The sequence below is a fragment of the Macrosteles quadrilineatus genome, unplaced genomic scaffold (assembly GCF_028750875.1).
Source record: "Macrosteles quadrilineatus isolate MER2022 unplaced genomic scaffold, UCM_ALF_1.0 Scaffold_3__2_contigs__length_128488019, whole genome shotgun sequence".
In the NCBI taxonomy this organism is placed as follows: domain Eukaryota; kingdom Metazoa; phylum Arthropoda; class Insecta; order Hemiptera; family Cicadellidae; genus Macrosteles; species Macrosteles quadrilineatus.
In genome coordinates, this window is record NW_026542596.1 from 4,443,304 (window position 1) to 4,556,929 (window position 113,626).

Here is a 113,626-nt window from a genome sequence, read left to right on the forward strand (position 1 = left end):
AATTAAATAATCTACATTCAAATACCAGTATCCTCTCCAACTACCAGAAAAACAATTCAACTACTTGAGGCCTAAACAGATTAACAGAATCATATATTATATACTGCAGTATCAACAATATTTTAAGTATTGCGACCATTGCAACTGTCGGCTACTCTTTCACCACTTGAAAAGACCCATAATCATCAAGCGCAGATAGATCAGGAGGTAAGGTAAGAGGCACATAAGGCGAAGGTACCAGGTTCGAGACCCGTCTGGGCCAAAAACGTTTTTCTTGTTTTTTTCTTCAAAATTTGTTTATATTAACTATTTAATCAATTTACTAAACTTATAATTAAGATTTTCATACTAAATCTATATTATTTTGTGTTTTTTATGTTCAGGCCCTGACCAAACTTTATCCCAGGGACATCCCATAGTAGTCCCATATGTCCTGAGAATGTCCTGAGGATGACCTCGGATGTCCCACGGATATGCGTGTGAGCTTATCCGTAGGACATCCCCGGGCGGGGACATTACGCATTCCTGTGGATATCCTGGGATATCCCGGGTTGACCATAGGACCACTATGGGATATCTTGCATATCCTGTCGCAATATCCGTGGGATGTCCTGAGGAGAAAGTGTGCTGTCTGGGAAGGGGAGACTAGGGTAATGAGAGTCACCTAAGGGTGGATCACCATAACTACAAATATTTCAGTTCAACGACTCTTATTCTCATAGCTATATGCTCAAAATATTGTTTTGTACCATGTAAATCTGTGTTAACCTCAATCAATTAATTTAGGAGTCAAACAACAAAACTAAATATTGACCACCACTCCCCAGTCTTGGGGTAAAGAAAGTCAGCATTTGTTAAAATTGGTTTGGACTAATAGGAAACATGGAAATTAATTTATGCAAACTTGGTTTTTGTTTTATCAATGATTTTTCAATACCAACTAATGGCTGTATTTAATCACCAATTGATGCACCCTGGCTAGGGAGAAATGCTTTCGATGGGCAGAGTAATATAAAAGTTTTTGGTAGACCAAGCATTTTTTGTATTCTTTCATCTTGCAAAAATACATTCTTAGACTGCCGATGTATGTTCTAGGCATTTGAAACGTTAAATAAAGGAAAACAAGTTTTGGTTGATGGTTGGCATGTAACTCAGTGAGCATGTAATTTGGCAGTGAACATGAATCTGGGGGTACTCTCATTAATAATAATTGAATAAATATTACACGACTAAGTAATAAAAGTTATGAAAATTCAAATTAAAGTTATTTTAAATATAACGAATTTACAACAATAAGAATCACATTTCAGATTTGCAATGTATAAAAACTTGAGTTACAGTAGTGACAAATGACTTAAAAAACAAAAACGAATTGCATTATTTTAATTTTACATGTAAAAGACAAATTTACGGATGGTTTCCTGACGGACTGGGATAATGTAAATACTTGGTTGAAATGTTTACTTTGTATGAGCAACATGTCTCCTCAATAGTATTGAGAAAAGAAATGCCGAGATAAAGACATAATTTACACACATAAATTAATATAGAAAAAACTCATACGTAAGCTTTCTTCAAATTGGTGGAATCCCCCTCGCTTATAATGACGTATAAACTTATAACTTCTCAGAGAAAACAGATTCGTAGATTATCTTAGTTATTTTTCTGGCCATTATCGTTGGAACTTGATCTTTGGCTTGGCCTTGAGAAATATCTAGTGAATTCGAGTACAACAGACCATTTGGTCTCGATCATGACAGTTACTCGGAGTGAAAACTATTGACCACATATTAATACAATTCCTATATTAATTGTTGTTAGTATATTTAAAAATGAAATTGTTCAGTGTTGTTTGTTTTTGTATAGTAGTGTTGTGTGTTTCCGGGAGTGACGGGTTTAAATTGCTTAAGAAGTTAAAGGAAGTACTTCACCCGACAGAACCTACGACGACAATTGTGCCGATTCTTCCCTCTTATGAAAACCACCGCGAACATGAGGAACATGCGGTATCGAATATCAAGAGTAACCACTCTGGCGAGGACACATCTTCAAGTGAGTCAGTTGAAGATCCAGGAGTCGGTTTTCACAGCAAAAATAAAAATCATGATCATTCCAATGGTTTTTATAGTAAAGGACCGCAAACAACTACGTACAGGTATGAAGAAAGCAATTACAACTATGGTGAGTCTTCTTTAACGAATAGTGGTGATAATATTAAATCGACCACTCCAAGGAACTATAACTTCGATCAAAATGAACGTGAAAAAGAATCTACGGGTCAGTCTTCTTTCACTTATAGTGGTGATAATATTAAATCGACCACTCCAAGGAACTATAACTTCGATCAAAATGAACGTGAAAAAGAATCTACGGGTCAGTCTTCTTTCACTAATAGTGGTGATAATATTAAATCGACCACTCCAAGGAACTATAACTTCGGTCAAAATGAACGTGAAAAAGAATCTACGGGTCAGTCTTCTTTCACTAATAGTGGTGATAATATTAAATTGACCACTCCAAGGAACTATAACTTCGATCAAAATGAACGTGACAAAGAATCTACGGGTGTTGATTACCCGAAAAACAACCAGCCATTCGAAGGTGTCACACTTAATGAGTTTCTCTCAGTTACTTCAACGACTACTAGATCTCAATATCAAAATAATGATGAACAGTCATTGTATAGTGGTGACGAATCAACTTCGACTACAACAAGCTCCTACGGCGCCAACGAGAACTACAATCCTCAACAATCCTCATCGTCTGGAACATACGCGAATCAACAATCATCTAGCTCCACGGGTCCCTTGGGTTCGGCGAACCCTGAGGGTCAGTCATCACCATTTAACGATGATGAAAAACTTTCGCAAAATGCCCCAGAACAATCTTACCCTGATGCTTTCAACGGTGGATTTTCAACAACCACCTCAAAATACTATATTGAACCTGGAGCAGGACAATCCCCAGCAACCATTATTGGAGGGAACCAGCAAACATCTTCAAAACATGGCACTAAACAATCTGGAAATACTGACGGTGGAATAATTGTTTTTCCTGATAACCCTATTTTGAACCCTACTCCTGAACCTGAGAGGATATTTGGAGAACATGATCCTAATTTCAAGACAACGAAGGAGAAATTCAAGTCAATCCCTGCTCCAGTAGCTGTTGACGATGGAAGAAACATAATTAAGGCCCGTGGAAAAGAGTGCGGTCCTGGGGAGACGTTTAACGCAAGGAAAAACAAATGCGGGAAACTAGAAAGGTCAGTAAAGCTATATTTGTACGATATTATAGTCAGGTGGAGGACGTTTGTAGTTATCGATCCTCATAGAGCCTAACATCCCAAAAGAAACTTATTCAGCGATCAATCGGAATGTGAAATACTAGAATGGTTTGTAGAACGCATGTTCAAGTCATTACTTTTGTTCTCAATGTGAAATTCAAGGTACACACCTGTTTAGGTGTTTCTAAATGAACACAACAAATTAAAAATTTTATAAAGTAATAGTGGAGGATGCACTACTGATATATGAATAAGTAGAGTTTTATCAGTCTTAGCACAACGCCATTGTTCCAATCCTCAGCTCTACCCTACCTCTACGCGGCGAAACCCCGCCTCTTATAATGTATTGCACAGTTCTTAAAAAGATCACAAGATCTTAAAAATAAATCTATCATGAATTATGTGTAAAATTTGAGAGGTAATCTGATGAATTTTCATATAGTTTTATATCTCCATTTAATTTACACACAGTTATCGCTCCGCCAGAGTCTGAAACTGTAGTTCTATCACTAAAGTCACAAGGAATAACTTCACAAGTTTACGTTTTTTTTTACTGAACCATCAATTCAATAGGTAACTTTATTTAGCTATGGCTGTGGCTTGGGCCTAGGCACCCATCCTAAAACTGAAGTGGTACTAGTAAATCAGAATATATAGAGTAGTTTTTACGATTAGCTATTTATAACAATCTTCTATTGGTTTCAGAAAGTGAAAACGGAGAGACAAGCAAAATTTCCTGCCAATGTCAGGCTGGCACATTTTGTTAATCCATCATTTGATATTACGACTATGTTCTCCTAACTTTTATTTGTTAGTTTTACAAATTATTTATAACGATCAAATTGTAAAACAACCTTATTTTTTTGTAATTCATTTTCCTAATAACTCCGCTCTGCTGTAAATTATTTATTTCTTAGTTATAATGAAATGGGAAACAATAATTAGGAACAAGCTCTTCTGACAATTTATTATTCAATTCAGCAAATTATTCTTTAATACTTTACTTTGGAATGGCGACTATACAAATGTAGGTATATTAAGCCAAGTATGAATGGAGATGAGTGTAGGATGAGTGGCGACTAAGGCCGACATGTTCCTTAGACAACAGCTGTTGTGAGTCGGTGGCTCAGGTGGTAGCGTCACGAACTTCGGGCCCAAGGCAGCGATGTCGTGGGTTCGGATCCTGGTCACTATATACCACAAAAATCTATAGTTCACCTTCGTACTGTACTGGTTCACCCCTTGCTTTGCTGGATACGCTCCACGCACAGATCTGTAGTCTGTGGACGGGCAAATGCAAGGTTAAAAGAGGCCGCCAACCTCATAAAAAAGAAATGAATAGCCTATGGCAACTAGGGGACTTAGTGTTGACAGTTTGTAGTGGAATCCGATTTGCCTTGTTATTAACGAATTAGTCTAATTATATTAATTTTGTTCAAAATTTCGTAGGTTATCTAAATAATAAGATATAGAAGAATTAATTGTGATTTAAAAGTATGAATATGTGCTTTGAACTGCATAAAAGGAGCTATGCTGTACAATGGTTTTTATAGTGGGAAGACTTGATAAGATTGGAATTTCTTTCAAGGGGTCCTAAAGAACATAGTATCGATAACAAACTAAGTCATTCACCGAAAATATCAGTCCTTATACGTAGATAAGATATGAGCTATAAGTGATGTTGGAGTTTCCCGAAAGATTGTTTTGCAAACTGATCTCATAGCTTTGGAATTTATCGCTCTATCAGAAGTAAAAAATGTATTGATCACCATTGTACGTGTTATAAAATCTACCAAAAGTAAATAAATATACCTCCAATAAAACTAAAACTATTTTAAGTGTTATTAGACATTTTTCTTTACTTTCCGTAGAAGCGTTGCAGCACACCATTAACAATTTGCAATAAGTAATACAAATTAAAGTCTTCCAATTGTACCAAGTGACCCTAAAACAGTTCTCTTAAGCACAATTTCTCCTATAGTCCTTTGTCTTTCTTATAATACAGTTTTTATAATTTTTCAAGACAAACCTATTCAAAACAGACCATATAGATGGATTATGTTTCTAAACGTTGTAATTTGTAACACTCACAAGACCTAATTAAGTATTTATGAATCTAAAATACCATTGCCAACATAATTACACATCACCTGTAATAACGTGTGCACATGATTTTAAAATAGTATATATCCTAACAAGAGTAGAAGTGAGTCATATTCACATATTCGAGACCATTGTTTAGGTGCAAAATTTATCGAGCACTTTTGGTCGAGAATATGGTAGAGACACACTTTCACTCGTGTTTTGAACGATACTTAACGCTAGACTATAAACACTAATTATTATCTCAACTAAGCATACATTGAATATTACTTTATTACATTACACAACTCATAGCATTTATTAGGTTATGCCTTCACTTTAAAGTAATATTTACTGTGGTTGTACAGTTTTGGTTGTTGAAAATTGAAACAGTTGACAAAATAATAACAAATCTTTTTACGTTGGCAAAATCCAAAAAAAGATAGTTAACATTATTTTTCTGTAGTAAACAATGTAATGATGAATTTTCACAGGTGATGAACATGTCACGAAAACAGGTTATTTCACAATAGTGTAACAAAAATCAGACGTTTCTTTTACCTTTTAACATTTGTAAGTGTAATTTTTAGGGACATCCATCTGTAAAACAAGTTCGTAAGGATTCAAACTATTATCCTGTGTACTAAAATAAAAGAAAAAACTTAACATAAAAGAGAGGAAAGAAAATAAGGTAAGAGAAGAAACAAAAATCAACGATTTGGGACTGGCTGTAGATATGAAGAAAGATTGTTTACCTACGACCGTTTTTTAAAGTAGCCATTTCAGTTCAGTTCTTAGTATTGAAAAGATTCACTTTACAGCTGTTTACTTTCATATCAGCATAGTTTTTCTCATATCAACACAGGTAACGGACCAATCAGGTTCAAGTATTGAGATAAAAGAATTAAAATTGTAATGCTTCGAACGTCGACTAATCAGCTGATCAGCTGATCAGTTGACCAATTTAATTGTTGATCCGACTTGTTCATGTTGATACTAGCGTATTCTTAATTAAGTTGGTGGAAGTTAAAGCAAGGCAGATTACCCGATTTAAAAATGTCAGGTAAGAATGCTGTGTAATATTTAACGAAGTTTAACAAACACGTAATTACAGGAAACCAGCTGATTATACAACAAGTCGTTGCATCACTTTCAGTGGCAATGACAATACACGAAAACATAACCTCTCTAAAAAGTTATCAGTAGTGATTGTTAGTAATTAAATCCAGATTGATAGTAATTAAAAAACGGTCGTAGGTAAAGTAGTGTACGCAACTCGCGTTAAATTGTAAATGACATATAAAGTGTAAATTTCATATTTATAGTTAAAACTCATAGGCTAATAACACTACTAGTTGACAATTATGTATTTTTTTCTGCAAAAACATTTAAGGTCATGCAGTTTGTTTTTAACCATCGCCAATATTTTTTTATTAAATCAACGTACAGCCTTACGAATCAGGAAAAAGCTTTAACACTGAAAGTTTTGGTAAGATTCCTTTTATCATCAATCCATCAATGCATTCTCAGTATAATAATAATTCACAATCTCAGTATCAACTTTGAAAATATTGTTCTAGTTAGAGGTATCGAACATACCATCAACATTTTTGTATTCTTATGGATTATCAAAATAACGTACATTTCTGTCCGCTCTATGTAGATAGCGTTTCGTTGCTTTCTAAGAGGTTCATATTTTACCAATTTTAAACTAGTTTGACCTGAAATAATGATAAAAAAGGTAAACTGTGGCGTACACTACAAAATAATAAAGTAATATTATTCTAGAGTATAGTACACATTGTAAAATATACTCTGAAATAAAAAGGAAAAAATCAGTTTACTGTGAACTCAAAACATAATCAGATGAAACACTTGTCAAATCAGTGTTTAGGTTTGACAATAACTGATAAAGCTTCTTCCACTATAGTACCGTGAAGATGTTAGTTCAACAAACCATTGTAATGAGTTACGAATAGAACAGCTGACATTCCACAGACTACATCTTTACCATGGTGGTTGATGACATACCATATGAGTGACAAACCCAGCTGTTATCAGCGAATTGTTGCTCAACCTGTTATCAATCTTATCAGCTCATTACACCACTGATCCCACACGAGCCTGCATCTCTACTAAAGGTAGGTGTTAGGTTGAGTTTTACAGATCAGTTCAATTTTAGAACTGACCCACTGAAGAATCAATCAACATTGGATTTAAATTTTACATTCATATTTTTCGGGAGGTAAAAGTTCAGTTTTGAGCCTGTGCCATGTCCTAATTCTAAAAATAATGCTTAATAAATTAAATATTTTTCGTCATACTACAGCAAAAACAGTAATTTTTAATGCATGCGTTGCATATCTAAAGTAGCATTTTTACTAAATCTTTAGTCTCTAGGGGGTAAAAATCTGCCACTGTAAACAGTAGTAAATTTCGATTGTGGCAATCGTATCGATTGAAATTATTTATCGATTGATTTTTTAGGTAAGATTTTTTCCTATTGTTGTCGATTGCTTGACATATCGATGGTATAATATACTGTAACACAATACGAAACGATTAAATTACTTACTAAACAGCTGCTTTTATCCATTAGCAAATTAAATTAAAAACAAGTTAGAAGCAGTTTTGAGAGGTTACCCTAAATTACGTTTTGTAACATAGTTTGTTAAAATAATGGTGCAATATGACAAAAATATAGTTCACCACACGGGCAAAAAGTGACTTTTTAACCCTCGCTAATTTTCCGACCTCGGTTTCGCCTCGATCGTAAAACTTGACCTCGGGTTAAAAAGAGTCACTTTAGGCCCTAGTATGCCTAAAGAAACATACTATTATGCTTTCCAAAAATAAAAATTGATTTTAAAATTTTATTTTAGTGAAATGTAAATGTACATTAAGTTAGGTTTATTTTATTAATGAGATGTTGAAATATTAATCGAAATATCGACATTGCGCAATATTCTTAGAGGGATGATTGCGGAAATCTTTGATCATGATTAGTAAAAAACCAATTTCGATGAAGTTTTTGGATCTGCAATGACTTTCATTAAGAGATAAATAAACACTTTTATTTTTATGAAGTAAACAAGATTAATAAAAGAGCCAGCTTATGATTGTAACAGCATCTAAGTTAAACCAAATATTTATGGTTTTGACTAACTGTATGGCAGTGAAACCAAGGAACAAAAAATCAAAAAATCATTCAACAACTACTTCAGTATAGACTCTTATTATTACCAATGATCTTATTAAGTCAGTAAAAAGGCTACAAATATCATCTCACTCCATTTACCACTCATCCTTTCACTCATATTGGGGTTAAAATACGCACCTAGGTGGTTAACCCCATATACCCCATATCAATAATTGATGATTGAGATGCGGGCGCAATGGGGATTATTTTAAGCGAAATAAGCGTGAACGATGAGCTTAGGAAAGCGTGAAACTCATTTTATACTGGTGAAGAACATATGTTGATAAGCCAGGCTTTTTCATGCCCAATGACAAGGACTGATGGTCAGATTGACGAGCACCATAAACACAGTTATCGAAATTATGAGAATACAATGAAATAGTAGTTTACGCAACGATTGCGTTAAGTTAGTCTTTACGACACAAGTAGAAAAATTAAGGTACGAGCCTAGGCGAGTGCCTTAAAAACTTCTACGAGAGTCGTAAAGACTATTAACGCGAGTTGCGTACACTACTTTACCTACGACAGTTTTTTAATTACTAACAATCTGGTTTTTAATTACTAACAATCACTACTCATAACTTCTTAGAGAGGTTATGTTTTCGTTTATTGTCAGTGCCACTGCAACGACTTATTGTATAATCAGCTGATTTCATGTAATTACGTGTTTGTAAAACTTCGTTAAATAATACGATACTTTTTTCAGGGAATAGGTTCTACTAGCAGCGTTCTTACCATAAATACTGTATCAGGTACAATTAGGGAAATATTGGATATTTTTTTGACAACTGATTGATTATGGTGAAACAGTTAATTTACAGTTGGATCTCAACATCGAATATTATAGAATATTATAAACAGTTTGTGCTCTCATTTACATCTCGTCAACTTCGACTTTCACTAACTGACAATTTTTAATCAGTTTAATCTACCTTTCTTTAAAATCCACCAACTTAGGTTAAGAATACTCGAGTATCAACATGAACAAGTAAGATCAACAATTAAAATTGTCAACTGATCAGCTGATTAGTTGACGTTAGAAGAATTACAATTTTACTTCATTTCTCTCAATGCTTAAACCTCATTGGTCCGTTACCCGTGTTGTTATGAGACAAACTATGCTGTTATAAAATGAAACTATGCTGTTATGAAAGTAAACAGCTGTTAAGTGAAACTTTTCAATTCTAAGAACTGAACTGAAATGGCTACTTTAAAAAACGGTCGTAGGTAAACATTTAAACACAATTTTTCAATAATTCTACAGACAACATACCCTTACAAAAAATGAACTTTAGAAAATAAAACAATGTCCTACAAACCATAACTTTGATCGGCAGGCACACTTAACACATTTACACTTTAGTGGATCAATGAAATAAACCCATCTCAAATTGTAATTAATATAAATAATATACTTCCCTGACGTATAGAATATATTTCTCATTCCTGGAATTAGAGAGTGAAGAACCTCACCATTTCCGGATCCTCTTTCACACCTGATGACGTGTAAGGCGAGGATTGCTTGCTCACTAAACAATGACTCAGTGGTGCTCGGCTTTATTTACCTGGTAATGGGCATTTCTCTACTCCCTTCTGTTTATCTTAGTCAGAACTCCAAGCCTCAGCGTTAACGTGCGCTTAGTGTGGTGGGTAATGTTCCAATAATTATCGTGCATTTGTGTCGACCCTGAGGATAAAACTGCAGTGGTTACATCAGGTATTTAAGTTATCCTTGACTTCATTCGGGTTTATAGTGTTTAAACCTAGTAATTTTGAGCAATTTAGTGGATAGGTTAGTCAAGTGTGTTGTTAGGATTTATTGAATTTCCGTTATTGCACGTACACATTTATTGTAAACCAATATTTATTGTCAGAATTCTTTAACTGTATTGTATTTTTGTTAGGTTAATTAATTCATTAAGGATTAATGAATATCGTGCCATTATAACGGATATAACTGGATTAAATAAACAAATTACATATCTTTTGGATTACAAAGAAAATATTTTTTATACAATTCTATTGTTTTTGGTAAGTTAATTGTCTCATAATTATCAGGTACTGGCTACAATGTTATATAATACCTAGTTCAATATATCAAACCTATAAACATTGTCTTATGATAGTTCTTGGCCATATTTTAAGGTGACAATGGCCAAGACTTGCTGCAGAACCCTCCTAGTAGTTCTCCTAGTCCTGTCTACTCCAGGACACGGGTACGTGCTTAACGTGATCGGACACCAGAACAAGAGCCACTTCTTCAACCTGCCTCTGGGTAGGACAGACTCCGTGTCGCCCAGGCCTCAGATCATAGACGTGCCGGAATACACGGGGCACCTCAACATCAGCTGCCCGCCGGGGCAGAAACCTGACGGGACGGGCAAGTGTAGAGTGGCCTGGCCTTGACAGTTGACACTCCAACATAAACAGTAAGTAACTATTAGAAAAGTAGACAACTTCAAAACTTGAGATCAGTTGACGAAAAAATTGAATGCTGTAGAATAATTAAATGCATTCCATTTCCAAACCTCCAATACTCACAAGAAATGTTTTGACAAAAAAACTAAATGATGATATACTATAAATGTTAATCCATTGTTCTAAATGGTGGGGGTGACCTGGTGGTTCGGTGGAGTGGCTATATCATGTCCATGAGATCCAGGGTTGAAATCCCGTTATCACCAATGGATTTAGTTATGTGATAATGCCTCGATCTTCTAGCTAGGCTCATCTGCAGTGTGTGTAAAAAGGTTCGGGATAGAGTCTAGCGTCCTAGGATTTGTAGGTGGCACATAAAAGACGAACGACCTAAACCGTCCCTCATCTTGAATTTGTCCCATTAAAAGTAACAAATTATAATTTATTCGACAACAATGATCTAAAGTCTATATTTATTTACTTTTGGTACTAACAATTTGAGTCTATAAGTCAGAAATTTGTCTGAACACCTTTTTACAATGGGACTAAAATTACTACTTTGGGCCGGCAACGCATGTTTTAAAAACAGCCGTATTCACTGCAGTATGTGGAAAACCTGTTTTCTAATTTCTATAAATTGTTATCAAAAAGTGATTTAATAAATCTGAACACATTAGGGCTTATTTGAAATAAAAAAGTTATTGCATAGAATCGGGTGATTCTTAAAATGGGACATTATGCAAAATCGGACTAAGGAAACGTTTCTTCTGAGTGCCCCAGGGATCAATCACTTGGCTTAGGGTTCAATTGTGTCTAAATGACTTGCTTTGGCTCGCTGGGTCCAGTAGGTCCAAGTTGATGGGATATCTAATTCAGCATCAAAAGTCAATTAATGCAACAACTAAGACACGTGCATAGCAATTCTTTGAATTTTTACAATATTTGTCCATATTTTTCATATTTATCAGCTGACACAGAGTTAAAAGTTTGTTCTTCTAATTTCTGTACTCTATACGCAGTAGATTAGTTCTTTATTGTATACTGAATTTATTGATATACGCACCGTAATTGTTTCTATTGTAATGTACAGTACTGTTTATTCACTATGTTTACTACTGTATTAAATACAGTCTGTATTTAACTTTATACATAATTTTTCACTTTTCCTGTAACAATTACGATCTATTTTAGCCACGATTAAGCTATTGTCAAAAAAACAACAATATGTTCTGTAATCCGAACTATTCAATAGTCCGAACTACCCCTGGTCCCAATTAGTTCGGATTAAAGAGGTTCTACTGTTCTCTGAAACGGAAACAATTGACACAATCCATAGATCAGAGGCATGCTCGATTTACAAGTATCTGAGGTAGGGCGAATGTTCTTACTGTTACTATTTGAACAAATGGGCCAAAGCGTAAAAAACACATCCTCGTTGTTAAAACCAGACTTCACTAAAGTAAATATTTCTCATTAAAAAATGCTCAGCTGCTCTGCCAGAGAAATTAAACCTACTATAATTAATTAAGAAGTATACACTTTTTATGGAAAAAATCTCTATATATTAATAGGCAAGCATGTTTCATCAAAACATTAAAACCTTTTTCTCAGGTCGTGTAAATCGCGGGGAAAATCTACGCATATTGCTAGAAAGAAATTTTCCTGTAGATGTGCAGAATCCCTTTATAAATTAAAATAGGCTCAAAAATAAGCACAACAAATTAATTTAAAATGTAAAAAAATTAACATGGGCCTTATTAGGTTGCCATGCTGGTGACGAAATAACAATGAAATATAAACAGAAAATCAAAACAAATGGAAGAAATTCCAATCACTTGTTTTATTTCAGCTTAAGGCAAAAATAAAGAAGTCTGTACACATTTTTGGTCGAGTTGTTGACCACTAGACTACCTCTAGTACTAAATTAATTGTCTACAAAAGGTTTTCATTTTTTAAATGAATTAAGAGATAGCATGGCTGTATCCTGTAAACACTCTCCACGTTGTTATAAAATACAATTTAAAAATACCACCGCCACAGCAAACCTGCTGACTAAGCGAATTTCCATTTGTCTAAATTGATTTTCAATTAAATCTATCTAAATAAGATTAGGTTTAACGATTACCTAGGTTTGCTGCTACAAAGAAACTTATAAAGTGAGTTTTTCTGGTAAAATATTAATAGCTTAGCTTAGTATAAAATAAATAAATTGGCCAAGTTTGATCCAAAATATAAACAATAAAACAATAAATAAATATAATCAAGCAAACTACTGATCATCATTTTACAACATTCTCCATAAAAATAACATGGGAATTTTAAATTTACAATTCTTTAAATTTTCTTCGTTGCCAATAACCTTACAAAAAACACTTTGATATACTAAATTATTTGGTTTTTTAAGGTCTTTAAAAAGGTCTAGAGAGAAATTGGTAAATTTTGTGTTTTGAGGGTCAAAAATGAGAGAACTCATTTTTTACCCATAAAAGCCCCCGTAAAACCCTTTTCCCAAGGTCCGATCATGCTGGTACGCGAACTCATTCCACCTTACACCTTCAAAACAAATTCCATCATCATCGGACAAAAATTACTCAAGTTATTGCGTTCACGGACGTATATATACAAATATACATAACAATTTGAACGAATGGTGATTTTGGCCTCTGGGGACATCAAAATGAGAGTTAGGTCCCGGTTCTAGGTCTTACCGTGCCACCTACGGTAATAGCTACTTCATACATCCCGAAGGGAAATTCATTAAAATGTCCAATGTTCAAAGAGGTTCCTTGGGAAAACTATAACTAAACTATTCTTATCAGCTAAACGCTCCTGAAAAGCGACTGTGAAAAGAATGCAATGAATACCCAGGCTACTGTGAACGAGGTTGAATAGTGAACAACCCCCATTCAAAAAAGACCCGAGAAAACTTTTCCAATCTCTGCAATATTTATTAGTCGAGTTTGGTGAAGATAAAACTGTTTACAACTCGATTTAGACAATTGATTAAGAACCAGCGGAAACAACAGAGGGTTATAAAAACTTCTAAATTAGAAACAAAGATTAAGTAGCTTAAGCGAAGAGGAGACTTGAGAACTCGTTTGTTGACTCTGAGTAATTATTTCACTTGCCACCGAGCTCTATAATATTATAAATTGTAATTGATCTTAAGTGGTACGAGGAGTATTTTTAAACCACAACTTTTGTTTCGTGGTGAATACTATTTATTGGTGACCTGAACTTGTCACTTACCAATCATCATGTAAATCACAACACTTCGTTTAATGATTTTTTTCTGAATTTTAAAGATGGACTTTCAAAATTGTAAGGGGTATACAATTCAGCTAAAACAACTCCAAGCCTCAACTCAACCCTCCAGCTCCACTCCACAACAAGATACAAATTATTACAACAAACTACTATTATGGTATTCTGGCACTTTTCTAACTTGGCAATTCTGGTGTCTTGGTGCATTGTTTTTGTTGTTGTATTTTAGTGTTCAAGAGTCTCTCTAAGTAGTAATTCAAATTGTGCCATTGGCTTTAGATAATGAAGTAACGAAAACCTATACACAGTTAACAATAATTAGAGTACAACAATAAATCAATTCATTTTAATAGGACATTTTGTGGTTCTGTGTGTTAGACGCACAAAGTTACTTTTATTGGGTGCATTGGTAAATGGTACTATCCCATTTATATGGACTAGCTGCAACAAATTCAAACTAGAAGAAAGCCAAATTGAAATAGCTTAAAATATTTTTAGACCGACAATATTGATAATTATAATATGGGAATGGAATAGGAAAGATAGGACACGGAACGCCATGGCAACATTTCAGGCTTCTGAGACTCTGATTTTGGGTGCGAGGTGACATTGTTATGTATGTAGTATTAATATTTGTATGTAGTAAATTAATGTTTTAAATTTTGAGAATATACCTCTATCTATGGGTTATAGTTTTTTTTTATTTTTTTATTTTTTATTATTATTATATGTAGCTGCGCTTATTTCTAAGGGATTATCTTTGATAGCTTAATCTGTGAAACGGTTTTAAAGATGATGTTATCGTTATTGCTTACGGTTTTTTCAAAGTTATAAATGAAGCTAACGTAGGTTTGCGATTAGCATAGAAAGTATTATTTTGTGTGAGGTATTATAGTAGTATTTTGAATAATACAATACATTAGTCTCATTGTTTAATTCATAATCATCTATAGAGCAGAGCATTACACTTAATTTCTTGTTTAATGCTGAGTGAAGTGAATTTTCACAATACTAATGTAAAGATATTAGGAGAAAGAATAAAATACTAATCACCCCACTAAGGCCCCGGCCACACGGGGCGGTTTAACCGCGCGAAGTTAAGCCGCGCGAAGTTAAGGGCTTCGACAACACATTGAATCAAATGAGAGTGGCCACACGAGGCGAAGTTTAGCCGCATGTGCGGTTGAGCCGCAACATGTCGTCCCCCGACCGCGCGAAGTTAAGCCGCGTTGGAGGGGATGACACACGTAGTCTTATGAGAGTGGCCACACGATACGGTTCGACCGCGCGGCAGCCGCGCTTATTGGAGATATTCTTCGGACATTTCCAGTGGTTTTTGAGTTTGTTTTTTTGTATTTTTTACCGGTTGTGTGGTGTTTAAACAATGTTTGATACATAAGAACTCCGAACTATGGTTTCGAATGTGCTCGTGAAAGGTTTTGAACACAAAAAATTGTTTTTCCGTTATGAAGGGATGGACCAAATGATTTATGTTAACATTTGGTTCCAGATCACCACACGCTTCTAATGCACAAACTAACATAAGTGTTTCGTCCATGACTAAAAAGAGTGAACTGAACTTGTGTTAATAGAGTACTGATACTGGGAAAACCCAACAGGAAGCGGTTCATCCGCCCCGTGTGGCCAGGCACTTCGCGCGGCTTAACTTCGCGCGAAGATAAGCCGCGCGGCTTAAATTCGCCTCGTGTGGCCGGGGCCTAACTGTTACACAAAAGTGTAAATACTAAGCCTACGACTACAAAAAAGACACCGACTAATTTATTTTGTATAAAGAGAGAGTTCCTAAAACAAATTTCAAAAGTGGTGCAAAACATTTTTTTATTTTACTTAAAAAGTAGTAATGTATTGCATTAAGCGTGCAATTTACTTCATAAAATCAGATAAACACAGACGCTTTTGTAAGGTAAAAGAATAACAGGAAAAGTTTTAAATTGGTTCTTAAAATGATGTACGTTTCAAACAGTGAGCCAACTCGATTAGTATCAGTTTGCTTATTTCATAGGAGTGTAATGCTTTTTAACTTGACAACTTTTATTAGTTCTCCAATAGACCCAATGGTTCCCCAATAGACTGTCAAAATTAATATTCGAATCTAAATAACTGCTGAGTAGTAATGATTTTTCATTAGATTGAATGTTTGCAAATTCCTCTCAATACAAAAAATCAATCAAACATTTATTTACTATCTAAGAGTAGGGAATTACTACTTCCCTAGGAAAATTTTGTAAAAAACACAATTTTGTTTGTGCCATGAAACAATTTTGGTCGTCATCCAGTACTATACATACCAAATGCACTTCCTGCGATTTTCTTTTCGTCAATATTTAAATTTCATAAGCTTTAATACTTAATACTTATACTTTTCAATCAAATGGCGACCATACAAAGTAGGTATTTTAAGCCAAGTATGAATGGATGAATGAGTGTAGAATGAGTGGCGCGATCTTGTAGTCTTAGTGACTAATGCCGACATATTCCTTAGACACAGTAATAGCCCATACAGCTAATGACAACTAAGGGACCTACAGTTTATAGTGGAATCCGAACCACATTTTTCCTTGGTATATACAAATTGGTCTAATTATCAGGATAGCACTGCGGATAGTCGTAGTACTCACTCGTGCGGACGTTAATCCACACCAGGGAGTATTGCATCCACAGTGCATGCCTACAAATATCCACAATTCGTGACCTCCTAGTAGCTGGATTACAGGACGACGCCACCCGTCCCAGTCATACTACTACATATTCTAAATCCCCTATTTTAACCCTTCTTTTTCCACCCTCCATTCAAGCCATCCCAATTGTTTGTCCATTATCGCTCTTCTCTCACGACAACCTGGTGCGTGTGAACACTGTAAACTACAGTTGAATCAAAGAATAGTGATTCAAAAGTATAATCAGTCTACATTCAATAAACAGAAGATAAAAAAAAAATGTAAAAGGAACTCAGAAGGATATATAACAAGTGTGTGTTATAAACAAAATACATTTTTGAGAATAGATGTTAATTGTAAGAATATAGTGCGGAAAATGAGGATCTTTTAAGTTAAGTTTCTCCCTCCTACTTGACAAACATCTGTTAGCGTAGCTCAAGATCATTTGGATCTTTGTCGCAACTTTACTTATAAACTTCAAAACTGCAAATTCTTAGGCTAAACAGCCATTATCACCGTATTTTTCACTTTTAGTATACTTACCAACACACTATTACCACCACAAAGGTTTCATTCCCGAAGTAGGGAAATTATTTTAATCAAAACATTTTTTAATTGCGTTCACAAAGTTTTCTTCCGTTAACTTTTTGCAATAAAACAGCTTGTCAATATTTTAACACATGTTTTTAAATCTACATGTTTTTATTTACTTATTGTTTTTATTTTTACTAACTTAAACATCTAGTGCAACGGTATATTAGTTAGGCTATCGGTAAGCTATTCTGAATTTAATTAGTGATTTAAAATCTTACGCAATCCTCACAGATATTGTTTTTCGCCACAAAAAAGCCGGAAAAGAACACTCAACAAAAAACTCGCTGCTCATTGAAAAACGGTACCGGTTTTTAAAACCCGTGTGGCGGCCATCGTGGTGGCAAGGCCAATGTGTTGTTCAGTGCTTCAAATCAGCTGATCGTCCTATTATCACTCGGCGTGTCTCCTCAAGGTCACCGGGACAGTGTTGCCAACATCACGGAAGCAGCCTTGCCAACCTAACAGCAGACAGTGTTTACTCATCATGTTGGGAAGACTGTGGCAGCTGTTTTGTGAGTGGGTAGACATTCTGCAACGTTTTTTTACAGCATCCTGTTGTCCTGGATTGAACAGTTTTGACACAGAAGATGAAGAAGAGGAGGAAGAAAATCTTTTGGAAAGCCCAGTGGACGCGACGGAGAAGACTGACAAACAAGACTAAATAGTGAAGTGCGCTCAACGTTCGTTAGCTAGTGAAATTTTCAATCCTGTTAATACATTTTAAAACTATTTAAACGTGTTTTGCCGAAATTTAATATGAAATATTGTCCCCATGTTTTGCCGAAAATGAGTTACCAAATTGCTAAGTCATCTAGGAAGGAGGCCTCGATTGTTGGTATGCTAATGATTTATACTTACGTAGTTGCTTAGTCAAGTAGTGGTTTGGCTTAGTTCATTTGTTTACTAAAGTGTATCGTAAAAATAAAACTAAAAGTGTAAAATTTGTTGACACGACTACTGTTACTTCTCAGTTTTGCAAAATCCACGTTTATTTCCCTTTCTATTTGCTCAGAAACCTGTATACTATTTAATGAATATAATTTACTGTAGTGAAAATAAACTTTAAGTGCCCTGTCATAATCTATTTTAACCTAACTTTAGCACGGTATATAATCTGAGAAATATATTCTATATAGGTAAATATAGGCATATAGTCTGAATTTATTTTAGGCCGTTGAGATGTTTCTTTCCCTTGCCCAAAGTAGGCTAAATAATAATTATCGAATTATTTATTGTCATACGGTTATACAAAATTAACTTGAAGAAAAGACCTGTATAGGTAATATAGGTTATACAAATAAAACTAAGAGTTTAACTTGTTGAAAACATTAGAGAATTTCCAGGGTATTCTAAAATCGACCTTTTAGGTATCACCATTATAGGTAAAGAATTACTTTTTTTCGAAGCATAGCATATAGGTTCATATTTTGATTGATTTCATATGTTAACAATCCTTGAATGAGCACACAACTATGCGTTCAATGTACCTATGTACTAAAACTCATCAAAGATCTTGGGTTGACGATTTCGACCAATCATTATGTACTTGCTTCTTTTGACTTATATAAGAAATTAAATAATCTAACAAGCCTTGATAAGAAAATTTTTTAACTAGATTTCCTTGTTCTCATAAAAAACACAAGCATGGTAAAAACGGTTGTTGATAAATTAATAACACGTCATAAAATATATTTTGTGGTTTTTATGCTTCACTTGTAGCCTATACGCTAATGCATTTTTTTGGTAATTTAAATCTTCGATTGAAATGAAATGGCTAAAAAGTCTTTGGTGGTTTATTCATATGTCATAATGCATCACTGAATATTTATTTTATTTTATTTTTTTATTTACAAAATGGCGAAACACCATTTCAAAATGTTACAAATCTGATGACAACAGAAACAATATCCAATTTCACTGTGTAAGTTGTCTTACAAATTTGCATCATAATAATTTAACCACGAAAAATAACCATATGTAACGAAACATTTACCTAATTTCCCTTACCAATGTGACAAGTTTGATTGAATCCTAATATAATTTTAAGTGACATGCAATAAGGTCATTATTTAAATTTTAACAACGATTTAACAGGTTAATGATGATGTAGACTTCAACAAAAGTTAATAACAACCATAATAATATTCATATAATCTCATAAGAAAATAACAATCATTATCGACGAGAACATAATAATAACCTATAAATAACCTGACAACAAAATAATGACAGAACCATAACAATGACCATTAGTTGACAACGAATTACACTTACAACCTAATACCTATTTACTTTGGCTACTTAGTACTTAATACCACAGACAAGGGAAACAAAAGTTTCCCTTGGCTTTTTTATTGGCTCCTTTATTTCCTTAGTCAATTATAATACCTAGCTATTCTGTGTAACTTGTGGCTATGAGGAAAAGGTCAAAGCATGAGACTTTATGAATATATACCTGGTGGCATTTTAACAATATAACTATTAATACTTTACCACAAGACTAAGTTTTGTTTCGACATTTGGAATAGCATTAGGTATATAGGTATTTCTTTTTTATAAAGTTTATTTTTGACGATGGTGAGCTTATTTTATCCACGAGATTTATTGCAGACGTTTTCCATAACGATTAATTGAAATATTGTAAACGCCTTGTTTTTGTGGAACTTGCTTGTGCGTAGATGAAATGCATTACTTATCTAAACTTGTAGTAAACAAAGTAAACGATTACAGTATGCATAGCAAATGCTTAATCTAACGTCATTGCATGTTGTAGGCCTATTCAATCAAAGTAAATGTTGTTGTATCCAAAGTCAATGATTGTTGTTAGCTACTGCGAGAACACGTGAGAAGATGATTGCTGCAGTTTATAATCGGACATAAATGATTCCAACATTAATCACATCCTAATCGCTTGGTAATTCTCTGGGGGTTTCCAGCAGTCACTTTGAAGGCCTTTGACATGTATTTTTATATAATGATTACGTCCTCATCTCTCACACTGCTGGTTATGGTTAAAGCAAGAATATTCCTTGTACTAATAACATACCTCGTCACAGGACATTATTGGGGATTAACTAAACGTTATGTTTTTATACAACGTCAAAATATTCATGTCTGGCATTGCTATTTGCTACGTACTGTAGTGTATAACATATCCCACACAGCAAATATGCTGTCTAAATTGGTTGCTTGATTTTGAAACATAAACTCAACTAAAATGCAAGGTGATGAATTGAGTAAGATCATAGTGTCAGCCATGCTGCGGTTACCATAGGTTCTGGCGCACAACGCCATGAGCGGCATGTAGTTACGGCGTACGCGCTACGTAACTACACGGCGCGGCGCTCCCAGCGGTATGCGCCAGAACATATGGTAACCATGGTAACCGCAGCACGGCTGACAGTGTATTATTTAATTCTTTTTGTCCATGGTACGATGCACCGGCTAGCCTTGTTAATGTGCTAAAGATCAGCTGTTTCTTCAGCCAGAACCATTTGTGAAAAACCAACCTTGTGAGAAACCTAACTGGGCCCAATTCGATTCATAAAACAGCTACTGCCTTTATTCAGAATTGAACCAGCGACCGTTTTATAACCAGGAAAGCACTACAGTGTATGCAAATGCACTCTCCTAATCAGGTATATGTGGACATTCAAAGATTGATCTAATAGGGAACATATTTTTTGTCATTGAGTAAACATATTGTATCAAATATTGAGAATAAACCCCTTTTGTTGAGGTATCTTGCAAAAATCGTTCGTATATGGGATATAAATATAACATAGTATGAGCGTATGTCTGCGACTTCAATGACACGAGATGATTATTCTAATTACCCAGAACTAATTTGGTCAGACATAAAGCAGGAAGCTCCTAGAAATACTATTTGAAGCCCAAAATACGTGTCAATGCTGTTGATACAATAATGTTTGTTTTGAATGTCTAAAAATAAGCCGTAGAGCGAACGATTGTGCTTCACTAGCTTTGCCTGACATGGTTAGCTCGACCCTACAACTACTAATTGACATAGTCAATGCAACAACCCATACAGGGTGCTAAACATTTGGAGTAGAGAGATCATCTCTGCTTTGGACGATGTGAAATTTTTTTCTGCAAACAATTTATTAGACTGTTTACATTTGGCTAATCTCCAAGAGCCACAGATATATTTGAAATTCCTATATTTTGTAACTATTAGCCCTACTACTTTCAAAACAGCACTAGTGTTGGTATATAACTGTTGTTAATAAACATAGTTATACAAATGTTGCTAATTAAATCTACTACAAATTGGTTTCATATAAAATAGTTGAACTAAGTAATCAACAAACTACAAAAACGGCAATAATAGAACTGCTGCTAACGCCTGGCGCACTACAACACAGGTTGAGAAGCTTATCTTCGTTGAGGATAGTCTACCACGTACTGCAGGCGCTAGGCTTGCAATGTATATTTTGATCTGCGATGTGTGCTGCTTTTCAACCTTTACCACCAATGCGTGCTAAACTAGGGTTTAGATCTGCTAAGTTGTTATCCTTTATACTACGTTCCTCGGAGTTAAATCAAAATACATACATTGTAAAGTTCCACTGTTGATAATTTGTTATCTTTGTAGCTATTTGTAACCTGTTAGCAATCATATTAAAATAACATATGTTTCCAGATTTTTTAGTGTTACTATAGTTATTTGTGCAACTAGTGAGAAAAGTGAGCAATTGACTCACTCGAGAGAAATCCTTACTCACGAGCCGTAGGCGAGTGAGGAATGGTTTCTCGAGTGAGGCAATTGTACTTTGAACTCGAGTTGCACATTATACTTTTCCTACAGTTACCATAAAAAAATAAATTTGTGAAGAAACATAACCTATTTTTACACAGAAGTGAACTTTTAATATAACATTTAATGTGAAGTGACAAATACAACAGTACAACAGCTGACCAGCTGATTTACAGCCAGTGCTGCCAACGTATTTAGCGCGCATACGACGTTGCCTGCATGTTACGCGCTCACTATTTCGCGCCTTCACGTTGCAAATCTGGAGTGAGACAAAGTAATTAGAGTGAGACAATGTTGACATTGTCTCACTGATGAGCGAATTGGCCACTTTGCTTTCTCAAATGAGTGAGAGAACATCTACATTGTTAGGTAACTGTAGGAAATAGTAGTTTACGCAACGATTGCGTTAAGTGAGTCTTTACGACACGAGTAGAAAATTTAAGGCACGAGCCTTGGCGAGTGCCTTAAAAACTTCTACGAGTGTCGTAAAGACTATTAACGCGAGTTGCGTACACTACTTTACCTACGACCGTTTTTTAATTACTATCAATCTGGATTTAATTACTAACAATCACTACTGATAACTTTTTAGAGAGGTTATGATTTCGTGTATTGTCATTGCCACTGAAAGTGATGCAACGACTTGTTGTATTATCAGCTGATTTCCTGTAATTACGTGTTTGTTAAACTTAAATATTACATTGCTAGCAGCATTCTTACCATAAATAATATTGTATCAGGTACAATTCGGCAAATATTTCATTTATTTTTGGACTTCCACCAACTTAATTAAGCATACGCGAGTATCAACATGAACAAGTCGGATCAACAATTAAATTGGTCAACTGATCAGCTGATCAGCTGATTAGTTGACGTTCGAAGCTTTAAAATTTTAATTCTTTTCTCTCAATACTTGAACCTCATTGGTCCGTTACCTGTGTGGATATGAGAAAACTATGAGGATATGACATGAAACTATGCGGATATGAAAGTAAACAGCTGTAAAGTGAAACTTTTCAATTCTAAGAACTGGACTGAAATGGCTACTTTAAAAAACGGTCGTAGGTAAAATTCATTTTCGACATACTGTAGCAAAAAAATCCGTTTTCAATGCATATGCGTTGCGGTTCTAAATTAGCATTTTACTCTAGGAAGTAAAAATCTATTGTCAACTCAGTTGAAAATTTCGATTGTAAACAAGTGCATGTATATATCGAAAGTATATATCGATTGTTTAATCGATTGTGGTTAGTTGTTGCATTATTGTGATCAGTTCGACATACCGATAATATAATTTACACTACACAATCTTAGACGAAACGATTGAATCACTTACTAAACAGCTGCTTGTTTTCACTAGCAAATTAAATTGAAAACAAACTAAAAGTAGTGTTGAGACGTTTTCTTTAAATAAAAACTATTTCAGTTTTGTTCAAATAATAGTTTGTTTAAACAATGGTGCAAAACTAGGAAAAATATAGCAGTGTCTTTTCAACCCTCGCTCATTTTCTGACCTCGGCTTCGCCTCGATGTAAAACTTGAGCTCGGGCCAAAAGTCCCTAGTGATTAAATATACTATTGTACGAACTTTTACTACTACTGACAAACTAATTAATTACAAAAAGTAATTAATTTAAATTTTACCTTACACTAATTTAATAAAATGACAAACGTGTGTGAACCTTGGACAATACAAGGCAATCACGTTCATTTAGCCTATGTTTCCGGAGCTCTGAGAAGCGTAGTATTAAATACGATGAGACATTTAGAGGGTGATTCAGCTCTGGGGGATTCAGCTCTGGGTGATTCAGCTTTGGGGGATTCAGCTTTGGGGGATGCAGCTTTGGGGGATGCAGCTTTGGGGGATGCAGCTTTGGGGGATGCAGCTTTGGGGGATGCAGCTTTGGGGGATTAAAACTACAAATAGTTATCTAACATAAAAACCTCGCAACAACGTATTGCTGGGTATGGTGTTATGGTTCTTACATTTGACTTACCTGTTATTTTATTTTCAGCACATGGAATCTCCGTCGTAGAGCGGCCTCCGAGTCTTCGCTCTCTGTCCAACTCTGTCCTGGTCACTTGATGACTACACTTTCTTTCACTTTTGTACTTATTTATTTGTGAAATGTTTTGTTACGATGTCTTAAATACATTGTTTTGTTTTGTAACTGTTGAATTTGATTCCTCATTCAAATTTGTTGGTTATTTAACAACAAGCCAATATAGTGAATACATCGCGGTTTCAGTTAATCACAAATTACATTTTTAGTGTTATTGATGTTTAAGTGAAATGATTTGTCCTTCATTAATAAAAAAGTTCAAGAATTTTCAAATACTCAGTACTTGCTCCAATAATTCCAAGTTATAATTTGGATGTTTAATTAAATTGACTGTATCTGCTAGAGAATACTATATAATAATATGCACATCGTGTTGATAGAATTTTTTTTGGTGCGCTACGAACTGTACGTGTAGAATGTTAAAACAATAAGTGTTAAAAGTGAATTTTTTTTACTTGACCATGGGTTGGAAATTGCATTTAGTTTGAAGTCTCACCCCAAGACTTTTACAAGGTATAATCTCAATTTGTTGTTAACTTTTAAATCTTAAGTCATTATTTGAAATGAAAGGTAATATTAATTTTTATAAAAAAAAACTATAGCATTTAGTAAATGTAGTGCTTTACAAAATGTATCCCGTGTAAAAACTAAAATAAGTTGAATGGTAAATCAAGTGCAGAAAAATGTTTATCGACTTCGTGTTTCCATTGTAAATTTTGATAAATCGCCCAAACATCTCATCGGAGACTCAAATTGACAAGGATTGGCTGTCAAAAGTACATTAGACGTTGTCATTCCCGCTTCTTCAATCAAAATGTCGAGAAAAAGAGGAGAAATGTATTCTGTACTGGTATCAGGATGGTTATAAAATACTGTTCAAGAGTTACGATTCTTAAATTAAATCAGTTTGGGATGTATGGAGAGACACTTCAAGTGATATTTTTTTATGCAACTTTCAGTTGACGGTATTGTATGTATATTCCTCAAAAATTTTTTTTTAATTAATTTATTATAATCTTACATGTGTAAAGAGAATGACCGGTTCTCGTAATAAAGTCTAAAAACATTTGAAAAATATTAAAACTGGTAGTTAAATGTCCATTAAGTTGAGTTACACCGACGAACGCATACAGTAGGTCTAGGTATATATTTATTCTATTTAATACTTAACTGACGTACTGGGGAGTTAGAAATAAAAACGTACATTTAAAAAAATATGTTTAATCTAAATCACATGATGTTCTTTAAAAATCATTGACTTTATCTTAATGTTGTTATGATTCCACATAAGTGATCATTTCATAACTATGGTAGGGCCTATAATACAAATCTCAAGAATCAGTAGTCACCTTAATCCATCATGGCTTCTAAAATTAAATAAAAACGTCATTTTGGCAACAAATGCTGGGTTGTTCGAAAATAATACCTGAAACAATAATTTATTGTTATAAATTTAGTTGTTTACTGGAAGACTAAATCTCAAAAAACTTTAGACCTACGCTGGACCAGTCTTTCCCACCAGATACGTCTACGAACTTTAATTTTATAAATATCTAGTCAAATGTTTGTCTTTACGTGTTTTGTCCATGTACGTTTGTATATTTTCCAATTATTTTGCAAAAAACTACGTGTTTTAAATGATAGAAAATTGACACCCTTAAAAAAAATTGGGCTTTGAGAGTCGGAACCGGTAACCTATACAAGATACAATAATCACGCCGGCAGTAAACTGTACTAAAAACCAATATTTGATTTTTAATTCTGAGGGTGTCAGATATAAGGGAAATTTTCATACTTACCATAGCACAAGTATAGTTTTTATATAGTTATCAGTAACCAAAATGGTAGAAGCCGAGAGTGTTTTTAGCTTAAAATATAAATTTTACTTCCCTTTACTGATGGGAACACTAGGTAACAAATGTAATCATTCCAATGATAATTATCTATACACGAATATTGTCTCAATTGCAGGTAAAAATAATGACGATGCTTGATGGCCAGGGTCGATAAATAATGCCCTGACTCTGCTCAATTCTGTGATCGCCACTGCGATTGCCACCAAGTATATTTTATGTATCATACTTATCACTTTTATTTAATGTAATATTATCTAAAACTCTATTTTCTCTTGTTAATGTCACTGAGATAGCTGATAGCTATTCTTCTGTACATATTACAACGAGTATAGTATTATATCTGTTGGGCTTGAGAGTTAAGACTTGCCGTATTCAAATTCAAAGGAAATACTAAACTATTACATCAGCACACTATGTGATGGACTTTTTCACCTTCTTTAATTATTATTCAAAAGCAGGACACAACTTTAACATAAACGTTTTATATCTACGTATATTCATAATCAAAGATTAAACTCACTTAGGCCAAGGGTCTACATCTACCTCCGGAATCTCTCGCAAACGAAGCTTCACACATCCTTGGAGGGACGTCTATCAGTCTAGGCAGAGCCACCATGGGGTCCTGATCTTGAGGGTTCCACTGGGGCGGAGCCCTAGACACCAAGAAGCACGCTGTGACCCCTTGTCCGGCCAAGAGCAGCAGAAGGTAGGCGAGGAACATTGCGTAGTCTGTTGTTGACAGCTGACAGTGCAATGTACAAATCAGCTGTTTTACGTTTGCGGCGGTTGTCATTGTTTTGATTCTGAGGCTAAACTTTGTTACTCCAATGTGTAATCAATACGGATATTAGCATGGATCAAAGATTTAGGTTCTCATTCTTATAAATCAGCTTAGGACGATTTTATTATTAGTTTCGTCTGGAGCACTGTGGAGGTTGTGTTTTGTTTACAATTTATTTCTTGTAATTGCAGTCGTTTAACAAAATACAGGGTGATTCCCCAACCATATGCTACACTATTGAGATTTAGATATATTTTTGTTCGTTTTAGTGGTTTGAATACTAGAAAACAGAGAATTTGTTTTCTGTTTTTAATGTTCCAGCTGAAACAAAAATACAACTTTTGCTTAATACATGCCGACTTTCTATGTTTTAAATGTTAAAGACACCATGCTTTGTAGTCTTCAAACTACTAAAGCGTACATAAGCAGACATAAAGCTCAATGGTGTAGCATATGGTTGGAAAGCTTATAAAATGGCGCAGGTTTTAAAATATTCCAACACTTTCTTGTATACAGGGTGTGAAAAATGCAATAGACCATTTTTTTTTTTAATTTTTATCAAACATCTTAATTTTTATCTTTCAGGCATTACTAAGCATTACTTAAGGATGGTTTGTGTGAAGTTTGGTGCATATCCGTTAAATGGATTCCGCTCCAGAGGGTTTTAGGGGGTCCAATGTCAGGTATTTGAAACTGCAATGTTTACAAATAAATATTATTTAAAAGCATCTGTTTACTTTCTGATTAGCATCTTTTTGTAGTCTTGATTAATCACAACATTCTTTATTAGTCATGATTTGAAATAGTGCCACACCGTTACCATAGAATGCAGCACAGAAAACTATCTTACTTTAGGATAATCTAAGTCAAAATATATTAAACCACAATCGCAGCACACCCGTGCATTCAGCAACGTTTAAATGCTCCACCATTAAATATGCCGATCCATCAAATGGGCTCCACTCCAAAGGGTTTTGGCACAGTGTTAGTCAGCGAATTTCAAATGAATATTTCAATGTTTTTCACATGATCAAAGATCGAATATAAAATATCGATTATCATTATTTTATATTTCAACAATTGTTGACAAAACGTGTTGGTCTATCATTAGTGACATATTTTCATGTACTATAAACCCCTGCTAACGAGCTCAACGCATGCCTAAAAGCATATTACTTATGGTACTACGTTAAACAAACATGGGTGTACATTTACTGAAAGAAGCAATTGCAGAAACATTTTCTAAACAGCCATTGGGCATATTTAATGGCAAAATAGACCAAACACAAAAGAGATTTCGTTTTTTTCAAACTTCTGTAGTTAACTGCAACCCAATATTCAATCTGTTGTATAAAATGCATTCCCAGACTTATCAACCAATTTCAAAGATCCAGTGTAGCTCTGTGAAGGTGCAATTTTGGCCCCTAAAATGATAATATCGTCTATAGTTGTGTGCTCAAGAGCCTTATCCTTTTTTCCAGATAGAAGACTTACAGGTTTAATTGGGTTCCGAACCACTGGGTAGTATACAATGAAAGCTCCAGTGAAATATAGTATTTGTACCGAGACTTATTGGGCAGAATACTGCATTCTATCACTATACAATAAGCAACCTTATCAAAACAAACAGCAAGTCTGGCTACCGTAGAGGCATGAAAGTGTCACACTTTCTATCTCGTTCGGATACTGAAAATTCACAAAGAAAACTGAAAAATTGTAATTGGGTATCTTTATTATACAACACAAAAGCGTTTTATGCTCCTATGACTATTTCTCCTACAATTTTGAAGAAGTCATGTTGGGGACAATTGCTATCACGTGTTTTCTTGAAGTTCTCGTACGACTCTTGGTTAGTGAACGCCTCAGCATTTAGTAAGAATGGTGACGCAGCATTGGTAAAGGTCAAGTACGGTCCGTTTCTGAAAACAAAAATGTTTTAAAATTTATTACTTTCTTAAACTCACTGTCGGGTCATTTGTACTCATAATTTTAAACACCTTCATGATTTGGAAATAATACATTTAATGTAGGCTAAAACGTAATTTAACGTTTATCACAACTCTTTATTTTTAGCGTAATAGGACCTCAGCAGTACATTTTTGAATGTTTTATGACTTAAAATATGGGAAATTGATCAAACGATTGATAAAATTATAAGGCGTTGCTGCGATTACGTGCCGGGTGCGACCGTGCCGGATGCGACCTAGCAGAAATCGTGCCAGTAGCGACCCTGCTAGTAGTGTGAGTGCAACTAGCGACCCATTGTCTGAGAGATGATATTTTACAATGTTTTTTTTTCAAACAGAAATAAATATACTACTTTACTATTTGCATATAAACAAACCCTATACACGTTACAATTATATGTGCCAGAGTCGATTAGAATCTTTATTTTCCAGCTGCTACATCGAGAAGGTTGGGGTAATTTTGATTTTTAATGGGGATTTTCCCATAAAAACCCATAAAAAACCGGAAATATCGGATTTTCTCAAAAATGGCCCGAACGATTTTGATTAAAATTTAGTATGTTGTAGCCCTTTAAATTTTGAACAAAATGGTACAAATCCCATTTCTGTAAAAATTACGGTTCAAAAGTTATGGTAAATTATGTTATTTTCCCATAAAAACCACATAAAATAACGAAAAATAGGATTTTAGACAAAAATCCAGTTTTGATTTAACATAGTAGGTTACGGTCCTTACAATTTTGATAGTTTTTTTCATTTTTTAGAAATTTTGATTTTAGATGGGGATTTTCCCATAAAACCCCATAAAATAACGGAAAAATAGGATTTTCCCAAAAATGGCCCGAACGATTTTGATAAAAATTTAGTATGTTATAGTCCTTTATATTCTAAACAAAATGGTACAAATCCCTTTTCTGTAAAAATTACGGTTCAAAAGTTATTGTAAATTATGTTATTTCCCCATAAAAACCCCATAAAATAACGGAAAAATCGGATTTCCCAAAATTGGCTCGAACAATTTTGATAAAAATTTAGTATGTTATAGTCCTTTAAATTCTGAACAAAATTGTACAAATCCCATTTCCGTATATTTACTCTCACATGATAAAGGTTGTTGACAAACTTATGGGAGAAAGTATGTGTCAGAATGCTGATACCGTTTATTTTTTCTCTAAAAACATCAGCTGTATGGATAGCTTCGTCATCAATAAACTATGTAAAGTTGCAATAAACTCAATAAACTATACAATCAATTCGCGCCCTTTTCGAGCCTTGTGCTGCTTATTTTTTCTTGCATTGTGTGCTTATTTTAACTTATTTGCATGGCTTGATGCGTTCAAACACTTCTTTAATTCTCATCCCTTGTAGAAACAAACATAAGTACTCATTAAACCTAATCTAAACGACACTGTTAATCTACAAGTTAATCAAACATCGTTAACATGTGCGATTGTAATTGACATTCTTTGAAAATCATATTAGTGTTTCAATGATAAAAGTACATACTGTCGTATGGATTTCGTACTATCGTAATGTTATTTTAATAGGGAATAAATATAGCATTTTAAAGGAAATATTGTAGTGAAAATCTAATCAGGCCAATAGAAATTCGCTTAGCAGATTTACAGCAGTGTAAGCGTTTTGAATTTAATGTTTGAGCTGGATTTAAAATAAGAAATAGCACTGAATTTACCTTACAGAACTCTAGTAATTCGTGAGCGTATATAATAGAATTCTTGAGGCAAAGGATCAAAAATGAAACTTTAAACTAAGCTTTACTATGGTGGTTTTGAGTGAGGCTCTTACTGTAAAGGTTAATTTTTGAATTCACGATATCAACCTCATCCAATTAACATGGCCTGAGCTAACCAACGACCATTTGTCTATTAATGTTTGTATCATAGTTGGACACAGCTTACACTCCTTCAGTAGGTCTTTCCCCGAAGTCAGCGAGAGTTTCCATCGTGGGCATCATACATGAGTTTCCCACATACTCATCGAAGCCTTGGCAAGGGAAAGCCTTCAACGGCTTCTTGTCGGCCACCGTTTCCGCGTAAAACTTGACAGCTCGCAGATGAGAACAGCTGGTGTCTGAAATTATGGGTCAAATCACAGGAAAATTGCCATCGTTATTTTGTTGTATATTTTACTAATATATTAGCAAAGATTTAAACTATATCGATTATACTTAAGGGTCAGCTAAGGAAGGTTTAAGGTTGTAGTTTATCCAGCAATTAAAGAGGGCATTATTTTAAAAATTGGTTTCATTTCAAAAATATCATATTCTATTAACCGATTTTCTCCACCTGTTATCATACTTCATACTAATATTATAAATGTGAAAGTTTGTGTGTTTGTTTGTTTGAAGTTTAATCACGCAATAACCACTGGACGGATTGGGCTGAAATTTGGCATGATGATAGATAAAATTCCCGATTAACATATAGATAGGCATATTCTTAAAAAATCCTTTTAGGCTCCGCCCTAGTGGCTCTGTAGTTTTCCATGTTAACCTTATGAATATTCATATTTAAAAGGGATTAAATAGTTTTGTCAGCTGTTATAACAAAACAAGTTGGTTCTATGATATTTAATAGCATTAAAAAGTTATAAGGTTTACCAACAGGGTGCAGCACTATTATTTTTTTAGTATTTATGACAACAGCTTATGAACTAAGAAACAAAAAGCTGTGATACACAATGATAACCGTCTAAGTAGGATATTTTACAGTTAAATTTGTGTTTTTCACTTAATAAATAATTTGTGTTATTGTACGAATTGTTTATAGTTTACTTTTTTCTATTGTTTAGGCACAGTGGTAGAACATTATAGCTATCACAGAATGGTATACTATAGCATGCCGTTAATTAGAACCAAATGTTCTCAAACCGTGTCCTACCCCATTGCAAACGTAAAACACTAGTATAACAGTGCAATGAGAATTTTATACTTATACGCCAACCCCGTACGAGGACAGGTACAATGCTAGTATATATAAAACAGAAGATTGAGAAAAATGGGTCGTAACGCATTGTGCCTTCTAATAGTCACCAGCCCTTCACATTTGTTTAAGAATACTTTCTAGTAAAAACATTGAAACATGATCAGTTTGGATCATATAAAAATTCGATATTTTATAACGTCCCTATGCACTACTCCCCCTCACCCCCTCCCCCCCTGATGCCAACATTGGTTTTGATCATCTCCAATATGCCATATGCCCCAATCAACAATAGAAATCAAAATGAGTTACACTTTTATTGCATACTCAGCCCCCCCCCCCCCTATAAGTTCTTGTCTATAGGCCTAAGATGAGAAGTCTACCTCATTTCAATACCTATGTAGCCTATAGCGATAAGTAGTGAGTTTTGTTACAGTAGTCATCCACGCATTCAACACTAGTTACTACATTTATTTGTCCTCATACTCGGCTCACGATGTTTCAACATAGGAGGAAAAGACATTAACGATACCATCAGTGTAAAGTAACTTTATACGATTTATATAGTTTTACACAGTATAAATCTATTTTGGCCAGATTATATTACTGATATTGAAAGACATTTTGAATTATGTAGCTGATTTCTGGAACATGTGTGTGGATGAGGTATTAACAAATAAACATTTGTTTACGGGATATGAGTTTTCCCAAAATAATCATAAATTGAGAAGTTAACTGGAGTTTAATTAGACGCTGGTTTAAAATCCGTTATCAAGCAAAGACATTATCGTCACAAAAACAGGTAATTAATCCCACTTTCATACTTGACATTGCTTTATCGTAAATGTGGTTGACCACAGATTGATTACCTAGAATGACACACATCGGGAACACTTTCAAGTGACAGTAGAATAATGTCTTACTATAAAGACATTGACGAGATTGTAATGAATCAGACGGCGAACCCTAGGTGCAAATAAGTTTCTCTCAACTTGACGAATACTCACCACAGCTGCACCCTGGCTGGTTCATCTCGTCTTTCAAGTAGAGATCCACAGTGCCACTGGCGTCATCTCTACCCTTCAGCCCACTGTTGGAATGCCATACGGCGAAACCCTAGGTGCAAATAAGTTAGTCTCAACTTGACGAATACTCACCACAACTGCAGCCTGGCTGGTTCATCTCGTCGTTCAAGTAGAGGTCTACAGTGCCACTGGCGTCATCTCTACCCTTCAGCCCACTGTTGGAATGCCAGACGGCGAAACCCTAGGTGCAAATAAGATTGTCTCAACTTGACGAATGCTTACCACATCTGCAGCCTGGCTGGTTCATCTCGTCTTTCAAGTAGAGATCCACAGTGCCACTGGCGTCATCTCTACCCTTCAGCCCACTGTTGGAATGCCATACGGCGAAACCCTAGGTGCAAATAAGATTGTCTCAACTTGACGAATGCTTACCACATCTGCAGCCTGGCTGGTTCATCTCGTCTTTCAAGTAGAGATCCACAGTGCCACTGGCGTCATCTCTACCCTTCAGCCCACTGTTGGAATGCCAGACGGCGAAACCCTAGGTGCAAATAAGTTTGTCTCAACTTGACGAATACTCACCACAGCTGCACCCTGGCTGGTTCATCTCGTCTTTCAAGTAGAGATCCACAGTGCCACTGGCGTCATATCTACCCTTCAGCCCACTGTTGGAATGCCAGACGGCGAAACCCTAGGTGCAAATAAGTTTGTCTCAACTTGACGAATACTCACCACAGCTGCACCCTGTCTGGTTCATCTCGTCGTTCAAGTAGAGATCCACAGTGCCACTGGCGTCATCTCTACCCTTCAGCCCACTGTTGGAATGCCAGACGGCGAAACCCTAGGTGCAAATAAGTTTGTCTCAACTTGACGAATACTCACCACAGCTGCACCCTGGCTGGTTCATCTCGTCTTTCAAGTAGAGATCCACAGTGCCACTGGCGTCATATCTACCCTTCAGCCCACTGTTGGAATGCCAGACGGCGAAACCCTAGGTGCAAATAAGTTTGTCTCAACTTGACGAATACTCACCACAGCTGCACCCTGGCTGGTTCATCTCGTCGTTCAAGTAGAGATCCACAGTGCCACTGGCGTCATCTCTACCCTTCAGCCCACTGTTGGAATGCCAGACGGCGAAACCCTAGGTGCAAATAAGTTTGTCTCAACTTGACGAATACTCACCACAGCTGCACCCTGGCTGGTTCGTCTCGTCGTTCAAGTAGAGATCTACAGTGCCACTGGCGTCATCTCTACCCTTCAGCCCACTGTTGGAATGCCAGACGGCGAAACCCTAGATGCAAATAAGTTTGTCTCAACTTGACGAATGCTCACCACAGCTGCAGCCTGGCTGGTTCATCTCGTCGTTCAAGTGGAGATCCACAGTGCCACTGGCGTCATCTCTACCCTTCAGCCCACTGTTGGAATGCCAGACGGCGAAACCCTAGATGCAAATAAGTTTGTCTCAACTTGACGAATGCTCACCACAGCTGCACCCTGGCTGGTTCATCTCGTCGTTCAAGTAGAGATCCACAGTGCCACTGGCGTCATCTCTACCCTTCAGCCCACTGTTGGAATGCCAGACGGCGAAACCCTAGATGCAATTTAGTTTGTCTCAACTTGACGAATGCTCACCACAGCTGCAGCCTGGCTGGTTCATCTCATCGTTCAAGTAGAGATCCACAGTGCCACTAGCGTCATCTCTGCCCTTCAGCCCACTGTTGGAATGCCAGACGTCGACCATGGTACCCCTGGGTCTGCGGAACAGGTGTTTGTCGGAGTCCGAGAACAAGGGTAAAGCCGGGTCGAACTCTACAATAGTACAAATTTGTAAGTAGCAGATTTAGAATGAATAGTTTAAGCAGAATTGAAACAAAATTTGACCGAAGAATTGGTAAAGGTAAGACCTTCGTTTGAATATGACCAATCTCTATAGCTAACGTTTACTAGATCCAACCCCGCTAGAACAAAAATACTAATTTAAAAATATAACAATAAAAACCATACAAGACAACAAATCTTTGTCTTTTCAAAAATGTTAACAAACCAACGAATATTTTGAGAAAACCAATTGCCAATGCACTACCAGCTCAAGGATGAATAGGTTTGGAATTGAAACACAATTGGCCGTATTTTCGAGGAAGGATTTTTTTACTAATCAATAGATAATAAATGTTTAGAAATATGACAGAAACATTTGCATAACTGTAAAGCCGCATTTATACATTACTTAACAAAAAATATCCAAAACATTTTATTATAGCAATTATTGTCATCACTGGTAACAACATAAAAAACTTTGAAAAAGGGCTGTAAGACTGTGAATTACACGTTGTAAATACTTTAAAACTATTGATAGCAACTAAATGTCATCAAACAAAAGATCTCTCTTTGGGTTCTGTAATCTTTTGTTTGAAAACCATGCTGCAAACTCCGGCTTGACTGAAGATTGTAAAATAACGAAGTTGAAGGGTCTCTTTACTAGATGATGAACTAGTAAGACTCTAATAGGATGATAGACTCTCTAAATCTTAGATACTAAATTTACATTGTTGTTTGGTCCAGAATTCAAATTATATTGAAAGGATTTTTTATCGAATCTAATCGCTATTAATGTTAGGGTGTAAGTTTAATAACGTAATAGAAACGATAAAGCTTACGTGTAACTCTGGCCAAGTCAAGGTCTAGAGAGGCCCAGGCCACTACATGCGCTCCCATGCTATGGCCCAGCATGTGCATCTGTAAACAAAGTGTGTATATATTATGTACCGGTAGTCAATGGCTATGTACACATATGTAAAGCACCAAAGGACATTATACCATGTGTCCCGGAACCTCCTGGTCCTTCAATGCGAAGCCGACGTGTATGAAGATGTTTTATGGAATATAAAGACTTTCATTTTGTTTAAAGTGGTGTTGCGCTCAGACATTTGGCATAGAATGGTAACCAGTTTATCAATTTGCAATATTTAAAAATCTCTAAATGATTTCCACAAAAGATAAAATTAAGCTAAGATTTGTATCAATTTGTACAGTGTGCTTTTGATTTTTTTATCATGCTATGCCACTTTCTAAAATGGTGGTAAATAAATTTGTTTTAGTACAAACACAACTGATGGATTTTGGTTAAATTAAAATTTTTCGTTTTAAATCTTTTAAACGGACTTTTTAAGCAATTGTGTGTAGTTTGTAAGGAAAAGTTAATAAATTAGAAGATTTACATGGTTTTATCAACAATATAAAAATAATTCTTTCTTTCCGTTAAAATGTACGAAAAACTAGCAGTAAACAAATATTATTTAAACTATTGTTTCTTCTAGATTTTTTTTTTTATTGTTTGAATAAGACAATACAATACTTAACAGCCATTTGGGAAAAACGTCAGGTAATAAAAATATGATACATCTCGAAACATCAGGATAATTTAAATTAAAAGTCCATGTGATTCAATTTTTTTAAATTTTTACAATATAGCTCTTATTACACAGTAGTGTGACAATGCTGTGTGATACGGTGTGCTATTATTACTATTACTGCGTAAAGAATTATTATTAGATTATTATTATTATTATTATTAGATGCTTCGCTATCTACTCCGTTTTATCAGTAGGCCTAATAGAAATATGAAGAACTCGTACTTCAATTGCTCTATATATTTTTACTAAAAAAACAAATATAGTAATGTGTTGAAAACACCCTAAAAGGTTAAACTAAAAGGTTAAAAGTTGGTAAAGTAAGATTTGTCTCCTCTGTCCATAGTTGAAAAGAAAACTGTATATTATATAGCTAAGTTGAAAAACATTCAACAACTTTTAATTTTATTTCAAGTTAGTTTGAAGCTATTGTAGGGATGTATACACGTCGTTATCTTCAACATGAGCTTTTATCTTAAAAAAATACAATTACCTGTCCCAAGTCTGTACGTAATCGCTGCACTTGTTTTAAGAACTCCGCCACACACTTGCCTACTGTGGGGATACTGTAAGCTGCCTCGGTGTAGCAATGTTCCTTGCTGATGGGGCTCCAGTCAACGGAGATTATGTTCATATCACCGCTCTTGAAGTATGCTGCAACATTAACGTGCATTACACATTTTATTCCAATGCCAATAATTGATAACATAGCTATTTACATTTAATCTATTTTATTAATATACGTGATTTTGGGCTATAAAGTAAAACCTCTATTGTCTAATCAGATATTAGGAAACATCTAAACCTGTTGTAGACTGTTTAAAATAGATAAACTAGTTTATAACAATCACATCCTCTTCATAACTGTATTTCTTCATAGTAAATGAAATGGAGAATGAAATATCATCATCATTCTTTTATTGATTTTCCCCTCAAGGGTACATGAAATAAATACATTTTCAAACTAAAAGTACATGAAAAAACAAAGGTTGGTAAATTAGTTTTACTATATAATGACTAGGCAAATAAATTTAATAAAAACCCAATAAATATCTCATAAATAAATATAAACATAGAATACCGGTAAAAGAACATAAAACACCTGCACTGATAGCTGAGCCAACATTCAAAATTAATTGTATTCAAACATGCATTGAAAGAAAGATATCTGCATTGAAATTTTAAACCAGACATTTAAGGGGGATTTGATTCAAGAGGTGGGGAGGGCAGCTGTATGTTGCCTGCGGGCCTTATTTTTCCATTCATTCTATAATATTTCAAAAATATTTTCAAATTTTCCGCAAAATTCATGCAATGTCGACTATTGTTTTCCATAAACATACTGTCCATTTCAGATTTGCACATTCTATTGTCTACAGTCAATAAAATGCATGCCATCCATTCTCTATTTCCCCACACAGTACGCATATTCTATTTCCTGTCTCATCTTTCCTGCACATCCACAACCAGGTTCCTAATCTATATCTCGCTATCAGTGACCTCTGACTTGGTTTAAGTAAACAAACATACTCTGCTCCTGACCTTGGCACTCCAATCATCCTTATAACTTGTAAACTTGTCTTTGTCATCGCCTCAGTCCACAAATAAGAGTAACATGCATTCTTTAAAACATCTTTAATTTGTTTAATATGTTTTAAGCTAAGAGTATCACTTTGCCAGATCTCAATTAAGTTAATATTTTCCGGGAATGAAGTATGAATGAGCTGAGTGCAGTGAGAGTATTTTAAATGCAAAACTTACAACCTATATTAATATGAATGGTTATTTTTACTATTGTTACGGAGGGTCAGGAACGTTAAGGGAGTCGCGCGCGTCTATCTCTATAATCTATAATCTCATAGGTCGCCTCAATGGCATAGGCGCATAACTGCAGGAGCCATGCACCTTGTCTAGCTATAAATATCCGTGGAAATACAGGATGGAGACACCTGCTTTGTGTTCCTTAATCCTTACCCCATTGTCAAGTTAAAATTGGATGAGGTAGCACCAATTATTGTGTTTAATCAACTGTAAATATACGCTGTGGCAGTGACAGTATAGTGACAGGGTAGTGCGAAGTGATGTTGTATTAAGTGATAACCCCTGTAACTTAGCTGTAATTACTGTAAGTAGAAATGTTGCAATTAAGGTAGTTAGGAAATAGATAGGGTTAGCTAGGTTAGTTAGGTGATTATAACTACTGTAATAAAAAAAAATATTTGTGTTCATTATAAAATTACCTCAGTTTTTTTAAACGATCCTGTATGCTTGCAACAATATTAAACCAAATGTCATTTTATGTACCGACTACTCTTCACATGATGTGGTTTTGTATTTGGCAATTATTAAAGCAGATCAGCTTTTTGACTAGTTGATTTTTTTTCTTCAAAAGGCAAAGTTCGCATGGCGCAGTCGAATGAAGGAGCTCTCTGACCATAAAACATCCGAAAGCCTATTCCCTCATTCCTTACGAATAGGTAACATGCAAAAACCGTTTTGAGAGGCAATATTCCCTACCAAATTAATTCTATGTTCTGATAAGTGTCAAATAGTCAAAATACATAAATAAATAAATACCACCGCCGTGGCAAACCTGCAAACTAAGCAAATTTCAATTTGTCTGATTCGATTTAAAAAATTGTATTTTTAAATTTTAGTTGTAATTGATTATTATGACCTTAGATTTCTTGAAAAATAATAAATTATTATATATGTATGTTAGCTGGGCCAAGCTTGAACATACTAATATAGCTATAGTAACCAGTAGACTAATTTTTGAGGACCAAAAAAGTACACCACAAATTCTTTGACTTGTGGATTGCCCAACTCCGCGCAGTGGTCAAATTTAATCCGAGGAAAATTGTTATGGCCCCCGAAGGGTTCAGCCCAACTCCGCGCGGTAGTCACTTTTAGTGTCAAGTCCAATTCCTCGCGGTGGCCACTTCTAATATCTACGATAGTTGATTAGCTAACGCTTTTACTAAAAGAATGGCTACAGCACATTTGCTTGGAAGTGCGTTTAAGTTTCCAAAAAGTTTACTGCTGTTATTACAATAATACCCCCGCCCCAGAAACTGCCGACCAAGCAAATTTCCATTTTCCTGATTACATTAGCAGTAAAATATCTCTATAAAAATACCACAATTATTCTCTATTTAAATAGCATTAGTTTAACTAGTACACATAGGTTTGCAGGAGGCAGGGTAAAAAGTGTTTTTTGTGAAATGTCAATAGTTAAATAAGTCTAAAATAAATGCATTTTTAAATTTAATCAAAATATGTTCCTTTTACAGGAAATTACAATAGTTTACTCATTTTCCATAAGAATAACAGAGGAGTTTTCAAATTAAAGTTTTTGGAATTTTTTTTAGCCATTATGGCGCATAATAACGCTTCGATATGCTAATTTGTTTGTCTTTAAGCTTTACAAAATGCTTTTAAAAGAAATTGCAAAAATTTATGCTTTTAGGATTAAAAATGGGGAAACCCTAATTTTTACCCCATAAATGCCAGTTCTCGTGGCCCGCTTGTGCTGGTTCGTGAACTTGTTCGAATAAATGTAGGTTTACACGTTCTTACCAAATTTAATCTAAATTTGATAATTTTTGCTCGAGTTATATCGTGCTAACGGATATACATACATATATGAATTTGAACGGATGGTGTTTTTGGCCTTTTGGACATAAAAAGGACCTACGGTAATAGCTTATTCCCTATACGGGAAATTCGCTAAAAACTTTGGTCTGGGTCTGGCTTCAAGGAAAACCCTCTTTATAGACGTAAAATTCGCCAATTAATAAGACGTAAAAGAAATATGTTAGCTTATTATACAAGTAAAATTATAGATTCTCAACTGGAGGTAAAACTTAAAAACCACTATGTAAGAAGTTCAAAGAGTCCGTGCGAAGAGTGGATACGTATGAAAGTTTCTGAGGTTCACAGTACACAATTATTTAATAATACATTTATTACTGGTTTTCATTAGCTTCACGAGGAACATTAAAATTCACAATCTTTCTCAATGAATTCTTAAAACTTCTTATATTAGTGGTTTTTAAGCTTCATCTCCTGTTTTAGGTATACCAATGGAACATGTATAACAATTCCAAACTTCAAACACCAACTCTCAGCCGTCAGGGCTGTGAGAGCCAAACTTGACCACTGCGCGGAGTTGGACAGTCGGTTTTGACAGATTTCTGACCACCGCGCGGAGTTGGGATAAGCTCGCCCACTTACTATAGGAACCCTTTCTGACTTACCAGGCCTAAGTTCTTCGTTGATGGCTTTGTCCTTATTCATGGTGTATCCATGGACAAGGACCTTGACAGGCAGGTTCCTGATGAAGGGTGCGTCTCGTATCGTAGATTCGTCACAAGGGTTCAACTGATAACCATCATTCTGACGATCCCTGAACTTGCATTTTGTTATTTAATTATGGTATATTTCATTACAAGTACGGAAAATATTTGTTTAGCGGACGAGAGACGTGCGATAATTTTCTCCATTAATACCTAAACTAACCTAACAATAATAAATAACAGTAAAAAAAAAAAAACATTAAACGTCTTTCCAACGACCTAAGGATTTATAACAGAAAAATTATTGGAAGGCCACACTCGTCTAGTAAAAATATATTTTCCGTACTAGTAATGTAGCATACTGTTACCATTCACATTAAATCTAATCAATTTAATATTTTCACAGAAATGTCTGTACAATAGCGTGAAAACTTTTAAAATTAACAAAACCTATTCTGTAAAACAAAAACTACACACTTTATGCATTAAATAGGCTATGTTACTATTTTTTTTTTAAAGCTTAAGATTATTTTATTACTGAACTTTGTGTAGTTTATTAAGTTCTTCGAGTAACTCTTCATTTGCAACATAAAAACAAACTATCAATTCAGGTTAAGAGTATTTCTAGAACATAAACAGTAAATTTTGAAACTAAAATTTTAAAAACATCTTTTTTGTAATAGTTTATATTTATTATTTTTATCGACCCCAAAAACAATCTTACTGGACATACCTTTCTTTACACAACCATACCCCATACCACTTGAATCCGAAAATGTGCTACGAGTAAAATTAAGACAGAGAGTGGCACAAGTTGATGTTAGAGCTAGCTTAAACTCTTTTTACATACTAGCTTACAAAATTAACAAGTCGGTAACTTCTTTGGAAATCATGTACAGCTGTTTGAAATTTTATCAAATGAAACAACTAACAATATTTGCGGTCGTCTCCCTCAGACAGAAATATGGCCAAAGACACTGAGATAAATTTACATTATTTCTAATGTTCTTGATTTGTATGTGGTGGAAAACAAAAGATTTTCACACAATATATTCAGAAAAATGCCAAACGACATACGGATCAAAGTTAACTAAAAAGTGTGTCTAGCATTGGAAAATAATAGAATACATTGGTTGGCCCCACATAAAAACCCCAAGTATTACTTTCCTTGGCTATACTTAAGGCACTTACGTTTAATTATCTTTGAACGTTGTCAACAGTCCTACACAAACTTTCAACCTAGCCTGACTGAAAGGCCAGCTTTTTTCAAACTGTAAAATTGTTAATAGGCTATCATGTAAACAATTCTTGACGGATATACCTATATCTGGTCCTGACTGATATCTGCCCTGATATGAAAATCTTGTCTTTGGTAGTAGCATAGATAAAACACAACATCATAGTAGATTTGTCATCCTTATGTCAGTTGAAATCCTTTATGATCAGTTGAAGCCAATTTTATTGTTGGTTTCGTCTGGTGCACTGCAGAGGTCGTGTTTTTTTATATTTTTTTATTTCAGCCTCAAAACCTCATTTAGCCAAATAAAATGATCTAACAATAAACAATAACTCGTCCCCTAGTAATATATTCAACAGTTAAGCATAAACATACAATTGACCCTAAAATAATACACAATAGTAGTAATAGAACCGGGTTTAAAACCTTGTTTAGCCAAATGAAAAGATCTTATCATAAACAATAACCTGGTTCAGTGTGATTGAAAAGTCTCGGAACGGTTAAATATTAAAAACAAATCATGCAGATAGAGCTAACATACTTGGTACAAAGCTACATGGCATAAAACTCTATTTTAACACATATTCAGTGATCCAATAATTCTTCAGGGGGACGGCCCACAAGGAGTCTGAAGAAAATCTTAAAAGGAAGCATAGATCAATATGAACATCAAATTAAAGGTATTTTTTAGTAAAATACAATGCCGCAAACCGCACTTCAAAAGGTTGATCCTGCGCAAAATGACAGTTGTTCAAAAATTCATTTAATTTACATTGCTATTATACGCTTTCTCCTCAGGGGGCGCAGCCCTAGGAATCGGAAGAAAATTGTTAACGTAAGAATAGGTCGATATGCACATCTAAAGGTCTTCACTTTTAGATTACGATGCCGTAAATTCAAGCTCAAAAGAATGCCTGAGTAAAAAATGGCAGTCGTTCAAAGATTCAAAATGGCGGATTCAAGAAATCTTTGAACATCTGCCATTTTGCGCAGGATCAACCTTTTGAAGTGCGGTTTGCGGCATTGTATTTTACTAAAAAAGACCTTTAATTTGATGTGCATATTGACCTATGCTTTCTTTAAGATTTTCTTCCGACTCCTTGTGGGCCGTCCCCCTGAAGAATTATTGGATCACTGAATATGTGTTAAAATAGAGTTTTATGCCCTGTAACTTTGTACCAAGTATTTTAGCTCTTACTACATTATTTTTTAAAATATTTAACCGTTCCGGGACTTTTCTATCACACTGTATAAGCAATCAGTAAAGCATAATGATGAAGTTAACCCTTAAATAACAAAAAGAAGTTTTCACCGTCAGTAGCCAATATGAACTAGACAGAAAAAATGAGATTACAAATTTACAAAGGGATGAGAAGTCTACTTGTGTTGCTTAGTCTATGGTAGTAGTTAACGATTATTATAAATGTGTTTTCGTCCTCACCTGGTATAGAGCCAGGTGACCTGATTGTTAGGACACTGTAAGTCAGTGTATTTGTCGCATTGTACACCAGGCTTGTGTTGGTTAGTATTTGGTAGTAGTTACCGATTATTACAAATGTGTTTTCGTCCTCACCTGGTATAGAGCCAGAAGGTGATTTGATTGTTTGGACACTGTAAGTCAGTGTATTTGTCGCATTGTACACCAGGCTTGTGTTGGTTAGTATTTGGTAGTAGTTACCGATTATTATAAATGTGTTTTCGTCCTCACCTGGTATAGAGCCAGAAGGTGACTTGATTGTTTGGACACTGTAAGTCAGTGTATTTGTCGCATTGTACACCAGGCTTGTGTTGGTTAGTCTTTGGTAGTAGTTACCGATCATTACAAATGTGTTTTCGTCCTCACCTGGTATAGAGCCAGAAGGTGACTTGATTGTTTGGACACTGTAAGTCAGTGTATTTGTCGCATTGTACACCAGGCTTCTTGTCAAACAGGCTGACCACAGTTTGGCGAATCGTTTCACCAAGATTGAGTGAGTATACTGTACCTATTATAAAAAAAGTTAATACATGATTTTGCGTTAGTGAAGAAACTAAACAACATATTTTTTTTAATACGGTAAAAGAATCTTTCTAATTTGATAGACAGCTAAGGTGTCTGGTTCAAATTCTATAAGTTGATTTTAAAATGTTTGACTTCTACAAGGAAAACTTCAAGTAGTTTCCTGAAAATTTATTTTGATCACCCAATATTTATTGGTTAAGTGATCAAATTGGGAATTAGCAACTGCAAAAACCGTACAAGTAGGATTATGACATTTAAAAACCAAGATTCTTGTAATTGGTTCTTCTTGCCGATTTGTAAAAAAAACGTACGACGTTTAGACGTCAAATGAAAAGACGTTTCTTAGGGATTTCACACGATTTTCTGTCAAGCGTTACATAAAAGCTAAAATTAAACAACCGTCTATGGAGTTTAAAACTTTGAAATAAAGAAAAAATACAAAATTAAAAATGTTAGTGCATTTTTAAAGTTTAATAAAAAATTAAGATTTGCCGAATCCATTAAACAACATAACAAGGAGGCCCTATTTCAATTTAAGTTAATAAATTTAAGGAGTAAAAACAGTAAAAAATAAATAAAATAAAAATAAAGTAAAACCATATACGCAAAGACACTTTTGTTACATACCTGGGAAAAGACAGAATGCTAAAGTGGAAACACCTAAATAAATCATGATTTAGGCTAAAAGACTTCTGGCTCTTGTAGTCTGCAGAAAGCGTTTGGCTGAACTTTAATAGTGAAGTATTATACAGAACAACAATGACAAGAATCACCTGTTGGCGTGATAACAACACAACAATTCCCAGCTGTGGAAAAGCTGTGGGAGTTTCCTATATGACGTTTCCAAAGTGAATGATCAAGTAAGGAATACACAGATTTTTTAATGGATGAAGAAATGGTTTGGGATTAGCCATAAGGACATTTGGATCTACATCCGACTACTTCTACTGCTTCCTCTTTTATTTGTAAGCTTTTAGCTTTAATAAACAATTTTTTTTTAGAAGCTAACCATTAATAGAATGGAAACACTTTGAAAGAACAATTAGATGATTATGCCCTCATGATTTTCCAATAGGAACCGAAAGGAGAGGTATGAATCGACGAAGAGATCATTTTAAAGTGTAAGCTAAGTTCATGAATTACTCCCCTCAAGATAAAAATGTATATTATAATTGAATATTTTGATTTTTTACTGGTTGGTTTAAGACTTATAACTAAAAGTTTTAGTTTTAAATTTCTAACACATAATTCATATTAAACATTTTTGTAGAAAAAATTTGTTTCAAAAACTGGTTCTCCAAACTTCGAATATTCTTGTTTTTGAAACATATTTTTCTGGTATTTTCTTGAAACAGTCACAAGACTAGGGTTTCGACCGTTCTCTTACAAAAGACAAACCCCCAATGACAAACATATCACGACATAGGAAAGTAGCATAGCATGTTATATTATCAAAAATGTGTCCATTTTAGGTATTTGTTTAGTAAAACTGTGATCCGCGTGTGCCATTTCCGTGGTCAGTTACAACAATGCCATTAGCGATTTGACGGTCACTTGTAGCAAGTGCCATTATCAAACGGCTACTTCGGCCTCGTGTGGACCAGTTCGCTCACTTGGTGACCTTACCCACTGGATATCATTATCTCACAAGTCAGTTCTGAGTTTACCTCTCTGTCGAACAGTGTTTTAGTCTTCTAGTGATCGCAGACTCAATAATCAATACATTTGGCAATCAAGTGATTTAGGCTTTTCTGGCAAAGTGTTCGTATTTAAAAATTGGCTTGGTAAACTATAACAGTAATGTTCCCAATTGTTTATCTAAGCACTATTTTGGTTATGATGTTGTTTATTTTCATCTGTGAATCAATCGTCGTTATGATTTCTTTTCAGGAGTGATATCGGTTGTTTGCGGTATATGTTTTGACCACAGAAATAGCAAAACCATTATTACATTGCTGTAGTTGGGTGATTATACTGGGATTCTCAAATCACGGCTGCCATAAAAGTGAGTACTGAAGTTTACTATTTAAACGTTTGCTCATAGATGTTAAATTATTTATTTCAAAAATACTAAAAAGTATTTCTTTTAATTTGTTTTAAAAGATAATGTCCCCCGAACCTACGAAACATTATCGGACGATATATAAATCCTATCAGATATCGTTTTTATTCGATATCAATCTATATTATATCTATAATACGTGAAGCAGTTTTTTGTGAACACTACTCCTCTCTCATTTGTGGACCAATTTCATCGTAAAAAAACTGAATTTTGTAGTTTTTCAATAATATTTTGGAATAAAAAATTCTTACCCTTAAGGGCACAAGGCACTCCCAAAAGTAAATTCTCCCAAATTCTCCCTCTTAAGGATTACAAGGAACAAAAAAAAAAAAAACAAAAAAAAAACAGCTGTTAATAAAAAGAAGCTCAGCGGAGCTTTTTTGGGAGTGAATATTGATGTTTGTAATATTCAGGATGTTATAGGCCAATGTAAACAGTTGATCAATTTTGTTGGAAGAACTGAAAATGCCTTGAGTTGAAAGAAGAAATATTTAAAACAGATGGAGACAATTAATATGATATCTTATGCGTATGGGAAGAATGGAAGAAGAAATAACTCAACTGGTATAACCGTAAGGAATCCAGATACGCACCTACTTGCAATTTACTTTTATGAAAGTTAAAAATAGACGAAGAATATACACTTGATGTTGTCACGGTGGTAAAGTAGACTTGCCTAATGTCAGATAAATAATGAATACATGCAGAAATGTTTACTGGTAACAGCTATGGCTACAGTAAGTCCGGAAACATTTGTAGAAAACAACAGAAACAAAGCCAGCTTCTGAAAAATTATAAAAAAGGGTTTATTATATTATAACAGCGTGAGTATTTCCATTAGTTACAGAAGCTTTTAGTTGAGTATTTTAAAACCGTTGAAAATTATGCCTTATTAGTTTTAAAATATCTTTTGTATAATACCGGTACTTGATAATTGCTCGATTTCGAGGAACACGTACACTAGTATCAATTTATCTATTGAATGTGGAAATTGTATGCAGTAGTGTATTTCACGAAGACTTCTTTCACACTGCGTTGTGGTATTTAGATTAGTTCACTTTAGTTTGGTTTATTTGCTAAGTTTTCTTTTTAGCTCAGTTTATCATAACAACAAAGAAGATAATAAAAACAGAAGATGATATGTGGTGTAATTTATAAATAGAAAAATGTACAATACGTCAATTTGTATTCGTGTTAGCTTTTTTTAGTAGATTAAAAAAAGGTAAATTTTGTGAACGGTACCTTTTTTTATTGGGAAACGAAGCGAGTGCCGTTCTGTTCTTTGTCGTGGGGGTCATAAACTGTCAAAACGTGAAGTAGGCCCCAGTGCTGTTTGACTCCCCGGAGTGGCCCAGTGCGTAAGAGTGATTCAGGAGAGGGGTATTAGTGGAAGGGGTTGACTTGGGTAGGATGTAACGGAGACCGGGTACAGTTTCTGCACTAATCGATTGAAAATATCGATTCCATTAGTAATCCTTCATTCATCTTTTCATAATCAGCAAGTTTGGTTAGGTTAGGTTAGATTATAATAGTTTCATCTTATCCCTCAAACAAGTTTTGCTCATCCTGCCCCCACCTAATCGATCTTTCCACCCCCATACCCGCCTTACCGTAGACCCTTACCATGGAACCGGTCACTAATACCTGGCTAATAATACTACCTGGAATGCTAAGATATCTGTTCTTATTTTTGAAATTTAATTTGTTTAGGTACGTTTATTCTGATCAACTATTCTTATGAACAAATCATATTTAAAATTTCTTTGAGATATTATTTTAAAACCACAGTATATTAATCATATTTAATAATAGTTACTGTACCCGTGCTCTGCAACGGGAAGAAAATTCAGTTTCAAATAAGGGCGTTCCCTTAGTATAATAACATGTATTGATAGTTAAAACTATCTCTAGGTTGATAAAGCAACGGTTGTTGAATTTTTTTGTTTTTTTTTTAAGCAACACAGACTCTGCTGATAGTCAAATGAGCTGCGGCTATTTCATTTGAAAACTAGATGAAACTTATCCGGTCTTGAACAGATCTCTGAGTTTTCCATTACAAATACTGGTTAAAACTTTTGAACAAAACAAAACAGATTTGAATAAATTCTAAGTGAAACTACTAAACCATTGGCCCAGTCAGTGGATGGCCTTTGATTCAGGCCTCAAAGCCACACGATATTAATAATCATCATATATACAAGCTACAAACTCCATTGATTAACAAGATAATGTATGCAGTGGCATGTTCGTAGACTATTCTCTATTTAGTGAGATGTAGGAACCATTACATTTATTTTACAAACCAAGACGTTGCAGACTCGTTTCACAACAATCTGGAAACCACTGTTCCACCTTGAAGCGAACCTTCCTAGTTTGTACAAAAAGGTACTGAACGTGTTTTAAATCTGACCTCCAGTAATCGCACTGTCCAGGAACGGAACACCTGCTTATTATCCCCAATTAAGTAGTTTTTCATTCAAGTAAACGCCAAAGTCTCAGTTAAAAGCAAATCATTCTGTAATTAACAATTTCAGAAAAACCAAAACATAATGAGTACTTTTATTCATTGTTTTGAAGATGGATAGGATAGTTTACAATTGGTATTTTTTGGGGGTACTTATATTCGAACAATTTTATTTAACGTATGATCTTTAATTAAGCACGTCTTTCTCGACATCTTCTTCCTCTTGGAAGTGTCAAAATGGACTATCAACCAAAATTAGGACCGATGCCTTTTAGCGACCGGGGTTATTTTAAAACCAATTGAGGTTGTTTGATTATTCTGTAATATTTTACATAAGTGGTTTATATTTTGACAAAATAACGAATCTCACTCGTCATTCATTTCACAAACAGTAAATTAGAGTGTCAAACAACATGAACTGACAGAATAATAGACAAACACATTACATGCATTGATGGTGAAATGAAGTAGATAAACTACAAAACAATTAATACGAGGGACTAAACAGAATCAATTAGGCATTTAATTAATTAAGATCTCTTTCTAGTAAACACTTCCTTGTCTCGAATTGTAAATAGAAAATCTGTTTCTCATTGGCAGAACAACAAACCTATTAAGTTTATTTCCGAGGGATAGTGCTATCGCATTTCTAGCCTTAATGTTCTCTTTAGAGCAAAATCATCCTATCTTCTTAATTCTTAGCCGAAAGACTGTGCAAATAAAGATACCAACATGTTCGAAAAAAGGAAAGGGGTCTTCACTACGAGCAAATGCAATTAAAAGACTGAACCCATTCTAAGAATTTTCGACTGGGAAAATAAACGTATACTAACGTTTGACAATGACACATCTGAAGTCACGTTATAAGCCTACAAGCAAATCACACACTGCGGTTTTAAGGTTTAGAAGGAATTTCCTCATCAATAAGTTGATTATTACTCGCAGATGTTTCTGTTATAGTAATAATCACGAAACAGGATTAGTAAGTTGTTAGTTTTGTATGCTGGGTAAGACATTTTCTGAACTAGAATAAATTTAATTCGAACTAAACAATAAATGAAGAGGCTTTTATATTGCACATAAACCTATTCTATTTTCTACTTGATAACAGGACCTGCACTTTATAATTGGCCCAGAACCCCTAACGGAATCAGCTAAAATACACAGGCGATTGGAAAGAATTGAACGCAAGGATTCAGGACGGAATTCCCGTTTCTCTAGACTGCACAATTAGTACAATTAGACCCCACCCGTTCATCACCATTCGATACCAATCGCATTATATCAATATCCCGTTATTGGGAGGTTTTATTCGATAAAATGATGAACTCACAAAATGGGTTGATGTTACATAAATTCCTATTGGTTACCAACTAAAGAATTTTTAAATTTCCTGAATTTATGAAAGTAATTAGATTTGATTGAATAAACGAACCACAAAATATTCGGGGTAATTGTAAACTATTTCGCTAGCGTGTCAGTAATTGCCTTGTACCCTTTCTATTTTGTCTAAGTTAAACTTTAAAATCATTCAAATTGCACAGTATAACAGCTTATCTCACATAGGTTTATTAGCTGGATGTTCCCATACAAAAGAATGTAGTAAGTTTTTCCGTGAGTTCAAGATATTGATAACTGTTATAGCCCTGTAATTAGGAATACGTTGGAAATTCGGTCAAGTCCTCTAGTTCTAGGATGTATTTTCAAGTAAATGACAGCATAGTGGATTAAACGCAAGACTTCCAAAGAATCTACAAATATCCCCAAAGACATGATTTTATCAGCGATATTACCGTGACCAGTAGGTTTAAAGACCCATAACAATAGTTCTACTTATATATAAAAAAATGTATAGGTCCATCAGATTATGAGAATTATGAATTATGAGAATAATATGTCATAGATGAATCATGTAATGCCTGCATTGCAGAATTTCCTTTCCAAAAGACCATGACAAAAATTAAAACTTATGTATTTACACATAGGCCTGCCCATCTATGCCACGTCACAGCATAGGTCTCAGGTAAGGACAGTTTCTTAGTATCGGAGGATTGCCCCCTTAAAAGCCATGCAATAAGATGAAATCTTCCATCTTGATTCAGTCTTTTAACTTGTAGGTTTGTCTACTTATCCAGAGAACAATTGACGATATACTTTACGAGTTTCTTTGCAATGGATGTCTTCAAAACATCATACAATATTACAATTTAAATTATTGTTTTGTTATTAGTCTAATAATAAATCAAACTTTGAACAATGATTGCATAGAATTGCTTTGATCAATTGCATAGAAAAACGTTCTGCTCCTCTATCCTCACTCTCAATCTAAATCACTCCAGGAAAAGTCAAGACTATCCAAATACAAGTACTTGCTACACATTGTATAAAGTGAACGACCTTTCTCTTTCAGCCGACCTTCTGGAGACCAGGAAGAAGCAGAATCAGTGTTGCCAACATTCGTGCGATCAGGTAGTGCCAACCTGCGACCTTCACATCCGCTTTCTCCGCCGTCTCACTCCGAGACATGACGCTGTTCGACAACCTCCTCAGGAGGATCACGGAGTTCCTGGTAGTTCTTCAGATGTTCTTGATGGCCTCGTGTTGGCCCACGCCATTGGACGAGTACGACCACGACGAGGACGAAGAGGAAGTCGAGGAACCCCAAGTGCCAGACGTTAGGAGAAGAAACCAGCTGGGAACTGTGAATGGATAGGACAGAAGTTACCTGTGAGTAGTTCTAAAAATATTACATTTATGATTGTATATATATATATTTAAATTATAACGGTTATAGGTAGACATGGCACAGACATTTTCCTGTCTAATAAGAGAAGGCGAATGAACATAATGTTACAAAACCATAGTGTGTAAATTTAGCACAAACTCTAGTATTGAAAACTTTCTTATTTGTCTCCACCTGTTACACTATGACATAAATTCCTTAACCAAATTCAACACAACTGTGGTAAGTTCTAAATTACCTTACATTGTCAAACGTTCTGTTCTGTACATAAATATATTTAACGACACAATTGACTGAATAGCTTAGATGATATGTAGTAAGTTTAGCATTCAATGATTAGAACGTCAAGTTTTCTATACGCAATTTGTAATATTACATAGAAATTAAATGGTTTATTTTAAGAATTATTGAAATCCCAGTATTCAATCAAATATGTCCCTTATAATCTGCTGTACATTGAATTCCAGCAAATACGGCAATTTTGTTTATAAACCAGCTTAACTCATATAAGCCAAGATCCAACAGCATAATTGGACCTTAAATGAATCAATATTGTTTGAAAATATAAATTATAGTGCAGTACGGGCTTCCATAAAAAGCTGTAAGAGTTAAAAAAAAAAATTGAATCCTAAAGGTCCATCGTACTAGTATAAACTTAAAAGAAACTAACGTTCACGTGTAAATAAATTTTATAAAGATAAGGTTGCATGACAGTTGGTCTCCCCAGCAAAACAACCCTTGAGCTTAGTGAACAGATTCTTTATCAGTTCACTCGTCCAAAAACCGACATGGTACCAGATTGGTGGTTCTGCTTTAGAAAATTTTGGTCGATGGACCAAATGTGATCCCTTAACTTTTCCTGCTTCCACATACATTTGCCTCTCGTACACTATCTTGATTCAATTGTCGGCCATTGTCCATAAGCATATGCAAGGCACACGGTCGACGTCGGTTCAGACTGCATTGTATTCTAAGTGGTTGCATAATGACAGCATTGCTAATGACAGTCTAAATGAACGTGACCTTTACCTTGCAAAGTAGAACTATTGACACAAACTGATCTTCCAATCCCATAGTTACTGGTTTGTTTAGTTAATCATTTTTAGAATTTGTTTATAAATGCATTTAGAGATAATCAAGTTATTAACGATTCTTGAGCTAAACCTTGGACCTTTGCATGTTTTTATACAAAGCAAAAATTAAATTTTCTCACAAATTAAATCATCCTTATTGATCAACAGAAAACAATGTTAAAGATGGTTTTCAGTTACATACAGGGTGTTTTTTTTAACATTTTGTTTCTTGCCGCTTAACCCGCTTGATAATTGTGAATTAATATGATTTTCTATTTGTAAGCCTGTGATCTAATATCCATAGAACAAATTAAATATTAACAAATAGACACTAAAATATAAAAAAACCCGTTATTTAACAAAAAAGCACTAAAGTATAGTCAATGCACATAAATCAAAACAAAAATTGTGTATAGATTTACTCTTAACCTGTAATTTGAAAACTGCTCATACATTAGGAAATTGATAAAAGCTTTCCAATGTGTTGGTGTTGAAAAAATCAAATATAGGAAAATATAATGAGCATAAAATCTAAGGGTCCAGCTTGTATCGTTAACAAATTTCGCAAATGGAAGCATAAACCCAAAAATATTATATTTTTACTTATCATCCTATTGCTTTTAATAAATAATATCATTAGAACCAACTATTCCACAATAGCCTATACATTAGCATGCTTCACAAAATATAGCCAATAACATTTTGCAGAAAACTAAAATATTAACATACAAAATAATTTGTCTACTTATAATTACTAATTATGCAGATCACAAAATATTAGACTAAATATGTATTTATCAACTGTACGCATTTAAATATTAATTTACAGTTATTGTATAGAAAAATGCATTGTAAATATCATAATCTATATAATTAATACGCTACACGAAAGTTTGTCGGTTGAACTCCTCCGCCATTTCTTAACCGATTTTATCCATTGACGTCTCATTGGAAAGAGCGTGTCACGTAGATTTGCAAACTGACCTTACATTTTTGAAAAAGTCCCTTGGGCTCTGCCCCAGTGGCTTTAAAAATTCCCATGTTATCCTTATGAAGAACATAATTGTTTACATTTTGATCAGCTGTATAATTTTATTGCTGTTATTTACTTTTCAATTCAATGAAACACATTGAGTACATTTATTTACTATTTGAGTTTGTGTAAACATAACCCCCAAGACGGATCGTGTTAGTATGGTTGTATCTTAAATTTGTGTATTTATCGTTGTTTTGTGTCGCTATGATGGATTGTGTTAGCATGATTGTAACTTAAATTTGTGCATTTATCGTCGTTTTGTGTAGCTATAATTTGTTTATTATTTGTTGTTTATTTCTTTTAAATGTCTCCGACGCAACGACAACGAAACATAGACAGGAGGCGCAATCGTGATAACGACCGCAGCTACAGAACAGTGGCGCGTAATAGGCTTAACTCATCAGCTTAACAGTCTGAACATGAACCTGGACAACTTCAACTATTTGGTTACAAATGCACCCTTACACTACCCCAAAACGACTTTTCGTTCTCAATTGGCCCTCTATTAATGACCTGTGTTGCCTGTACAGCGAGGCATTTTGAGAAGGAGAGAACCGTCCGGAATGCTTTAGGTTTATCAATAACGAAGATAAACAGGGTCTGAGTTACACAACGGTAATATTTGAGTTGACTCTTTTAAATTCATTGTAAATATGACTGTTATTCAATCTGAAATAACTCCTGTAATACTTTGTAATTGCTCGAATTCGAGCAACATGTACACTAGTTGCAAATCAAAACATTAAAATAATGAATCACCAGATTTTGACATTACTACAATATTACAAGTCAAACACCTATTTATCACTTAATTGGGATTTTTGAGGTTCTTCTTGCAAACTTCAGTATATTGAATGTTAAAATCAAATTTAAATTAATTTAAATGACAACTTAACAAAAATTACTTTAGTTTGCCATTTGGTCATGGCTGTCTTTTTGTAACTGCCTAGTGCTAGGCCTTGTAACCGTGCGTTATTTTATTTGTTACAGAATAATTTCCATTTCACATGACACACTCCATTTACTTCTACTTTTAATCTTCAAACTAAATTTAAATTCATTTAAATGACAACTTAACACATATTACTTTAGTTTGCCACTTGGTCATGGCTGTCTTTTTGTAACTGTCTAGTGCTAGGCCTTGTAACCGTGCGTTATATTATTTGTTACAGAATAATTTCCATTTCACATGACACACTCCATTTACTTCTACTTTTAATCTTCAAACCAAATTTAAATTCATTTAAATGAAAACTTAACAAATATTACTTTAGTTTGCCATTTGGTCATGGCTATCTTTTTGTAGGTAACTGTCTAGTGCTAGGCCTTTGTAACCGTGCGTTATTTTATTCGTTACAGAATAATTTCCATTTCACATGACACACTCCATATTTACACCTCATACGTATACAGTATTTCCCTCCACAGCGCGACCGTGGGCGTAAGTAGCGTAATAACGTGCAATCTTCATCGTGGGTTTCCCTGATAGGTAGGAAATCACGTTTCGTAACAACATAATGATCTAATCAGCTGAGATTCGCTCGTTTGATGTAGGGTTTCTTCAAGTCCAATATCTGCGAGAAGCCGTACAGATTGGCGCCAAGTAATAAAACCGCGCTCCAGATTGAATCCTCTCAGAGAAGTCACCAGAGTATCATGTCGGGTCCCCTGACTGTCCAACTCCAACCTCTCTGGAAAAGATCTCACTCGAACAAGTGTATTGGGTAAAATCGACAATACTATATATATTTTATAATGTTGATCATTCCATACAAAATATATGTCCTTTTACCAGTGTTGCAATAAATGTTTAGAATCCCCAAAATATAACATCCGAAAGGTTGATAAATACAAATAATTTATATAATGTACATCTAAAAACTTTAATTATAAAATAATATTGTAATGTAAATATATCGTAGTTAGTGATTAACTATTGCAATTATTGTAATATCTTACTAATCTTATAAATGTGAAAGTTTGTGTGTGTTTGTTTGTTTGAAGTTCAATCACGCATAAACCACTGGACGGATTGGGCTGAAATTTGGCATGATGATAGCTTACATTCCCGATTAACATATAGGCATACTCTTATCACAGCATGGTTTAGCTTTGCCTAGCAAATATGAAACGTAGCCTAATTTTAAACTAGTATTTTCAAATAGTTGAATACTGTAAACATTTTTCCTTGACACACGTATGTCGTATAGTGTATGCGAGACATTAAACTCTTATCCTAATTGCTCTTTTCTTTGCAGGACCAAGGGGATCCTGAATTAACTACATACTGACATCGGAACCTTTCCTTTATAATAAACTGCAGAACACTGACTATTGGCAAGTAGAGTCAAGTGTGTGGTTATAATACCTGGTAAGCGTTAAACACAGTTAAAGGTAACTCGAAAATGATGAATTTTGAATGAACTTGATCAAAACAGCTGTTTTATGAATGATACAACATTGTTATTTCCTAAATATAAATACGAGGTTGATAACATACTTTCCTTATTTGTTAAAATAGCAAATATTTTATTTTTGTTTCTTTACCAAAATAATAAGGAAAGTAGTGTAATTTTACGTTTGATGTAATGTTGTTTTATTGTTAAAATAAATATTTTATTGTTTATAACCATCTCCTTATTTACCTTAACGAAGTGCACCATTGATGTAAATATTTTGTATAACGTAACGCACAAAAAAGATTTGGTCAATAAAATCAAAATGCGCTAAGGCATTTTTTAAACAGTCTTCTATACGCTCCTTGTAATAATGTAAAATACAAAATGTATTATAGAAAAGCTTACTAAAAATCAAAAAGAAAAAATGAAAATATTGAAAAATGTATTTGTGCTCCTTAATTGGTTACAAGTTTTAAACCCCTTTTAGATATGCCATCTACAAACTAGATATTTCTTGTTGACTTGCCCACTTCTAATTGCTTCCTGCTAGCTCATAAGAAAAGAAACCCCACACATCTAGAAAAATATAAAATGTTACATTTTGTTCATTGATTTGATTTTTTCGGCTTAACAACATATGACACTACTACTTAACTCACTATTAAGTTCATATTGATTACATACATATATACCACTCTTAAAACCTATCATCATAGAAAAGAATATAACTTGATAACTACTTTATTGAAGTTAAATAAAAGTGGCACATTTTATTCGCGATTCATTTATTACTCGAACATAGTCTTCCTATCTTGTCTAGGTTACCGACCTATTAAGGATGAATGAATATACTAATCTAACTTTACCTAATAATTTATTTTATAGTTTGATTGATACGTAAACATAAATAAGGCAGGAAACACATTGAAATAGTTTATTTAAAAATAAGTGGGAATGGGAAGTACACGTATGTTCAATAAAACTAGAATAACAAAATGAAGTTTTTCCTATGAAGGAAAGTAGAGGTGGGCCAGAGTGTGCTCTACAATAGGTAGGCTATAGCAGGAACACGTGTTTGAGATGAACGCCCACATGTTCTTCAGGAAGGTAGGCAATCCTTCCACAGCTGTAACCGTTAAGTAAAAACTTTCACTAGTTGCGTGTTAGTGACTGTTAGGTCCTTCTCAACACAGGATCATGTCCACAGGCTGACCTCCCAGGGTCAGGGTAATGACAGGTTTTCTAGGAGCTTTCACGTCCTCAAAGCTTTCACTCTCAAACGCAGACGATCATGTAGAATCACTTTACGATAAGGTTTAAAATAATTTGCTGTGAAAATATGATGTAGTAACACTTCGGCCCAGTAACATTTCGGCCAAACTCAAATTTCTTAGAAAAACAGTAACACTTCGTCCCACTCGCTTTTACAGATGATTAAATAAGCTAATGGAGTAACATTTCGGCCCGACGAAAAATTGACAAGGGTTGAGGAACGCAGTTCAGGTAGTAAGAGGTACATGACCTGTATACTTTGCAACCACCCTCTGGTGGAATGTCGCCCAACCGTCACCCCTTGCATCCTCTGACCTCACATGACGGAGAATCGGTGGAATCTTACCTAACCTAACCTAACCTGTCAAATATTTTGTTGGGACGAAGTGTTACTAGTGGGCAGGTAGAGAGTTGGACCGTAGGCTACATATGAGGGTTTCGGGCCGAAATGTTACTGGGCCGAAGTGTTACTTGGGCCGAAGTGTTACGACACGAGAAAGATAATATAGCTTAGTGGCTATTGATAAAAGGTTGTAACTATGAAAGTAAAATTCGTTTACTAATAAATTCAGTTTTTATTATTTTTTTTTTGTAAACGTATACTACAGTTGTGTACACATGTGAGTCTGTAAATAATAAATAGTATTTGCATATAATAAAAGATATAGACTCTTTAGTTTTCATCACGTAGTCGCTCGTTCTACAAAAATGAAGAACAAATATGAGTCATGAAAAGAATGATGAAAAAAATTATGAGAAAAAATGGCTCTACGTCATTTAGTTGTGGTTATGCTAGTAGGGCTAGGTGTAAGAAATAACACAACATGAAGTATTAATATTTGAAATATAATAGCATTGCTTGTACTAGTCCATCCTTCGGTTATTAGAAATATTTTTTTGTTGCCTAACTACTTTGGTTTATAAAGCTGCAATCACTTACCAATATTATTACGTGTTAAGGTGCTCAAACTACAGTATTATGTATCATTTACGTTAGCTGCCGCTTGACAAATATTGTACATTGCACAGAGAAAAGATAAAAATACTACATATAATAAGGGACGCTAAATAAATAAGAGTAGAGTAATAAAAATAAAATGAAGACAACAATAAGAGAAAGCAGAAATGGTTGTTTCAGTACCATCGATAATGAACATGTAATGTTGATATAACAAATAAATGCAACTGTGAGGAATAAGTAAAGAATTAGAGGTGTGAAAGTAAGACAAAAACATTGTTTGATAACAATGTGATCATCGTTAATACAATTGGATACAAGAAATAACGTAACGCCTGTGCAACAAGGGGTACCAAGTTGACAATGATTAAGGTGGCGTTAGTCTTAATTTCCAATATTATTGATTTCAAAATTCTACGCGTTGTACTTGGGCCTACATACTAAATATTGTTCCGTTTTACGCTTAAACAAGGTGGTAATGTTTAAAGGTCGATTGACAGTGCATTTCCCTGCGCGTGGAGTGAGATTGAATCTTAACAAAATTATCGTGATGAGCTCAAGACGGGGTTGTTCTAACAAACTCAATCACCCTTCGTTGAGTTTTCCACCATGTTACCCCCCCCCCCTCCCTGGAAAAATCTTCTAAGGGATCTCGGCAAAACTTGCGACTAAATAATCGTAGATATAGCGGGTCAGTGCTTAAATATTGCGTTGGATTTAACTTTAAATACAATTTTCCTTACAATTTGTAAATAAATGTAAACCCTGGGAGATTTTTCTTGTATCCTTATTAGTTAGAAATTTCTTTGTAAGTTTTGGCTTTTATTAAGGGGCCATAATTGAAATATTCAATATAAACGTGGAAATTAAATTCACATCTGTACAGTACAACAATAAAAATAAAATTATCAATTGGGGAAAATATACAATTGGATTTCAGTGGCAGGAGTATTACAACAGAGAGATATTCTCCTTTCTTGCCAGATCATATTGATTTTATTTTGTAGATAGATATGTCTACAGCTTCGAGTGGTTTAGAATCACTACATCATGGAGTAACAACATAGCTAAAAGTCGCGGTTGTCGGAATTCGAACCCGATCATTTGAGGTCGGAAGTCTGCGATATAGCTTGTAGACTTTTGACCAACCCCAGCCGTTTTCCAAGGTGATGATATAGAATATCAGCTGTTTACCCAGTCAGCTGTTAGATAATGGGGACCCATGTTTGGGGTCAGATTTATCATGCTGAAGAATAAAGATGTTTTTAAAGTTTGCAAACAATGTTTGTAAAAAATCAATAAAGATTTAGTACTGTGTTAGAAAAGTCCTATGATGAAGGTTTATGATAAATTCATGGAAAACAGAATAGCTGTAGCATGCCGACATAACACATGTTACACGCCTGTCATAGATGTAAAGCGGAGTAAACTACGTAGTAACAGGTGTTAATATGTGTAACTAGATCGGGAACATTTTACGGTTGTCAGCGAGAGCAGACAAGAACGACAATGATTCCACAATATCGCAGCTGTTTACTCCTTATTCATTTGTAAAATTGACAAGTAGTTATGGTTCGAGTTTGGGTTTTCTAACAGATAACTGGATTTGCAGAAAAACGAAAAAGGCAAATTGAAAATTATAGAAATTATCAAGTGTAAAAGAAAACAATAGCCAATGGATCAAACACACAACAATGGTTTATCAGACTCAGAGGGTTCAATATAATACGATGAACATTTTTTAAGGATATCCACCGATGAAAGCGTAAAAACACACCTTGTAATCATCACGTTCTATTACCTGAATAACTACGTTGAACTTTATAGTGTTCAATTCTAGTATTTTCGTGCTAATTTACTTGGAGTTTGAGGCCCGATTTTGGTTCGTGGGGCTGTTAATATCTCCAGATCTCGTAGTTGAAAAGTATGGTAGGTCCTACTTTGTTTTCAACATTTACAAAAAATTAAACCCTTTAGTTTCCCTTAAGTAGTAGTGACCAACACTTCTTTCATTTGTTAAATAGTAATTTAAAAGTTAATGTATATGATACTTAAAATAAACAAACTCTATTAAGGTATTGTATTTGCACGAAACCCCTTTGCAGTTAAATAAAATCTGAGTGACTATATAAACTAAAAATTTTCTTAGAACTTGTTAAATTTATTACCACCCAATTCTTTTCTAACAATAACATTAATCCATACACTATCTTGAATGACTTGAGTACATCAGTTTATTGATGATTGATTTAATCATGATTGTAAAAAATACAAAATCAATATTAAAGCTTACACATTTTGAAATAAAAAATACAAAACATACACCGTTCATTCCTACATTGAATTGTTCATATTAATATAATTCACAGACCATATAACCGGGGAAAGAAAAGTAGATATTTAGAAAAGTTTGACAATGGAGGGCCTAAGGGGAGCCAATTAAGGGAGTTCGAAACGATGAATGAAACAAGTTTGCATGGACGGAAATCAACCCGTCTGTAAACTTCTCTCCATTCCAACAATAGCAGCTCTTCTCTTCTCATTGTTCTGTAAACATAGTGTGAAGTTTTATAGTAAACAAGAAGTTAAACCCGAAAATAAAGCACAATACTTTAGAATGATTGTATGCAAAGCAAAAAATATAAACTTGTATTACACTACATGTAAAAGTCAAAAGTAGTGAAATTGAAATAAATACTTGTAAATATTTAAATAAGTAAATACTAGCTACAAGAAAATACGAGCCGCTATTTACACCCGTATATCGCAACGAGAAGATAACACGGAATAGATTAATGCTGTTATTTAGATCTGCGTTATAAAATAGTTACTTATTATTCATTCTAGAGTAAAACCCCAGCTTGGTAAAATAGAAATAACAAATTATAGTAAACTAAAAAAAAAACACAAACCAATTCCCATCCGCTTTATTCGCCTTTGATTGTCACAGATCTTAAATACATATCGTGATGTTGGCGGTTTATCTTAAAGTCATTTTGTGATGCAAGAATTCCACGCATTTAGGCGAGTTTAAGATTTGAGTGAAGTACATTACTAGGACCGAAAGTAGTATGTTCCGGCGTGCGCTCATTAGGAAAACTAAATTTCACGTGCGAGGTGAAGAGCATGTGATAGTTACTTTTACGTAGGAGGAGAAGCCGAGGACGGGAATAATGGAGTAAGAGACGTAAAACCACTTTCGATACGAGTTTTGAACTAAACTATTCATAACGACACAAAAATACATACATACAGAATAACAGACCTAAGTAATAATTAAACTATTTTATTGTACTTCTCAGTTAGCATTTTTTAATTATAAAAAAAGAAAATTGTCTATAGAAAACCTACATAACAACTTAAAAATTAGAAGTTCAAGGTTATGTTCATTATGCCTTTTTTATTGTTGGTGACAACCACTCCTTCGTTTATTTTTTTTTATGTTTTGAAACATCTACATCTTTTAGTTTTATATTGTACTTTATCATTGAAAATACTAAAAAGTAATATGTAAATAGTAATATATAAATAGTAATATGTAAACAATTTATTCCTGATTTCTGTAAGATACATTTATCTTACCGAAATCAGGAATTCTGACCCTATTTACAGTTGTTTCCCTAATTTCCACGCAGTTTATAAGCTATTCAAATGTATTCTGCTTTATGGTCGTAACACTTGGAAATTCATTTACACAAAGACTGAAGATGAAGATGGGACGGTGATAAGCTAGAGTATTCATGAGCTAGTATCAAGATAAAGCACGCAATGCTGGTGATGAGGCCGCCGCATGGAACTTTGATAGCACTTTCAAGTTTCTTATTTTGTTTTTGATATTTCATTTAATTCAAACATTCACAAGTGGTACTACAGCAGACATCCCAATGAGGATTGTAGTTGTACATTGTGAAAATCTAGGCGTAAAACAGAAGGTACTGGATGTGTTTCTGGATAGCTAAAATGTACACTTCATCTGGGTTGGGTTGGAAGTGAATTTAACTCCAAACTAAATACCCCCGCCACAGTAAACCTGCAGACTAAGCAAATTTACATTCGCCTGATTGGATTTATAATAAAATATCTCATGGAAAATATCACATGTATTCCCTATTTAAAAAGCATTCGTTTTATAAGTACTTAGGTTGCTGCAACAGGGAGATATTCAGCATATAAACTTACTTCAAAATGATGGGTCACAACATCACCTTCATATTTAAAATAATTTATCACATTTCAAAATGGCGAATCCAAGATGGCGGCAGAATAAAATACATCCGCCATAACCAAGTGAAAATAGGTCGACAATGAATGGTGGCGTATACTTATCTTTATTTAGCACTATTTTGAGATTATGGCCTTAGTTTGTAAATGCACAATGTTAAAATGGGTTTAAAATAACATTATAAAAAGTTTTCATAACTTTAAATTGGATCAAGTTTTGTAAAAACAAATTGTGGCATTGTAGTCAGCGTACAATGGAGGCCAAAACTGTTTACCTAGTCAAAATGAAGTAATTACTACTCTACAATGATCCGACGTGGTCCAGAGTTGATATATTAAGAAATGTATAAAATACCCCCGCCACAGCAAACCTGCAGACTAAGCGAATTTCCATTTGACTGATTGGGTTTACACTGAAATGTCTACTTAAAAATATAACATTAATTTATTCCCGATTTAAATGGAATTAGTTTAAAAAGTACTTATGTTTGCTGCATTAGGGAGGGTAAAACTGTTTTTTTTTTGTAAAATGTTAATAGTTTGTAAGAAATAAAAAAATTTTCCAAATTTGATCAAAATATGTCCATAAACAAGCAAACTACAACAGTTTACTTATTCTCCATAAGAATAACATGGGAATTTTAAATTTACAATTTTTTGGAATTTTCTCCGTAACCATTAGGCGCATAAAAACGCTTCAATATACTAAATTATTTGTTTTTTTAAGCTCTACATAATTTATTTTTGTAAAAAAATACAACCGACTTCAAACGCTCTAAAAAGAATGAAATAATTTCAATAAAGTAAACTTTTGTATTAGGCAAGCTCACGTATTTTAAGTCGGCGCGGCTCTATGATGATTTGTGATACAAAATTGAAAGAGGGTGTCCATATTGCAGGTGACTATAACTAAAGGTGTTAATCTGCATGTCTTTTTCATAGTTATGGGTTAAGTGTTATTTTATTACCATAATCAGAGATCGGCATTATAGTGGTATTAACGGGTATCTTTAAAAAGATTATAACGCATTTAAATGTTTCTAACTTGGAAAAGTAACGTTCTAATACTAAACTAGCTTCTTTTCCCTATCATAATATCAAACTAAATTATTTTCCTATTCATATAGAACATTTGTGTGTGTTATTTTAATAATGCATTTTTTCTGAAGTAAACATAAAAAATACAAGAAAATATTTCCTTTAATATATAAACAAAACAGTTCAGTGTGTTTTTTATATATTAATGTTATCCAGCTACAATTTATTGATTTTCAAAATACACACACAATATTTAATTTCTATCATATTTGCTGTTTGAGCGCCGACTTGAAATACGTGAGCTTGCCTAATACAAAAGTTTACTTTATTGAAATTATTTCATTCTTTTTAGAGCGTTTGAAGTCGGTTGTATTTTTTTACAAAAATAAATTATTTCATGATTTTTAGTGACTGTATATTTTTTTATATATTAATTACTTGAGGTTTTTTGGTAAGCAGAACTGTTTGAAACAATCAAAACTTCCACAGAACAATCATTATTTTAAAACTGCTTGAATCACCTGTTCAGGTCACATAATCAACGGGTATGAAAATAAACATTTTTAGATATTCCTTAAGAAAGAAAGAGTTGTCCATTACATTAGGCCTAATGAAAAACTAATTGTCTTTTCTAGATACATTGAAATGTCAGACATCATCGTTTCCTGCAATCGGTGTACTTCTTCATTATAAAAAGAAATACAGTAACGTCTCAAGCCTTTTGGAACAATATGAAAGTTATTCCTCAGCTACCAGCACTAAAAAATCTCTCAAAAGTGGAAAATTGGTCGTTAACACGTATAGTACCTTTGGAAAATATTATATGAAAGATTGGTTCAGCTAAAAGTGGTGTAAGTCATGTAGGGGGTTTTGTTTGCTCAAGATATAGCCTAGTCGAAATTGCAGATCATCTTCCTCTAGGACTTTCCGAAGCAGGCATAATAGTATTGATATGTTATAGTAACTGGGTAGAGAATATTAATAAACATTCCACATCTGCAAATGAAAAATGTATATGAAAGATTGGTTCAGCTAAAAGTGGTGCAAGCCATGTAGAGGTGGTTTTGTTTGATCAAGATATAGCCTAGTCGAGATTGCAAATCATCTTCCTCTAGGACTTTCCGAAGCAGGCATAATAGTATTGATATGATATAGTAACTGGGTAGAGAATATCAATAAACATTCCACACCTGCAAATGCATGTTTAGTAATTAAAATATTTAACACTTCTAAGACAATTGACGATTATGCACTGTCACACTTCTTAGGTCGTGTATGGAATAATTGCATTTAATTTATATTTAGACCTGTTTTACGAATGCTTTGGTTTTCACAATACACCTTTATTTGTCAATATCATACAGCTATTCACTGAAACATATATGTTTTCGTAAGTCAGAATATTCAATACTAAAAACAGAATTACTGTATACACAAATCAGGTCAAACGTTAAAATACATGTTTTATAGTAACCAAAACAAAATGCATTTTTCTCAATGTAGTTCATTTAGGCTCCATGGTAAGAAATATTTTATTGATCAATATGAAGCAACTGTTTCATGAAGAGTTGTCTGTAGCTTCATTTAAATGGTTTCAACTAACAGCTGTAGGAATGTTATTATTATTTATTGCCTTCTCTGCACAAGTAAACAATCTGCACAAATGTAAACAAAATAAATGTTGAATATATAAGGTTTTCAGAATTTTTCACCGTAACAAATATTATACTTAAACATAATATATAAGGTACCTAATAGAAACTCTCCTGGTTATTTTGGTGGTGGAACCACACTGATCGGTAAAAGAATCACAGAGAAATTGGTGAACATACATAGAAAAAAAAAACATCGCCACAAACAAATTGAGAACCTCCTCCTTTCGTTGGTAGTGGGGAAGTCGGTTAAAAATGGTTTAGAAAGAAATTGCAAAGTTTTATGTTTTTTAGGTCAAAAATGGGAAAACCCTATTTTTACCCCATAAAACCCCCCATAAACCCCCGTTCCCATGGTCCGATCATGCTGGATCGCGAACTCGTTCGAATAAACGTAGGTTTACACGTTTGTACCAAATTTCATCAAAATCGGATCATTTTTGCTCGAGTTATCGTGCTAACGGACACACACACACACACACATATATATATATAAATATATAAATATTTATATACAGTATATATATGAATTTGAACGAATGGTGTTTTTGGCCTCTAGGGACCTCAAGACGAAAAAAAAATCGGTCCCGCGTCCAGGTCTTACCATGAGTACTACGGTAATAGCTTATTCCCTATATGGGAAATTCGCTAAAAGTAGGGGGATAACTCATTTAAATCTCATCCCGGGTCCAGGTCTTACCATGAGTAACCTACTACGGAATAGCTTATTCCTTATATGGGAAATTCGCTAAAATGAATAAAATGCATGTCTCATTTTTTCATCCAAGGACGCCTAAGATTCTAACCCGAACAGTTTTAGACAATACTTGTGGATATGTCAAATGGGTCTTGGCATTTTCAGTTAATTTAAACCACTATAAACTTCAGTTTCGTTTTTATGTAACAATTATTGTACTGATTTTGTACACGAAATGCATAGAAGTTAATGCAAAAACTCAATATAAGATTAAATACTGCAAGTTCAGTAATGTACAATATAAGAAAACGCTGATCGGAAAGCAATTTCTGCGATGTTATCGAGGATTAGCCCCTATGGACAGCGTAAGCCGGAGTATGATGGATATAACAATCAACAATATCAGCTGATCCTGCCAACATCTCCGTCTTCCTCCTTCTCCGTTGCAGGTTGGACATCATGTAATTTACAGGAACCTTGAAGGAATTCTTGAAGACAATTATTACGGTTATTGTTTATTCAAGTAACGCCTGAATATATTTTCGCACTAGAATAATTAATAGGAGTATTCTATCGATGGTTCAACTTAGATGGTAAAAAAACCAATGAAATTTTATCTAATTATCAGCCAAAACTATACCCATGCGTAATTAATGCAAACTATTGATTGGCATACTTAATGTAATTGAAGTGTTAAAGGTTAAGAAATTGGCAAGGCTGCCAGCTCTTGTTTTCAATTGTCACTCATCCACAAATGGTTAATGTGTTTATACCGACTATAAGCAACAAAGAATTCTGTATTAATAAAATCCAGATCCATAATAGGCTACCTGAGGGATTCATAGTATTATCAAAAACGTACATTCTTAATTTCTCACTAATGCAGCTTTAGTGCTTCCAAAAAATTTTAAAGGTGTGTTTGACCAATGAACTTGAACATTGTAACTACTAGGTTTTCTTTTAGTTTTCGTCTTAGTATTTGATAATCAAAGCTAAACCATCGATTGATTATATACCCTCACATATAGTTATAAAAGATCAGCTTAAATCATTAACTTAAACTAAACTTAATCATTAATCACTAACTTAATCATTAGCTTAAATCGTGTGGATCAGCTTAAAAGATTTTGTAGTTAAGTTTTAATCAAGTATATAAATCAGGTTGTCATCAAGTATAAATCAAATTAATCAGGTTGTTTCTGTTCTCCATTTATTTATCGTTAAATAACCAACTTAAACACCATTTTTGCCAAGTAAAACAAATTATTTTTAAGCAATTACTTGTTCACTAGTAGGCTACATCAAGAACAGATCCGAGCACACTTTGTTCAATTTTTCCTAAAGTAAAAATTCTTTTTCTAACATAAGTAAACACCCTGCAGGTTTTTACGATTGAACCTTAAAGAATAAACAGCCTCTTTGAAGTGTCCAAAGCCAATAGTTATCCCAACTCTTTCTCTAGGGTTTCCACTATACAAAGAAGTATACCTCTAACCGTTGTTGCATCGCATATGAAGACACATAGAAGGTGTCTGAGTCTGAAGATTGTTTAATGCCACGACGTCACGGCATGTGGCGTGGCCTGTCTTGCTCCAACTTGTGAAATTAGGAATGCAAATACCTCGGAAGTCTCTGAATTATGAAACTATTAGTTGATCGTGCCATCAGATAACAGCAGGTTTGCATTGTTTGCTGTTACAAATCACTTTAAGTTTGTTTAACACTTTTGTCTGATTGTATCTTAGAGCATAGTTTTTTATGTAGGTCTAGGGTGAGAAAAAATCCACAAGCATTTAAGAATTATTTAAAAGACTGATTTATGAAGTAATCACGTGTTTATGTGGTGGATCATAACTCATAACTAAGGAAAGGTTTTAAGAAGGGGTTTAAAAAGAACATTAGATTGCAATCCATCCACATAACAAAAAAGTATGATATATACTGTAAAGCATGTTGATCCAACACCTTAATCATGGATGTAATACGATAGTCTATTTGTCACCATTGACCAGAAACGATGTTTTGTTTGTTCGAAGAATTGGTCAAATTGAGCAACAGGAGGATGTATTGAACTTTGAACACAAAAATATTAAAAAGGTAAAAAAAATGCTCATACGTAGAAGGTAGAAAGGTGCATTTCAAACGTAAATACAATGTTACATACATGAACAAAAATTATGGTAGGCTTAAATGTTTTTTTTAATTTCATTATAATATTTGCTAAGCAGCAACAAGAATATAAAGAATATAGATGTTCCTAAACACAAGCGTCTACAGCTGATCACTTATTGCAAACGAAAAAACTGGTTACTTATAAAGAAGAACTAGTTTTTCTTGATGACGTATGCGACTTGTAGTCTGTTCTGTTTAGCTCTCCCGCCCGAGTCTAGTTTCCCGCTTCAGTTCACCATTATCTGTTCGATTAGACCTAGCTTAGCATTCTTTACTATTTTGTTATTGGATTTTTTTTGTTCCGGATTTATTGTGGTAAATTACATTAACTTTATTAAATATGTGTCTGGTAGGAAATGAAAAAGAGGATCGAAAGGACTTTGTTTCTGCTGGGAACAGTGCGGTAAACAAACACACTGCTGTGTTCTCAAATATTAATGAATTTTTTAGGTTCAGCCATAAACAATTAATAGACCCGAAAGCTAGGTTAGGCCGGGGCCACACGACGCGGATCATCCGCGCGGACGGACCACGCGGATGATCCGCGTGGTCCAACAACACATTGAATGACATTAGAAATAGTGTATCAGATGCCCATTTGTGTTTGTTTGCCGATGACACGTCAATTGTTGTTGATAAAGCCACCCACGGTTCCATGGAAGTATCTACTTTTCTTGAGTCTAACAACGTTGTCCAATGGTTTCTTGACAATGGTCTTGTCATAAATAATGACAAGACCACTTTGGTGGACTTCAGCATATCGTCAAGACATCGAACTGATCTCAGTGTTTGGATTGACGACACTATAGTATCTTCGAAGACCAATTTGAAATTTTTAGGGCTTCACATTGACGAAAACCTAAAGTTCTCATGTCAAACTGACAACGTCGACCGAAAGGTTAATTCGGGAATCTTTGTGTTACGTCGCCTTGCTCCTTTCACAGATAAAACAGTTCTTCTATCTGCCTACTATGCGGTGGTTTTTCCCTATTTGTCATATGCCGTCACTATCTGGGGATCTGAGACATCTACAACAAAGCACATCTTTGCACTTCAAAAGGAGGCTGTACGGGTCATTGCTGGAATTCGCCAGAGAGGGTCTTGTAGATCAGCTTTCGTCAAATTAAGACTTCTTACTTTTCCTTGCATTTACATTTTCAATACCTTAATTTTTTTTTAAACAAAACCATAGTTTTTTTGAACCTTTGATTCCCAAATCCAGATACAACATTAGAAAAAAATCCAAATTGAACATTCCATACCACAAAACCTCCTTTTTCAAAAAACATGCTTTTTACAATGCCATCATGCTATACAACTCACTGCCTGACAATCTTAAGTCAGTTAGTGATATTAGGGATTTTAAACGTAAACTCAAACTATTTCTTTTAGAAAATAGTTTTTACAGCGTAAAAGATTATGTTAACTACAATTCATCATAAATATGTTATTTGTTTTAGGCATGATGTGTTTCTGTAAATGTGTAATAGTGTAGCTATGTCATTGTTTATTATGTATTTTATTTCAAAATTGTGACGCAAGCCATGCATGTAAATATTATGTTAACTGGCAATAAAGGAATATTTGATTTGATTTGATTTGAATCAAATGAGAGTGGCCACACGGAGCGTTCCTAAGCCGCCTGGGCGGATTGTCCGCGCCATGTCGCGGATTGTCCGCGCGATCATAAGCCGCGTTGGAGGGGATGACACACGTAGTCTTATGAGAGTGGCCACACGATACGGATTGATCGCGCGGGTGGAGCTCATTTTCAAGCATTTGTAGTTGTTTTTTTTAGTTTGTGCTTGTGCGTTTCGGTTTATAGGTGTAAAATGTTCGATACAGACAAATCAATAGAACTTGTTAAAGACAATGTGGGATTTCTCATGTTGTACATTTCTCATGAGTATATCTTCCTTAGTTATATGCGGTCAAAGCAACTGAAGTAGCTCGTCAAACGATGCTATCTACATGCGATAGTAACAAAAAAAAAAAGACTCCGAACTATGGTTTCGCATGTGCTCGTAAAAGGTTTGGAACACAAATGGTTTATCGGTTATGAAATGATGGACCCAATGATTTCGGTTTGCCTTAGGCCCCGGCCACACGAGGCGAATTTAAGCCGCGCGGCTTATCTTCGCGCGAAGTTAAGCCGCGCGAAGTACCTGACCACACGGGGCGGATGAACCGCTTCCTGTTGGGTTTTTCCAGTATCAGTACTCTATTAAAACATAGTTCAGTTCACTCTTTTTAGTCATGGGCGAAACACTTATGTTAGCTTGTGCATTAAAAGCGTGTGGTGATCTGGAACGTTAACATAAATCATTGGGTCCATCCCTTCATAACGGAAAAACAATTTTTTGTGTTCCAAACCTTTTACGAGCTAATGCGAAACCATATTTCGGAGTTCATATGTATCAAACATTGTTTAAACAACACACATCCGGTAAAAAATACACAAAACAAACTCAAAAACCACTGGAAATGTCCGAAGAATATTTCCAATAAGCGCGGCTGCCGCGCGGTCGAACCGTATCGTGTGGCCACTCTCATAAGACTACGTGTGTCATCCCCTCCAACGCGGCTTAACTTCGCGCGGTCGGGGGACGACATGTTGCGGCTCAACCGCACATGCGGCTAAACTTCGCCTCGTGTGGCCACTCTCATTTGATTCAATGTGTTGTCGAAGCCCTTAACTTCGCGCGGTTAAACCGCCTCGTGTGGCCGGGGCCTTAGGCTCTAGCTCACCACACGCTTCTAATGCACAAACTAACATACGTGTTTCTTCCATGACTACAACGAGAACGAGTGAATTAAACCATGTTAGAACCTCAGTACGTAGGCTGGGAAACCTCAACCGGAAGCGGTTCATCCGCTCCGTGTGGCCGGGACATCGTCGCGCGGCTTATGATCGTACGATCATAAGCCTCGCGGACGATCCGCCACGTGTGGCCCCGGCCTTAGGCTTGACGGACCCCTGGCCGAACAGAACATCAGAATTCCAAAACAATATTTGTCATCAACCAGGAAGGTTCTTCTTTTTCAGTGGCCAGTTTTTTTCGTTTGCAATAAGTGATCAGTCAGGCTGTAGAAGCTTGTGTCCCTAAACTCTGGTTTATACTTGTAATCCCATTGACAGTGGTTATCTATTGGTTAGTAATTCGTTTTCAATAAAATAGTTTCACGTTAAATAAAGCTAGATTATCCTGTCTTTTACACTTTACAAATAAATGTAAAAAACAGATGAAAATAAATATAAGTTTTGATGAGTAAACTACAGAAACAATGTGTGTCTTGGTTAAAATTACAGATTTTTGGGGCTACAGATTGTTAAAATTACACAATGGAACGGGCCCGGGATTGTTTTTCACATTACTTCAGGCTAGACCTAGGGGTTGCGGCAATATCACTTAAATAAAAAACATTGGTGATTTGGCAGGATTTGAACCAGGAACCTCAAGGACCAAAGTCCCACGCTCTAACCACTAGACCAGCCTTCCCCTCCCCCCAAATTACAATTAAAACTACAGATTATGTCTACTATATTTTAAGCTAAAGTACCTAATGTACTATCCAACAACAAACTTCTCAAAATGCTAGGCCTACGTAAAAAATACCAATACACGTACAGCACGGGTAACAATTAAATGTTTATAGTATTCAATCAATTTCACTGTTTTGGTGTTCAAATAATCTGAATGAACAAGTAAAATACACGTTTCAACTAAGCGTTTGATATCCTACGTCTCTTTGACAATTGAACAGTAAACAAAGTTGAATTGCCCGGAGCATTGTGTGCCCAACACCGAGACCTAACCGACCAAACTATTGTTGTTTCATCGACGTTTAGCATCGATCACACGCTTGCATTTGTAGGTGTGAAACAAATGAGTTGTTTAGACCGCTTGGAACAACCGACGGACTAGTTGTGCCGATATAGTTTGTTAATACAAACGCAGATTGTATTTAGTTTACTCTTTTGATCGGTACGGTCATTTTCATAGGTAAAATTGTGAGAGGAATCACTTTTTGATTTCTATTTTCACAACCGTCTTTCAGTATGCTTAGCGTAAAAACAATGAATTTTGTGATTCACAATTTACCAGCATCAGCGTAATTCATTTGCCTTAGGTTCTGCCATTATATCGTTTTATGGAAACAATATTAACGTATGACCTCAAAAGTCTCTATCAGATGCATTACAATAAACTGTAGGAGAATAAAGAAAAATTTTGAATAGTACCATAGACCAACCAACACAAGTAAACTTCTCATCCCATTGTAAATTTTGAAGCACGTTTTTCGTGTATAGTTCATGTTCACTAGCGACACTGGGCGCTAGTGCCGACGAAATTTTGTTTCTATTATTTTAGGGTTAATTTCTTGATTTGTGATTTACTAGGGGACAAGTTATTGTTTATGATTAGATTGTATTATTTGGTTACACCTTGTTTTAAATGAGTGTAATAAGGGGAAACAAATTGTAAACAAAACACGACCTCTATACCGTACAGAACTAAAAATAAAATTGTCTTCAGCTGTTCCATAAGGATGAGAAATCTACTAAGGGAGTATGTTTTATCAATGATAGTACTATAATACCATTTGAAAGTTTTCATCAGGTATGTTCTATAATGTGTGATGTTCTTTTTAGAAATCATAGTAATATGTGTTTGAATATTATTTTAATTTGTCAAATTATAAAAATAATTAACAGCTAGAGCTGAATTTAATACAGTTTTATATAGCATGCATAAAGTATAAAGGCAAATGTATGATAAATTATACCTCCTAAAATCTGCTTAAGTTTGTAGTGACAAAAATAAACATTTTCTAGACTAATATAATCTTGTAATGACACTTTATTTTCATTCGTCAAATGCAATATTCTCCTACAGTGTTCACATTACAACCAGTCTCTCAGAAGTGTCTTGAAGTTGTATGCAATTGAGCATTCAGAGGCTACGATGTTTTTGAACCCGTTAAAGCTGGCTTCTTCTGTGTATACATCTGCGTGGAGAAGAAATGGTGATTTGGAATTCGTGAACGCCATGAACGACCCCTTCCTTTTAAATCACAATTGTCACCTTTTTAATCTTTTGCAGAAAATACCTAAATATAAACACTAAACAAAATGTAAAAAAAAATATTGATAGCACGACATTTTCATAATTTTCACCACATTTTCAGTTACGTAAAATTTCATGATGGTTGGCCTCTGGATCGTTAAAATTAGCACTAATAAGTTTTAAATTACCTGGCTTCTGTCATCGATCCTCGGTAGTTTTATGAAACTACGGCTGTTTCATGCCTATCACTGGCACATCTTCAGGTTTGTTGTTTATAAAGAAGCTGGCGTTCAACAAACCTGAAGATGTGCCAGTAATAGGCATGAAACAGCTGTAGTTTCATAAAACTACCGAGGATCGATGACAGAAGCCAGGTAATTTAAACCTTATTAGTACGTAAAATTACTAAAACCAATATTATTATGACTACATACCTTTTTGTGGGATAGTAATTAGACCTGTTATCAGAAAATGTTTATAAATTATTCAAAGTTTCAACCCTATCAGCTGTACAAAATTCGCTTGGCATGTATTTACTTTTATTTGAATGATATTGGTAGGCCCTAAATGAAATGGGCTTATTAGTTAACATTTTTCCCTCCCATTTCCTGGATCATACGATTCAAACTATCATCAAAATCTTAAAGATTGGTCAAGTAGAATTGGCGAAAAAGTAACGTTACAAAGAAACCAATCATCGTATTAGGTACGAGTACCAATATAGATTGTACTGTATCAATCAGGTTCACTGTTTTCATCGTACAACAAAATAGTACACGCATTTACGTAAATGATAAATTATCACATCGCACATTATTATAGGTGGGTAGGTATTAGCAATTACTTAAGATATTATACTGAACATCCTTTCCCAATCATCGTATAGCTATATTCCATGATAAAACATTCAAAGAGAACACAGCTATCAAGGACACAGAATATTAAAGTAATATTTTGTATTATATTTAATTCTGTGATAAAATTAAAAGTTCGGCTTGGTGTTAAAAAGGGTTTGCAAGGAAAAAGTACAATAATATTTGACATCAGCACACTCTATCGGTGGCTCAACTTTCCTTATTTGACAAATTGTAAATGAAATACTAAACTCACACTCGTATGTCAGCATTTTCACCAAGTACCACCAAGTCCTCAGTCCTAGGTGTAGTGCATCCCCCTTCCTTATATTCGTCCCAGCCAGAGCAAGGGAACGCCACCAGAGGGGTTGATAAACTCTCCGCATAGAACTCTACGGCTCTGAGGTGGGAACAGCCAGTATCTGCCAAAGAAATACAAGTGATGTATAGGAACAACCTAGTCCCAGTCTAGCTTTGAGGGTGTCACTTCACAGTAAGGGCGACACGTCTGACAAAAATAAATAAGTGACGATAAGGTTGACGCCGAAAAACACCACCATGAAATCTCAGCAACACTGGATCTTTGAAGTGAAGTTTATAAATAATTGAAAGTAATAGGAGTGAGCAGGAAACCTTCTTCGTCATAATTACAAGCGTCTACAGCCTGACTGATCACTTATTGCAAAGGAAAAAAACTGGCCATTGAAAAAGATGAACCTGTTGATGACTGCGGCCTGTCGTCTGCTACATAGCATAAACAGAGAAACAGACACATTACCAGACATTTTCATTAACATTATTTTTCATTACCAGACACAACATTAATAATTTACCACAAGAAATTCAGAACTTCTTTTAAAAAAACATTGTACCAAGAACAAAAAGGTAAAGAAGGCTAAGCTAATCAAACAGCTAAGAACTAAGATCTAAGTGAAGAGTGAAGTGGGAGATCGAAACAAAACAGACGACAGATCGCATACGTCATCAAAAAAACTAGTTCTTGTTTTTCAGTGGCCAGTTTTTTTTTGCGTTTGCAATAAGTGATCAGTCAGGCTGTAGACGCTTGACGCTTTAAAATGACCTGACAATCATGAACATCGGTTAAGTAGAACAGCTGATAATGAATGTTACGGAGTAAGTAAATGGATAGTTAGATTACATGGTATTACCGCATTTACACCCAGGTTGGAACACATTGTTGTTAAAGTAGACATCAACATCTCCCGAGGGATTTCTCTGTCCCTTCAGTCCACAGTTGGAGTGATACACGTCTATGAAGCCAGCTCTGCCTCTCCTAGAGTGGTCGTTGTTGAACATCGGGTTGGCGACGTCAAACTCTGAAATAAAACTAAGTGGCAATATTTAAGCCTTAACAATTATAATAAAACGTTCTAAAAAATTATTTAAAGTACAACATTTCAATTTAATGTTTAGAATTCCGCAACAAAGACTAGGTAGTATACTACAGTAATCACAATCTTGTATTGAATAATTTTCTTAAATTCTCAAAAATAGTACATCAGGTCGGCACAGTATGCTAATGACTCACCAATTTGCAAAAAAGGTAGTTCATTTCAAATTAGCAAAAGATCGATCCTTTGTAGCTTTACTTGTAATTGAATATAAAAAAATTATAAAAAATCAAAAATCTTAAATAAATACAGGTTGCAGGTAAATTTAATTAAATAAACTGTCAGCCGTCAACTGCATTCATTGCAAACAGCTGTTGCAACAATGACTTCGGTAATGCACTTGCTCTATACGTAACTCTCCAACTATCTTTGTTTCTATAAATTACTGGCAAAGTACAGTAATAGTATTGTGTTCTGATAGGGACAAACTAATTGTTTTTCTTGTCAGAGTAAATCAAATTAGTTGCTTTGTATTAATTTTATCATAAATTTGTTTTCAACATGGCAGAAGTGAGAATGGTTATTGACAAGTTTTATAGGTGATAATAACTGTTTAAGTTACTACCGTATTTTAAATATTACAGGCAAAGCTTCACGCGGTGAGCATTCTGGGTTATAGTAGTATGTTTTCTGTGATATAACTGCAATAGTGGGCTTCACTTACTAGTAAGTCTCGGCAAGTCAGGTATATCCTGGGACGCCCAGGCTGCTACGTGGGCTCCCATGCTGTGTCCCAGGAGATGGACAGAAGGGAACTGACGAGTCCTGACGACAGCATTGAAGAAGTCCGAAACACACTTGCCCACCGTCCGGACATTCCGGACTGCCTGTGTATAGCAGCCCTGGCGTCCGAGAGAGCTCCAGTCCGTGGAAACTATGTTGTACTCGCCGACTGAAAATAGAGCTGAAAACACATTTAAATCAACATTAAATTATGTCTTCTGTAATAGACAACATTGGAAGCCTTAAGATTTCACCAAAGTGAGTATTACTTTTTAAATAGATTAGGTATAGCAATACTTTGATTTACGAATTGTAAAGCAAATTTGAATTGTAAGATAAGCTTAGCAGGTAAAACTGATTTCTTATGACAAATATTTCACTTTATTTTGATTGTTGATATTGGAAAGTGGTTATCTTGTACAATTATTTGTACACAAATTCAATATAAACTCGATATGTTGTAAAATTAGGAACACATGTAGGTGAACTCACATCATATTACCCCGTGACAATGTCACATAGGCCTAACTTTGTTATACTTTTTTAGCTAGGTTTGAACCCAGCAGGCCTTCAAGACTAAAGTCCCGCACTATAACTTGAATTACAAGATCAGCTGCACTCCCATAAATTGACTGATCTATTACACTAACTTAACTGATCATATTCAATTAACTGATTTTTATATTATAAATTAATAGAATTTAAATGTATAGGTTACATTCATGTCAATTATTCACTTGACACATGGTACACATAGGCCTACCAGGTCGAAGAACAGCATTTATAGCTGAGTCCTTGTCTACGGAGAACCCATGCACGATGAACTTAAGGGCTCCGTCCACCCATGGAGCCTTGTCTAGAGTGTTCAGGTTCAACTGTGTTGGAGTGTCTCGAGTCAAACTGAAATATAACATCTCATAACATCAGTCTATAATGTGCTGGCACCAGTTACGGATTCTGAGTTTCAAATATTCAAAATAGTTGAATTGACGTGTAGACCAATCTTAGATGTGGTTTTCTTAACAGGTCGATCTCTGATTCTATTAAATGCCCTTGCAATAGATAAAATGCGAACTAAGCCAATTTCAATTTTTAAATAATATTAGATTTAACGAGTAGGTCTGTTTCTACGGGGAAGGTAAAAAAGTGTCTTTTAAACAAATGTTAATAATATAGACATTAAATTAATAAATAAACCAAACTTGATATACAGGGAGATTGGTACTGAGATGATGCATATAACAGGTCCCAAGTCAAAAAATTTGCTTCCCAAAGAATTATTTTAAGTTTTTCAAAAATAATCATGTTTTTAAACTTAATACAGCGATTTCTCAATTACCTGTACATGGGTTTGAGTAGATAATGTCACTTATCAGACATCTATAAAACCGAATTAATATTTTCCAGCACACCGTGATCTTAGCTCAGACTGTTTGTGACCCATGATAGACATAAGGATAGCATACAGTAAGAAACACAACCTTTGGCTCGCTACGTGAATTAGTCTCGTAATGTACAACTAAATTAAGTTGTTTTTTATTAGAGCTAAACTGTTGAACAGTGTTTTTAGATCTTTGAGGATTGGAAACATGTGTCAAATTAATTTTCATTGGTGTCGTAATAAGTTTATCCACGGCCAAAATTTATAGTATTTTACTATAGTTATTTTTGATTTAGGAATATTTATATATAACTAACACTATTGTCTTAAAACTTAAAGTAAAAACATTACAAATGAATTATTTAATGAGGATTATTAGTCTTACTTGGTGTACAGCCAGAAAGTGACGCCGTTTCCTGCGCAAGTAGTGTCATCTGCTACGTCACACGTCCTGCTTATGATCTGAATCAGACGACTCAACTGGCCAATAGAGGCCCCTAATCAGAATAGACATAATCATCTTTTTATACTAGAGTATTGAAATATTTTAATCTGTTAAAAGTTAACGTATATATATATAAAATTGCTTAGCATTAGTTTATTTTAAGTTTCAAGTCCATCTTAAGAGTGATTTAGATTTAGATACTTGAAGAACTCTATAGAATATAAAGCATTAAGGAAGTAATGTTATTACGGCCTCGCTTTTGGATGGGGTTTGATTAAAACAGCATGCTTGCTTCACACTAAGCACGTGTTGAGATTAGAATATAGAATATATTAGAATATAGAATTAAGCACGTGTGCTGGTCAATATACTCACCTCCATAAAGCTTTCGAAATTTTTATAAGAAAACATGTTTATTTAATCAACAAAGCTAGTAATTATTTATTTCCATTTCATTTTTAAACAGTAATGACTCGGAGTTTGGTTATAAGATACACAATAAAATAGAGTTCATAAGATAATAGCTTAAATATTTCCATTGATAATTTTTTTTATTATGAACGTATTTAATTTATTTTTCAACGGTATGCCTTAAGATAATTATGAATATACACCACTTAAGTAAGGGCTAGTAATCATATAATCATAGTACTAATAGTATATTTCATAACAAGAGTAGAAAGTGAGTCACTACACATTTGAGATTATGCTCCATAACTCTCGCACTTCAAGTATTCAAGAATATGTGTTGACCCACTTTCACTAGTGTTTTGAACCTTTCGCTACACAACAAAGAATAACTATTTTCTCCATTACAAAACTCAAAGAACTTTTTAGTTTATGCCTTCAAACTTAAAGTTAATATTTCCTCTAGTTGCTAAAAATTAAAACAGTTGATAAAACAATAACAAATATTTGAAGTCGTTGACAGTAAAAAAATTTTGGTTGTTAACAATGTTACTTTCTGTAGTAAACAATAGACAGCTTTTGTAAATATGATGTTCCGCAGGTTGTAAACACTAACGAAAACAGCTCAACACATAGTAGTGTGTGAACAAATATTTTCATATATATTACTCACCAAACAGATTCAAGAAGAAAATTATTAAATACAATGACTTAACCATTTTGATAATACAACTAAAACACAGTCAAAAGCTATGAGGGACGATAGTACAAACAGGACATGCAATATGGAAATTCACCCCAAACAACTGTCCCTAACGATATAGTTATCTATAGGAAATCTAAAGGAAACACGTTTGGAAAAATATGTCAACACCCACGAATTTATAATAAATTGTCATGGTTATCTTTAAGGTGTAATGTTTTTGACGAGCATACATAATTTAATTTATGCTTAGCCATGCTATGGTGTAATAGTTCAGTGTGCTCTGGCGTATCACCTCGTATGTTAGTTGCTATACAATTTGGTGTTTACAAAAAAATAGCGTGTAAAATTAATTTTGGAAATTTAAAACACTTGTATACTATGTATGTATCTTCTTTTGAAGGAGTGGGTTTTATTAAACTAGTCGGTATGTAGTCTAAAACTTTAAATTCAAGAGGAAACAGGCTTCCTATCAACTATGCAATCGTTTCCCTAATAAAAAAGGCTCATAAAGTAAAAGATTGGCCTCTACTAGCTTTACCAATCGAGAAAAACTCGACTCCATATCACAGATGAGATACAGGCTCTGCCCCAAAAAGTCCGACATGCATAGCTCCAACAGTAGCAGCTCCGAAACTCATTTTCGGAACTGTGCCTTACGAAGTGCCTGTATGTATACATTCTTTCGTAGTAGTTCCTCAGTGATGAGCTCTTTTAAAAATAATGACTTTTGGAGCAATGCTGCGCCAAAAAAATAAAATAACACAGTAAAATGTCGAAGCAGTGCACACACTTGTGATTTTTACACCAAGTTTATGCTTATGCGTCTCCAAAGAATAGGCATTTAAAAATTCAAAAGAAATGTTTATATTTTCACGATATCTTTCATTTTCCATTTTATATAATTCTATAAAAGGAGGTGGCATTCGTATGGCTGTCTGGCTGTCAGGACTAAAATGATTTGGACAATACCGCTTACATTCAACACAATAATGATCCTATTCATTCATTTCTAACGGATTACTCCCTTTATAATAATAATACATACATTAGTAGCCAACAGTATTGGCAGAAGAAGAACAAAAACTTGAATAGATAACAGTAAAATGAGTTAGTAAACATAACGAGATAAATAACTAGAACAATATTGGAATATATACATCTAAACAAACTTTTAAGTAAAGCAATGTGGTAACACGAATGATATGCAGTGAGAAAAATAATGCAATTTTAAGTAACAAACAGGATAACAATAGACCTATGATGCAATTGACGCTACATTTACTCAGTAAAAAAGTGTTCAATCATGACAGAACAACATATCTGATAAAAGACAAATGATCTCATTAAAATTTGGTTATTACTTTCAAAAAGAAGTGAACAAAATTGAAAAGAAAAAGTACAATAATAAGCATAGAATATGATAGCTCTTAAAATGTTAGTGTAAAAGTGTAGAAAATAATATATTGGGATTAAAAAATCTATAAAATACGTTAGAGCCCGTGAAATAACTAACTATAAGAGCACTTCCTATAGCTAGAAGGCAGGAATATTCGTCGAGTTGCCAAGAAGCACGAAGACTCGACAGCAAGACAATTATGGCCATTGACCAGCTTAAAGAGTACACCTATCCCCATTATCTTCCGCCTTCCGTTCCAAATGTGGAGGTGAAAGCCCCAACTTCACTTCCCTTAATCCCTTCAAGCTGCGCCCGTGGACGTCCAAAGTTCTGAGGTAAGGGCCAAAAGCCAAAAATACTGTTTGTTACAGTTTAATTTTTTTTCTATATCATGATAAGAAAACTCACAACGTAGCTATACATTTGCGTTGACATATCAAAGGCCACGCCGGCGAGCTTTCTAATTATGCTATATGAGTAGTTTTAATGATTGATTTTAGAGCAAAACTTAGGAAAACTTATGATGTATACATGTTTTGGATTAAATTTAAAAATTTGAAAGGGTTTACGTGTGTTTGGTTTAGGCCTCCGAAATAACAGAGTTATAAATACATAGATTTTTCAAAACATGGATTAATATACTTTTTATAGGTTTAAGAGATGATTTGTACACAATTTGCTTTGCTACGTAAATTCTGAAGGTTTCTCTATTTAATAGATTGATACTACTTATCTTTTTTCTATATACTTTGAATACTGGAACTACTATGAGTCTATACTTAGCATACTATTATAAAATGTTAAGTTTTTTGACGTGTGATTCATACCCTACGTCATAGGTATCGTAGGTCATGTCTGGGTGCTCTGTTGATGACAATATATTTAATTGCAATTCGCACTGTACGTTACGTCCTTTTACGTTTCTAGACATTTAGTGGTTAGGTTTAGATATACACCTGCTTAAATTCAACTAAAGGTAATGCTACAACACAAAGCCGTAAGTAGTTAACTTTGGTTTCTAAAATCTAAGGTAAATATGGTAAGTGTTTGTAAAATTGTTTATATTGTTTTTAGTTTATGTGTCAATGCAATAAGCAACTTGTGTCTTAATGAACAATAATGAGAACGACTTTTTTCTCTTCTCTGCGGCCTCTCACCATAGCAAAGCACAGGTTCAGCAGTTAGTCGTTTATAAAGTTTTTAACAATTCACACATTAGTGAGTAGGGTGAGTGAAGTTACACAAAATTGATTACAAACACTTTATTATGATCAACAATTACAACACAATGTTTGAGTTGGAGCTAATAGTGTTAGCTTTTATTTTCCACTCAAGTAGGCAACAATTTTATCCTCTATAACATCTGAACATTCTTCTCTGCCTATATTGTCAAATTCATTGAAGGTGTTATCATTGATATACTCCTGCTTGTCGAACAAGTACGGCGATTGTTCCCTTCCGAAAGTAATGAATGAAACATATTTCCTAAAAAAAATATTATTATAAAAAAATTAGAACACTTTACCGTTAGTATTCACATTCCTTAATGTACAGCTACTTGTGTTTGTGTGACAGTTGAATAGTCTTCAGTTCAATCCTCTGATGTTTGTAACTTTTTGATGCTTCAAAACTGGGCTTGCTGTTTTTGATGATGATTGTACTTAAAATAAATGGCCCTAGTTCGTATTTTCGTAAAAAGTCAGATGATGGTAGTATCTTAATCAAATAATGAATCTTGCAACTATCTTTAGGGTATATGTTTTAAGTGTGTATCTAACATTAAATGTAAAACTCACTCGTTTTGGTCCACCTTGTCACCTAGAAGTCTCAGGTCTTGTTCTGCATGTTTGTCACATTTGCCGTCCACCAGTTTACTCCAGGCACTACAGTAGATCCCCCACATTTCAGAGTTGATACTCTCCGCAAAGTACAACACACTCTTCATATGAGAACACGCTAGATCTATCCGTAACAAGTGGAAATGGATTACGACAAACTTAAATGGTTTAAATAATTTAACCGGCAGTTTTGAAAATGAGATTAGAGGATAATAGATTATAATTTTAATAACAATACGTAATTTAAAAAAAAACAACTTTTTATGACAGTTTTTTGTACTAACCCCATCTTTTCGCTATATTTAAGTTATAACTTAAGAATTTCACCAATCACCATATTGTTGCTAGAAATGTATTCTCAGATTTAATAGATTTTTAAACGTTGAGTCATGTGTTAGAAACTCATAATTCCCGCATGCACTTTAAGTGATGGTGGTAAACAATTTTTTTTCGATTTAGCAAAGGCATTAGTATTAGATTTTTTTCAAGATAGTAATTAGTTTTAACGCTTTTTGTAATAATGTATCCACCCAAATACATACACGTGGCTTTAAAGAAGACTTCGTTTGACAGAATATACAATCGATACAATTAGAGTAAGGAATTTGCTAATTACTTAATACAATAGAAACCTGTTAGTAAACACAGAACTTACCGCACCCACAGCCTGGCTGGAACTGGCCGTTGTTAAGATATACATCAACATCCGCCTCCGCCGCGCTCTGACCAAGTATACCAATGTTGCTGTGGTATGTATCCCTGAAGTCAGCTACTCCTTTGTTTTCATCACCAGAGAAGAAGAGTGGCAGAGCAGGATCAAATCCTAAGCACATTTTCCAAACTTAATGAAGAAAATTATCTTTATCATTGTTTATTGATTGAATAGCTAAAATGCACTATTAGTATTGGCTATGGTGTCACTAGCTGGATTCGATCTTATCTCATTGACCGACTGCAGGTCATTAAACAGGAAAATGAAACATCGGAACCCCTCATCAAACAATGGAGGAGGAGGGGTGTCCTCAAGGTTGGTGATATTTTTTAAACTTTTGCTTGGGCTGTTGCTTCTGTTATTTGGGCTGACTTTCCTAGCTGCGTACCGAACTGTATGGTGCACAAAAATTACAAAAAAAAAGAAATACAATTTTTTTGCACTGTTAGCTGAACATTGAAAATTATTCTAGAATGCATGTTACAAAAATTCAAATGGCAAAATTGAAATCTGAAATAAGAAGTTTTCGAAGTAAGCCTACCTAATCGCAAAATAAGCACAACTTTTGAAAATATGTGTTTATTTTGGGTAATGTCGCTTTTGGTGAATCTATTTACTTAAATAGTACAGTTATTTATTATAGACCTTGTCGTTAATTTCTATTTAATATGGGTTTCCTTGGTAGCTTTGTTGTAAAGGTGAGGGTGCTGGCATATCTTTTCATTTTTTAAGTAGATTATGGGGACTTAACTTTTTCTAGAAAATAAGACAACCCACTGATAAAAAACATATCCATAAATGATCCTGAAGGGCGAAGGCAGAAAACCGGCTGCAAGGCCAAAGCAAGATTTTCCGGAGGATAACGAGAAAGTAGGAGCCGAATGAGAAGGTGGATGTGTACTGGAAGGGCTTGATGACGAGACCAACCGACCGGGAATACTGGTATTTACGTTAGTAAGTAAGTTTGGGGTCTTAATAACAAAATAGGGTATAAAACATACGTGTGAGTCTGGCGAACTGGATGCCATGTTTTCTTTGCATCTGGGAGGACGTTCTTCCAGCGACGTGTCCTCCCAAGCTGTGTCCTAGTATGTGAACTATGTTTTCAAAGTTCTCCAGTCCATGGCAATCTATAACCTTCTTAAGGAAGCCTGAAAGACAAGCGGCTACAGGGTTGATGCTGTAGACACCCTGTAGGTAACATCCTTCCTTTACAAAATATCCCCAGTCGATGCCGATGATGTTGTACTCTCCGTAATCCAAGTAGGCTGAAATATTATGTTTGTAAGTTACATTATTATTTTATCATTGGAGAGAAAATTAAATCATTGTCACGTGCAGGCACTAATGGCATCATGTGCGGACTAAAGTTGAATAGCAAAGGGACAAAAAGGAGAATCACTCGAACTGGTTTTAATAGGGTCTCGTCTGATTAAAAGTGGGACCACAAGTAGGGTTACCTAGGATCACAAGCAACTTTAAGTAGGATTATAAGTACCTTTAACCACAAGCAACTTTAAGTAGGATTATAAGTACCTTTAATTAGGTCACGTTGGATCTCTTTTAGTAGGACAATAGGTAGAATCATGAGTAAATTTAAGTGGGATCACATGTTGGTAATTGAGATTTTAAATTCTGCAACAATATTGAAAAGCTACATTGTGGCTCTGTAAATTTGTACACAATCTAAAAATAGTTTTTCATTTATATGAAACTGTTGAGTTTACATCATTCATACCGTTTACCAAGGACGTCATCATTAGGCTATTTCTGTCATTTGTGTATCCATGTACAATGATCTTCAGTTGTTTTTTTATGAACCCTGCACCTCCCAAGTCATTTTCGTCTATCTGTCTTCCATCTCTATTATCTCTGAAATTTAAATTATCATGTTGATGAATTTTCTTTTGAGACTTCGAAACTTCGCCTAAAGACCCTTGATGTTAGTCCGCGTAAATAGTTAGTTACCTTACGGATTAATCCTAGATAAAATCTTTGACAAAGCTACCACAAGCGATTTGACACTCCATCGATCTTCTGAACATTCGCTATACGCCATCGAAAGGTTTATGGAAAATATAATATTTCAGTTTTTAATGCCGTCGTAAATGTAAATCAAACTGATTTCAGAGCAGGGAACACATTTTGCATACCTGCACTTCAATTGAAAATGGGATTAAGAAACAGTATCAAAACTCCAACTGATTTCATTGACCTGAAGCTTACGTTACAATACTAAATCTAGAGAAAATGCTTCTTGCCCTGTTACTATATCTAGATTTTATATATCAATGTTATTCTATTAATCTATCCTATCACCCTAATCCTTACTTTAAAGAAATCAAAGAAGTTATATAGGGTAGGTGGTGAAAAAGACCGAGAGGATCTTTTATGCGGAGGATGGAGTTAGTAGTTGGCAGATGGTGATGAGCGACGAATTGTGGATGTGTTAGGAGGACATCAAGTCAGATGACACCCTGACATGGCAACAGCACAACAACACAACAACACAACAACACAACAACACAACAACACAACAACACAACAACACAACACAACAACACAACACAACAACACAACAGCAACAGCACAACGGCAGGGAATGTGTATGTAACCAAGTTCAGTTCCTTACCTTGTGTAAAGCCAGTATGTGACCTGAGAAGGACAAACCTGATCTTGAGCTACTGGGCAGTCGTTGGTGAGTTTATTCAAAGCCTCTCTTATGTTAGCATCAATTGTTAAATCAATTTTGAACAAACCACCAAAATTTAGATTAACAGCTGTAAAAAGAGTTTTAATTGAGTACTAATGGCAACATTAATACTTATAAAACTAGTAATATAACCTTAAAACAGAACAGTAAAAAGTTTTTTCATCTATAACCGATGATTAATAAGGTAATGCATCTAAATTCTATTCAATTTTATTGGTTCTTTCTTTGTTATTGAGTTAGTATGGAGTATTTTATTTTGGTGTAACTATAGTAAACAACTGTGATACTAAAGGAGGAAGGTTTTCTCTTCTAATTCTAGTTTCAGAACTTATAATTGTAGGACAATTTTATTTAGTATTAAAAGTTCAACCATACAGTTAGCGGTAGTAGGTAAATTTAATTTGGAACTTTCTTCATGGAATATATTGGAAGACTTTGCTAGCCGTCGAAATCTAGAAAATCTGAATCCCGGTTTTAAAATTCCTATTACCAAGTGCATGTTTCTGTTCGAGAATAACTTTAAATTACAAACCAGGTATGCCCACAAATTAGAAAACATCATAAATCAAAAATATTGTTACATCACTTATAGATTGTTGGTATGAAAACAAAATACTTAAACCTGCTGAATACAATATATTGTCCCAAGAAAATTAACAGTCTCGTAACCAAATGCTAACAGTTTCATAGTGACAGTGAGTGTCCCACCTTTTCAATCACTCAAATAAGGCTTTACAAAAAGATTAGATCAGCATACTTGGCTAGAACTCGTTTCTTTTATAATATAATGACAACCTCATCGGTTGAAAACATCCTCTAAATTTGTATGTATAAGTTTATTCCTAAGTTAGGTATGTACTGTTATGTTAGCTTACAAAATACCTGCTAGTAAATAAAAATAAAAAGATGATATCCTTAAAAGTCATAAGCAAGAATACAGCCGAGAATATTAATAGTTGGTGGCAATTTTACCTGATGAGCACCCTAATATGGCCAGTAACGCGTAAACGGTTCTCATGGCTTAGTAGTTAAGGTTTGGTAGGAAGATTCAACATTTTATACTATCTATAATAGATTATGAAACACATGCTTGTTTATACATGTGTCTACTTGTCAACAGTTATTATGCATGACATTAAACAGAGTAAACAGCTGTAATTGTTTACTTTTCACTTATTATGAACAGTTTGACAGCTTATTGTATCAAAATCGCACACTGTTATTGGAAGGTAACTTTAATCTGATATAGTTCATCATTTTTCCTTACTCATAATACAGTATAGCTGAAAGCAAATGAATGAAACTGAAAAGTTGAATAATGATAATAATGAATAACAACCTCGATGCAGCCAATTATATAATCTATAGGCTTCGTTAGAACTGAATAAAAGAAACTTAAAAATTATGCAAATGTTTGAATGGTCATATTGTTTGTTGCCATATGTAATGAACTAATTTGTTTGTCATTACTTGCTCAGAATATAAAAAAACAAACCTATTATAGATGATTTTACTATCATTAACTCAGTTAATTGAATCAGAATTTATAGTTTTAAAAGGCCATAAGAGGTATAAACACGCTATAAGATCTAATTATGAGCAAGTGTTATTACAATATCACATATACTTTGTACAAATATACAAGTCTATACGTACAACAAATATGTAACTGAGACGAGATGTGTTTTATGTTGGGCTCAGAGTACGGTAAAGTAAAAGTCGATTTTCTTCAATTTATTAACAACTATTTTATGATCTTCAACTAATTTCGATGTCTTTTGAACTACAATGTGGAAATTATATTTTTATAATTTCATATCCATATTTGTAACTGAATAAATATCATATTATTACTGAAAGGAATTGTATGAAAATGAAAGGAGATATAGCAGGTAAAGTATTTTGGTCGTACACATTATGTAGGTCTTACCAGTGAGGAGTCCGAAGCTCCTGGAGGAAGAAATGTTAAAATGTTGCTATTGAAGGAGTTTTACCTTATTTTAACTTCAGTGTTCACAATGTGTTCAACTAAGGTAATTAATACTTATAGTACAACAATAAGTATGAATAGGTTTATTAAATAAACATTTTATTTTTATATATTATTAATAATGTGTTTTTATTATTTTCTATCAGATAAAACATTTAGCTTTATAAATTTAATCGTCAAGAGCAAAACCGCAACTGGGTGTGCTACTCAATTATATACTTTTCATTTTCCATCCATTAATAATTATGTAAAGTTTTTAAGATACACATTATCGTATCGTTTACCGTAATTATTAAGATAATATATAATATTCAATCTAATAACTTACGTTGCATGCGAGAAAATACATTTCCATAAAAAGATGGTTTTGACCAAAATATTTATTGCCAAAATAATAAATAAATAAGGCACATAAAGACAAAGTTATCATGCAGGTACGGAATACCACCTATTTAAACGTCGATTTCATTGTTACTGTTACTTTCCTAAAAGGAAACGTGTTCTTTTAAGTTATGTAATAAAGTTAGAATAATAAAAAATATTTTAGTATTCTTTATTTGTCAGGTACTATAAATAATAAAATAACCATAAATAAGAAACATCAAACATAAATATTTTAAGGCAAACAGTTCAAACTTATACACAGCTTTAGTTTCCTTAGTGTATTTATTGTATGTACGATAAGTTGTAGTAAACCGTGTTTTCGTCACAGCTAGTTTAGAAATGTATAACTGTTCGTTGGAGGTTTTGGGTAGCGGTTGCTCCATTTGCCGCAATCACAGCGTCTAACGAAGGAAGGCGGAACAAACGAACAACGTGACTTAATTTATAAGTGTAGTTGTGTGCTGAAGTAACTCCACAAGGACTGAAGTAAGGAACATGATGATGACTGTAGCTCTACAGCTGCTACTGGTGCATGGAATAGTCACTTCATAGGCTCCACCCTAAAACCGCAGGCACATCAACTCGCACGGCGTTCACAATCCCATAGCCTTATTCGGCAGCCAAATTTGACAGCTAGGAAAACCCAGTATGCCCAGAAATGCCAGTATCATATTTTTAGATAGTTGGAGTTACGGGTTGAGGTAGGTTTTAAAGCTACTAATGTAGGATTCAAAGCTAAATTCTGTAACTCTTATAAATTCTAAAATATTCCAACTAAAGGAGGCTGGCAAAAGATGGGCCGAACTTTTAGGAAAGTTGTCGAGCACTCAAATTGTAAAATTTCGGCAACACTTTAGATGTAATTGAATAACGCAGAGTTTCCACTATAAAGAAAAGATTGATTGATTAAATACATCAAAAGTGTGAATAAAAACTGAAGCTGAACTTTTTAGTCTGTATAAAAGATGCAAAAAATAGAAAATTTGTTCTGCAGTAGAGGAGAATGTTGTTCTTTGATGACATTGTACCATATAAAGTAATGACTTATCACAGACAATATAATACTTTAATGTTTAAGTTGGCTATTGGAAACAAAATTTCACCAAAATTTGACAAAAACTACCCATGTTATCGCGTTCACGGACCTATATATATATATATATATGTATATAAATCTATAGATAAGTCAGATAGATCTTATAGATAGTGTGATACGTACCTTACATAATGCTCTTTACAAAACCAATGCCGATCTCATGTAATAATTGACATTTCCTCTTTAATATCAAAATATTGTAGAGAACTTGGCACGTACCGGTAAATGGTGTATTTTAGCGTTCCTGTAGACTGATTACGGCAATCGAATAGTCACGCCGTTGTCACAATAAGTATCATAATTATTGCAGGTGTTCCAGTACCAGCATATACTAAAAACCATGTCGTAGTGATCATATGTAACATGATATACATATTGAACAAAAAACGTATTCGTAAATAATACGCTTATAATTAGCTCAAAGAAAATTAATATTAGTTTTTAGTACAATCATTGACTATATCATAGTCAATTGTACAATGTCTAAAAAGGGATGCTAATAATCGTGACAACTTTAACATGAAAAACACAAGCCCTTGAATTGAGAGTGTTAGTGTATCATAGACATACAAAACTATTGAGATTTTTATTATCTTCAGAAAACTCTTTCAAAGTTTAAGTTATCTGAATTAAAATTGTTAAGATGAAATGTAATTTATCAACACATTGAAATGAACAACCTATACAAGTTTTCTTTGAATCATGATAAAACATTTCATATACAATAGCCCCACAAACATGATACTCAATTTAATCGTAAATATAGTAAACATATTATGAACATAAAATGTATCCCTGAGACACTCCCTGTGTTGCATTTACCTAAAATATAACTCTTTATTATTATTTTGTAGTGATAGAAGAACTTCTACTTCATGTGGATAACTATATTCAATGACAATCGCAAATAAAATCGGAGTTAACTCTGTAACATAACATTTTTTTAAATTTCATAACAGTTAACCAGCCAAGCTTATCCTCCTTATTAAAGCTGATCTTGTTTTTTAATGATTTCTACCAAATGTTTCCCACTCATAGCCGCATAAGGTTGTCCATGTTTGACTTTGCCATTGATAATGTAGCCTTCATGTTATTACCATAGATGATTAAAACCTGACTTTTATGTATGATGGTCTATGGTATATAATCATAGCTTTCTTAATACTCTTTTCACTAAAACCATTAATAACGTCTGAAAAGTCAAGTGACTTTCGCCAATTCTTAACTGAACCAAAAATAAACGGTATCAGCATTCTGACACATACTTTCTCCCATCCATAAGTTTGTCACCAACCTTTATCATGTGTAGAGTAAATATACGGAAATGGGATTTGTAAAATTTTGTTAAGAATTTAAAGGACTTATGACATACTAAATTTTTATCAGACTCGTTCGGGCCATTTTTGGGAAAATCCGATTTTCCGTTATTTTATGGGGTTTTTATAGGAAAATAGCATAATTTACAATAACTTTTGAACCGTAATTTTTACAGAAATGGGATTTGTACCATTTGGTTCAGAATTTAAAGGGCTACAACATACTAAATTTTTATCAAAATCGTTCGGGCCATTTTTTAGAAAATCCGATTTTTCAGTTGTTTATGGGTTTTTATGGGAAAATCCCCATCAAAAATAATAATTTCAAAAAAATGAAAAAAACACCTGGAGATACCATGGATTAGAACCTACAACAAAATTTCATCGGAATCGGACCACAGGTGTAGTCCCTAGCTCTGTACACAACCAGACACACAGACACACAGACACACACACTTTGTTTATTTACTTTGATTTTGTAATAACTATATGTAGGCTATTTGAATTTTAAATCTATGATCCGCTGGAAAATACTCTCAATAACAAAAATTAAACATAACTAGGGGGCCCGGGCCCTTTGACCAGAGTTGCACCAGCCCCACCCTTGTGGGGATAATGCCTCCAGGGCATAAGTCGTAAGTCTTGGCTCTAATCAGTAACCTAAACACGCCAATAAAATATATTACTGGATTAATATTATTAACATATTTGCCTTGCCAACCGGAGGTGCCACTTAACTTTTAAATGATAGCAAATATTGGGATGATTCTCATGTTTTCGACGACGGTATAATCCAAAGCATGATTTATAGCTCTGGTGATGATTAGTAATTAAATACGATTAGATGCTGTGTTATCGAGTTCAAAATGTTAATAGAATTGTTGCACAAGAGCCCGATAGGAGCTGTTAAACCTTGGAACAAATGGTTAAAGTTCTTGACATTGTTTTATAGCTTGGAAACAAAGTCGACATCTTTTAAACTTTAAACTGTTTACTTAAATTCAACAAATATACAAGTTCATGGTAATGTGGACACAATTCGATTACATTGTTTACATTTTTATCTATCTCAATTTTTAGAATTTCTGTCAAAGTATTTAATCAGTTTTCCTAAACGAATAATAATACAAAATGTGTACGTTAACAAAAGTATTACAATGACAAGTAACAAGATGTATCCATGTATTGAAAATTAATGATTCTATCCCTAAAACTAAATTTAAAGTAAAAAAAAAATGCTTTATAACAAAATATGGAAATGATTGTAGTTTTTGTCAAATAAAATGTACATACAAAAAATATTTTTTTTCTATAGGATTAGAATATTTTAAATCTCTCTTTAAATCTCTTAATAAATGGTAGGCCTAATTTATTTTAAAACCACTAAAACCCTGAAAATGTAAACAAATTTACTAAGATTTTTCATTTTAATATAATATTACAGTTATAGAAAGAAACAAAAAAACAATTGAATGTTGGTGAAAAGATATATAAAAAAAAGAAAAATAGATAATTTTAAATCAAATCAACTATACTTAAAACCAACCACAGATTGTTAATTTGTATGTCTAAAAGTAAAAATTAAAATTATTTACAACAATAACATAGAAAATAAATACTATACAATCATATTGACACACGAGACTGTTTCACTCATCGTATTCACTGAATTCTTCTCATCACAAATAAAATGAATGCTTCTCAATTTTCAACTCATTGACCACTGCATTCACACTACCCTGAAAACATAACGTTTAAATTGGTAAAATTTTGGTTTGCATAACTTTTAAATTAATAAAAAAAACACAAACAAACAATATCTTAAGATATACAATGTCAAAAACAAGTCCTGGGATGGCATCGTTATTTTAACTGTTTTCAGATGATGTAACGAAGCTTATGTTATGTATGGGCATGTGTTAATAAATATTAATGTTAGTACCAATACCAAAAATCTACTTTTTGAATCAAATATGATAGACATTGTAAGAACAATCCTAACAGGTTTTAGAAGGTCATCAAGCAGGTCTTTTTTAGAAGAGGGCCACCACGATTTAAAATGTGGAAAAACACAGTTTAGGTTAGGTTAGTTTAACTTTCCTCACAATTTTTGTTTGTTTACTGAACAGAAATAATCACAATATTAAAAAAAATCACCTATCCTAAACTGTGGTCCCTCCACAAATTAAATAGTGGCGGCCCTCTTCTGAAAAAAAACCCATAAAGCAGTAAGTAAAATTAAATGTCTTAAAAAACACAGTACAAAACAGGTGAAGTTGAAAGTAATTAGGAGTAGCAACAAGGTTTTTTTTAAGTCAGTAATTTCAAACCTCTGCTACTTAAGCTAGGATGAACCTTTTGAGATCGAAACTGTGGCACTGTGTTTTCCCAATAATGTCCTTTTATTCAGTGTACCACTTGGCCTACTATACTCTAACCTTGTTATTTAATTTAATTTAAATGTAATTAAACATGTATTCTAAAAACAAAATGTGACTTAATTTTAAAATTTAATTAAATATTTTACTCAGCTTTGTTCTTTTTAGGGTTTCTTTCGACTTATTGTGGACCTTCCTCAGTATCAAGGACACATTTCTTTTAAAAAGAAGATTTTTAAGTATAAAACCTATTTGCAAAAGTTTTTACTATTATCTACGATTGTTGAAAAATGCATATGTTGGACCTTTTAAAGAATATTTTCCATTTTCTTTTATCATTTTTACATAAAAGAATACCATTTTAGCCTCTAGTCACCAAGGGGTATGTCTTTTAGTCTTAATTAATTTATATAATAATTATATTGGATTAAACAATCGTTTCGTCATACTACAGCAAATAGCCTACATCCATATTAAATACAAAATGGTTGCGGGTCTATATAGTGCAGTAGAAATAGTGTTGGAGGTGGAAGTAATTGCAACATAAATTATTTCAGTTATAAATGGTAGGTAATACACTTATAAAAAACATACTAAAAATATACATTTGTACTGTTACGCAAAATACGGTTTTTTGGCCGCCATTAAAAAAAGTGTTTAATTTTAAATTATTGTTAAAAAATCTGGTTTGGTATCAAATTATAGAAAATTTCATGCTGGAAAAGAATATAATGGTTGAATTTAAAATATACTGTTAACAGTGATGCACTATGGGGAAAAAAGGTGCGTTTAAAAACGTGCCATTTAAAAGGTTTTTTATTTTATAAGTTATTTTATACTTTAATTTTTTTTTTCATTTTTGACCCTTAAAACATAACATTTCCCAATTTCTCTCTAGGCCTTTTTAAAGAGCTTAAAAACAAATAGTTAAGTATATCAAAGTGTTTTTTACGGTTATTGGTAACGGAGAAAATTCAAAAAATTGGAAATTTTTAATCCCCATGTTATTCTTATGGAGAATATTGTAAAATGTTGTAGTTTGCTTCTTTATGGATATATTTTGATAAAACTTTGCAGATTTATTTATTTTATACTAAACAATTAATATTTTACTAAAAACGCACTTAAGTAGTTTCCTTCTAGCAGCAAACCTAGGTACTCGTTTCGTTAAACCTAATGTTATTTATTTAATAGACTAGCAACAGAGCCCATTGTGGGTTAAATACAACGGTCTCTAGTAAAATAATGGTTATGAAATCCATACACCACTTTACTCACTAATATTTGGTACAGATTAAGCACATAACATTAGAATCACACACTTAACATAAGGAACACACTTTAAACACAAATGCAAATTGTTAATAACAATATTTAATCAAAGAAAAATCTATTAAATAACAATATAACGATAAGCTGTTAAATTATTAACTCATGTTTCGTATGATTAGATTATACATACTGGTAAATCAGTTATTGCCATCTATAAAAACAATTGGTTTTTCTTTTCCAAGTCGGGTTAGCTCTTCTAGACCGGTTTTCATAATTTTGGCCTTAAGCCGGGTTTACACTACTATATGTAGCTAAACCTGCTATATAGTAGATTTGTGTAACATCTAGCAATGTTGTATAAAATTTGCTAGAAGAAGAAAAAGTAACTTTTCAAAAGTGCTATATAACACTGCTATATGTGTAGCAGATCCTGCTATATATAGCTAAAATTGTGTTATCCATCGAGAGTTGGTAAATAGCAAAAGAAATACGTGTTACATCTGACATTGCCATATTTAGCAATGATATACATATATTTTTTTGCCTAGCATCTGCTATATTTTAGTGCCAACAGTTCACAGAACCTCCTGGGTGCGGACGGTTTTTGGTCAGCGATCTTTGTTTACAATGGAAGGACTGGAAACGGAAAGTGACGGAAAGTGCGTAGGATCAGGATGCAATTATAAACTTAATTGAACTGTTCTGTGGACAACTGGCGTTGTGGTTATACAGGGTGAATTTTAAATGAGTTCCCCCCCTACTTTTTTCTACATTTCTTAAGATATCATCTCCGGACCACGTCAGATCATTGTTGAGTAGTAAGTACTTCATTTTGACTGGGTTTACATTTTTGGCCGCCATCTTGGATCCGCCATATTGGATACAAAGTTTTTTTTTCAAATGTAAAGGTAGGGTTGTGACCCATTATTTCAAACAAGAATTTTACGCTGATTACAATGCCGCAATTAGTTTTTAAAAATCTTGATCCGTTCTAAAGTTATGAGGAGTTTTTATAACTTTATTTTTAGCCCATTTTAACATTGTGCATTAACAAAATAAGCCCATAATCTCAAAATAGTGTTAGATAAAGATAAGTATACACCACCATTAATTGTCGACATATTTTCACTTGGTTATGACGGATGTAAATTTTCCAGCCGCCATCTTGGATCCGCCATTTTGAAATGTGATCAATTAATTTAAATATGAAGGTGGTGTTGTGACCCATCATTTTGAACTACTTTTTTATACTGGACTCAATGCCGCAATCCGTTTTTGGTTATCAAGCTTTCTTGATGAAATATTAAAATACTCTTATTTAAAATTTCAATATTTCAAAATCCAAAGATGAAAATGAAAAACGGATTATGGCATTGAGTTCAGTATAAAAAAGTAGTTCAAAATGATGGGTCACAACACCACCTTCATATTTAAATTAATTGATCACATTTCAAAATGGCGGATCCAAGATGGCGGCTGAAAAAACTACATCCGTCACAACCAAGTGAAAGTATGTCAACAATAAATGGTGTTGTATACTTATCTTTATCTAGCACTATTTTGAGATTATGGTCTTAGTTTGTAAATGCACAATGTTAAAATGCTCTAAAAATAAAGTTATAAAAAGTCCTCATAACTTTAGAACGGATCAAGATTTTTAAAAACTAATTGCGGCATTGTAATCAGCGTAAAATTTTTGTTTGAAATAATGGGTCACAACCCTACCTTTACATTTGAAAAAAAAACGTTGTATCCAATATGGCGGATCCAAGATGGCGGCCAAAAATGTACACCCAGTCAAAATGAAATACTTACTACTCAACAATGATCTGACGTGGTCCGGAGATGATATCTTAAGAAATGTAGAAAAAAGTAGGGGGGGAACTCATTTAAAATTCACCCTGTATGTAAAACGTTTTTGAAGCAGTATTTCCCGTTTTAATCATGGACTGTCAGCGTATTCGTCATCATTTAGGTCCCGTAATAAATCTGCTATACTGTACTTATTTCTCGAAGCAAGAAGCGGTCGAACCTAAAACTTGCTAAAATCTTCGCTTCCGGCTCTCTCTCTCTGACTTCCAAGATCCCCGCGATAGCTGCCACGAACAATGTCTCTTCAACGCGCATTGCGATACGGAATGCGAATGAGGTTGTGCTACATATAGCATATAACACGAGCACCATAGAATCACAAAAAATTTCCGTAAATTGTTCATACAGCAAAGGTAATATAGCAACGGTATATAGCAAAAGTTATATAGCAGGTTTTGCTACATAGTTTAAATCCGGCTTAAAGCTAAAGGTATGGACGCACCATAGATTTGCCATCAAGCATCAGCACTCATTTTGACGTATATTTCGAGTCATGCACAAAATGCCTCCCTGTAAATACTTACGGGACATAAATTTGTTTTTTTTTCGAGTTCGTTTGGCTTTTCTACCCGATAGATTTTCATAATTTTGGTCTCAAAGCTATGCAAGGACATATTTGTCATCAAGCATCATCATTAATCCATCAAATGTATTACTCTAAGAAAAAAAATTAAATTGGATTTTTTTAATTTTTTACCTCAATTAAAAATGTATTCCAGCAGTTAAAATATCCTATATGGTTTTTTTTCTAAAAACCTTCAGTGAAATACCAGCTTTCATTGGAATTATTGATTATTAAGATCGGATCTACCTAAAGCACACTGCTAAATCACAAACAACCTATTTATCATCGATTTATAGTCAAAAGATCATGCTTGCAACCTCAACAAATCTTGGTTTCACCTAGCAAATCTTAAAATCAAACTTTCATAATTATTTGAAAATCTAAACGAATTAAGCTTTCCAACGACCCATTAGGCAATAAAATCGGTTTAGTATAGCTCTAGATTTAGTTGTACAAAGATTTTTAAAACTGAATTACTAGATTTATTTGAAAATCAATTAAGACAAATGGAAATTCGTTTAGTCTGCAGCTTTGCTGCGGCAGGGGTATTTTGAACTACGAACGTATTTCTAAATAGTGCTTATAACAACTATTATAACATTTTTCAGTATTAAATTTCCTATAATTTGATACCCAAAAAGTTATTTTTACGAATATTCAAATTTTGAAATTTTTTCAAGATGGCGGCAAAAAAAACGTATTTTGCGCCACAGTACGGATGTATACTTTTAGTATGTTGATTAGAAGCATACTACCTACCATTCACAGCAAGAATCATTTCTGTTGCAATTAGTTCCACCTTAAGCTATATTTTCAGTTATTTCTACTGCACTAATAGTAGCATTTTACATTCTAGGGAGTAAAAATCAGCTGTTCTAAAATTCAGTTGTAAATTTTGACAGTAAACAATGTAACGAAAGTATGTATCGGTTGTTTAGTAACATATAGTTGCATTATTGTACATAGTTCGACATATCGATACTGTATACTTACATATACAGTACTTACACAATCGTAGTAGCTGATGAAACGATTATGAACACTTACCGAATAGCAGCTTGAAAGGTTATTGTTTTAAAAGCTTATCTGTATATATAAAAGGCAAAGCCCTCACTGACTGACTCACTCACTCACTCACTCACTCATCACTAATTCTCCCACTTCCCATTTACCTAGGAGGCTGAAATTTGGTACACTGATTCTTTAGGCATTAAATAGGCAAACTAAGTTGTTTTTATTCCTATCGGACTCTCGGGCTCCGCCCCAGTGGCTCTGGAGTTTCCCATGTTAACCATATGAGTACTCATATTTAAATGGAATTAATGAATCTTAACAGCTGTTTCAATTAATCAAGTTGGTTCTGTTCTATGATGTTCAATTTCATTTAAGTTACAAGGATTACCAACAGGGTGCGTCAATATCATTCCTTTTACATTTATGACAACAGCTAATAATTTGCAACCAAAAGGTGAGTGAGCGCAGCGAACGAACTACAACCTGGAGGCGAGTTAGCGTAGCGAACAAGCTAACCTGAAGGCAAGTGAGCGCAGCGAACGAGCTCCAACCTAAAAGTGAGTGAGCGTAGCGAACGAACTTCAACCAGGACGTGATTGAGCCATGCGAACGAGCTCACTTATGAAGTTAAACGGGGCAAAGCCCGCGGGTACAGCTAGTCTTTAATAAAAATTATTTTTGTTTTGTACGATTAGTTAGTTCAAATTATGGTGCAAAATAACGAAAAATATAGTTCATCGCACGGACAAAACGTGTCTTTTCAACACACTTTGAGGCTTTGCCTCAATCGTAAAACTTGGGCTCGGGTTGAAAGGAGTCAAACTACGCCCTAGTGATAAATTTAAATTTTTTTTAATCGCATTCAGGTGATGATGGGAAACTCTACAAAATACGTTTGTCTTTAAGTTAAATTTGACAAGTTTTTATTCTAAGCAGAATAAAAACAAATATTTTGTAAAACCAATAACAGTTATACAATGACAATAGTATTCAATTCGTGGTTTGTTAAATACACTTAATTTTATATTTGGCATCCTTCTTCTTAAGTGTTTTAACACAGTCAAGCTGAAAACTGTCTACGAAGTAAACTATTTACAACGGCATGATTGTTGGCTGATAATTGATTGAAAGTCTTAAGAAAATATCATACACAAGTTCAAGGGAAAACAAATGTAAATAATCGAGCATATACATTTATTGATGGAATAAATCAAAGAGATTTGAAATATAAGCCACTCAACTTTTAAATGAAATTTAGGTGACCAACACTAACGACTCTAGCTTTGAGTAACTCTTAATAATTTTAAAGGGTCTTATTTTTTTTTATCAAATAAGTAAAGAAACAAACGATTTTACTTTCATTTGAGATTATTAAAATATTAACTAAGCTGTTGTTGATAACCAAAAAAAGCCCTACAAATTTATTGTGAACAATGAGGCATAGGAATGTTAAAGTTAACCAGCGTAACTTAGAAAACCTAGTGTCTGTGTTTTGTGTTGAAAAGGGAATAATATCTTGCAAACAATAACAGGGCCTCTATGACATAAATCATAAAATTAATGGATTTAGTAACAAACAATTGCAGTAAAAAAACTTTGGATTTAATTGTGTAAATTTGAGGTATAATTAACATTTTTCAAAATATACTTACACATTCATTCCCACCAACACGTTTTAAAAGCGCTTTCCAACTCAAACCCCAGTCACTCCAACAGTTGTTCATTCCTTTTTGGAGCATGGAGAAGGCAAAACTTGCGGAATCCCCCAGTTGTGGCAGGTACCTCCTGTTAAGCAGGACCGTTTGAACCTTAGAATACTTTTTATAACTTCACTTAAACTCGGAGCGTAACGTCTTTCTCCAGGTTCTAGCTGGACAGAAGAATGTGCGTTCCCTTTGGAAGGTAACGTCAATAGAGCATTGGATGAAAGATAATCTAAACTTTCAGGAGATTCGTAAACTGCTTCTTTACTAGAAGATATCGGAGAACCACTTATGAAATGACAGGAAACTATTACCAAGAACACAAGTCCAGCTAGGACCAAGGCACCCCGACACAGCGCCATAACTAGGGGAAGCTCACACTGCGCGATTCAACAGACGAATGGCGGCAGAAAGGTTTCACTTACGATCTATGGACCTGATCATGGCACTAGAGTAAAACTAGCGGGTGATATAGATAAGGTTATTTCAGGGTTTCCTCGTTATTTTATCTAAGACCAGTCTTTGGACGCCTCGTGCTTATTTTTTGGCGCCAAACATCACGCGACTCAAGCGACACCACAGCGTGATCTGGTATCTAAGGAATTCAAAAAAGGTGAAGCTGAAGTTCTGGTTTATCACTTGTTTTGGAACTGTGGAAAACTACCAAAACTGTGTTGGCTTTAATGTTACTGACGTTTCTCTAAAATAAATCAGCATTTACAATATTAAATCATACCCCCAACCAGAAACAAGAAACATTTGAAATTCAACTTTAGATTTTTTTTTTCAACGTAAATGATTTATGTCAATCGTCATTTTTTTTTTATCAAGGAATTTCACATTTGAAAATACTTTTATCCATTATATTTGTATTATAATATATTATTTTATTATATTTATCCAAATACATCTTTTTACTGGCAGCCATCCTTTGAACTAGAGAATGAAGGAGTCTATCGGTAAACTACAAATGTGTTTGAATTTTAATTACATTTCCCACCACTAGTTGTAAAACTACGTCATCCGTCAAGACAGTGAGTTTTAATTTTACAAACATAGTAAGAATAGCGGAAATAACAAACACACTCCTATACATTTATAACAACCGTATGAGAATCCTTTGTGTGGGGGGGGGAGATATAAAAAAGAAATTAACAATCAATTATGGCACGTGTTTATAAGTGTCACAAATGTGTTTTGTCAACAAACAATCTAACACATATTATGTTTACTGAGCAGTTAAATAAATATTAATGGAGAATGCCAACTGATATCAATTTAAGGTACAAAAACCAATTTTGCCTGCTTTTGCTAGAGCATGTACACGAATCTGTCATCATTAGTAACTTGTGAAACATTTTGACTTGAAGTATTATTATATTTCTTATTTTATATAAGAGGTAATATTCAAAATCTAATTTTGACGAGAAACAATTCACGAGATTAGTTTTTGTTACAAAATCCTTGATTTTAAGTAAAAGCCTTTATATTAAATTGGTACTATTTTTTGAAATTTTCTGTAAATGTTTAACTATATTTTGTTTATCTTTTATATATATATTTTTTTATATATTTTTTAAAAATTTAACATTTTCTAATAGTAATTAGGCTTACGATTAAGTTGATATTGTTTTCTTAATGTGTTTCACAATATTTTCCTTTGGCATGTATCGTAATGTGGATTTATCAAGGTAGTTTCATACAATCAAACATTGAATGTTGTTATGTTTAAATTTCTAACAGTAATAAAACCAGTTGCACACCTTTTCGTAATGTTAAATTAAATCAACCTCATATTATATTTTTGTTTACATTATTGCGTTAACAATTATTAATTTTTAGTGATCCCTAAATGAATACTTACTTACCTTAGTACAGTAACGTGATTGACAAAAATTATCTCTCCTCGAAATAATCATTAAATAGTTTTATCATATTTTGCGTAGTTTGTGAAGTATATTATACAGGGGTTTCTCTATCGTGGGATTTTTGTTGGTATTGTTATTATATTGTATGAACTGGCCGATGGTGGGAGCGAGGTGGTCCTTGGTAGAGCCCGGGGCATCGGAGCTGGAGGTTCCGGGTACAAATCCCGCCAATCACTAATGGAATTTATCTACGTTATAATGCCACGACCTTCTAGATCTAGCCTGAAGTAATGTGTAAATCAGTTCCCGGCTAGAACCTAGCGTAGGATGTAAAGGTGGGACAATAAAAGATCTGTCATGTATAAACTTTATTTTAAGAAACATGCATTCCCGATATTCAATTAGTTGCTTGGTCGTAGTTACCAATTACATGATGTTAATTTCTATGTTTATTTAGAACAAAGATATATTCCTTAAATTCTAGTTAAGAAATATTTATAATCAGCAATTAATAGTAGAGAAAATAAACTTGTAAACAATGAAAATTTTTTTCACAAATATTTTTACCAATCAGATGGTTCAAATTATGTTGTCTAGCTTGTTTGATTTTCGATGCATATTTTACTATAGAAATTATTGAACTGATCTTTAAAAATCCAGCTCTTTGAATAAATCTAAACTGTTAAACTGCCCTGGTTTCGCCACGAGAACAATGCCAGCAACAAAAGATAATGTTCAAGGACTTTACGGTCCAACTCGATGATAAAAGGAGTCGTGGATCTTAAAATGTTATATACCACCATACGTTGATTCATCTAAATGAGACTTTGAACTCACCATTGCAAATGCAGAGTTGTATGATCTTATATTATCCAAATAGTTTTTTGAAAGTTTTTTTGTTTATTTTACATTCGATGTAGCACAGTTGCTAAGATTTTCCATGAACTCAGAATGTTGATAAGGAGCAAATTTTACCTCCCCCCATTGACAGCATAAGGATAATATATTTGTGTCCCGGTTCCTCTGTTTTACTCGGAATTTATAGATTTGCAGTATTGACATATCAAATTTAACCATCCCAATTGAAAGGAGTCAGTGTTTTTTTGTAGGGACCAGATCACATTTACCATCACTGTTCTTTACTTTTTTTATTCGATGATTATCTACATATTTTGTTTTGGTGTGCTTATATCCTACGTTAGTGACTTTTTACATTTTATTTATTGTAATTTTTTTCCCACAAACTGGTGATTATGAGAAGGTTTTGTAGCGTTGTAATGAGTCAACATAGCCACTATAAACATCAAGCCACACACTTCTTCACCAGAACCGAAAACAGGTCACAGTTTCTCCAGATACTTCCCTGTGTATTTGAAGTAAATAGTTAGGGTATAGTTCACTGATACATTATAGTTCCACGTATCTAGTGTACTCGCCATCTCGAGAAAGTAAAGTTTGGTACTGCGGAATGTCAAACACTGATCTTAAGTGAGATTCATCACCTACGATTGAATGTTTGTACGTTCCCCACTAATTAGCAATTTTCTGTACAACTTGCATTGTGGCTTTCCCTATGATCGTTCTGGTGGCCCTAGATAATAAGTTATATTGATCGGAACAAACAGTTTCCGTCCCCTTCTATGGGTATTATTTCACGTTCCATACTCAAACATAAACTCAATTACCACTTTCCTTCAGATCACTTTGCAGGGAAACTAACACATTATTCGGTATTTAGTTGTAAAAAAGATTGCTGTATAAAAGGTTAACAAACACGCTTTTCCTAAACAATATAACGTAACCAATTTTGAATGGGAAATTTCTCGTTTGTAAAAAAACTGACTTGTTAAAGTTTTAGTTCTGTATTCCTCTTGGGCCATGTTTAGGCATGGGTTTATCCATAAACACTCAATTGTAGCTTGGTATATTTCTCAACGGTACACATTTGTTGCATAAAGGCAACTGTGAACATGTCCAATAAGTTGAAATAAAGTTAAATTAGAATATATGCCCTTTATTAATTTCGTTACAGAAAAAAACAAAATTAATCGAAACTTTCACACAGTCAGCCAAAGGTTAAACGTTATGCTATAACTCAAAGTTTTTCAGCAATTTAGATTTATCTCGTATTTACAGATGTTGGCTACTAAATATTGTGAAAATTGTATTTGTGTTTTGTAGAGATAATGTAATAGTTTAAAAACTGCCTCACCATTAGACCAATAACAAAAGGAGTAAACATTAATGTATACTGTATAAAATTATGTTTTATTACAGCTAATATATACAAATAAATTAATAATGACACTTATGACGATAAGACACGTAATACTCGGGACGGTGTATCTTCCAAACTTCGGTCTGATCCTTGACAGCTTTACATCTGAAATACAAAGTACAGACAGGTAAAAACATTGCTAATACTTTACATCCTGCAAAAACCATGATTTTATACAAGTATCACTTATATTTTTTCGAAGTCATGAAAATTAATTGATTCCAACCATTGAGACGATTTTGAGTAAGAAAACATTATTTCACATATTGGACGTATGTTAGTTGTTTCGACATCGTGATCCACTTAAGTTGGCAGAATACGCATAAGAAAATTGGCTAACAAACGGATTCTATCCATTTTGAGTTTTATCCCTCCTCAATTGAATTTTGCTCATATCTCCAATATCACCATGTACCTATGTGTATATGATTGCTTTTGTTAATCAATTTTAGGATTTAGAATTTATCTTCAAGCTATCAAACCAATTCATAAAATATGCAAACGGTCTAGTTAGAGGACGACACAATGTTGTACAAAAACATTTGTTATCAGAACTTAATACTTTAAAAATTTAACGCACTTAATCTCGGTTTTTTTTCTTACATATTTCACATTAAATAGACATAGTTCTTTAGGCATATATTTTATATGACCACAGTTTAAATAAAGACAGTAAACAAACAATATTATTCACCTATTAAAAAAAACAATACTCTGATATAAAATGAAATGGTGGAGTATAACGGTCTTGAGTCAGTTATATATAGGCAGTTATATATTCTTTTGATTTCCCATATTATTTGTGCAAGAATCTTAAAGCTGTATACGCAGTTTTATAAGGACAGTTATGCGCAAAAATGAAGTTCATTCACCATAATTTTTCAATTTGAATAGGCCTACAATGATTATTATTTATGTTTATAAAATAAATTAGGGGCTAATAACAAAAATTAGGCTAATTATAATCAGCTGGTGCCTGGCAAAATTCATTCCGTTCAACAAAATTCTCGCGAGGAGAGTCGCACATTAAACATTAAAACATTAAAACAGGGTGAATAATGTTTTTAAACATAAGCAATTAAAACTTAAACATATGCAGCTAATTCCTTGATTATTAGTGTAAATTTAAAGTAATCATCTGTTTATATAATTATATATTTTCTGATTTTAATTTTAAGTTAGTAAAGTTACGTTATCAAACCATGACAGGCTTATTTGTATTGAACAATTTTCTGTGTTAGCGAATTTCCCATATAGGGAATAAACTATTACCGTAGTACTCATGGTAAGACCTGGACGCGGGACCGATTTTAATCGTTTTCAGGTCCCTAGAGGCCAAAAACACCATCCGTTCAAATTAATATATATAGGCCTATATATATATTGTATATGTATATATAATTTATATATACGTTATATATACGTATATATAGATTATACGTGTCCGTAAGCACAATAACTCAAGCAAATATGATCCGAGTTTGATAACATTTGGTATAAACGTGTAAACCTACATTTATTCAAACGAGTGTTCGCGAACTAGCATGATCGGACTCTGGTAAGATGGGTTTATGGGGGGTTAATATGGGGTAAAAATAGGGGTTTCCCATTTTTTACCCTAAGAACACAAAATTTCACAATTTCTTTCCTAACCATTTTGTAGAGCTTAAAAACAAATAATTTAGTACATTGAAGCGTTATAATGCGCCTAATGGTTACGGAGAAAATTCAAAAAACTTGCCAATTTAAAATTTCCATGTTACTCTTATAGAGAATAAGTCAACTGTTGAAGTTTGCTTGTTTATGAAGATATTTTGATTAAATATGAAAAATACATTAATTTCTTACTAAACTATTACCATAAAAAAACAATATTTTACCCTCCCTGTTGCAGCAAACCTAAGTACTCGTAAAACTAATTCTATTTAAATAGGGAATAAATGTGATATTTTAAGGAGACATTTTAGTGTAAATCCAGTCTGGTAAATTGAAATTCACTTAGTCTGCAGGTTTGCTGCGGTGGGGGTTATTTTTAGTATATATTGGGTAAATATTCGACAAAAATCATATGGAGGCTTAAACTTATAGACTTATCAATTAACTTACCTATAACAAGGAAGAGGGAAGATCAGTATCACGATCTTCTGCATGGCGGAGGTATAGGCAGCGGTGTACCCCAGCCACCACAAGCAGAGGTAGCCTGCTGGAATGACCTCTTGAACCTGGAGATCCTGGAGACGATGTTTTTCCAGGGTCGGTAAAAGTCGCCCTCTTTATCTGGGAAAAGCTGCAAATTCTGCGCCGGGTGTTCGCTCTGTAGTCGAACACTCTTCTCTTCCGGAAGCTCCATCTTCGTCTCCTTCGTAATCACATCATCTAATATCCTCGGTACGGTGGACAGGTGGGTGATGATATCCCACGGGGAGCGTTCCTCCTTGATCGGCTGGGAGTGAACCTGCGCCAGGAGCACGATGACTAGAGCGATTCTCACGTACATGTTGTAGCAGAATACTGCTCCAGAGTGTCCACAGCTGGTTTTATCTCCTCCTCACATCAGCTTGGCTCGTTGCGTCGGCGTGGCCAGCTGGACTTTGAACAGCTGACGATTACTACCAGATCATTGGCTCAGTTTTGGCGCATTGCGGCGCGCGGTTTTGAGCCAGAGTGCGAGGTCACGCTTTAAACAAGTGTATCACTCTCTTGACTCATGGTACAGTCGTGGCTGCCAACTATAGAACAGATTGTAAAAACTTATCTAGGAATGTTTGGCTAGAGGTTCTCGCTGAATTTAAATTTTATTTTCAGTCAGTTGATAATTCCAGTTTAAAATAGAATCCGTACTTTTTTTATTTTAGCAAATTCTCCTATAGGGAAGAAGTCGTAGGTGGCACGGAAAGACCTAGACCAAGGACCGATTCACTTTTTCATTTTGATGTCCCCACAGGCCAAAAACTTAAATTCTTAAAACTTAAAACTTAAATGATATATACATATTTATATAAATTTGAACGGATAGTGTTTTTGCCATCTGGGGATATCAATAGGTGACCATTTTTACACAATAACACATAACATATTCGCTTGGTCTGCAGGTTTGCTGTGGCAGGGGTATCTTATTACTATTTACACAAAAATGTATCTAAAAAAATTATTCTCATAAAACTAAGGATACGAGTCTGACTTATTCTCTGTAAAATATAATTACAGCATCACACAAATATCAGAACCAGACTCAGTATGGGTCATAAATATAAGCAAATGACCTAACTTTACTAATGACATTAACACAAAAATGGTTTGTCAGTTCCATTTAAGTAATGTTAAATTATATTTACATTCGGGAGAGTGACATAATTTTTTTATGTTTATGATCCACTCAATTTCTGTTCTAATATTCGTGCAGTATTAAATATGTTTGAACCAGCTGTGTGGAATTGTGAATTCAAAATTTATATGACAGTTCGTTCTGCTTGTTTACACTTTTTAAACTTTGTAGGTGTGTTTTTTGTTACCATAGATACCATCTCTTAATATTTACTTTTACATCTCTCACCTCAGATTTTTGAAAGCCCACGGGGCAGAGCCCTAGGTCAATATCGAAGCGGGAATAATTCTATATGTATCCTCGGAGCTGTAGCTACATTTGTGTGCAATTTGAGCCCAGTCGGTTCAGTAGTTTTTTAGATTAGCTCATACAAACACACAGACAGACACCAACTCTTCTTTATAATATTGATAGATAGATTTCTACCCGAAAATATTGGAAAGCCCAATTTTCATGGCAGCCATCCTGTAGAGCTTGAAAAACATGTGTGTTTGCATTGTTGTATGATTAAAGGTTACGATTAAAGTTACGGTTACACTTAAGCTCTAAATCGGTATGCAATTAGAAACGTTTTCCAGAAATTCCATCAGGGCGTTGGCTTTATATATATATCGGATTATTATAGTATATCGGAAACCCATAGAAATTCCGGAAACATAAAAAAATGATCTCTCTCGTCGTAACAAGCAGGACGTATTGAAACAGTGTATTCGTTTTAACGGAAAACATGAAAAGATATGGACAGTTGTGCGTTCCTGACAAACAGACAAATACAAATACAAATACACAAACATACAAACATACAAACCGACGGAGTAAAAATCAAATTTAACTCGTTTTGGTAATCCTACTGAGGAAAACAAAACAGGACTAAACATCACATCATTCCAAAGACTGTATTGGCAAACTCATCCCTCCATTTAATTGACAAATGTGTTTAATATTTTGGTATTTTAACTAGTACCATACACCTAAATAACTAGTTACGAGAACATTTTGAAGATAACAATACTTTAATTATGTAATGACAATTTACTGCAGTGCAAGGGAATCAGACATTTTCGCCAAACGCAGAAGCACGAACTTTGATACCTATCTTGTTTATGACTCTGCATTTTTACTATTTCAAATATTTCAGATAAAATGGATGTTACAAATATGATGAATGGGTATTTACTTGAAGCTGAAAGATAAATTATCAAGCGGACTTTAACACTAAGACATTAACAAATCGACATTTTCTGAGAATTTAAGATATTGATTTTAAAGAAATACATCGTGTATATTTACAAGTTGACCAGTAAATTCAGCTTGTATAAAGGAAAAGTAAGGCATACAGAAAAGTTATAACTGTAACCACGGCACAATCATTTAAAGACTATCTTTTTAAATTAAAGAATGGAGTAGTACAATGGTCTTAGATTGCTAGGAAAATAAAACCAGTGTGAGTAATGCCAAAATATAATTTATTTTATGTTTTCACTAGCTGATACGCATTTTGACCCTAAGGAGATGACTTTAGTAAATTATCTGATATTTGTTAATTTTATTGTTAAACACAATTTAATTATATGTTATACGTTTACTATCTTGACCTCAGAGATTCAGTTATGATTCCTTTGAATTTCGTAATATGATTGGATCTGTGCGTCAGGTTGATTTTGTTATATGTTCGGTTATAGTTATTTCGTAGTTGCGTAACATTTTGAATCATAAACGTTTTTTAAATAGTTATCAATCTATTTTATACATTACGAGCTGTTGGCCCGTCCTACGTACGGGATTTCAGTAGTCAATTAAAACTGAAGTTATGTCAATATTTTCATTTCTAATCCAAACAAAGTTTAAGCGGTTAGACATTTGTTGTATACAAAAGCTGCCAAAATGAATTAAAACAAATGTAAACATTGCTATTATCCTATTCTTTGCTCAAAAAGTCGAAGAGAATAATAATTTGCATAAGTTTTCCTTTTGAAGACTCGGGGGCAGAGCCTCACTTTGTATGCATCAGTGGTCAGAGAACCTTACTTTTTTCCTATAATCAATGACAAAATCAAAGTAAATAAAATAACCAAATAGTTCTATAGAATAATTTTATATTCAACGAGCTGTTTGTTAAAACAAATTATATTCCACTAAAACAAATCAAAGATTGCTTTACAAAATAATTTGAACATCCTAGTATTTTACTATATATATATTTAATTAATCTGACATCCTCTTGCCGAAGAATTGAACGTATCAATGATCAGCATTACACATAGTATAAATAAGTCAACCCTTCGTATGTCTTTTCATTTTTATCCAAATGCTGAATTTGTGTCACAAACGCTGAATGTTTACAGCTGTTATGTTAAGCAAATTATATCATACCAAAAGCTAGTTTAGAAGTTTGGAATGTTAGCGTTGGCTGCTAGACTTTTCAAAAATAAAAACTTAATTTCTAAAAAACTAGGACCTTAAACTAAAATTATGGCTTTGACATTCCCTAATTCTAAAAATTATCTTTCTTTCAACACAAAAATCATGAAAATCCGTCGAATGGTTGATTCAGAATCGTGAAATAAAAAAACACTGTTTCGTTTTAATATTATAGATGTAATCATAAATTATCAATGTATAAATTATGTGGAAAATTTCATATCCAGAAATGTCTATATATTTGTAATTAATGTATTGTAATCAGTTCGTCACACAGTAGCTGAAGTGTTTTTTATATGTCAGTAGCATTCAACATGTCTCACGATTGTCAAAGGAAATCTGTTCAAACCCCAAATTTTCACCGTGTTTATGTTCTCGTCATACTCTTGCCAAATGGCAGGCAGACACTCTAAAAGTGTTAACACTAAGGCAAGAGTGTTTCGTATATGTTTCTCTTATTCAACATTGAATCTCTTCTTTGATTTCTGGAGCCAGATCCTGTTAAAGTATCTTTCAGCCCGAAGATAAATTGCACACAAAAACGGAATTAATTGTCATCACTAAACTACAAACCATTAAAAGGGAAATATTAAAGTAATCCCGTGCAGAACAACATTTTGAGAAGTAACAACCTTATTTCCAAAAGGTTTAAAACAATCCCGTTTTAAACATTTATACATTTTTTTGTTATTCACATGTTATGTTCAATGTTTCAAGATAAAACCTTCAAATGGTACAATCTGGTAATATAACAAAGCTTTTTGAAGCTGTCCGGGTATCTGAAGGCATGTCAGCCACAGGGTTTGGAAATCTCTAAGACTATCTGAGTGACATTCCATTTGCTCGTCATGTTCGAGCCATTGGACTTCTGTCTTTGTTGATATTTCCTCGATTCTTTTGTGTATTTTCTGAACTTACAGATATAACATTGCAACCCCCTTCAATCATGATTATCCTACCGTTTGTTTTGTGTTTTCATACTACATTTCCCGACCCTACACTTTATGGTGTAGGCTACATTAATTTTTTAGGAACCAATTTTATAACGTGTTATAAAGGATGGATAAGAAATCCTTCGTTGAATTGTTTTAGAGGTTAAGAGAGGTGTTTTATCAATTTGGTGCAGCCATCGTTCTATTTTAATTATTAAGGCCACGCCTGTTATCGTCAAATGACCTTGTTTCTGCAATAGTGTTTAGATTATTGCATTTCATAAACAAAAAAATATATTTTTCAAAGTAGTTGACCCATATAAATCAAACAGGTTTATAAATAAGTATTTTGTTTATAAAACTCAAATTATGATTCCTAAATTAAAATTAGATTACGGTAACACGTGCTATCGTATATTTCGTACCTAGGCCAAAAATGAGGTTTTTTTATGCTGGCTCGAGATAAAGTTCGAGACTAAGTCGAGAACTTAAAACATTCCAGAGCTGTATAACCCTTTCGGCCCGTGGTACGAACACAATATTTCATCACACTATACACAATTGAGATACGTAAACTTAGTCAACACAACAGCAACTTTAAAAAGGCACAAGGCTACGTGAAGAAATGTTTAGAGAAATTAATAATAATAATAAATGGCTGCTAAGCAGTGGTGACGATAAAACAAGTATATTGCAATGTATATGGATACAGCCTGTGTTTTGAATATACATTTAATGTTTTAAGTAAATAAGCGAACAGCTGATTTTCGGTCCTAGGAATTTAAAAACAAGATCGGTCCCCAAATGACGATGACAGCTGGCATTGACAGCAATACCTAGCTTTGAGCCTTCAATTAACGCTTGTATTGATGCCTAAAAGCTACGTTTTGCTGTCCGGGGCTGATATGCCAGCTCTCTTCGTAATTTGGGGGCCAAGCAGGTTTTTACACCCCTAGGGCCGACAATCAGCTGTTCGCCTGTTTACTTAAATTGTATATTTCGTTCCTAGGGCTGAAAACCATTTCGGTACGAACGCTATTTATCACCACACTATTTTACCCTATTACCACTATTCACCACAATAATAATGCACACTGATAGTCAAGAGAACTACAACTTTAAGGTTTTGTGAAGACATAATTTGAGGAATCAGCAAAAATAATTATAAGTAGTTACTAGGCAGCGGTGACAATAAAACAATTCTATTGCAATGCTATGGATACTGATTGTGTATTTAATATGCATTCTTGTTTTAAGAAAGTAAGCGGGCAGCTGATTTTAGTCCCTAGGGATGTAAATACCTACTCGGTCCCTAAAAAATGACGATGACAGCTGAAATCGCCAGCAATACGTAGCTTTCAGCCATCAATTTTGACGTATGCAAAACGGGTAAAAACATCATAGTGTGGTGAAAACGCATATTAAATACACAATCAGTGCATTGCAATAGACTTGTTTAATTGCGCTTTCTTGCAACCATTTTTTATATTCAATATTTTATACATTCAATATTTCTGCTGATCCCTTCAAATATTTCTTCACGTGACCTTTCCGTTTGAGTTGTGATGACTATTAGTGTGTATTATTGTATATGTTTTATCAATTTTATATAAATAATCTTTTTTTTATTTTAACTAGGTGATAAACAGTGTTCGTACTACGGGCCGAAAGGGTTTTGTAACTGAAATATATCATTAAACTGTACACAAACATGTGGTATTACAAATCAGTTCTTATTTATGCTATATAGTTAAAATAAATAAATAACCAGACATCGTTTTATACATATTAACTGTATAACTAATTTAATTGATTTCATTATTTATTAATACGTTTCGACAATGCTGATTCAACCAAGTTTTAAAGCGCAATAAACAACCCAAAAAATACTTTCCGGCTATATTATACTCAAGCTCAAATTACACAACTTTTGGACATTGACTCCTCTCTTATATGAATCAGATTAGTGATAAAGTTTACATAATGAATATACTAAAATCATCGTACGACGTTACTTAACTTTTTGATCATCATTTTCGATCTTATAGACAAAACTATTGGATTGAACATTATTTTCAAAAGGTTAAGTATCGTCGCAAGTATTTTAGTCGTCAAAAAGTATTTTAGTGTTTTTAACAGTTATCAAACCTAAAACGTACGATTTCATACTTTGGTATTTGGTATTGTGGATGTTTACACTAGAACAAATAGAAAATATCGTAACAGTTTCATTCTTTTGTGCATTTCTTTAGAGTCGAAGCTGAAACTGAGCTGATTTTGAAGTTTTAGTTTTAATTTGATTTTATTTACCCTTACATATTTGGTCTGTGTTAATTAGTTTGCCAGATGATATAAATAGGACTGCAATAGTATATTTCATCACTAGGGCGTAAAGTATTTGCTTTCGACCCAAGCTCAATGGAAAATTATTCGACGCGTTGAAAAGACTCTTTTTGACCTAGTGACGAATTATAATAACCAATCAAAATGAATTCCAACTTGTTTTCAATTTTGCAAATGCAAAAAAGCAGGAGCTTAGTAAATGATTCAATAATGATTGAGTTCCTGTAATATATATATGTCTCACATGAAGCAACAATAACCTATGACCGATTAAAACATTCGATACATACTATCGATACATCGGATAGCTTACAATCAAAGTTTAAAACAACAAATCTTTACTTCCTAGGGACTAAATAGTTATTTGTGTAACTAGTGCGCAAAGAGATTTTGTGCTTGTTATACATTATATTTTCCCTACAGTTACTATAAAACATTAATTGTATGTATATACAGGTTAACTTTAACTATGAAGTTTCACAGATTAACAAATAATTTGCAATGAATGCAATTAGATAATTTCCTTCTGCTCTTGTGCCTAAAACATATATTATTTTGTAAATGCTGTATCCGTTGATTTAAATAAATAGGTAAAACAATCCCTAAAAAATTGTTTCACAAGTTGCAAATGGAAATCTAAATTAAAAACCTGGCTATAATTTTTGGTTTGTGATGTTTTAGGTATCACGCAACAACAGGTTTATAAGTTGATCCGTTGTATGTCTATCAATGGTAAAATTAAATGACAAATAAACACTGCTCCAGCATACCAGTGTTGCCAACTTGTTATAAAGCATACCCGTGCCTTAATACGTATCTAATAAAAGCACACAATTTTGTGCTGCTACATCCCTTTCTCAGTCATCTTAGTTAACCGTTTATTGCGATTGTGGTATCGTTCTATAGCTTATGATCTAGCGGATGCACGAATCTTAAATGTAAGATCATTGCTCTAGGACTTTGCCCCGTAGCTTTGGATTTTTTTCAGAGTTTAAAAGACAGAGTAATGCTGACCAATTTTCGTTATAACGGTATGGATTTGGATTTTAATGTGAACAACTGATCTTACGGTTGAATTGTTAAACACAGTCATATTGTAAACGAATGACAAAACAGTTTGCATCATTCGTCGTGAATCGAACCCTATTTAAATGCACAATAATTTTTGCAAAACTCAATTTCCTTCTTGAGTTTTATTTATGAAAATACTTTAACAAAATGTAAATGTTAAACAACTATTACTTAAGTAATGCATAAGCGGAACCTGTGAAAAATAAAACAGCTGTCTGTTTAACTCCGTCGCAACTTAACACCACCAGGCGCCTCACAGCCAATAATTGGTCATATTGTCTTTTCTATTAAGCCAATTGGTAGTCACGCGGGCCAGGAGTCGTTCTTCTTAAGCTTCCTCAGAAGATTTGGTTTGTTGAAGAGTCGAAGATGATTGCAATTATTTTAGAAAAACTTACAATTCTACGCTTAATTGCTTTATATCATATACTTAATTATATTATATACATATTTCACGTGAAAAAATTAGTAGTTG

The 113,626-nt window shown here is 34.0% G+C and overlaps 5 protein-coding genes and 2 long non-coding RNA genes across 7 annotated transcripts; 3 read left to right on the top strand and 4 right to left on the bottom strand.

Moving 5' to 3' along the window:
• The first annotated feature begins 1,747 nt into the window (after positions 1-1,747).
• LOC128990127 (mucin-21-like) lies at positions 1,748-4,144 on the top strand. The gene is made up of 2 exons (XM_054412387.1): positions 1,748-3,265; positions 3,992-4,144. The coding sequence occupies exons 1-2, from the start codon at positions 1,833-1,835 to the stop codon at positions 3,996-3,998; spliced, it is 1,440 nt and encodes a 479-aa protein (XP_054268362.1). The 5' UTR covers positions 1,748-1,832; the 3' UTR covers positions 3,999-4,144.
• Positions 4,145-17,900: 13,756 nt separating this feature from the next.
• Positions 17,901-24,469, top strand: LOC128990988 (uncharacterized). The gene is made up of 2 exons (XR_008490582.1): positions 17,901-18,356; positions 24,314-24,469. It is a non-coding gene; the product is annotated as an uncharacterized LOC128990988 (long non-coding RNA).
• Positions 24,470-28,715: 4,246 nt separating this feature from the next.
• Positions 28,716-45,449, bottom strand: LOC128988478 (pancreatic lipase-related protein 2-like). Its single transcript, XM_054409805.1, has 8 exons — positions 45,405-45,449; positions 43,586-43,674; positions 40,602-40,750; positions 36,836-36,996; positions 35,590-35,668; positions 34,565-34,741; positions 30,885-31,056; positions 28,716-28,917 (listed from the first exon to the last, which is right to left on the bottom strand). The coding sequence occupies exons 1-8, from the start codon at positions 45,447-45,449 to the stop codon at positions 28,752-28,754; spliced, it is 1,038 nt and encodes a 345-aa protein (XP_054265780.1). The 3' UTR covers positions 28,716-28,751.
• A 291-nt stretch (positions 45,450-45,740) lies between these two features.
• On the top strand, positions 45,741-56,038 carry LOC128990072 (uncharacterized). The gene is made up of 3 exons (XR_008490486.1): positions 45,741-45,884; positions 50,816-51,132; positions 55,516-56,038. It is a non-coding gene; the product is annotated as an uncharacterized LOC128990072 (long non-coding RNA).
• A 16,492-nt stretch (positions 56,039-72,530) lies between these two features.
• Positions 72,531-78,818, bottom strand: LOC128990609 (inactive pancreatic lipase-related protein 1-like). The gene is made up of 7 exons (XM_054413078.1): positions 78,632-78,818; positions 77,491-77,602; positions 76,488-76,624; positions 75,666-75,905; positions 74,759-74,926; positions 73,846-74,011; positions 72,531-72,732 (listed from the first exon to the last, which is right to left on the bottom strand). Exons 1-7 carry the CDS (start codon positions 78,675-78,677, stop codon positions 72,573-72,575), a joined length of 1,029 nt encoding a protein of 342 aa, XP_054269053.1. The 5' UTR covers positions 78,678-78,818; the 3' UTR covers positions 72,531-72,572.
• Positions 78,819-81,307: 2,489 nt separating this feature from the next.
• On the bottom strand, positions 81,308-86,376 carry LOC128988480 (phospholipase A1-like). Its single transcript, XM_054409807.1, has 7 exons — positions 86,296-86,376; positions 85,243-85,390; positions 84,349-84,482; positions 83,612-83,878; positions 82,554-82,721; positions 81,857-82,022; positions 81,308-81,545 (listed from the first exon to the last, which is right to left on the bottom strand). Exons 1-7 carry the CDS (start codon positions 86,339-86,341, stop codon positions 81,380-81,382), a joined length of 1,095 nt encoding a protein of 364 aa, XP_054265782.1. The 5' UTR covers positions 86,342-86,376; the 3' UTR covers positions 81,308-81,379.
• Positions 86,377-103,030: 16,654 nt separating this feature from the next.
• LOC128990933 (uncharacterized) lies at positions 103,031-105,580 on the bottom strand. Its single transcript, XM_054413594.1, has 2 exons — positions 105,166-105,580; positions 103,031-103,164 (listed from the first exon to the last, which is right to left on the bottom strand). The coding sequence occupies exon 1, from the start codon at positions 105,554-105,556 to the stop codon at positions 105,194-105,196; it is 363 nt and encodes a 120-aa protein (XP_054269569.1). The 5' UTR covers positions 105,557-105,580; the 3' UTR covers positions 103,031-103,164; positions 105,166-105,193.
• Between the last annotated feature and the right edge of the window lie 8,046 nt (positions 105,581-113,626).

What these genes read in the sequence shown, in the direction of transcription:
- LOC128990127 (XM_054412387.1), top strand. Translation starts at nt 1,833, where the DNA reads ATGAAATTGTTCAGTGTTGTTTGTTTTTGTATAGTAGTGTTGTGTGTT.
- LOC128988478 (XM_054409805.1), bottom strand. Translation starts at nt 45,449, where the DNA reads ATGGCACTTGCTACAAGTGACCGTCAAATCGCTAATGGCATTGTT. An exon ending in AAATCGCTAATGGCATTGTT is followed by an intron (nt 43,675 to 45,404) that starts GTAACTGACCAC and finishes CTACTACCAAAG; the next exon opens with ACTAACCAACACAAGCCTGG. An exon ending in TACGTACAGACTTGGGACAG is followed by an intron (nt 35,669 to 36,835) that starts GTAATTGTATTT and finishes CTTTGTTTACAG; the next exon opens with ATGCACATGCTGGGCCATAG.
- LOC128990609 (XM_054413078.1), bottom strand. Translation starts at nt 78,677, where the DNA reads ATGGTTAAGTCATTGTATTTAATAATTTTCTTCTTGAATCTGTTTG. An exon ending in TTTCTTCTTGAATCTGTTTG is followed by an intron (nt 77,603 to 78,631) that starts GTGAGTAATATA and finishes TATTCTGATTAG; the next exon opens with GGGCCTCTATTGGCCAGTTG. An exon ending in AAATGCTGTTCTTCGACCTG is followed by an intron (nt 75,906 to 76,487) that starts GTAGGCCTATGT and finishes ATGTGTTTTCAG; the next exon opens with CTCTATTTTCAGTCGGCGAG.
- LOC128988480 (XM_054409807.1), bottom strand. Translation starts at nt 86,341, where the DNA reads ATGAGAACCGTTTACGCGTTACTGGCCATATTAGGGTGCTCATCAG. An exon ending in ACATACTGGCTTTACACAAG is followed by an intron (nt 84,483 to 85,242) that starts GTAAGGAACTGA and finishes TTTAAATTTCAG; the next exon opens with AGATAATAGAGATGGAAGAC. An exon ending in GACAAGGTGGACCAAAACGA is followed by an intron (nt 81,546 to 81,856) that starts GTGAGTTTTACA and finishes TATTTTTTTTAG; the next exon opens with GAAATATGTTTCATTCATTA.
- LOC128990933 (XM_054413594.1), bottom strand. Translation starts at nt 105,556, where the DNA reads ATGTACGTGAGAATCGCTCTAGTCATCGTGCTCCTGGCGCAGGTTCAC.